This window comes from Lygodium microphyllum, chromosome 7, assembly GCF_053477565.2.
Source record: "Lygodium microphyllum isolate KBCC chromosome 7, Lygodium_microphyllum_v1.1.10, whole genome shotgun sequence".
Lineage (NCBI taxonomy): Eukaryota > Viridiplantae > Streptophyta > Polypodiopsida > Schizaeales > Lygodiaceae > Lygodium > Lygodium microphyllum.
This window is the reverse complement of record NC_141141.1, coordinates 107705439-107849617: the sequence shown is the minus strand read 5'-3', so window position 1 is coordinate 107849617 and position 144179 is coordinate 107705439.

Below are 144179 nucleotides of genomic sequence, written 5' to 3'. Positions count from 1 at the left end.
AAAATTGGTTTTGCACACACTGCTAGAGAGCAACTCCCTAAGAAAAATTGGTTTTGCACACACTGCCAGAGAGCAGGCCATGTGGACGAGGAGTGTCGCTCCAAGGCCCAAGGTCTTCCACCTAAAAAGCCTCAGCAAACCGCTGCAACTTCACAGTCTAGTGGGGCTACGCCTTCCGCTGCTGCCCCATGTGCTCTTCCAGTCCCCATAGCGACTACTGGACATGTGGCACCTGGATAGCCTCAGCGGCGGCCATCCTTCTCTACTCCTGAAGGATTGGTTGATTGGTCTGCAGGTTCCGATCCCATTGCACTTCATGCATCTATCTCCCCTTCCTCCCCACCTCATCAGGCATTCCCTTGGCAAAGCCCTGCTACTAGACGTACGCGATGGTGGCCACCTTCTTAGACTAGCATGTCTCTAGGTCCTTTCAGATAGCCTAGGTCAGTCTAGCATTCATTTTTTACACTCTTAGAGTCGAGCCCATAGGATTTTTGTCTCTACATTTTAAGTCTTCTGCTGCATTTACTCACACACACATACACATTTACATCTTTGCACTTGTTCCTTTAGTTAGATTTTCATTTTTGTTTTGTTTTGTTTTTGGAGTATCTCACTACTGACCTTTGTGATTGCAAACTTTGATTTCCTTTTCAGGTTTTGTTTTCAGTGTAGGGCTAACATGTAGGTTTGCCTAGTTCTACCTAGGCTGGAGACTTGGGATCTGCGTCGTTTCTTAATGGTTTCATCATCCTTGGAGTTTTGCTCTTCTACCAGCATGGAGACTTCCCCTCCCGAGGCGGATTGCACAGCATCTCTCTTGATGCTATCATGGCGGTGACTTCTATCTAGCTCTTCTAGCTGGGATGCTTCCTCCTCCTCTTCATTCCTTATGGTTCTCGGCACCACACGAAGACCGACATCAGGCTCCTCTTCCTTCTTCGGCATCTACATCCAGGTTGAGAGGGGGTTCCTACCCTTCTTGATATTGTACAGGCTTCAGCACTTTGTCTTCAACATCGGCTTCTCCCCCCTGTTGTACCTTACCCTTTGCATTGCATGATTTCATCATCTTTGTACTAGGGTGCTTGGGCAAGTGAACAATTTCCCCATGAGAGACACTGTCCAAGTGGCACCTGCTGCATGAGCATTCTTTAGCATATAGTATACTTTGCATCTCATTGTGCAGAGCACCACTTGCGCGGATCCTAAGCTGTTTCCACCAATGGCTGTTGTTACCAACCACCATCCTTCTTTATCACACGGATACCTCATCACCTATTTTTTCTCGTCATCGACACCCTAAGTGGATGGGTTAGCTTATACTATTTTGTGATGTGTTGGGCGTACCCTCCCTACTCTCATCTTCTGGGTCACTATTACTCAATTAGCCGCATCCCATAAAATTTACCATGCTTATTTTAAAAAAAAAACAATAATACACAAAGTTCAATGTGGTTCCATCCGCCTTTGTAGGACTTGGTAGGCCACTGGACAGCCGACGTGTACCCTTTGTCCGATGCCCTATCCTCTCTGGGATGACTACTTGGATTTCCTTGGTAAGATAACCATCGCCTTTGTAGTCTTGGTAGACCACTGGGCAGTCGATGTGCACCCTTTGTCCGATGCCTTGGCTGCTTTGGGGTGGAATGCCTAGGGGTACATAAATATCACCATGGCTGGCCTAATCTTGCAGCTCGATTTTGGGCCTGAGATGGGGTGTTGAGCTAAAATATGCATTACTTGCTAATTAGCCTCTTAAATAGCCGCAAAACACACTAAAAATGCTCTTTTAGAGTAAAACCCTAAAATGAGGAGCAGTTCGAGAGAGTTTAGTGGAAACCCTAAAACGGGGAGCGGTTCGAGAAAGTTTAGTGAAAACCCTAATTTTTGGGGTGCCCTTCCACATCTATAAATAGACAAGCTACCCCCATTCAGCCATCATCCTTGTTTTGCAGGTTACACCAGTCCACACAACCTCTGCTGCTATTGGCGACTAGTTTCCAGCTTGCAGCCCGCCTTCATCTGCTGTCCAACCATCATCGACTACAGCCACATCATCTTTAGCCTCTGCATTGCTATACTCATCAGCCAGCCTACGTTTTCAGCATTGCAGGCCCTGACACTCTTCGACACTGTTTCAACCTGTTGTTTACAGCAGATTGTGCAAAGTTTCCAGCCCCCAATCGGTGGTACACTGCTGCATTTACCAATTTCTAGCCTCCAGATTGCTGCATTTTGGTGACCAGCCTGATGCAATTCACTATTCAACACTCCTATACTCCGACTGGTGGTCATAGACTTGGGATCCGTCTTCGATGGACATCACACTCTGACATTGCTTTGCCCTTGAGCACACTATACACTCTTACATTCATTTACAACATTTATTCACTTCAAAGTTGTGTTCTCTCTCTCCCTTCTTCTGTTTGTGTTTGAGTTTTTGTGTTTAAGTTTTGAGTTTTGCGTTTAGGGTTTGAGTTTTGAGTTTTGCGTTTAGGGTTTAGTTTTGCCCTCTGTGTCTGTGTCTATGTCTTTGTGTTTCTGTCGTGGTCGTACACTCTGTGTGTTCTCAGTGCAAACCCTAGCAGTCTTCTTAACAGGGGTCACCAGGACTACTCTCTATCACATGTCTTTAATGCCTGACAATGTCCTAATAGGAGGTAGGCAACTACTCAAATCTCCCCCAGATATACCTAACTAAACCCTAGGACTCCATGCCTTGATTCCTAGTCCCCACAAACAAATAGAAAATAATCCCCACATACACATATAGTACTATTAGCATAAGAGGAAAACTCGGAAAGGCGACAATACCACCTGGAATGGCCACAAGAAGCTCCTGCGTAGCAAAGACTCCCTCCAGGCACTTCGTCCAACTTGTGCGATGCAATCACTAAAACAAAAAAAAATTAAACGTACTTGCACCAAACAGACATATGGCCCTCTTGGCCTTATGAAGTAAAACATTAGAACTCGATAGAGATGGCCCTCTTGGCCTTATGAAATAAAATATTTTACTATCACTCAACATAGTGTACTGCTGAAACAATCCCTTGGTCCTGATGGTACTCAACTAAAGCACAAAACTGACCAAGAATAAGGCCTGTTAGGACCTACACTAAGTGCATTAGGTTATTAGCTAAGCCTCTGCATAAATAGCAAGGGGTGTCTGATGAATATGATGATACACAATTCGATGCATCTAGGACAGAGTAGGAAGGTGCTCACTTGCTACTTGACTCATAACCCAAACTAACTATCGGCAGTCGAAATATGATGTGTCAACAAGAAGACCCCAAAGTAGTCCATGGCTAATGTTAGGAGGTAATTGTAAGGGCTTCCCTAGACCAGAATTGAAAAAGATATCTTCCACGAAAGCATATTTAGCTAGGGAATCTGCAAAGCCATTCCATTGTCGAGGAACTAATTGACAAGTCAACATCTCAAAGATATGCAACACATTCAAGGTTGCACGATGGTACATTTGTAAGATGGGATCCCGCACACTATAGGTCCCATTTAGCTGATTGATTACTAACTACAAGTCACCTTCAACCAATAATCGGCGGATACCACCACATTGGGGTCAGTCCCATGATCAAGGCCTTGTATTCTGCCATATTATTAGTAAAAGGGGGTCCTAAATAGTCTCCCATCTTCATGATAACCCTACGTCGGGGATCTTTAATGACCCCACCAACGCTTGTGTGTTTAGCGGGCCCTTTGGAAGGTCTGCTGTCAAAATACAAAGTATAAACCCAAGCTTCATTGATAGGCCACACCATAATAATCAACTCACTCGTACGTATGATAATCAAAATCAAGTCGAGAGAGAGGATGTATAACAGGCACAATCTCTCCTTCATCACTTAACTCGATAGGAATGCTAGTCAGAAGTCCTTGACAATGGTGGCAATAGATCTTAATTTCCCACGTAAAGGATCCATCTTGCCACTCAATAACCTGATATCCTTTGCTCCACTAGATCACTCGACCTTGGTGGTAACGTCACTCAAGATACAGATGCTCCAGATAGGGAATTATGCATCCCATCCGCTCGTCTTGGTACCTACTTCACGTTAAAGTTGAATCCTGAAGGAGCTGCATAGGCACCAAGCCCAGTGTTAACCCTTACACATAGTAAGGCTTTAGCTTATTAAAGTTAACTTTAGTCTTAAACTCTACCCCTTGCAAATTTGCTAGAAGGGTTGTAGAGCCATTCTTTCCTAAACGTACAATCTTGTATGGTCCATCCCATTTGGGTTCTAATTTTCTTGGAAATAGCTCTTGACGAGCATCATAATACAACACTAACTGACCCTTTGCAAATTTGTAGTTCTTAGCCCAAAGATTATGAAGGGCTTTCATTCTCCTCTTCTCTACTTCTTGATGTAATAAAGCTTGCAACTGAATCTCATCAAGATGTGCCAGAGATGTATACCGTTCCTGGAATGTTTCTTCCTCTGCGTAACCAAAATGGGATTTAGAGGTCGCTTATGATTTTCCTCTCATCGTGTCTTTGATAGACATCACATTGCTTAACATAACTAAAAGTATCTTGGAAAATTGATGGCCATCGATATCCATCACATAGAGCTTTTTGGGTGGTGAGCCGGCTAGCAAAATGACCCCCATATGTTGAATCATGTTACTCCTCAAGAATAAATGGTACCTCATCAGGTACTACACAATGACAATAGATATCATCTACTCCTCTCCGATACAAGACACCCGCTATAATCAAAAAGTGTAATGCTTGTTGCTCGATCTTTCTCTTTTCAAACTCCGATAAAGCAACCCCAAATCCTCCTATAGATAAATAATGTGTTATAGTTGCATACACGAAAGGAATGTATGTTATCGATTTTAAATAGACCTTCAATATCACTTCCTTCAGCCATAATTTCCTTTGGCTCCCCAAAATCCACAAGACATTCTACAATACCCTGTAGTTTCGGTGGCTTGCTCCTTATGTCATAATCGAACTCCTGGAAAGTGATTAACCACTTTGCTAAATGGTCATTTGACTGCAACTTGTGCAACAACAATTTGAGTCCTTCCGCCTTCATAAAGAATACTAACATCTCATAGAGAATATAATGCCTAAATTTCTTCGTCTCGCAAAGACCATTCCAAGGCACAATTTCTCCATGTACATATAATTAACTTCAAATATCCCCAATTTCCTACTAGCAAAGGCATTTGGATGATACCATCTATCCTCCCAAATTTGAGCTAAACAATAGTTGATACTATGCATTGTGGCTGCTGAAAATATATAGAAAACTTTGGCACTTTTTCTAATTCTTGCTTCATATCCCCAAAGGATACTTGAAGGCTTCATTCCACTCAAAAAGACAGTTAAAAGATAGAAGGTTTGTTAGTGGCAACGCTCTTTTCGCCAATGCATTGATAAATCTTTGATAATATCTACTGATAAAACAGAAAGCTACACACCATTTTTGGAGTACATGTAGGCTCATAGAGACTATAACCTTTATCTTTTCACGGTCAGTCGTAATACTAACTGTACTAACCACATGGCTGAGTAACAACTCATAGGGTACTCAAAATAAGCACTTTCTAGGATTAAGAGCAATGCAAAACTGTCTACAATGCTCAAAACATTTCCTCATAGTAATCAATTGTCGCTCCCTTGTGGTGGTTGCCCCTAGATCATCAATAAAGACTTTTAACTCCTCTTGGGAGATATCACCAAGGGTCTTATCAATTGTTTGTTGCCAAGACCCAGACACATTACACAGACCAAAGGCCATCACATAATATGCAAAGCTACCAAAGACAATAATAAATATCATTTTCAATTTGTTTTCCTTCTCAATAGCCATCTAGTTATATCCAACAAAGCAACCCATGAACGAATATATTTCCCTACCTGCAAATTGATCCAAAATTTGGTCAATGAATGAGAATGGGTAGTAATCCTTAACTGTCTCAATATTAAGCTCTCTGAAATCTACCAAAAACCGAGCCTGGTTGTTCTTCTTCTTCCTGATAACAACTGGTAAACACCATTCCGTGTGTTGAATCGAAAATATCAGACTAGCCTTTCATAGCTTTCTCAATTCTTAGAATAGCCCATCCCTTAATTCAAAAGGCATTTGTCTTACTTTCTATCGTATAGGGCGGCTTCCTTGCTTCAAAGGAATCGTATGAATAACCAGGCTAGGAGGAATGCCTCTCAGCTCACCAAGCAAAAATATTGTAGAATTCTTGAATCAATGACACATAGTCTTTCCTTTCTTCCGAACTAAGCATGGACCCTAATTTAATTGGCCGTGTAGCATTCATCATACGAAGGTCAAGCTCAATTCCATCCGTATCCCTTATCCTTTACCGAGCCTCTATTGGCTCATTCAAAGTCACTTGGTAGATATCCTTTGTAGTGGACCCCTCATTGGATTTTTCACTTGATGGTATCTCACTAGCAGATGGAGCATCTAGCGTATCAAGCTATGATGAAGATAAATGAACTCTCTCACTCTAAGGAGATTCACGATAGGCATCTACTACTATATGTCTAGCACCTCGACCAAAGATCAATCACCCAGTGGGTATATCAACCTGATAGTCTGCTTCTAGGATCCATGGCCTGCCAAGCAATACTTGAGAGCTAGGTCATCATGCAAACCTAATGACCCTAAAGTCCAGAATCCATTCTACACTAGCAACGGTCACATGGACTTTAGTGATGCAAAACCTTTGGGTTGTCTTAAATTGTCATCAACCATTCGGAGGATCATGGATGTATCTTTTTTTATTTCTAATCATAGTCTCTCCATCAATTCTGAACTCGTAATGTTGACATAGGATCCTATGTCCACAATAGCATGGTCCACTACTATTCCATCAACATATGCTACTACCCTTAGACAATGCTTTTCAGCATGCTCAAACAAATCATCTCCTACTCGCGCTATTCCCAAGGGCTCAACAATATACCTAGTGCATAGAATCTTCTTAAATTTCCTTCACACTCCTAGAGACAACTTAATCAACTATATATCCTGCTGAGCCATGATAGTTTCCTAGCAAGCTTCCACGTTGATTTGGTAATTTGAAAACAATAGGAAACTTCTAGAAACCCCTTTGATATGAGCTTCCAATTCCCCACCAATTTGTGTAGGGTTCTACTGATCAAGGTGCTGGAAGAAGTGATCAACATTGGAAGCACGCTACTAAGGGAAAAAGGGGGCAAAGACAGAGAAAAACCCCACCCTCTAGGGCACATAGGAAGCATAACTTTGGCAAGACAAGGTTTTTGAGGTCTCGAGATCAATGCTAGGCTATGAGTGCCAGTCTACATGGAGAAGGCACCTCTGTGACATAAATATGGACACTTGGGTGGCTTTCTGCAACACCCTCCCATTCGAATGCAACAACCCGACATTCATGCCCTGCCTTCAAAGAATGGGTGTGGATTTTGATCCCAATGTCCACGGCTGGTACGACTTCCCCGTAATCTACAATGCTAACTGTACTAAGCCTGAAGAGGCCCTTATCTTCATCCCAAAAAATTTGTGTGACTCTATAGTCCGTTTGTAGATGAATTCTCCTCGTGCCTCGACCCTGCATTCATTACTATGTGTAATTACCTTAGGCTACTTAAAATACTACTTAGGCAAAATCCCACTACACGAGAACGCAACCTTCCACCCCTCTACTTTGATCCCAATACCATAGACAATTGCGCCATAGCTCGATGAGATTGATAATGTTACACTTCTGGCTTTATTTTGTTTATCCCTTCTAGAAGATATGAGTGATAGTTTCTTTACGCATTGCAATCATCCATTTCTCTCTACCACCACTCTGCAAGTTCGCCCGAACCTCAAAAGGTACTTGCAGAGTTGGCAATTTCTGAATAAATCTCTTAGGTCCCCTTCTCCACCCCACTCCGACGACGAAGCTTAGCTCTCGTCTTGCCTATGTAATAAAAAAGAAAAAGAAAAAAAGAAAGTGCAAAAAAAAGAGAAGAAGAAGAAGAAAAGAAAAAAGAAAGAAAGAAAGAAAGAAAAGAAGATGCATAAGAAAGAGAAGGAAAGAAAGAAAGAAAGAAAGAAGAAAGCAAATAAGAAAAGAGAAGAAATCACAACGAACCGTAGTTTACCCCACATAGGCCACAGTCACTACACCTAGGGGTTCTTAAGTTAGCTGCGTCCGGTGGCTTTGGTTAGCCGGATCAGTCCCTGACCCCCTAGCCTTGTTTTTTCCCACTTCACGCTTAGGGCACATCAAGGGACATACCTAGAGAAGTATCACTCGACCTGTCACCCTAAGCTACACACACCACACCCCCCTTATGCACAAACTGGGTCCTCAAGTGTGGGACAACACCTAGGCTAACCTAACTCCCAGCTCCACTAGCACAAGCACAATGCACCACACGTCAACGGAGACACACCCCCAGGTAGTGTGCATTCTTTTCTTTTCAGGTACAAATAAAGGCTCCAACTCCCCAACTTCGGAGGCCCCATCATCCATGCAATGCGCTCTTGGCCTCCACCACCTTAACCGGTTGATCGATTTCTTCCCAAGACTAGTTCCCCCGAGACCCCATCATCATTGACTCACACGATTGCCCTTTTAAATCATTGAACCTTCACCAACTAGAAACCGCAAGTGTCCTAGAACTAGCACCTGTCTAGGAGGGAGGTAATCTTATACGACATGTCACCATGTAGACGAAACAAAGTAGAGGCAGATCGAGGTAGCCCCAATCAAAAATTGAATGAAGAAGCTCATGTGGAACAGTGCAGGAGAAGGCAAGTTTAGAACAAGAGGAAGCTCCAACTACTTTGGCAAGGTCCTCTCAAGGATGAGGGAGGCCTGTCAAGGATGAAGGATGCTCTCTCAAGGATGACGAAAAGTACCAAAGATTCTAGTAGCATGCTTAGAAAGGATGGAGACAAGCACCGAATATTCTAAAGGCTCTCTCAAGGATGAGGGAGAAACTACGAACGCTCTCGTAAGAAAGTGTGAGGCGCAATGTAATTCATTTTATAAGGCACACATGTTTGCTCCGGTGCAAGTGGTGAACTCTATACGGACAGAGGTAAAGGGATAATGCAACTTGAAGGGAATAGGGAAAATGCCATGTTAAGATCGCATCATCGCAACCTTGGAGGGCAAGAGGGGGATCCAACACCATCTTAAATTTCAACGACGGATTCCACCCTCCGCCAATCTCTAGGGGGATCCGTCCAACACCATCTTAAATTTCAAGGGGCAGATCCATCCAAGGTTAGCGTCAGGGAGGGACTCACCCCAACTATATCTTCAATTTCAAGGGCCCATCCATCCAACACCATCCCCCGCAAGGGCTTGTATACCAACTCAAATAATCCATCTAACTACACCCATCACACCTTCCAACTACTACCCATTAGTGCCATGGGACTAGCACTAAGCTAGGAGGGGGGTAATGTTAACCTCAACACAAGAAGAAAGTGAAAAAAGTGGAAAAGTGTAAGTCGAGACCTAAAAGAGGTGGCCCAGGAGGAAATCAGACACAACGAAAGAGGCAGGAGGGAGAATTACTAAAAGCACAAAGGTGGCCTCTAAAATCAAGTCAAAGGAAAAAGCACATTTTTAAATGCAATGCGCCCCTAAAACTATTGTGAAAGAGTGATAGGCTCCCTCCTGTGCAAGTTGTAAAGGCAGATGGGCGGTAGAAAGGAAGCTAGGAAGATAGGAGGACAATGGGAAAGAGAGCCTACAACTAGCCATGTAAAAATGGGGATAAGGGGATGATTGTCTAAAAGGGATTTAGGGTTTTGTATATAACGTTGAAAAGTGAATGAAGAGCTCATTCTTTGGTGTGTGGAAAAAGACTCATCTTCTTCTCTCCTTCTCTTCTCTTTGCCTGTTTGTGAGTGCAATGTTATGGCTTCTTGATCAAGTTTAGAGAATGCAATGTTCAATATTGAAAGGCTTGATGGTACAAACCTTTCATGCATCAATACCCCCAAACAAAACCTGTGTGCTAAACTCACCAATCAACTACTGCATGCACCCAAGGAGCTAATCATTCAATAGAAAAGACTGATTAAAATATAAAGGCAAGCGAGCGAGCAAAGCCTTGAAGGCATGTACCATTCGATGAGTCGTTTCCAAAACCAAGGGGTAATGATCTAAAAGGACATGATGCCTCTCCACCCACATGTCAATCTTAGTTGGAAGAAAATAATCACTTTGGCAAATGTACATTCTATCCAAATGAGCCTGTTGGTCTAGAAGAAGCACATAAAGATGATCTCTCTACTTATAATGTTGGAAAAAGAGGATGTGTCAGTCTTTGAAATAGCTATGCTTGCGACATTGTTGGCATCAAGGATATACACTCATCATTGCTACATGTTTCTTCTTTCATCTTGTGGAATGTATTGTGTTGAGGCATACATATCTAAAGTATGAAAACAAACATGTTTTTCAATATTATAGGATTTCAATGTGTGCCAAGAGGATGAGTTGCTCATTGATTTATGTGACTTGTTAAGAATAAGTCAATGTATGACATAGTGCAAAGTACTAGTCGATAACACTCTCTCCAAATTCTTTCAAGTTGCAATGGCTTCTTTCTCTAATTGCATTCTATTTGAAAAGAAAATATATTCATACATTATTTTCTCCATAATCCTAACAAAAGCATGCAAAGAGAAATATGAACACATTCCAACGAAATGTCCAAGGCAGGCCTCTATGTGGGATCTTATTTATCACTTGGTCAGTGTAGCAGTTTCCACTCTTTGCTAATTCTTCTTACCATCCTTTCCTTTCACCCTCTCCGTTGTCAGGTAGTATAGGCACGGAAATATTGCCTTCAATGAAGAGCCTCTCACCATGTTTTTGCCTATTAGTGAAGTGTGGAATAGTTGTGTGCATGAAGAAGAGATATAAGACCTCAAACATTTCTTGGGAATTTAAAACATAGAAAAGTCACCAGATGTGGTGCTATGATTTAAGACTAAAGTTTCTTTCGTAATTTTTTTCAAATTGTAAAGATTTGTTCATCATAGTGACACTAACCCTTTCAAGGTTTGCTCCTTTAATAACTTCATGTTCATCTTGTTGAAAAACTGAAGTTTATCATCACATTCTTCTATTGTAGTACATCACCATTGTAGACTTCCCCTTCATAGATCTAAATAGTGATTGTTGAGCTTTGTGAACTTAACATTGCGTGCATTTTTAATCCCCAGCTTCAACATCTTTGCACTTGTGACATGTGTAGAATGCCCTATGAGCTCCAAAACCTTACTTTTCATGCATGTATTAATTTAAAAGGTCTAGGAGGAGGCATAATTTTGTTTCTTCTTAGCACACAACTCAATCCATTTGAACATTTTAGAGTAAGTCCTTGTGCTAATGCTTATCCTATCACAAATGGCTTGTGCATTGATATCAAAGCACTCATTTGAGGCATCTTTTAGTATTGACAAGATGAACTTCTCTTTTACAACCTTGAATTTTAGGTTGCTGAAAGGATCTTCGAATGTGCTTGCTTTCAACAATCTGCGAATGGATGATCCAAGCTCTACCTCACCTATATTTTTCTTTTGAGTAACTTTGCAAGCCTCGATACATTGATTTCGTTGATCATTATTTTTAATAAATTAATTGATTGGTTTTCTCTTTCTTTTACGTATCTTTTGAAGGTCTTCTAGTTGTGACTTTGACTCCTCATACATAATGCCAAGATTAAAAAGAGCAACCTTTATTGTGTTTATTTGATTACTTTTTTGAGTTAGTTATCCATTTAGTTCCATAACTTGTCCTACTAGCTTGGAGTTGATAGTTTTTTATGGTCTGAACACCTTCAATGCTTAATCACTAAGACAACTTGTGTAACCAAGCTATCCATTAGCACCATCAACAAATATATTTTAGAAAGTTTTTTATACTAGAGAAAGTAAGAGGGTTATTCGTGAGCGGATTAATTGGGCAAATTAATTCATCCACCCACATATCTACGTGTTGCAATCTCATGTCCTTGTAGCTCTTTGAACCTCTAGGATTAGTATGGGCACAATGTGTACTCTTGAATAAGGGAGCATATTCAGCCTCTAGCTCAATGTGCAACTTTATGTTTCCCATAATGTATTGTTGATTGACTACTCACTTAATTTGGAGAGATCGCAATGGAGATACACAAACTAGTTGAATGAAAGTTGGTTTATGGAATGATCAAAGAGAATAATATAATAGAGGTCAAAGGAAATGGGGTAGTTAACTAAAGTGTGTGAAGGTAGACTAAATAGATAGAAAGAAAGGATAGGTAGAGCTCTAAGAAAAGTGGAATGGAGTAGGACTCAAAGACAAGGAATATTCAAGCATTTTTTATTTTATAAATTTTAATTTTTACCTCCAAAAATATTTCCAAAAAATGTGAAAATTGACAAACAATTTTTCTTTTTCACCACAAGGTAGCATTAAAAGAATCCCTATGCAAAAACAATATTGGAAAAGTGGAGAAAGAATATGATTATTTTAATATTCTTATCTCTACTTTTCCTTGTATTAAGGAAGAGAGAGGGGGGGGGGGGGGGGCTAAAAGGCCCAAAAAAGAGTTCATTTTTTTCCTAATGGTCCTAGGGTCGAGATCACTCCTACAAATGGGATGCTTGTCCCTTTGCCTTAGCTCATTATTACAAAGTGCATGCATGATGTGCATGGATTAAAGTAATTGTTAACCTACCACCCTTGTGAACCTAAAGGGAGTTTAGTACTTCCTAAGTCATACAAGGTCCTATTTTTCTTGAACTACAATAATTTCAAGATCCTTGTACAAGTTGCTTATGATGGTTCATGTGGATGGTGGAATGTAATAAGACTATGAGATACTAAAGATCTTGCTAAATTACCACACCAAGCTTACAAGCCCCTTGACTAGATGGTCACATTTCATGTGCACGCGATTGCATTGAAGATAGCTACATGAGAAGTATCGTGCCAACCTAGTGAAGGAAATATTGATTTTTAGTGAGCTTCACTAATTGGACAGCTAATAAATATACATATGAATTCCACTAGCATAAAAAGGGGAAGACCTAGAGATGGTATACACCATTAAAAAATTTGACACTTATTTTGGCCACACCACTTATGTTCTTTTTTAACCATAAAGCTAAGTTATACCTCCTTAATAAGCCAAATGCGTAGTGGTGATAACATGATGGGTACTATTGTTACTTGAGTTTGACACTTGGTGTTTGTAAGAAAGAAAATCAACACTCTATGCTTGATTACATGTCCTAAGTGACAAGTAGAGAAGCTACAAGGGATGTATGATAATCTCCATGATGCATGCTTCATTAATATTGAATATGAATCCCAACCATTCAAAGGACACATTCTGCCTTATTGGGTAGATGACATAGTTCAAGTTTTAGAGGATGGTCTACCTAAGTGACTCATCTCGAAGGGTGAAAGGAGAGGAAATGAGAAACTCAATGGACAACCATGTGTCCAAAGTGACAAGTAGTGAAGTTATGCTAGGGATATACAAAAATCTCCTTGACACACACTTGTTTCAAATTGAACTAGAAAACCAATTATTCAAAGCATGAATAATGCCTTAGTGGTGGGAAATTAACATAGTTCAAGTTTCAGAGAATGGACTTGTTGAGAACTAATCTAGAATACCATATCGAAAAGAATATTGATTAAAATATTTCCTTATCAATTTGATTTCAAGAAACAACTAGGCTAAGATGTCTTGCTTATGATGTGTTTGTTAGCACAAATAGTAAATGATTTGATGATCAAATAGTAAGTGGCCGATTCAATGTGAAGATTACAACTTTGAAAATTGTATGATTCATCAAACATTGTATGAGTGGTAGCATAGCAAGATGCCAATCAAGAAGGATGGGATGGATCTAGTGCTAATTATCACTCATCCACCTTTCTAGAAGTGATATATTGACTATGTAGGACCAACAACCCTGATAGAGAATAGATCCACATGAAAAAACAATGCTAGAATGATAGCTAAGTTCTTTTATGAGTAGGCAAATTTTCGATTCAATTGCTCCCATTGAAGAAATTTTCGATAAAAATGGAAGAGAAACTATTGTCTACATTTTTGTGATCCATGGAAAGTCATCCTTGTACTAGGAACAAGCCAATTTGCAAACAAAAACCTAAGACCTAGGACTAGGACAACAAGCTCAAGGCAACATTACGGGAAAATAGGAATGCCTATAAGATAATTATTGGGAAAATGTTACTTAGAATGACCTATGAGACTAACATGATCATGTCTTTGTAGTTCTTAGTACCCACTTAAGAATAGTAATGCAAGGGAGGTGGGATGGAAATTATTGAACCACAAGGCTCATAGAGCTTGAAAGGCTCACCAAGACTAGGCTTCAAGCAATGCATGCCCTAATAATAAACAAAGCAATATAGAAGCATTGATATGATAAGGTGACCTAATGCATTTGGAATCAATCAATGGACATAATAGAAAATGAAGTTTCAAGGACTAGGACCTTTTTGAGTGTTCTCCATAAACAATTCAATGAGCATCAAATTGGAGATTGGAGGGGAAGGAATTGGATAGTTCGATAAAAGTAGGATCATCCTCTAAGAAGCTTGTAGCATGGACCTCCAAGCAAGAGGAAATTAACTTAAGAGTAGTCTAATAAAGCTTGAATTTGAAGTTGAGAGCCAACAATACCACCCATTGCAGAGTTAGGATAGGAGAGTTCACTTTGGTACATTGATTGACGAAGGATTGAATTGTAATGTATTAATGTACAATGCTTGTGTACCAAGATAAAACAACTTGAATTGAATCCTACTACTTTGAAATATCGACCTATACATTGATCAATTGTACACACAATTAGAAAAGTACAAGGTTATAATCACTATGAAAATTAAATATGTTGCCATATTTTTTAATATTCTACCTAACCATGAGGATGTTTGGAAGAGGTGTTGCCTGGTGAGTAGTTCAAGCTCCACACAAGTTATATACACTAGTCCTTTTTATTTGACATTTTGTAAAATGTGAGGCAAATGAGACAACTAAAGCTATTATGAGAAAGTAAAGCTATCATGAGATATGAAAAGAATGGAACCATGTAAACATAATAAAAGTGGAGGGCTCCTCTCATCAAGGGGCATATCTTACAAGTACCAATGAATGTGTCATTTTGTGATAATCTATCACACAAAGCAAAATGTCATCTTCTAGAATTTTTACAAGAATAATAAACACAAAGTTGTAGGATGAGAAATATGTTGTTCCAATGACATACAATAGGCAAAAAAGGCCACATGCATAGTTAGAAATTCTATTTGAATCATCAAGAACATGTCATTAATATAGAGAAACATGAAGTGTACTAGGTTCATCAAGAGGGACGATTTGATTACCAAATTGAGCAGTAGTGGATCTCCAAATTGAGCAATAGTGGAATGAGGAGGTATACTGGAGATATTCTATCTTCCTCAACTACCTAAAGGTAAATTCCCCTCCAACAAGAATGCATTACACAAAAAATATGCAAAGAAAAAAAGGTGCAAGAGACATAAGGATCTATATTCCTAGTAAGTAATTCCACATGTATTCTTTAGAATATGTCACACTTTCATGTCTTCTTCTAAAGAGAATATGGCTGATTGTAGGAAAATGATACCTCCAGTGCATTTTTCCTCATGACTCATTCTTTGGTAAGGAGTCAAGGTGAAGCCACAATTTCTAAAATGTTTTGATGATATTGATTGGCCACCCTTTAGCCCTACAATGATACTATTTGTGGATGATAGCATAAAGAAGATGTAATGTAACCCACCTAACTCCTTTACATATCCATTTACATTTCAAAGAAATCCCATGGATACCATCCTCTTCAAACACATGCCTTCTATTTGATTAAGAAAAATCCCTTCAATACTATCTTCTTGGAATACATGCTTCCATGTTTGATTGAGTTAGCAAGTTCTCACGGGGGAGTCTAGGAGTTTGTTAGAGAACACCCATTTCACCCTCTAGCAATGGACAACTGGATTGATATTTAATATTTGCAATAAATATGTTCATTTGCTTTGCACATAGTAGTTCACTAACTTGCAAATGTATTTGTGGATTTCGTATTTTTTTATAGTTTTTGTAGCAAGTTTATGCAATACAATGTAAAATATATCGATAAATTAAAATATTTGATTGTCGAAGTTTGGATTTTAAGATGAAGAATCCTTGAAATGAATAATAGCTACAAGTAATAAAGCAATATGGAGCTATATTTTATGAAGATTGTGAAGCCATTGCTTGCAAGAGTCTATTGTAAATAAATGCATAACTTCAATCCATATATGGGCCTAATCAAAAGAGAAAGAGAGAACAATGTGCAAGTATAAGTGGATATGTCTGTATTTTGCTCATGTGTGCATAATTAAAATACTAACACATCAATATATAACTATAAAATACGTGCAAAAAAGGAAGAGAGGGGGGATTTGAATGCATATGTAGTGTGATATCTCATATGTATGTATAATTGAACCATTGACATTGTGATAATATTATAAAAAATAAGTAAATAAACTTAATCTAGTGATGTAAATAAGTTAAGGAGAGAGAACTACTAATGCATCATTAGAGAGAGAGAGAGAGAGAGAGAGAGAGAGAGAGAGAGAGAGAGAGAGAGAGAGAGAGAGAGAGAGAGAGAGAGAGAGAGAGAGAGAGAGAGAGAGAGAGAATGATAAATGATAGAGTCAGGGGTGAAAAAGACAAAGAGAGAGAGGGTGTTATTGAGGGGGAGGAGGAGAGGGAGATGTATGTTGTGGGTCTCCAAGATAAGAGAGAGAGAGAGAGAGAGAGAGAGAGAGAGAGAGAGAGAGAGAGAGAGAGAGAGAGAGAGAGAGAGGTTATTAAGGGGAGTGAGATATTGGTGGCTAGTCTCCAATATATGAGAGAGAGAGAGAGAGAGAGAGAGAGAGAGAGAGAGAGAGAGAGAGAGAGAGAGAGAGAGAGAGAGAGAGAGAGAGAGAGAGAGAGAGGTTATTAAGGGGAGTGAGATATTGGTGGCTAGTCTCCAATATATGAGAGAGAGAGAGAGAGAGAGAGAGAGAGAGAGAGAGAGAGAGAGAGAGAGAGAGAGAGAGAGAGAGAGAGAGAGAGAGAGAGAGAGAGAGAGAGAGAGAGAGAGAGAGAGAGAGAGAGAATCAATTATGGTTCTGAGGAGGAGGAGGAGAGTAAGATGTGGTGGTGTAGTGGCGGTGCTAGTGTAGTAATGTTATTGAGGGGAGTGTGATATCAGGGGTTTGTGTCCTCAACATATGAGGAGAGAGAGAGGAGAATTGTATGTGGTTCTAATGAGGAGGGGGAGTGTAAGATGTCATGATGATGGTGGTAGTGTTAGTGGTGGTGGTGGTGGTGGTGGTGGAGGAGCAACAACATTGGTGCTTGATATATGCCCAAAAGAAAAAGAGGACCAAGTGGACTATGTGGAATAAAACTTGATGTTGCCAAAAAAAGCTCGCCCTAAAGCTTGTTTCTTGCACGTATTCTTTAGATTTAAAGGAGTGGAAATCTAAGTTGGAGTCATATTTTGACATATTCTCTAGATTATATTATTAGAAAGTGCACTTTGCTACTCTTGGAAAGATTTCAAGGCAAAGATGGCTCAAGTGTTTATGTCCCTATTGAAAAGGAAAAATTGGCCAAGCGATGGTATTATCTAGACCAAAGAAGTATGAGTGTTAGATAATATACTAATCAATTTCTAAATCTTACCATGTATGTGAAAAGTGTGAGTGATGATGTAAAGTTGCACAAATACGTTTATGGTTTGAAGCCTAACCTCTCAGTTGATGTTATGACATAGAAACCAACCACATTGCTCTATGCAATTGAACTAGTTGAAAGGTATGCTTGCATGAGTATAGAAAGGATGTTCCTCCTCAACCCACTTTTGGATAGCTTAAGGTTGTAAATAGGTAGGGAAACTTTGGGAGAAATGTTGGTGGATCTAGCATGTCTTTTGGTAGCACTAAAGTTCCTATAGCACCCTTTGATGCTTGAAGGAAGCAAGTGATTCTGAGATAGCAGTTAGCCCTAAAGGTGAGCATAAATAAGGTAGCAATAGACTCCGAATTAATTTAGCAATGGTGGATCAAAATTCATACCCATGAATCTCTTTAGAGAATGGAAAGGAAAGAGACTATGGTGATGAGGACTTTGAGCAATATCAATTCTATGATCCATCATATGGTTTTCCTTTTGACCTAGGTGGGAATATACAATTTGATTTGGGCAGGATTGATCTATACACCGCTACTTCTACATTTTGCTCTATCTCTATGGATGCTTTGACAAGTTGTAGGAGCCCCAATACACTTTGTATGCATGGTACCATCCATGGAAAATATGTTTTCATTTTGATAGAAAGTGGTGGTACTCATAGTTTTATAAATAAGTCAGCTATTCATAGGCTAAAATGTCTTTCCATAGATTGGTTCATTGAAGGGTCATTTTTAGCTATTGATGACACACTTGTTGATGGAAAATCTATCCATTTGCAGGGAATCTATAGCAAATCTCATTTTCAACTTATCATTATAAAAAAACTCAAGGAGTTCAAAAAGCACTCTCAGATATTTGTATTACATCTGAATAAAGAGGTAGCAGATCAATCCAAAGATTTAGGGGACAATTCAACATTGAAGGCTCTTCTTGAGGAGTACAAGGATTTGTTTCATGTGCCTACAACAATACCTCCTAAGAAAACAATTGATCGCCCTATTGATTTGGATTTCACTCCAAGCCAGTGAATAAGCCACCCTACAAGTTGTCAAAATGTGAGTGTAAGGAGGTTGCCAAGAAAATCACGGAGCTATTAGAGATAGGATTCATTGAACCTAGTTTTTCACTGTATGCTTCACCATTCTTGTTAGTAAAGAAGAATGATGGATCTTTCAGGGATATGTATAGATTATAGAGATCTTAACAAGATCACATTAAAGAACATGTACCCTATTCCTAGAGTGGATTGTTTACTAGATGAGCTCAAGGGGGCTAAGTATTTCATAAAGATAGAATTGAGGTTAGGTTACCATCAAATTCCCATGAGAGATGGTGATGAGATGAAAACAACATTTTTTACCATTTCTTGGTTATGCCATTTGGGTTTACCAATACCCTAGCCACTTTTTGGAGTCTAATAAACATGATAAAACAACCATTTCTCTTCAAATTGATCTTAGTGTTCTTCCATGATATACTTATTTACAACATGTCATTATTTAGAACCACCTCTTTCATATGAGGAAGGTATTTGATGTGCCGAGATACCACAAACTCTTTGCTAAGGAGACGAAGTGTTCTTTTATATAGACAAAGGTGGAATATGCGGGACATAGTGAGAAAGGTATCTACGTCGATCCTAAGAAGATGCAGTGTGTCAGAGATTGGCCAACATTTGCAAACACTACCTCTATTAGAGGATTTCTTGGTCTATCCTCATTCTACTATAGGTTCATTAAGCATAATGCAATGCATAGTAGCTCCTTTGATTGATATATTGAAGAAGAAAGCTTTCTTGTGGGGTGCCATTATAGATAAAAGCTTCAATTAATTGAAAGCTCCACTCACTTTTGCTCATATTCTAGTATGACTAGATTTCTCTAAGGAGTTTACTTTATAGTGTGATGCTAATGGTAAAGGCATAGGTGTTGTATTGTTATGAGAGCATGGTATTATTGCTTTTGATAATTACAAGCTTATAGATAAAAAGATAGCTATGAATGTGTATGACCAAGAAATGTTGCCTTTAATCCATGCAATCAAGAAGTGGCACCATTGTTTGCATGGCAGTCAATTTAGGGTCAAGAGTAATCATAGGGTCCTCAAGTATTTCCTCACTTAATCAAATCTCACTCTTAACAGCATCAGTGGAAGGCTACACTACAAAATTATGATTTTGACATCACGCATACAAGGGGCAAGGACAATATAGTGACCGATTCTCTTTCTAGGATGTGGGCATGCAAAAATTTAGCCATTACTTAGCCTCATAGTGACTAGGTTGAAGAGCTACAAAAACTTATCTTTTGGATGAAGAGCTTACCCATGTATTTTAATAATTATATGAAGGGCTTATGGAGGAAAACTCTCATTTTTAACTTTAAAATGGCCTCATATGGTTTAATGATAGGATTGTCATTCCCTATTCTTCTCATTTCAAGCTGAAAATTATGGAGGAGCCACATTCTTCACCCACAACTGGACACTTAGGTGTTTTCAAAACCTATGATAAGATCTCCAAGAGCTTTCATTAGAAAGGATTGTGAGAGGACATAAAAGATTATGTCTCTATGTGCATTCCATGCTAACCAAATAAGGACAACACTCATAACGTAGGTGGTTTGTTGTAGCCTTTACCCATTCTTGAAGGCAAGTGGATGCTCATAACTATGGATTTTATTAGTGGCTTGCCTACAACTAAGAAGGGATAGAACAATATCTATGTAGTGGTGGATAAACTTACCAAGGTAGTTCATTTCATTCCCACAAAGATCCAATTTACTACATCACGTGGCCAATCAATTCATGGAGTACATTCTCAAGCTGTATGGATTACCACAGGTAATTGTACATGACAAGGACTCTAAGTTCATGAGTAACTTTTGGCAGGATGTATTTAGCTTTATGGGCATCAAGTCGTCTCCATCTACAACCTATCATATATAGACTAATGGCTAGACAGAAAGGATCAACAAGTGGTTGGAAACCTATCTTAGACACTTCTATAATGATGTGCAACATGGGTGGGATTCTTGGATACACTTGGTTGAGCTTCCTACAAATTTTTTTACTGTGCCAGTATTTGGAGTTTCTCCCTTTGAAGCCTTGTATGGCTATAAAGTGCCCTTCCCCATAGTTCTCTTCAATTAGAAGATTAACCCTCATGGAAAGAAGAGTTAGAGTGGATGCAGTAGTGCAAAGTGAATCTTTAGGAAGCTCAAGTGTAGATGAAGGCATATGCTAATGAGAAGAGGCATCCTATGGAGTTCTAGGAAGGATATTTGATCTTGTTGAAAGTGCCCAATCTTACTACTCCACTTTGAAGGATGGCTCAAATAATAAGCTTGCTCATAGGTTTTATAGGCCATATAGGATTCTTAAGCACATAGGACACTTGGCATACATATTGGAACTTCCCTTTTCTACTAAGATTCACAATGTATTTTATGTCAGCTAGGGATCTTTGGGCACTCAACTTGACATGGTGGATGAGTTACCTTCCATTGATAGAAGGTCTTATACAATATGTCCTTGAGGAGATCATAAGTGAGCATGAAAAGAAGCTTCACTCCATGTCCATTATTGACTATTTGATTAAGTGGAGAGGATTGCCACTTGAGGAAGCTTCTTGGAGACCTGTATCTATACTAGATGAGTTTCCCTATCTTCAGGATGCTTGAGGCATAGTCACATTTGGGCCAATTTTGTTGGAGAAAACACCCAAATAACAGTTTGTTTTAGACCAAATTTTATTATGTCTAATTTTCAATAAAGTGCTACTTACACAAGTGAAAGTACTCTTTGAGAAATTCATATTAATATGTGGTACACCCTGTTTGGACCAACCCTTGAAAAGTATGGTAGATTTTATCCAACAAGACTTGTTATTATAGCAAGTTGTCTGTTGATTGTAGACACATTTCTATGAAGATTTTATGGCTCAAAATTCTTCTTGAAGACATCGAGATGATCTACATTATAGACCTAGGGGGGGTCCACTAGGGTTTACCGTATGGTACCACGTGAGTGTAAGGGAGGGGGTTATTTAAGGGAAGGAAGGTACATTTTATAAGGTAAGGTCCCAAAAATAGGGGGTAGATAAGGGGTATTTTCATATATTTCTTGCATGTAGGTGACATCTCCTTTTACTACTAGTGAATCCCCCGAGATTATAAAGTCTTATACCCTAGTCTTTATCCTAGCCAAAGACTTCATTTTCCCCAAATATTTTGTATCATTTGTAAGGCTATAAAATAGAGCAATACTTTGTCATGTCCATACTTTTAGCCATTGCAATAACTTTGTATCATTTGTAAGGTTGTAAAATAGAGTAGTACTTTGTCATGTCCATACTTTTAGCCATTACAATAGCTTTTGATTTTTGTTTTTGCAGACAAAAACCTTAGGACAGGAATGGAATGTAAGAAATTGGGAAGAGATTTATGTTTTTAGTGTAATCGGAAAACAATGCCATGTCACATTGACATAGGTATTAACATGTAAGATAGTTGTGAATTTTCATTATTCAATAATACACAAAACAGTCTCTTCATCTCTCTAACTTCTCCAAGCTTTCATGGCTTTTCTTGCCTCTTTTCTCTCATTCTAGTCTTTCTCTCTCTTTTGCACTCTTCTCTCTTCTCCCTAGTCTCCTTCATGACAAAAAGGAATGGTAACCAATTTATCACATCCTTCTAATTTGAGGAAACTTTCTCTTACTTATTGAGCTATAAAATGCCTTTGATGAACAAACATGTTTCCTTTTTTTGGATCCTATTGGACATTATAAAAGTGATTTCACAAAAGGCTAAAAAGAGACTAGATAGTTGACTAACAAACACTAAATTATAGAGGATATATATTTATTTAGAGGTAGAGTTATCATAGCAGTAGCTCCTCCTATTGTTTGAAGATGTGATTGAACCTCATCAACAATAGCATGATCATGTGCATGAAACAATTAAAAGTCATGTATTGAGCCATCAATTTGCCATCCTTTAAAACACCAACTACTTGTGAGGGTATATTGTTTACCAATCCTAGTAGATACATATCCACTTTTATTAGCATCATGTATTAAGAAATTTCATTTACCCATGCACGAATAAGCTAATAAACTCAATGTTGAGTTAATAATATAAAGAGAGTTTTTTACTAAAACCTTGTTACCTTTTCCAATTGATGGGAATCCTGTTGGAGCATATTTCCGTGTATTGCAAATGGGAAACTTTGATTGAATCATAGGTATGGAAGTGTTGACTAAAAATTATGCTTATGTAAAGTATGGGTGAGGATACGATCCGCATCAATAACAATGAAAAGAAAGGAACATAGCACATAAGATTCATTCAATCCTTGTTGGAACACCATATAATTGTTAGCCTTATCATAAATTTGTACCTAAAATATTAAAGTTGAAGGAGCACCTAGAATAGCAGATTTATCAAGGATAAATTAGACCAAGCGGTTAATATTGGGGAGATCAAATACTCATTTGAAAGAATAAGAACGTCACATTGAGATCATTTATTGATTGCCAAGTTCTTAACCAAGTCACCATGAAACATAAGTATTTGATTTCTAGGATTTATGATCTTTTTGATTAGTCGCATGGAGCATAGGTTGTTATTAAAGTAAGCCTTTAGTGTACTATCAAATTAAAGCCAAGGATGAGAACTTTCCGAATGTCACATTTTAAATGATATATGGGAATTAGCTACTTGTAATAGGATGATGCAAGACATCATTAGGCCATATACCAATGAATGATACTTTGATTTATTCAAAAACCTTAGATGAGCATAAGAGACATTTAAAATCCATATTGGACTTGCTGAGGCAACACCAACTTTATGCCAAGAGAGGAACAAATGTACTTTATGCCAAGTTGTTATTTTGATTAGACTAGTCAAGATGAACGTTATCAAGGATTGTATTTCTCATAAGTCGGTAAAATAGTCTCTATAACTTTCTTAGTATAGCTAGGTGATATAGAATTTTATTTAAGGCTACTTTATTAATTTGGCACCACTCATAAATTTTAAGGAAAACTAAAATCTTTAGTTAGGGACCAAAGTTGGAATGGAGTTTCATTTTAGATGAATTGATTACAACATTTCTCCTTAAGCTTCCAAATTTTCAAAAACATTGTTGAAGGTTCAATTAATATAAGTGCTATTTCATTAGTGGTGTTCTAACAAAAGATGGAAGATCTATTACATACTTCACAAGACTTGGGTATGGTTCATGCAATTAAATTTATGGAGATATTATTTCTCATGCCAAACATTCATGCTTTACACTAACCACAAGTTTTACTTGGATATTTCCCTAACCAAAGCTTAACACGATATAAAGATGATGGAATTGGACTAATTTCAAAATATGCTTTCCAATTTAATCCTAGGAATAAAAATATAGTGGAAAATGCTTTTAATCATAAGGATTTAAAATATCTTGTAATAGCATGTGAAAATATAGAGATGCATTATAATGCTTTGAATGTTGTTTAACTGCCAAATCCTCCCCTTTGATAGTTCTAGACCTAAGCAATGATTCCTTCTTAAGGTCACTCAATTGATTGAATCTAGCCCTTGCATAGAAATATCAATGAGGGATACATTTACTAAAATGGACTTGTATGTTTTCAATTAAGGTTATGTGCACCTAGAGTTGAAAGTCTTTGATATCGAATTCTTCAAGAAGCACATAATACCCCTTGAGCACATCATCATGGATATCCTCTATGTCATTCTTTCTTCAAATGAAGTGGGGAAACATAGGAATTGACTATGTCACCAGGTTACATATTGCCAAGGGATTTAAGTCCATAATTCATGCAATTAACTAATTAATGAAAGTGGCATATTATATCCACGGTAAGAAGACACATGGTTATGGATTCTATATGGTTATAGATACAATCAATATTTGTGAAATAGATTGAAAATTTACATGGCATTCCAAGATCCACTATAAGAAACAAATATCCAAGCTTCACCTTGACTTTCTAAACTTCTTTATTTGAAGCTAAAGGCACTAAATCAGCCTTAACATAACATGTCATCCTTAGACTGATGGACAAACTAAGAGGATTATCCAAATCATTGATCATGTCTTGTGTTTCCATTTTACTTGTGGATCAAAAGCTCAGTGTGGAATATCTATCATTAGCCAAGTTTGTTAATAGCTCTACTTGCCAACAATTCACCTAAGTGCCACCATTTCAAGTGTTGGTATTGATAACAATGCATCACTTCCCTTGGCCATTTAGATCATGTGTCTATATGTCTAATGCATTTCTATCCATTTTTTAGTGGTTTGTATAATATAGGTACATTTTGGCCTCTCAATGTTTGCTTGGCTCATATAGTTGTGTCACAAGGGTATCACATTGTGTCAGCAACATTTTGCTTGTTTGCTATTAAATTTCATGCTATGTTGACCTTGTAATGAATGTCCAACTTTAACATTGAGAGTATTTATATCAATAATATAGAGGAAAGAAATCCATGTTGTAGAAAGCATACATAAGGTACAATCTAGTTCTCCAATGAAACATCAAAAATGTTTTGAGGATCTCCAATTGTCAATCACAACACGTTGATAAAGTGTATTTGATCACCTCTAGATTGTTGAGAAAATAGAATGGTTTAATAATGACTAACAATCCAAGCTATGTGCATGTATGTGATAAGGTTTGAGGCTTGGACACATCATTAAGGTGCATGACTAATAGGAACATTGGCAATGTGGCACTCCAATGGCTACAAATATGTTTTGAATTTTTGAAAATCTAACCTCATGGATTGCTTCTTTGCAAGAGGAATGCAAGAGGACTATATAGATTTGAAATGTGAAAGATGAATGTAGGGCTACTTGAAGCGGATGGTGTGATAGATGGGTTGGTAAGGAAGTGAACCTAAATATAAGTGTTGTCAACTTCTCAATACATTGTCAGCTCATACCAATGGCATCTAGGTTCCAATCATTCCTAACAATGTTGTTGAAGTACAAAAGACAATGGTCGTATCATTGTGTATACCACATTCTAGATAATAGACAAGCAATTTGTCCTCCTACCATAGTGGTGTTCCTAACATAGAGTGCTTAGCACATTCGAAATAGAAGACAACTACTTGCCCTCCTTCTAGATCTCAAGCAAGGATTTGATATTAGAGAGAACTATTGCCATGAATATGGGGGGAATGATTATTTTGTAGTTGGACAAGGACTTTTTGGTAGAATGTAAATAATTCATATTATAATTTTAATAAGAGAAACTCTCTTAAATAATCTAGCAAGATGCATAGCAAGCAAGATTACAAGCAAAGGATGAGTTTGAGGAAATTCAAAAGGATTGGAGTGGGTAGTCATAATGCTAGAAATGAACTCAAAATAAAAAGGTTGCACCTATGTAAAGTTTCTAACTTGTGACTTTATAAGCCAACATATCAATTACAAAATCTACAATTCTTAATTGCATCCTCAAATTTTGGATTCATTGATGCAATTAGTAATATAATATTATAGGATTGGGTAGTATGTGATCGCACTCCGTCTATAGTCAACAGGGAATTTACTGGCTCAAAGCCCCTCTAAGATTCCTTGAGCCTCAAGAGCTGTCCTACATAGCAGGGGCACTTATCACTCGGCCCTTTGCCCTCTCAGGTGCTCGAGTGATCAAAAACCAAAAACACCTACCTCCCTCAGGGGCATAGGACCCCCACCCACATGTGAGTTTTTCCACACTCCATAGAGTGTTAGGGAGCATTGGGTTGGGGACCCCAATGTCTCGAACTGCCACACTTCACAACGCGTCTAGCTGTTACAAGCACGAATCATAAGACATAATTCATCATCATTCATAAATCCAAAAGCAGACATAACCATAAAACATTTTTAACACACTTGTCAATGTATGCGATGCATAGAATCTATCCCCCTAATCAATTCCTATGTTCTTTCCTAAAAAGAAATTGATAATACTAACAAGTTTTTGTAAGTTTAAGTACGTTCTAACTAATCGTAATCTATGTAATAGACTTATCATATGGGCTTTTCTAACATTACTAACTTATCCCTCATTTTATCGTAAGATGCAAAAAAGCAATAACATAAAATAGAAAATTAGGAAGTTGTAGAGTTAATAGCTTAAAACCTTTTCTTATATACTAAACTTGATTTCCACCGTGATTATGGGTTATGATCGCAACCTCGGTTTATTGTGGAATAATCGATCCTTTGGGTTGAATGGATTCGGGGGTAACTTCCACTTGTGCTTCAGTGGCAACTACTTCATCGCATTGGGGAGCTCTCTAAGCATGACCTTGCTCAGCATCTCGACATCTCTTGGGAGCCATGGAACAAGTTTGATAGATTTGAGCAGTGCTTCCACGTAGGTGAGGAGAGAGAGAGGCTCGAGTGATTGTAGCAGAGCTTCATCGCGTCAACAATAGAGAGACTTCTGCATGGGTTGTTTTTTCTGACGTGATGCTCTATCCATGTTTATATAGTAATCGTGAGGGGGGGAAAGAGAGAACACTTGCTTTTAGTGTTTTTGATGACATCATTGATGATGTCAGAGAGGGGCTCCATTTTTGAAACGTAGCATGGAGAGAAAAAAATTGTGAATATACGGCGAGCACTGCGCATCGCATCATCGAGAGCAGACATCACTCCAAGGCTCACGACCAAGGCATAGTCCTTGGCATCTTGGCCTTGGCATACTTGGCAATGGCTACAAAGGCTTCATTGGTGCTATTGGCTACACGCGAGAAGCTCCAACTAGCTTGTAGGAAAAGCTTTCTGGGAGGTCACCCATCCCCACAATGTCTCACCCAAGTGCAATTAACTACCAAGTGACTATTCACTAGGCTAGTCTTTTTGTTGTTCTATACTACAAACATAGTTTTAATAAGCTTGTCTTGGAAGGGTTTCCCAAGCCTTCCTTCGATGAACTGGCATATAATACCTCATCAATTATCTTCATAGTTAGAGCTAGTTTTAAAAATGTGCAATCTTTATAATCAATTTTTGGAATGTATACTCACATTGTTTATTAAAATAAAATAAGTAATTGGCTCATTTATGTTTGAAATTTAAGATTAGACTAATTAGCCTATCTCAATCACACAAGCTAGTATTACTATTAGATTTTCAAAGCTTGGATTAGTTGGTTACATTAGTAAGCTAATCAACCATTATATTACTATTGGGTAATATTTTGTATTTCCAAAGCCAATAATGAAATTTTAACTTGGATAGAAGTTTCAAAATGACTAAGGATATTTTAGGTTGGATAAATTGAATAAAGTAGTATTGGCTAATCAAATGTTGACTTAAAACGAATAAGGCAATATTGGTTGATTAATGTTGCATTCTAAATGTAAGGTGACACTACATTATTCTTAGCTCCTCCACTTTTGTATTTCTATTTCTTATTGTGCAATAATTTGTATTAGTTAAGGACAAATTCAAACGAATAAGCTTGTATTGATTTTATAAGTAAATTATGGAAGCTCTCCCTAGCATAAATTTCACAAAGAAGGACTTTAAATAAAGAAAGTTGCAAGTGGCTTCCAAAATAGAGATCTTTTTGGTGTGCTTAGAACATTCATATTTGAATGCTTAGAAACATGATATGAAAGAAAGTTTTCTAGTATCAAATCAATCTTGATCTAATATTTCACTTTCTATTATTAATTTGGATCCATGACTCGAGCACAATTCTTCTCACTTTGCATATGTCAAAGTTAACACTTAACTCTGTGCTTCTCACTTTGCACCCACCATAGTCAACTATATACCCCCCATTGTTAGTCCCCTACTTGAATGCTCAAGCTTGATCCTTGATCTATGGCTAGTTTTCCTACATGTTGTTAAGAGCCTTGCTTATCACTTTGTATACCTCTCTACACTCCTTCATCTACCAGCATTAGCCATCATCCCCCTTTCTGGTGTTGTTTACTCCTTTTCAAAAAGGGGAAATTTGTTTCTATTTTTCAACCATATCAACTTCCACATTACAAAGTATCACCTCAAAAACAACAAGGTGATGTAATCATAAGAGCTTGCCTATACAAAGTGCCTCAAGGAAAGGAATCACATTAATTGTAGAAGGGTCAAAACAATCTTGGTACATAAACTTATCTAAATTAAACTTTAGAGAGCTAGCTACATAAGAAGCTATGGAGTGGTTACACTTTTGTGCGTGTGCACGCGCACACGTGTGTGTGCGTGCGTGCATGCATGTGTGTATGCGCGAGCACGCACACGTGCATGTACACATGCATGTGTATGCATAGTGCTTCACTATGGGGGTTAGGAAATAGAGGGGGTGGGCATCCGCACATAGGGAAACAAAGGGTCATCTAGCACATAGGAATGTGCTTGTTAAGGACAAAAGTAGCTAGACATGTGGGTAGATGGATGTGCAAGGTTGGCAATCGAGTGTGGGCATGATCAAGTGGCAATGGGGGCTCATGTAATGTTAATATATTACACCCACACGGCAGCAACTTAGTTGGTCATGTATGTCACATGTGGTGATAAGGGCTCATGTAATGTTAATATACCACACCCACAAGGCAACATCTTAGTTGGTAGTATGTCATATGTGTGCATGCGAGTTTGGAGGTTGATACCTACCCACTAGGTGATTGGAGGGGGATCTTTCACCAATGTTCAAAGCCCTTATTCTCAAAGGGTGAAAAATGGGCCCGATCAGTTAAATCAACTTTGTTGTATGGTAGCTAAAATGCATTTTAAAAGTGTAAATATATTATTGTTGAGATGGCAAGCTCAACACATGTGGACATTGATAATGGACCGACTGCCTAGATGGGTCTGCACGTCTACACTTAGCACGTCGGTGGTCATTATGATCCTCACATGGCCACTGACTTATCACTTACTATATTTAGTTTGTTATACCTACCTACAACTGGCGAGCATAGATATAGCACGAGTCGATTGGTGTAGTCAGTTATGCACTATTTGACTTAGTAGACCACTTTCCTTTATGTTGTATCTTATCTATACTTTGTGTACATTGTATTGTGTGTGGAAGAAGAAGGAAAAATGAGCAAGAAAATGTTTTGGTTTCCATCTCTCTTCTTGTGTTCTTGAGTGAGCTTCCTCTTGTGTATACAGTGTGTCGTTGGTGCGGCAGCTCAAGTAAGTCCCCCCATCACGCGATTATTGACATGATATCAGAGCAATGCCACTGAGAGAGGTCGGTTTTGAAGGCTGAAGTGAAAGAGAAGAAGAAAGGTTCAAGCAAGCAAGCAATGGGTAAGAAGCTCTTCCATTCTTCCACTCTTTCTCTTGGATAGTGCTTGTGGAGGCACCGGAAGCAGGGTAGAGTGAAAATGTCATGTTGCTATGAGATTTAGTGTACGAGCAGAGCACTACATATTTTTTTTGCAAATAGGCCAGGCCCTTTAGGCATTTCTCGCAGTTTTTTTGGGAATCTGAGGCCGTTTCAAGCCTCATTTTAGAGCCGCAAGGTTGTGGACAACAATTTCAGGGTATATTGTGATTTTGACTGTATTGATCGAAAGTGGGTACACATATGACATATTTCAAATTTGTAATTTTTGAGGTGTTTGCTAGGAAGCAAACATAAGGTTTATCTACAAACAGGCTGCAGATTATATGTAATATTGAACAATCAGTGAAAAAGGTTGCTTTGTGTATTGTTGTGCACTTGTGAAAGGTTGCAGAAGACTAACTTGCTGTTTTGTATCATTTTTGTGATAATGGCAATCAATTTTGGTTTTGGAAGTCCCCAAACCAAGCTACAATGGCTCCTCAAGCCAATAAGCCTATTTAACTTAGATGCACAACTTGATGATGAGAATAGTATCTCTATCAAGATGTGAACAACAATTATAAAATGTCATAGAAGAAGCTTGAATCCTTGACTTTCATGTGATGAAGCTTCACTCCTCACATTCCTTGCTCCAAGCATGAGCTCTCTCGAATGACATCATAGTATTAGTCAAGAGGGAAGCAATGGTGGGATGTGAGGTAAAAGCAACAAAGTACAAAAGGGTTGAGAGAGAGAAGCACACAAGGGAGTTTAGTCATTACAATGGGTGGTACTCTTATTCTTTGTTATCTTCACTTATATATGACTATATAGTGCATACTTATACAAGGGGTGTCTGCATGGCTATTGGTCATTAGCCTTTATCCAAATATACCTTACCCAAAAACACACCCCCTTCTTCCTGTATGTTGTGAAATGGAGTTTGAGTGTAGAGGAACCCATCCTTGTATGTTAGTGCCATCAACATATTCAATATATTTGTTATTGATATTGTCTATTGGATTTCGATGCAAGTTTGAATTGTTAGATTGGTGATGTTGAAACGGAAATAAACAATTTCAAAGCATGTTGGTAACTACAAATGCAAGGTCAAAGATTTTATCTATGCGACAAATGGAAATTGATAAAATGAAGTTTTGATAGGACATGTATGTACAATTCAAAATAGCAACTCATTCCTTTGTAATAGCTTTCATATCATAAGCACAATTGTAGAAACCTCTTATTCTCAAGATTTTTTTCCGACATTCACTCTGACCACATAAGCTAATTCGGAACATATGTGGTTTGACACTATTGGTTTGAACAACTTGCATGAATTGCATAAGTATGGTTAGTTGAGCCTATAAGCTCATAAATATTATTATAACTCTAAGATCTTGAGGAGCAAGAAAATGGTAACATTTCATCCTCCACTAAGGGTTGGTCTAAAATAATGCAAAGACTCCCTTAGCCATCAAGTTATCAAATTACAACTTGCTCTTTTAAGCTATGGTTGCTTCAATTTTTTACTTACACATCATTTGTGGAAGCAAGGAAAATGTTAAATGGGAAAATCTACAAGCATCCACTTCCTTATTCTAAAATCTTGAGAGTCCATTTGAATAATAAATAATATATTTTTACTTTGAGTAATTATCTACATTGTAAGAGTTTAGATAGTGCCAATCAATTAGGGGTGTTTAATAAATCTCAATCCATGAAACTTTATGTATATGTGATATATGATGTAAGGGACTCCAATATGGAAAGTTATGGCCAATTATGTGAGTAGTTCTATTTGAGATGAGGTGATCAATTAGAGACTCATGGCACTAGCAATAGTTCTCACCTCTCTAATTTCATTGGTTGTGCGATAGTGTTGAGATACATACATACACTGTGTGTGTGTGTGTGTGTGTGTGTGTGTGTGTGTGTGTGTGTGTGTGTGTGTGTGTGTGTGTGTGCGCGCGTGTGCGTGTGCGTGTGCGTGTGCGTGTGCGTGTGCGTGTGCGTGTGCGTGTGCGTGTGCGTGTGCGTGTGCGTGTGCGTGTGCGTGTGCGTGTGCGTGTGTGCGTGTGTGCGTATGTGTGTGTGTGTGCATGCACGGCGCCCTCCCTCCCTCCCTCCCTCCCTCCCTCCCTCCCTCCTAGGTACAATTGGCTTTGTTCTAGTCTAAACAACTCTTGAATCTGACACCTAAATTGAAAGTTATGGCTAATTCTATGAGATGCAACAAGAAAGTCCTTGATCAGTCAAGGTGGTCCTCAAATCCACTAAACATAATTCGGAAAATGACCTTGCTCTCTCATGGGTTCACCTTTGGTATATGTTGCTTTAAGGTATTGATAGGCAGAACTAGTTATGTTCTATGCCAAACAACACTTGATTTGCTTCTAGAGATAATCCTATTAGATGGGTCTTCTTGATCAATGTGGTTGCAAAATCCATATTATTAGAACTTAGTGTAATACAACTAGTTATGAGCTCATGATTAGGATTTAGTCTTTCCAAGTTAACTAACAAACAATTGGGGTTTGATATTATCTGCCTATACTACAACTAGTTATGAGCTCATGAGTGGGGTTTGATATTATCCTACAACTAGTTATGAGCTCATCTTTCCAAGTTAACTAACAAACAATTGATCTCCTACAACTAGTTATGAGGTCATGAGTGGGGTTTGATTATTATCAATCTATGCTCTCCATAGTCTAGACTAATTACATACACATGGCTTGACCAAAAAATTCCCTTTGGTAGCTTTCTATGTGTGCAAACCACTCCTCTACATCTAGACATCAACATTAACATGGTGTATTGAAACAAACCAGTTGTGAATTAAACAGAGCCCCTAGAGTGCTAGTTTCTTAACATCATCTTGATTGCATCTTCCTTCATCTGAACTATTGAAATTTCGCACTTGAAAAGTCATTTTCATATGCTAAAATATGTGCAAACCATATCTATTGTGCTTGGATAGCTGGAATAGTATGCCAAATGATAATGTGATTGAGGTGCTTGTATGCAATTGGATTTGATAGTAATCATCATCACCTTGACTGTACACTCGTTTACCTTGAAAAATGGCTTCAAAGATAAAAACATCTTGACTTTTCATCAATAGAATTTCACAAAAAATTAGTTTGTATCTAAGAGGTCTTTTACAAGCATTGCCGGTCACCCAAGCATTAAATGTTGTTTTTCGCATCATTTGGGAAGGGTTGATGGTTCATTGTCTCAATTACTATATGAAATCACCTTCATTGATTGTTTTTGAGTGGTAAATTATTCATTTCCATCTACAATATTTCTGGCATTAGTGTTTGTACCTAGGAAGTCATTAGTAAGCAGCCTAACTAAGCTAAAACAAACACCACACATTGTTTTTGCACCATTGGGAAGGGGCACAATTAGTATCAACTCAATTGGTGGCTAAAATCACCTTGGTTGACTATTTTAGGGGTTGAAAATTACCTACTTGACCATGTCTTGGGGTTTCAATGGCTTCATGGACCATCTTAATGCAAACTAGTTGCTATAGAGCACCCTATAATCATAGTTTGATTTGTCTACATCTACACCACAAAACTAATCACCGCAACTGCAAGAGATGATCACCTTAACTCCTGTAGTCAAGGCTAGAAACCTTGCCATTTTTGGGCTTAACTAAGACTTTTTGAAAGGGAAAACCATTGCATACTCATATTAAACATTGCCAATCAAAGGGAGGTTGTTTCGCGCAAAACTAACATTTTTAGGCCTTAAAATGGATCACATTGAGTGCTTTTTGGCATCACCTTCATTGTCCTTCACCTAGAGTGAAACTCCACCTTGAACCTCCACCTTAAATGTGATTTATCACCTCCATTATACCACTCCGATTGCACCTCATAGTATTGTGTACTATACTCAACGCGGTCCACCATTTTGACTAGCACAAAATCACTCAATGTGATCTTCACATTGATTGAAAGTGCTCACCTTGATCAAGGTGGTCATTACTTGTACTTAGCAACTACTCGATTTTTCACCTTTACTAAATCATGCCACTCAAGTTGATCATCACCATATATTGTGCATAGTGGCTATCACCACCTCCACTCAAGGTGGTCTTCACCTTAATATGAATTTTTACATTGCTTAGGGGTCAAATTTGATTGTATTAGAAAGTACTTGAGCACTCAATGGTCACTTTTTATTATAAATTGGCTGCCATAAAGATAGTGGTGCCACTTCTTGAAAGCATGAAGGATGGCCAATATTTCTTAGTCATAAATGAGTATTTGCCTCTCTTTTTCACCAAGTTTGCAACTTTCAAATGCAATGGCACCATGCTCTTGCAACAAAACATCACTTATACCCCTTCCACTAGCATCACATTAAATGGTGCATTCTTTAGAGAAGTCTAGGAAAACAAGTACAAGGGCTAAAGTAAGTAATTCCTTCAATTGATTGAAGCTATGATCAACTATAGCATCCCAAAAGAAAGCCTCTTTCTTCAACCTATCAATCAAGGGTATAGCAACTATTGCATAATGGTAAATAAATCTCTAATAGAATGAGGAGAGACCAAGAAACCCATGTAAAGAAGTGGTATTTAATGGTTTTGGCTAATCCTTTATGCATTTCACCTTCTTAGGATCAGCCTATATTCCATTTTCATTCACAATGTAACCCAAGTACTCCATCTTAGTTTGCATAAGTATACATTTGCTCTCCTTAGCAAACATTCTATGCTCCCACAATATGTCAAACACCCTCTTGATGTGCAAATTGATGTGCAAAGTAAGTGCTCTTTCAATGATAGCTATAATCGAACAATACAATCACAAACTTAAAAAGAAAGGGGTGTTAGATCTTGTTCATGAGGCTCTAAAAAGTGACAGGGGCATTTGTCAATCCAAATGGTATTACAAAGAAGTGATAAAGCTCTTGATTAGCCCAAAATGTTGTTTTTGTCTCATCACCCTCTCTCAAGTGTGTCTGATGGTAGCCAAATCTCAAATCAATCTTAGTGAATTACTTTGCCCATTTTAGCTCATTAAGCAAGTGATCAATCCTAGGTATGGGGTACTGGTTCTTAACCATGATCTTGTTGAGGTCACAATAATCGATATATGTTCTAAAAGAACCATCTTCTTCTTAACCACCAAGATCAGAGATGCAAAAGGAGAAGAAATCGATTTAATAAACCTCACCTCTATCACTTCCTTTACTTTCTTAGCAACTTCTTCATGCTCACATTTAGAGAGCATGTAAGGTGGCTTATTGACTAGCTTTGAATGAAGCTCCAAGTCGATGGGGTGTTCCACCTATCTTTTAAGCGAATGGGCTGTAGGCATTTGGAACAAATCCTTGTACTCTTCCATAAGAGTTTTCAATGCTAAATGTTTAGCCAAATGTGGCGACCAATCTATGACTTCTTTGTTTAAATGCAATTCAAATATCTAAGAGCATCTCTTGAATTCCCTTTGAGTTGATTGGCTGTAATAAGTTGAAAATCTCCATTATCATAAACTCCCTCTAATAAGCGTATGAGCTATCTATGCATAACAAACTCCATGTAAAGCTGAGAGAAGTCCATAGCAATCTTACCCAAGTGCTTCACCTTATCACTGCCCAAGACAATATCAATGGGGACCATATCAAGTGTAATCAAGTCTACAATTGACACATAATTTTCAATCAAGAATAGGGGAACTTTAGAGCATATTTGAGTGTTGATCTCTTCAAAAATCATTTGCCACTTATACCTTAATGGGCTAATATAATACATTGGAAAAGCACCTCAATCGATCCATGACTGATTTATTTACAAAACTATGAGTACTATCACTATCCACTAGAATAAAAAGGTGTTTCATGTTTATGCTCTCTTACATTCACAGTGTGCTTGGGCTCCTAAAGCCTATCCATGCATCCATAGAGATAGATCAAAGGGAAATGGTAGCATGTGAGGGTATGGTAGGATCAATCCCACTCAAATCATAACACAAACAAGGTCGAAGGGAAAGTCATCTAAGGGATTATAGAACTATTCTTGGCCCATGTCTTCATCATAATTCACATGATTAGCATGTATTATAGAATCAAGATTCTCATCTTCTTCTTCTACATCCTCCATTACATATATATTGTTGAGTTTAGCCCTCTTATAAACACATTTAGATGCATGATTGGCTATGTACTTTTTCCCACATAAAAAACACAAGAATTTCTATTTATGCTCTTTAAAGATGTCCTCCAAAATGAATTTTTGGCCCCCTTTACTGCCTTGGACTAAAGCATTTCTTGATCTATTTTTACTTTGTTTTGTATTGCTTGTTGCCCTAAATTTTGGTTATTGTTTTGAAGCATTGAAAGATTTGTCTAATTTTAACCCTTTGTTGTCCAAAATTGTACTAAAGTCTAGCATCCTTCTTGTATTTTTAGGCACACCTTTTGACCAATTCTATTGCTTTAAAAAATTGCTTTAAAAAGTGTAGCGGGGTTTTGAGCCATTATATTAGCGAACAAATTGAGCTCCAATATATATATATATATATATATGTAGATATATATGTATGTATGTATGTATGTATGTATATGTGTGTGTATATATATGTGTGTGTGTGTGTGTGTGTGTGTGTGTGTGTGTGTGTGTATGCAACTTAGTGTCATCACTAATAGTTTCCATGTACACTGTCAAATTGAGGAATTGGTTTGTATATTCTCTCATGAATAAGCTACATTTGTCCAACTGGTACCATCTCTCCTAGCCAACTGCTCCATCTCAACCAAAGAAACAAACACTTGCACCATGTATGCTTTGAAATCCTCCCATCCATGGATAGGCTGATTTTTATGCTTATCGTAGCGCTACCAAGTATGTGCAAAACCCTCAAGATGGAGAGTTTCAAATTGAATCTTTTGCTTATCCATCTTGGTAGAGGTCAAATTATAATTCCAACTTGACTCCACTCTTCAAGATCCAATGGGAACAATGATTACCCTTTATATTTGGTGAGAATTATTTTGTCCCTAACCTCCTAATCATAAACACCTTACTGTCCATTTAAGCCATACTAGCCATTATAAACATGCTATTCATTTAAGCCATGTTGGCCATTATAGACGTGCTACCCATTATACCCATGATGCCCATTTTGGCCATGCTGCCCATGATTTCCATGATGTGCATTTAGGCCATGTTGCCCATTATATCAATGCTATCCATTTTGGCCATGCTATTCATTATTATCATGTTGCCCATTTTTTCCATCATGAGGCTAAAATCTACTCAAGTGGGGGTTGACCTATTATGCTCAGATGCATCGAAAAAACATTCATCACCAACTCTTCATGTCTCTTAGAAAGCTCATCCACTTCAACGTTGATGATGGGAATGCATCTACTCCCAATGGTACCAAGCTGACAGTTTGCATTAGGAGGTGGAGTGGGCTGCCTTGCTTCAGTTTCATCTCTACTCTCTTTGTCTTGCAAGTAATTTGTGGCTAGCTGCTGAGAGATAAGTACTTTGAGACTTTCCAAGGCTTGTTGGGTTTGTGTTTGTGCTAGTGTGGCTTTTTTATTGAAAATGGAAATTTTATGAATCAATAATCCTATCTTGGAATGGTTATTTGTGTGGTCCATATGATCAATTAGCTAATCCAATTTAGACACAACTTCATTGTGCTTGGATACATATCATTATACCTCAGTATATGGCCTGTTTCATGTTGGCAAAGGGTTTGGTTGAGTGCACTAAAAGTTTCCCAATTGGCTAGGTCTTCCTCATAATCATCCCCATGATTATCTTTAGCCATAGGCTCTCTATGATTTCCCTCTATAAGTTACCACATGCCTTGCTTTTGCCTTTGTTTCCTGCCATCTTATGTGCAGTCCACTAGACCTACCACCAATAAATTGACCATAACTTTTGATAGCAAGCTCCAAATGGGGTGTCTCTTGATTCAAATCAAAGAGAACAATGCCCTCCTTGAGATGAGCTATTAAATTTTATGATAGAAAATATTCAAAATTTTCACTGAGTCAATATATATGGTTGTCTAAGAGTAGTATGCACCTTGTCCATAGGATGATTGTGCACAAAAACTACAATATCTCCTACATCATAGATCCAATCAAGGAGCTTTTTGGTTTGAATAAAAAGGGATGATGCCTCTTTGAGAGGAGCTATAGGGTTGTTTCCCAATAGCAATATAATATTTCTTGTAATTGACTTTTTGTGGGGTAGTCTCCAAATTCTTACACTCAACTGTTTTGACCCAAAATCCATTGTTTGGGTGCCTTATAGGCTGAAAAACCTATGCAACTCAGTGTTCAATATACATAGCACACTGAATATCATTCATTATGCATCCAAATTCTGCAAGCATCAATTAGCTCTATGTGCAATCTATGTAAAGATCCTAGTAGCATACATCTCATATTTACTACATACCCTCCAAGTTGAATACATAGATGCTTTTGTTAATACTTTCCTCATGTATAATATTTTCATCTAAGATCTTAGCTATCCACTAAATGTACATGCACCTACACACAAGAGTTGGGCTCCAGATCACCAAGAGATGGGCAAAGTTTCCACCGGTCCAGGTTGCGTACCCCTTTAGGGTCTTAAGTGGTAAGAGAGGGTCATCTCTCTTTTATCTTACCACCTCCCCTAGCATCGGCCTTTTCCTTAGTCGGTCTATACATAGCAAGACATTTTTAATAGAAGAAATCAACATGAGATGCATTGATAAAAATAAACTTTTGGCTTTCTCATGAGATGCATGGATTGGACAAGAATGGATAGGGGAGGGATTATCCTAGCAATCTAGTGACTCACTAGATGCTAACTTACCCTTTGTTACAAATTTTTGGGTACTATTGATAGATGAGCACAACAAGGTTAGGTAATGCATGGGTAGAGATTTCTAAGGGAAGCTTAAGTGAATAGGAATGACAATGAATACCTTGTTGCATGGATCACTCAATGTTAATTTTAAGCTTCTTCAATGCATGAGTATAAGTAGAGATTGGGTTGTTCTTATATTTCCCATTTCACTTAAAAAAAAAAAGCTCAATCAAGTGAATTAATGAGGCTTGGATAAGATTCAATGAATTACCTCTTTAGTGGAGTTCCACTTTAGCCATAGCTTCATGCATGACACTTGATCACTCCTTGAAGCTCAATCCTATATGTAATGATGAGCCGTGAACCCTTGGAAGGTAATGGAGCTTCAATGGGGAGAGCCTTTGAGCTCCCTTGAGTGCTTGGTCCAAAATATTTTCTCTCTTGATAGAATATCTCCAAGATTCAGCCCCATAATACCTTGTGATGATTAAGAGGCTTCAATCATTCCAATTCTTGAGCAATCTTAACCAATACTTATTGTAGATGGGCCACATGGGTGAGAAGTGAGGATTGCTTGAGGTATTTGTGAGCTTAACATCAAACTTTAATGGCTACCCCTATTGTCCACCACTAGGGTTAGGACAATAGATGTCGGAATATGAGAAAGAAGGCTTCAATCTGCTCCAAACTTACTTAGTGCCCATGCATGAGAAGAACCTTGGGAAGGAGTATGCCATAGTAGAGATGTTGGAAATGGCCAAAATGAGCAAAAAGATTTGCAACTATGTGGATGCTCACAGATCAGTAAAACACTAGAACCCATTGCTCAATCTCTTACTTAGATGCCTAGAACCCAATGGATGATGGAAGAGGATGGTGAGAGATATGGGTGGTTCTTTGTTGGACAATCCATGGCAGCTTGAGAGAGAGAGAGAGAGAGAGAGAGAGAGAGAGAGAGAGAGAGAGAGAGAGAGAGAGAGAGAGAGAGAGAGAGAGAGAGAGAGAGAGAGAGAGAGAGAGAGAGAGAGAGAGAGAGAGAGAGAGAGAGAGAGAGAGAGAGAGAGAGAGAGAGAGAGAGAGAGAGAGAGAGAGAGAGAGAGAGAGAGAGAGAGAGAGAGAGAGAGAGGAAATAATTATTTCTTGAAAAGTAATTGAGGTTCTCTAACTCCTAAGACTCCATTTTGATTAAATATCTCTAAAATATGCAAAAGAATTTGTGACAACTTGCTAAATTATCCTTATTACCTCCAAATATGCATCTAGCTCCTACCATGACTCTACACATCCTTCAAAAATGTTGCCATTTTCCTATATTACTTCCCTCAGTACTTGAATAAAATGGCATTTTGCTACTTGAAAATGAAAATATATTTGAAGAAAAAGAGGAAGAAAGGACCAAAGCACTATGCTTTGATATCAATTGTAATGAAAATAGGGTTTTAGTGCTTGAAAATGGAAGTAGATTTGAAAAAAAAGAGGGACGAAAGGACCAAAGCAATGTTGTGATACCAACTAGCATGAATGGAACTAGTGAGGGAAAAGAGAGGAGAGAGAATTCTACAAAAAGGGGGAGACAAGAGAGAGAAGAGGAGAGAGAAAGATTAGAGAGAGGGAGAAAGATAGAAAAAGAGAGAAAGAGAAAATGAAAGCCATGAAAGCTTGAGAGAAGGTGAAGAGACTTAATTCTTCCATAAATTAATGCCCTAATTGTATCTCTTTACATCATATACATCATCAATGGGGTTGGGTATTTTCCCCATGCTAAACCCTTGTCTATCATGTCTATCCCACTCTTACATTGAGTGGGCCCATAAGAGTTCTCTTCTAATAGATCTATTGAGAGACCATGAAGTGGGAAGTTGCATATGAATAGGCTATTCATATGTAGAAGGTGAATTTGATGGTTTAGATCAAAGTATGAATGAGGAATTTGGTATTTTAGTTGTTCATACACCTAGTGTAAGAAAAAATGCGGTTGACATAAGGCATCATAGAAAGTTTTGCAAGTGCATAGGTTAATGAGAGTATAAAAAGGTTGACATATGATAGTTACATTGCTCGCCATTATGCATACATGGAAAATGCTATAAAATCAGTTCAACTTACTTGTTTTGATTAAGCTATTGGTCATGTGCATTAGGAGAAAGCCATGGATGAGGAGATGGTTGCATTGGATGTAAATCAAACTCAGGATTTTGCACCATTGCTTGAGGAAAAGAAATTTATAGGCTGCAAGTTACAAAGTAAAGCATTATGCAAATGGAAGTGTGGATAGGTATAAAACAAGACTAGTTACCAAAGCCTATGCACAAACTTATGGGATTGATTATGAGGAGACATTTGCTCTACTTGCAAAGATGGAAACTCTAAGAGCTATCATTGCAATGGCTGCAATAGAAGCTTGGATCTTGCATCAAATGGGTATACATAATTCATTATTGCATGGTGAGTTGCAATAAGAAGTATACATGGAGTAGCCACAAGGTTATGAGAGCATGGTTCACCCTGATTATGTGTGTAGGCTATGCAAAGCTATATGGGGGTTGAAGCATGTAGCACCAAGAGCATGGTATGACAAGATAGCACACTATCTTGTCTCTGTTGGTTTCCATATTGAAATTGTAGATTACTTGTTGTATGGGCATCAGAGTGATATGGGCATTGTTGTGATTACCTTGTATGTAGATTATGTAATTATTAGAGGTGATAATGTGCAAGAGGTGAACCGTGTAAAGAGTCTTCTCAAGCAAAAATCTAACATAAAAGATTTGGGAGAGCTGAAGCACTTTCTTGGCATTGAGGTGATAAGAACATCTTGTTGGACGAAAGGTGCATTTGCCTGCTCACCCACATTTACCCACTATACCCTATACCCACAGACTTGTATAGTGTAGGTGGTGGGCGCCCACCAATGTCACTTCATTCTTTATTTTTTCAGTGACTATTGAATAAGGAAAGGTCAGTCACACATTGTGACTATTGAAGTTCTTGCATATGGTGTCTCTCTCTTTCACTCAGTCACACATTGAATAAGGGAAGGTTAGCCACACATTGTGACTATTGAAGTTCCTACATATGGAGTCTCTCTCTTTTACACGGTCACACATTGAATAAGGGAAGGTCGGGGTCACACATTGTGACTATTGAAGTTCTTGCATATGGTGTCTCTCTCTCGTGCTCTCTTGCTCCGTCAATCATATCTCTTACTTTGCTCTTACTTAAGTTTATGTGCTTCCACTCGGGCTCTACCTTTCACATCTAAGGGAATATGGCTCTCACAAAGGTAGCACATATTGGATATGTTGACGAAGTATGGTATGGATGATTGTAAGAAAATCTTAGTATCATCGTATCAAAATGTTAAGTTGTGCTGATATGGGTGAGATATTGGAGGATCCCATGATGTACAGGGAGATGGTGGGAAGCTTAATCTTCACTATTATCACCAGGCTAGATTGTAACTATATAGTTGGGAGCTAGAGCATAAATTTATATAGGTGCCTTGCAAGGCTCATTTGGATAATATAAGATGTACCTTGCAGTACCTTAAGGCCACACTAGATTAGGATATTTTTTATGAGGCTAGCTCAATGGTGTAGTTATTTGGTTATACTAATGCAAGAAATGTGTCTAATAATAGGAAGCCCACCAATGGCTATGTGTTTTCATTGATGATACATGTATCATTGGAATGATGTGTTGAGATACTCATGTACTTAGATGATTATTTCCATATTCATATCATTGATGTGTTTGATACATGTATCAACACATCATTCCAATGATACATTATGTTACCGTGTTTCTGACCATGTTACCGTAGCACAAAGGAGCGAAAACTGGGAAGAAGGAAAAAGAGCAAAAAAGGCGCAAAAGTAGAAAAAGGCGCCTTGACTGGCAACCAATCCCTGAAAAATTCAAATGTTCGGATACGACCCTCAAAAGGCTTCGGTGTTGGGCCACGGCAAGGAAAGAGGAAAAGGCGCACCATTAAAATGCGGGAGCGCCCCCAAATCTGTGTAAAAGAGTTCCAGGCTCGCTCCTGTGCAAAGTGTATGCATTAGTGGGAATAGGATAAATTAGAATGGTGGGAAATGGGAAAAAGGACCTAGGCTACGACTGGGCATGTAAAAGAGAAAAAAAGGGGATGACCGCCCGAAAGGGATTTAGGGTTTTGTATATAAAGTTGAAAAGTGAATGAGAAGCCCATTCTTGGGTGTGTGGCAAAAGGAGTCTTCTTCTTCCTCTCTTATTCTCTCCTTCTTGCTTGTGTGTGCTCGTGAGAGAGAGAGTGTGAGAGTGTGAGGGAGTGAGTGTGTGTGAGGGTGAGGGATCAAGAGGGTGAAGTTCTTCACCATCTCCTCTCCTCTTCTTCTCTTCTCTCCCCTTCTCTTCTCTTGTGTACGCGGCTATGGAGGATGGAGCTTGGAGATGGAGGAGGCTTGAGGATGCTTGAGCTAGCATCTAGGATCGTGGAGCTACCGGAGTGCAAGAGAGAGGAGGGTATTCGATCGAGCATCAAGTTAAGCTCACTACACTCGTAGGATCGACGTCGCGTCGGCTAGGTGAGAGATAGCCATTAGAGCTTGCTTGAAACGCTTGAAAGAAGCGGTCCGAGGGTCTTGCCGGTTGAGCGAAAGCTCCCACATTTTGGTTTCGTTGCCGGGACCAACGGATTCAAGCTTGAGTACTTGCGCGCCTCACATCGAGCATCGAAGTAGGATATTCATCCCCGAAACGGAGCTTGAGATAGGTAGGAAGTTGGGTGCTTTTAATTTTTGGAACAAGTAAGTATTTTGGGATATTTTGGTTGTTTGATGATTGGAAAGCATGGAGAATCTATTCCAGTTTTTTGCCTTCGATTTTTGTTGCATTTAGCATAGGTTAGAGTTAGGAGATTGAACCGGAAAAGGGTAGGGTTCACTGTTTCAAAACACGGTAAAAACAAGGAGAAAGTCATGCAAATGCGCAAAATGCTCGCTAATGAGGACTGAGATCGACAAGAGAGGGATCAGGGGTGTCAATGCCACAGCTGGGAGGGCATATAAGAACCGGGAGGCCAAAAGAGAACTCATTTGTGCCATTTTAGTGAGAGAGAGAGAGAGAGCTAGAAAGCCCCAGGCCGTGTGATTCGATCGCATCACCGACGCACTCACCAACCCATTCAAGTATATGAATCCCTCCGTCAAACCCCCTAGATAGTATATGGAGGTTTGTGCTTGGAATGGTTGAGTAGATCATAAGAATCGGGCAAGATCGGCATCGCACTGTTTTCGTTGCGCCGCTTTCGGCTCGTCCGAGCCATTGCTTTTGGGCCGAGTCCCAGAATCAGCCTTCGGCCCCTTGCCATTCGGCCACTCGGCCGGAACCCTAGTCGCACTTGGACCGTCCGAGTCAACCCATCCGAGTGACCCTCCTCGGACCGTCCGAGCCGGAACTTTTTGACCACGTGGCACATTCGGCCTTGTGCCATTCGGCCTATCCGAGCGACCTGTCCGAGTTCCAAAATCGGAACTCGACCATACCCGGGATTCGACCCTTGGCCAACTGCGGTTCGACCCATCCGAATTAGCCTGTCCGAATCTGTCGAACCTGCCATTTGGCCTGTCCGAGTAAAAATCGTCCGATCCAGATTTGGAGATTTGGCCCTTGACCCTGTGCCATTCAGCCCGTCCGAGTGACCCACTCGGACCCTGCAATTCGGACCACTTGGTCTGAATGCAACTTTTTGTCAAAGCTGTCAAAAATTTGACCCGACCCGGCAACCGCACATTAAGGCAACCTGTCGAAACCCTTCGGGCGTTCAGAACTTGATTCTGGCACACGGGATAAGAGAAATTGTAGTACACAGCCGCTTAGCGGTGGGTAGTAGACAGTTGAGGGATCCACGGACTAGGACGCAAGCCGCTGAGCCACGAAGACCTGATTGATCGGAAGCAAACAAGGAAACATACAAAGAGTTCTAAACCCTGACTAAACGGCCGAAAAATGAGTCTACGAGCCTACCAGGCCAGAAACGAGCGAGAGTGAGTGAGGCGTCGAGGAATTGCTTGCTACACTCACATTGAATTTTGCACTTGAAGTACACTTAAGGAAACTGAAAGCCTGATTGGGCATAAGTGCACGAGGAACAACACACTCACCGAGTGGTTGTAAATTAAGAATTTTATTCCGTAATTAAGGGAACTCACTCAGATAAATCACTCAAGAAACCCACCAATAGGAGGACCCAGGATGTAGACAAACACACGAAGTGCAGGAGAGAACCAAGCGAGGAGCACCAATGACAAGGGCCTGTCACGACTAGTCAACCTGATCGACAACGCAGCAAGGTGCAAGAATTCAACCATGATGGAGGAAGGATCAGACCATCAGTTTACCGAGGAGCTCGATGTGAGCGCATTCCCAGACGCTATACAGTAGATGGTGAGCAGTTATGATGCGCATGCCCGGTACGAGCACCGTGGCAGGATGGCATATGCAATCATTGCAGACCTAGAGGAGGAGAGAAGGCTAGCCCGCAAGGCATTGCAGGGCATAGCCGAGTATAATAGGGACCAACAAGCTAGGAGCCTAAGGCAAAGCATGGAGCTGCATGAGGTGCAGGGAGTGCTGAACTTGGCTGGCCGGAACCGAACAGACCAGGAAAGAGCACTAGAGGGAGACCTGACGCAGAGCGAGCTCCTCATGAAACGGCTGCTAGATAACACCGCAGTAGAGCAGAGTGCCACTGCACTAGCGACGTCGCTGCTTGTAGGATTAGGGGCAAACCAAGGCTCAAAGAGCCAGGCCAAAATACCAATTGTTGCCAAGCAACTCGACAAGTACTAGCCACATGACGATCCATACAGCTTTGTTGAGCAGTTTGAGCAAGTCTGCGAAGCCAATGGCCTCAATGACCAGACTCAACGTTCGCAAGCATTCGGACTTTGCTTAAGCGATAAGGGTAGAACGTGGTATACAAGCCTGGATGCCGTAGAATGAGCCAACTTCAATAACCTCAAGGACCTCTTCGTCAAGAGGTTTGCCGAGCCCGGATACTCCAACAACCTGCTAGTACACTTGATGAATGTCAAACAGAAGGAGAAGGAAGGCATCCGCGACTATGTGACCCATGTGAGAAGTCTCTTTAAGAGAATCCCCTTAGGCAAGCGACCGACTGACAGAGCAGTGTCAACTGTATTCATCGGCGGAATTAGAGATGAGGAGTTATATAAGGCATTGGCAGGCAATTCAAGCTTGCAGCGAGACGTGGTGGCTAGAGTTTTTGAGAAAGCCATCAAAGTCGATGACCAGCTGAAAGAGCGGAGCTCTAGGAGCTCAAATCTAGAAGAAACCACCCACGGAGTTTAGAGAGAACGCCAGACTCTAGTGAGCGGTCAAACCCATCATCCCAAGATAAGGGGAAATCCACCGAGATAGCTGGCGAAGGTCAAGATGGAATTAGCCAAGATACAGGACATGCTGAGATGACCAATGCACCCGCACATACATTGTGTGTACTGTGGCGGAAGCCACTTGTCGGTCGACTGCCAAGACCCTAGGTCAAGACCTTGCGCTAACTGCGGGAGGTTTGGCCATGATGCCACACAATGCAGACTACCAAGAAGGTTTCCATACTCGCAACCCTACGGCCAGCCTTATCTAGCTAACAAGCCGCAGCCATTCTTCGGAAGGGGAGCCCCATTGGCTCTACCCGCGCCTAACGATATGAAACCAGCCGTCCCTAGAATGGACATAAATCCCACCGGCATTCCTAGACCGCCTGGTCCTTATGTGACCCACCCACCGAGCGACGCTCCAGTACATTACGTGGAGGAGCCAAATGATGAAGAGACCTACATATACCCTTACGTCTCGCATGACGATGAGGGTAACGCGGTCCTCATGGATTATCGACCCGTGCTAGTGATGGCGTTAGGACAAGGACGGGGTAGAGACCTAGGAGGGCAGCCCCACAGGATCCAATCACTTGTTGGACTTGCGGACACCCCGGTCATGTCTCATCACGCTGCCCTGAAAGAGAGCAGCAAAACAGGGACAAGGCTGACCAAAGGTGCGCAGAGTGCGGAATCACCCATCTTTTCATTGATTGCCCAAAGTGAAAGCCGTCCTCTAGCGCAGCTAATTTGCCATCTGTCCTAATAGGGCTGTTTGGTGTCGAAAACCCTGACGGGGAAGCTACACCTATTCCCTTATGAGTCATGACCCGAGATCAAACCAAGCAGGCCGGCATCTCTCTGCCAGGACCTAGCAATCTGGACGCAGCCTCAATAGGAAAGAAAAGCCGCAGGCGGAAAAAGAAGAGATCGGACGCTAAGGTCGCATTGAAGACCGAGAGTGCTACGACTCTACCTGGCTGGGAGGAAAGTCTCAGACGCGGAGGCGGAGACTTCAGCCCCTAAGACAGCCGAAAAGGGAAGCGCTAAGATAGGGGAATACCTGCACCCCAAGTGACAATTGGAGGCCATAGAGAAGGTGAAGGAATGGGTGAGGGAGGCTCAACAGCACCTCAAAGATGCTGAACCCATCACGGAAGACGAGATTGATGATCTCTCCAGCATAAGCACGCCAATGTCACCACCTCAACCTAAGTCAGCCGAGGCTACTATGCCACAAGCAGTGCCACTGAGACCAAGCCTAGATGCAACAGAGCCACAGATCAGCCACGCGGCCATTGGCCTAGACAGTCTAGGCTAAAGGAAGGACGAGTATTTAGCAATCTCTTGACCACACTAGTGACCACCCCTGTAACAGTTGGCCTGGGAGATCTACTTAAGCAGCACCCTGCCCTATGGCAAGACCTTAGGCAGTGGATCGAGGGTTCACAAGAGCAGGCCACGGTAGACCCTCAAGACCAGGATGCAGAAACACAATTGGCCAGTCTAATGCTGCACTCTGTGCCTAAATCTTTGCACGTCAACGCCTTTTGGGAAGGCTCTGAGATGCACGCAGTCCTGCCGGTCCTAGCCCTGGGGGACGCAACAAGGAAGGGAATCGTAGACACGGGAGCCGGGGTTAGTGTGCTTAGCCACACGGTGCTGCAGACTTGGAAAAACCTCCTGTTGAAGCTGCTAGGTTCAACGTCACGCTAGCAAACGGCATGAGAGTGAAACCATTCGGGGTCCTGAAAAATTGGCCAGTGAAGATCGTAGGTGTCCAGTTCTCCGTTGACTTTATAGTCATGAAGGGAGTGGACTACGATGTCCTATTAGGCCGACCCTGGATGCGCAACGCCAGAGTCATCGAAGATTGGGGTAATGGCTTGATCTTCCTTGGCAATAGAACTAACTCCGTAGGAATAGAGATGGACACTTGGAAGACCTCACCAGTCGACCTGGACGCCATCTCTGCTATGCTCAAAGGGAACACTCAGGTCAGGAAGCCCTATGAGTCCTTGACCAAGTATATCCCATACCTAGAGGATGAGCGGGATTGGATGCACGTCCTCGCTACAATTGACCTGCCGTTCTCTGACCAGGAGGCGTACGAGCAGGCCATCAAAATGGTCGGTAAGACAAATGGAGCACTTCCTACGCCACTCTACATGATGGTAGCAAGCCTCCATGGAGGGCCTAAGCCGGTTACCTTCCAAGTGCCTTCCAACAAAAGGGAACTCCAGGGAATACTGGAATACTTAACGGACCAGCTACTAGCGGACAGCCCAGCCGCCAACTTCAAGCCGCTCCAGGACCTCTTGGAGGGTTCCGAGTGGCAGTGGACCAGGGTGCATGAGCTGAACCTCATGTATAACTGGGCCTTGGTTCTCGACCAACGAGACGAGGCAGAGCAAGCCTTGGGAGATGATGAGCAATCGAGTGACAAGGATTCCTGTGATGAATACGAAGACTGCCAATCCTTCGGTGATGAAAGCGAGGGTGAAGTGTGTTGAGATATCGAGCTCCACTCGTGATACGCCAGGGTGACCGTTGTATATTTATGTCACCGACTTGTCAGTTGCAGACGCGGTTGGTACACCGCCCATGAATAATAGCTACATGATAGCTATCCTTATCTACTCTAGTTCGTGGCTCAGTTAGTATGCCACCTTAGTTAGTTGAGTTTGGTTTGAGACCCATATATAGGGTTCTTCTATTTCTTTGTACTTGAGTTCTTTTGGCTTACACAACTAAGAAGAGGAAAACTGTTTTCAGCCTCCACCCTTGTGTGTCTTCCCCCATTGTGCAAGCAAGAAAGCTTCAAGCGAGACTCCTTCCTTCTCTCCCACAATCTTGACATGGTATCAGAGCCTTGTTCGTGGTAAGGAGCTCAAGAAAGCAAGCCAAGCTCGCGGTGGTCTGGTAAGAGGAGCAGTGTTGCTTTCATTTCCTGTTTTGGGAGCAGATCTCTGCAGGTAGCACAGCCGGAAATTGCAGGAGTGCATTGTCTCAGGTTGAGACGCCCTTCGCAGTTTTTTTGATTTGAGGCCATTTCGGGGCCTGTTTTGCAGACGGAAGTTTTCTGCACGCACTCAAGAAAAGGCTCAGTTTTATGCTGTGCGACCACTGTTCTACAGGTCGGTGAAAAGTTACTGTAGAAATTGCATCGTATGCTTGTGCGCAGAGACATTGGGAGTTTCAGAATCATCCTTGGTTCCTGTTTATGCAAAATCGTCACTAGGAAGTGACTGTGTGGTCAAATACCACTTTCGCCAGTTTTGCAGATTTGCCCTTGTGAGGGTGAAGCTGTGTTTTTTGCAGTGACAGAATTTCTTGCAGTATTCTGTAATGGCGTCTGATTCTCTTTCACAGATTGTCACTGAAAAGCTTGACAAGAACAACTTCCAGGCATGGAAGTTTAGAATGACGAATTTCCTTATGGGAAAAGGATATTGGGAATTTGTTGCAGGAAATGAAGAAGAACCAGTTCTTCCTGATGTTCCCAATCAACAACAAATGCATGCATTTAAAACATGGCATGAGAGAGCCAGGAAAGTTATGTATTGGCTGTCTATCAGTATTTCAGACTCTATGATTGTGCATATTCAGGATGCAAGTATGCCAAAGGAGGCATGGGATACTTTGTCAAAAATGTATAGCACAAATACGCAAGCCAGGAAAATGCAGCTCAAGCAAGAGTTGCATAATGTGCAAAGAGAAAGTATGAGCATCAACGACTACCACATGAAGGTGAAGAAGATTGCAGATGCACTTGCTTCCATTGGGTCGCCAGTGGAAGATGATGATTTAGTTTCCGTGACCTTGAATGGTCTAGGAAAGGATTATGCACAGTTTCGGACATCCATTTCAGTTCGTGAAAGATTTCCTGATTTTGAGGAGTTGATTGCTCTTCTAATTTCTGAGGAACAGAGAAATGGTGGTACATCTTCTTCAGGAGGAACTTCAAAAGAAGCTGTCTTCTACTCAAATGCTGGAAGAGGTAGAGGCAGAGGTAGAGGAGGCCGATTTGGAGGCCGTGGCAGAAATCAGAATATGCAGCAAACTCAAGAAAACCAGTCCTATGGAGGAGGACGTGGTAACTCTAGAGGCAGGGGGAGCCAAAGAGGTCGTGGTGGATGGCAAAGAGGCCAAAATGCAAACAGTAATGTTGAATGCTACTACTGTGGTAAAATGGGTCATATGGCTAAAGACTGCTATAAAAAGCAGAATGACATCATGAATGGAAAACTGCAACAAGGGAATTATGCATCTTCTAGTAGACAGGGTGATGACAGAAATGAGCATTTGTTCATGGTGCAGCACATGAACAATTCTATGACAAGTGCAGAAGAAAGCAATGATGTATGGTATGTTGACTCAGGTGCATCAAACCACATGACAGGTCATGCAGAATGGATGGAGGATGCAAGGAAAATGAAAAAACCAGGATTTGTGGAGACTGGTGATGATACTGCACATCCTATTGTGCAGATTGGAAAAATTCCCTTGTCTATGCAGGGTGGGAAAAAGAAATACCTGTCCGATGTATTTCATGTCCCGAATATCACCAAGAATCTGGTTTCAGTTGGTCAAATGGTTGAACAGGGCTTGCAGGTCAGATTTAATCCTCATGGATGCTTTGTTGAGGATATGAAAAATAAAGGTCGCTTGATAGCAAAAGGAAAGAAGAAGGGCAGAATGTTTACATTGGATGCAGACATGTCTGAATTGAGTGCAGCAATGTTTGCACATGGGACCGGTGTAGTTGCAGATATTGATATCTGGCATAAACGCATTGGTCATGTTAATGTACAGCGACTTAAATCAATGCAGGCCCAAAATATTGTTGCAGGATTGCCCAAATTCAAGGTTGCAGAAATGCATAAGGTATGTGAAGCCTGTCAGTTTGGAAAACAGGCAAGGAAACCATTTCCTAGACATGTTCAAGAGAGTGAGAAGCCATTGGAATTAATTCACTCTGATGTGTGGACAACTAAAGCTGCATCTCTTGGAGGCTGTCATTATTTTGTCAGTTTTATTGATGACTATAGCAGAAAAGTTTGGGTGTATTTTATGAAAAAGAAAAGTGAAGTTTTTGGGCATTTCAAAACTCTTAAAGCTATGGTTGAAAAAGAAACAGGCTTGCAGATAAAATGCCTAAGGTCAGATGGAGGGGGAGAGTACCTCTCAAATGAGTTTGCAAAGTTCTTGCAGGAGCATGGCATAAAGCAGCAATATTCATGCAGTTATACCCCACAACAAAATGGAATTGCAGAAAGGAAAAACAGGCATATTGGAGAGGTATCTCGTGCCATGCTCAATGAAAAAGACTTGCCAGATTTTTATTGGGCTGAAGCAGTTGCTACAGCAGTCTACATAATGAACAGGACTCCCACTGCAGCAATACATGGAATGACTCCAGAGGAGAGGTATACTGGTAGGAAACCAGATATTTCTCATTTGAAAATTTTTGGTTGCATTGCCTATGTACATGTGCCAGATGAGCTGAGATCCAAGTTGGATCCAAAAGCTGAGAAGTGCATCTTTATTGGTTACTCTCTGCAGCAAAAAGGGTATAGATGCTATAACCCTTCTACTCGTAAGTTTACAGTGAGCAGAGATGTTGTTTTTGATGAGATGAGTAGCTGGTATAAACCAGTAAATGTGATTGATGATGAAGATGCACAAAATGGTAATGCTACACAGAATTCACAGCAGCAGTCACAAAATATTAGTGGACCTGGAGCGTCCTCTAGTAGTGGTTCACATTCTTCGCCATGGACAGGCAGATTGAGATCAGGAGAATCTTCTCAAAGCAATGCAGATAGTGGTATGCAGGTATCACGAAAAGGAAAAGAGAAGGTTGATCAGCCCATGTTTGATGTGAATGCAGGTCACTCTTATGTGGATGGTGAATCCAGTGGCTCAGAACAGAGCATTGATGATGAGTTGGGTATTCCTTCTATTATTACACCTGGAGTAAGGAAGACCAGGGATGTTTTGAGAGCACCTGGGAGTGAACCTACTTTGCGCAGGTCTACAAGAGCTAGGTATCCTGTGGATAGGTTGAAATATGATGGATTTACAGCCATTCACTATGCATATATGGTCAAAGTGATACAGGAACCAGAACCCACATCTTTTGAGCAAGCCATGGGAAAAGAAAAATGGGAGAAAGCCATGGATGAAGAAATGGATGCCTTGGAAGCAAATGCTACATGGGAGTTAGTACCTTTGCCTAAAGGTAAGAATGCAATTGGCTGTAAGTGGGTTTATAAGGTGAAGCACAATGCTGATGGTTCTGTGAACAGATACAAGGCAAGATTAGTAGTCAAGGGGTATGCACAAACATATGGCATTGACTATGAAGAAACATTTAGTCCGGTTGCAAGGATGGCAACCGTAAGAGCAGTCATTGCTATGGCTGCATCAAAGGGATGGTCTTTACATCAGATGGATGTAAAGAATGCCTTCTTGCATGGTGATTTGCAAGAAGAGGTCTATATGGAGCAGCCACCAGGTTATGTGCATGCTGTTCATCCTGAGTTTGTTTGCAGGTTGAAGAAAGCCTTGTATGGCTTGAAGCAAGCACCTAGAGCATGGTCTGACAAGATAGGACAGTATCTTGTCACTATTGGCTTTCAGATTTCCAAGGCAGATTTCTCACTTTATGTGAGAAAAACAGAGAAAGGTATTATGCTGCTTGTCATTTATGTTGATGATTTGATTATGACAGGTGACAGTGATGAAGATATCCTTCATGTGAAAATGCTATTGAAGCAGAAGTTTGAGATGAAGGATTTGGGAGAGCTGCGTTATTTCTTGGGCATTGAGGTGATTAGATCACCAAGTGGGATACAGCTCTTGCAGAGGCAGTATGGATTGGACATGCTGTCCAAATATGGGATGACAGGCTGTAAGCCTATTTCAGTTCCTTTGGAGCAAAATGTGAAGCTGAGCACAGATGCAGGTGAGCTTCTAGAAGACCCTACTATGTACAGACGCATAGTAGGAAGTTTGATTTATATGACGATTACCAGGCCAGATTTGTATGCAGGCTCCAAGGAAACCACATTTGGATGCGGCTAGACGCATACTTAGGTATGTGAAGTCCACATTGCAGTATGGACTATTTTATGAGACTGGGGTTCAGATACAGTTGCATGGATACACTGATGCTGATTGGGCTGGTAGTATTTCTGATAGACGATCTACCAGTGGATATGTATTCTCTTTTGGGAGTGCTGCAGTCACTTGGAGCAGCAAGAAACAGCCTACAGTTGCCTTGTCGAGCACAGAGGCTGAGTACAGGGGTGCAGCAATGGCTGCATGTGAGGTAGCTTGGTTGCATAAGCTACTTTATGATATGCATCAGTCTACAGATGGGCAAATTGTCATTTATTGTGACAACATGAGTAGTATACACTTGGCAAATAACCCAGTCTATCATGCTAGAACAAAGCACATTGAGGTGCATTATCACTATGTGCGAGAGAGGGTTTTACTAGGTCTTATTGATCTAGTTTATGTTAGCACAGAGGATCAGGTAGCTGACATATTCACAAAGGCATTGGGCGCAGAGAAGCTGCGCAAGTTCAGAGACCTGCTTGGTGTGCAGGAATTGGGATTGAGCTCGAGGGGGAGTGTTGAGATATCGAGCTCCACTCGTGATACGCCAGGGTGACCGTTGTATATTTATGTCACCGACTTGTCAGTTGCAGACGCGGTTGGTACACCGCCCATGAATAATAGCTACATGATAGCTATCCTTATCTACTCTAGTTCGTGGCTCAGTTAGTATGCCACCTTAGTTAGTTGAGTTTGGTTTGAGACCCATATATAGGGTTCTTCTATTTCTTTGTACTTGAGTTCTTTTGGCTTACACAACTAAGAAGAGGAAAACTGTTTTCAGCCTCCACCCTTGTGTGTCTTCCCCCATTGTGCAAGCAAGAAAGCTTCAAGCGAGACTCCTTCCTTCTCTCCCACAATCTTGACAAAGTGGATACCATAGAGTACAACATTAAAGGATGAGAAATTGAGCAGATACGGGAAGACGCCAAGTTGCAAAAAAAATGGGCCCTTAGAATGGACCAAGGAGTCATGTGCATGAAATGTGTTCGCGCTTGGTTGGAATGCATAGAAGCTGTAGACCTTGAGCAAGCCGGCCTAGCCCAACCAGGAACGACATCAATACTTAGAATCGAGTCGCCATTTGAACTACGGCCACCAGGGGAGACCACCTCTTCTAGTGAAAATGGAGGGTTTGACTCTGAATCAGAAGTTACTTCTGATAGCGACCCAGAAATCCCCAGGCCGCCCATGACCAGATGCACCAAGGGGGACTTACCCGTCCACTTGAGGCGCAGATGATTACGGCAAGATAAGGCAAGCATCCAAAGGATGCACGATCAGAGGAACAGCGAAAGCCGCAAGACCTCCCTAAATGCTTCACTAAATTCAAAAAAGGGGATAGGGTAGTGGTTCTGCTAGGTGCCAAGCGCCAAGGGCAAATAAGCGAACCAATTGAAGGGCCAGCCAAGGTCAAGGAGGTAAACCTAGCCCTGGAAGGGGAAGTACCTCGACCGGTGTTCATTGCCAAGGACTTGACTAGTGAAGAAGAGTTGAGTCTTGTCGATCTCTTGCGGGAGTACATAGACGTATTTGTTTGGTCCTTAGATGAGCTACGAGGGGTAGATCCGAGTGTTGTGACTCACAACATACCCAGGACGTCGGATGCAACGCCGGTCAAGCAGTGACCGTACCCCATGAATCCAAAGCACGCTCATGCTATCAAAGAGGAAATCGACAAGCTGATGAGAGCTGGATTCATTTACGAAATTGAGCACACATACTGGGTGTCACCCATAGTCATTGTGATGAAGAAGAATAGCAAGATTTGAGTGTGCGTCAATTACAAGAAGGTGAACGCTGCTACGAAGAGAGACAACTACCCCTTGCCGTACACCGAGCACATGCTTGAGAGGGTGGCAGGCAAGGAAGCCTACAGTTTTCTGGATGGCTTCTTGGGGTATAACCAGGTGCAAGTGCATCCTGCAAACAGGCACAAGACCGCCTTTGCCACTGAGTGGGGCGTCTTTGCGTACATAGTCATGCCCTTCGGGTTAACCAATGCCCCCGCCACCTTTCAACGCCTTATGTGCACCATATTCAAGGACATGGTTCGCAAGGAGCTAGAGGTCTTTGTCGATGACCTGTGTGTCCATTTGACCTAGATTGAACACCTAGACAAACTCCGCACGATCTTTGAACGGTGTCGCTTATATCGCCTCTCCTTGAACCCCTTGAAATGTCAGTTTTGGGTGAAGCATGGATGCCTCTTAGGACATGTGGTGTCGAAGAACGGCATTGCCACAGACTTCTCGAAGGTCAGGGTTATCGTTGACCTTCCACCCCCAAGTAATTACAAGGGAGTTCAATGCTCCTTAGGTCACATAGGATACTATCGACGGTTTGTACTGAACTACGCGCTGATCGCTAGGCCATTGTACAAGCTACTAATTGTCTTCGAGTGGACCGAAGCATGCCAACGGGCGTACGAACAATTGAAAAAGGCTCTGACAATGGCACCGATTCTACGATCCCCGGACTGGACCACTACCTTCCACGTACACATTGACGCTTCTAAGTTTGCCGTGGGAGCAGTGTTGTGCCAACCGGGTGAGCATAACTTGGACTACCCATGAGCTTTTCTAGCAGACAACTCACTGAGACGGAGATGAATTATTCAACAACAGAAAGGGAGGGACTAGCCATGGTGTTTGCCGTGAAGAAATTCTGGCACTATCTACTGGCCACACCTTTCATTTTCTTCATGGACCATCAAGCCCTGCTCTACTTAGTGAACAAACCTTGTGCTACAGGACGCATAGCTCGATGACTCCTCCTGCACCTGGAGTTCGATTTCTCCGTGGTGGTACGAAAGGGAAAACAACATTACATGACTGATCACATGTCCCGTATACCCACAGGAGAAGCAACTGGACAGGGCATCATTGACGAGTTACCTGACACCCACTTATTCCACCTGTCCGGAGAGAGAGACCTATTTAAGGCTGATCTGATGCCATACTGGGCTGACGACATAGTCCAAGTGCTCGAGCATGGACTACCTGAGCAACCAATAGAAAAGGCACGACTTAGGCGCTTGATATTGAAGCTCCAGCCCTACCAGCTGATTGCAGGCCAACTCTATAGGTTGGGGCAAGACGGATTGTTGCGTAGGTGTGTGTGTGAACATGAGATGCATGATGTGCTCTCAGAAGCGCACAGCGGCATTGCAGGTGGACACTTTAGCGGAGACATGACAGCACGGAAGGTGTTGCAGTCCCAACTATGGTGGCCCACACTTTCTCGCAACGCCAAGCGATTTGTCAAGCATTGTGACGAGTGCCAGCGAGAAAAAGTTCCGATTCGTAAGGATCAAATGGAGTTAACCCCAATTATTGCTCACCAACTATTCGAAAAATGGGGAATTGACTTCATAGGACCAATCAGCCCCGCAGCACAATACTCACAAGCCAAGTACATCGTGGTGGCCACGGATTACCTCACGAAATGGGCAGAGGCAAGAGCAACACGAAGAAACGACGCTAGAACGACTGCCAAGTTCTTATGGGAGCAAGTGATCTCGCGCTTCGGTTGCCCCATTGAACTGGTTAGCGACCAAGGCACACACTTCATCAACGAAGTGATAGCACATCTCTTATCCACCTTTCTTGTCATCCATCGCAAATCCTCGCCATACTACCCTCAGGCTAATGGCCAGGCAGAATCAACCAACAAAATTCTTATTCACATCCTGACTAAGGTAGTCTTAGCCTCAATAAGCGACTGGGATAACAAGTTGATGGCAGCCTTGTGGGCCTACCGCACAGCTTATAAAACGGCCTTCGGTCAAACCCCCTTTAGGCTGACCTATGGGACTGAAGCAATTCTACTAGTAGAATTCTTCGTCCCTAGCCTGAGAATAGCACTCCAAGAACGATGGGAAGGGAATGAAGCATGGACGCAACGCCTGACCGAGCTGGAACACCTGTCAGAAACTTGTCTTCTAGCCACCCACGCTCATCTGCGAGAAGGCTCGACGAAAGATGTGGTTTGACAAGCATGTCAAGCAGTGAGACTTCGAACAAGGGGATATTGTTCTGCTATACTCAGTAAAAGGACACAAACATAAGATGAAGTTCCGAGGACTAGGCCCTTTTAGAGTACGCATGATTGGTAGAACCGGGAATGTTGAGTTGGAGACACTTGACGGTGAAGGAGTGGGCTTTTTTAACGACAGTCGCGTAAAGAAGTACTATCCTCCTTCCCATCCATTACATGAGCCGCCCATGCTAGAATCCCCGGCTGAACGTCCGAATGGCAACCGTAACCGACCTTACGGATCAAGACGAGGAAGCAGTGGCACCGGCGTATCTACGAATCACCGTCACAGCCGGCGCGGTGTATTCTTTTGACGCCTTGATTGATGAAGGGGCCGACTACAACATCTTGACGCATGACCATTGGACACACATTGGTCAACCGACGCTACAGTCCACTAATGCCAACCTCACCCCATTTGGGGGTACCGCCTATTCACTCCTGGGGAAGTGCAAGGTACTTGTTTCCATCGAGATTGAAAGTTTACCAGCCTTCTTCCATGTGTTGCCTAACACTAAAGAAGCCGATAATGTGTCACTATTGGGTCGTAACTTCAAAAAGCTAACGCACTGTAATGTGGATTACAACCTAAACCGCATTCATCTTGCCATTGGCAACACTCGTATAGTGATGGCCTTTAGCAAGGGTTGTCATGACTCCTCCACCATCACGACGCCATCGGTAGAAACCCCTAAGACCATGCTACAGACCCAGTCTAAACTGGAGAAACCTATGGCTCTGTGCCACGCACTCAACCCTAGGCCCAAATCCACCAAGAATGCTCACAAGGCCAAGGAGTCCAGACTTATGTGGGTGCCAAAACGGCAGGAACCACATTTGGGTACACCACCCAAACGGGACCCCAACCGCCAGAAAAAACAGCTGTTCCGGCCTAGAAGGCAGTATAGACGCTATTGCCATAAACAAGCAACCATGCTGCGATGGATTCCTAAAAATCTCTTGCGGACACAAGGATACTACGAGGGCAACCCTTGGATTTGGGTGCCTAAAAATGGCCGGCTAAAAATCTCATCCACAAGTGATATCACCCTACAGTGGAAGTCTTGCACACGTGGTACCCATCACATAATCAGCACGCCATTGCCAGCCATGGCTAGTAAGCCTCAACTCATCTATCGACCAAAGCAAACGCCACAAGCCTTAAACCTGCTTAATCCAGAGGGCTTAAAAAGCCCTATGACTGCTCACTCAGAACCCAGCCCAACCCCCAGGCCCCCAGAGCTTCGTGCAGCACCTCAATGTGCTTCTGCATGCAAAGCCCAACCTGTGACACCAATGAGGGAGTCACCACTATCCAGTCCTATTGCACCATCCCCACCAGTAGGTCTTAAACCCTCATATGCGATATGACCTTTCCTCTCCTTGGCTAACGACCTTGCCGCGACCTCTGGGGATGACTTAATAACCTGCATTAGGATGTTGGACGACACTTTCACCACATTCGCTAGGAGTTATGAGAGGCTAGACCTAGGCCTCCTTGACAGAACCCTTGCTTCGGAGGTTCGTGCATTACCATGCACATGGGAGGAATACGAATTCATAACTACTAAATCCCCCAAAATCGTTGTCGAACTAATAGCAAACGATGAAATCTCCAAGGAGCAAGCGGCCCTCAGATGCCTAGTCACTTCATATCGAAAGCCTCTCCATTTTGTTCCTGAACACGAGATGCATGAGCTCATGCAGATGGCAAGCTCACCCTCCACGTTCTTACAGTAGTGGTTTGCTCTGCGAATCCAATGGGAGAAAAAAGGTTGCCGAATAATGACCAATGGTGAGCAACGCATGGCAATTAAAACCATTGAATACGACCCCACTTATGTGGCACCCATCTCGTTTAGGGTTTTGGCCATCACCCGCAATTAGCAATTGGACGACCATGTGCTCACCCCTATATTGACCAACTCCTCACCAAAGAGGAACTACATGTCGCCAGTCGCCTTAATACTAGGGATCTCTTGCATGATGTCTTGACCTACATCTCCCAGGTCTCTATCCAACCGGCTGCTCTCGATTGTCATGTGTAGCTGGAATACAACCCACGATTCTACACGTGACTCCTTCACACGTAAATTCCTACCCCAACAGGACCAACGCCACCCTTTAACTCCCAATCCTAGGAAGGATTCTTCTCTCAGCCGGTGGGTATGTACGTGGGGTATATGGTGAAAGGAATTGGATAGGAAATGAATAAAAAGGGGGTATGGTAAAGTAAAAATAGTGAAAGACATAAGCATTAGTATAAGAAAAATGGCTTCCAAATTCAGTCAAGAGTTTAAAAATAGCAAAGTGCTATGTGGAAAATACTAACGAAAGTTACGAATTATGGCAGGAGCAGAAAATGTCGCAGCAAGACCGCGCCCATCGACTCCCATTCACTGACGAGGAAAGGGAGCTATATTGCATCCAATTGGAGAACCGCGCCTTCGGCCAGCTGAAGTTCCGAACCATCCACAACATCGGAGTCGTGGTGGCGAAGGAGGAGGCAGCCAGAAGGGTGGTGGAACAGTGCAACCTGACAAAATACATTGAAAAATTCTTGCAGGAGCCAGATCACTTCAAATGTGTGGAATTCCTCAAAACATACAATTCAGATCAGGAAGGGGGCATTGTAACAGTAGGCCAAGGAGAGGGTGCAAAGAAGGTATAGGTCCGATTTGACCCAGTCTTGGTGGAAAAAGCTCTGGGATTGGTACCTAGGACGGGAAGGCGGCAAAAAAGGGATGTTTATGCCTTGCTGAAAATAAAGAAGGAAGAGGTACTTACGAACGATGGCATAAGCATCCAGGACATCCCTGACACTGACGCCAGGCTGCAGGCCAAGTTGGTGCACGTGCTCTTCTCCAGCCAACGCTACAATTCCTTAATGCATCGGATTAGTGTGCCAATGTTGGAGAATGTAGCAGCCCACACTCTAGATGAGGTGGATTGGAATGGCTATGTGCGAAAGACTATCGATCAAGCGGCCAAAGCACTAGCCCTGGGAAGTGCACCAACGGGAGGAGAATCTCCGGCTTCCAAGGTGACGGAAAGGAAGAAAGCCTCCTCCAAGGCCTCTTTCATCGGCTACAGAGGAGTCTTGACTGCACTAATTCAAGAGGCAGTAAAGGCAGCACATGAGCCGAGGAGGGAGAAGGAGAAACGCCAGAGAAGTCGCCCCCTCGACAAGACAAAGACAGGTCCACCGAGACAGAACAGAAACATAAGAAGAAGGAGAAGGACCAACTAGTAAGAAGGCAATCAGGACAACGAAGAAAAAGGCGGCGCAGGGGAAGAAAAAGGGTAAGGAAGGTAGGAAGAAAGAAAGGGAAGACTTGGAAAGGGTGAAGAAGGAACCCTTGGAAGAAGCAAAAGAGAGAGAGAGGATGAAAAAGCAGGAGGAGCAGAGGGAAAGAGAGGAGTTGCAGAAAGCCAAGGAGGTGTCAAAACAAGAAGCTGAAGCAGAGAAAAGGAGGGAAAAAGAACAAAAAGGGAAAGAACAGGAGGAGCAGAAGAAAGGTAGGAGGAAAGGAAGAGAAAAGCAGAGGAAGAAGAGGAGGAGCTGCGAAGGAAAGAGGAGGAGGACTTGGCGGAGGCCACACGATGGTCCATAGAACAACAGTGCCGAGCAGACGAACTAAGGAACCTGAGCCCATGCAGAGAAGAGGGGCCTGGATCCAGCACATAGGTGCCAGAGTTCATGCCACCCCCAGTCTCCGAAGGCAAAGGCAAGGCCCCGCTCCATCCGATCCCTATCCTCCTGGTACCTCCCACGGAACTCACCACCATCACCCCCAGCATCCCCACTAGGACAGATGTGTCAAATATCGTGGCGTGGATGCAGTATTTTATCAACAAAGAAATGGGCCAGGGGCAGAGCATGGAAACTATGGCCACAGGACAGAAAAGGCCAGCCACGGATGTAGAGTCCAGGCAAGAGCCCAAAAAGCAAAAATTCGAAGCCTCCACCTCGCCTATTCACGCAACGATGATGCCACCGGCGAATTACGACGAATACCTCGCATAGCTGATCTCCTAGTTGGAGAGAGCGAAGGAGGAACACAAAACAGCCGTGGCTGAGTTGGCAGCCGAGAAGGAAACCATGGCCGCCTTCCAGTTGGACAAGACAAGAATGATAGCCTTGCAACAATGCGAAATTGCAGAACTGAAATAGGAGCTGAAGGCTAGGGATGAGAGGGAGGAACATTGGAGGCAGCTCCTCGAAAATGAGACACAAGAGTTAGTAAACATGTAAAGAGGGCACAAGCTTCTAATAGTGCAGTACCAGGAGCTTGCTGCGAAAGCTGCTAAGGTGGATGCACTCAGGGTGGAGCTGAGTGCTAGGGATGAAGAAAGGCAACGAGGCATGGAGGAGCAGGAGGAGAAGCTCAAGCGCCTAATAGATCAGCTGACCTTTGAACGACAAGAACAAGAGAGGCTGGTCAGGGAACTAGAGGATTATGGACAGAAAATCATGATGTTGACCTTAAGACAAGGGGAGGGCCTGGAAGTGATGAACAAAAGGGCAGAGGAGTGGGCTGCGCATAACGAGAGGAGGGTGAAGACACTGGCGCGCTGCCTTGCTCTAACAGAAAAAGAGAAAATCATCGCGGAGAGTAAGGCGAAGGCAGCCTAGGTGGCCTTTAGCGCTCAACAGAAGATCTTCCTCGATACCGTCTTGGACGCCACCCACACAGCATAAGGCGAGCCACTAGAAGCAGTACAGAGGAAGCTTGGCATGGCAAGAAGAGCCCTACACGCTGGATTACAGATGCCCCCACTACCAGCGGAGGTTAGGCTGGGTCTGGAGGAACAACGGAAATACCTGACGAGGGCCGGCCTAACCCCCCAGGAAATAGATGCCCTCGGGTTCGAGGAAGAAGAAGTGCACGCAGAACGGCAGGGGGAAGAAGCAGAGCTGGAAATCGATGTAAATCACTTCAGGGAAGATGTGGTCCCGCAACCCCCCTCGCCATAGGCCCAAGAACCTCCACAAGTAGACCCACTGCAGAAAGAAAAGCCATCTCTAAAGAAAGGCAAAAAAAGCTGGTGGAGGAGGCCAGACAGAAGCTGAGAGCCAAACCAGCCGTGCTACCATCCGTGCCTCTCCCTCCGTGCCCAGATGATCTCCCAGCGGGATTCCATGCAGAACTAGTGGTGTGGGAGGTGCAGGAACTAGGAAAGGAGCCATTCTCCTTCAGTTTCCTCCTACCCAACAGTCTGCAGAGGGTCCTGCCCCTCAAAACGATGGACGAGGTAATCGCAATCGGTGGCTGGCTGGGGAAAAAATGCCTGGAAGAGCGGGAAAAGACCCCAACCTCTTGGGGCACCGAAGCGGCCGACTACTGGCAAGATAAAGTTTTTGAAATCCCCCACACTGTACAAAACTATAGGGACCAACCCCTGTGGAGGAGACGAGAATGCGACATAAGCATGCTCACCTGGATGGCTTTTTGTAATACCCTGCTGTTCGAGCGGAACGACCCTACTTATATGGCGTACCCTCGAAGGGTAGGCGTAGATTTTGATGCCACCATCCACGGGCGATATGACTTTCCTGTCATCTATAACTCCACTGTAGCATCCTTCGACAACGCCCTTCTTTTTACTGCAGAAAGCCTAGACGAGTCTATGATGCGCTTCCTTGCGGACTTTTCCTCATGTCCTAACCCCGCCTTTATAACCACCTATAACTATCTTAGGCTACTTAGGCTACTCCTTAAGCAGGACTCAACTACACAAGAGCATGGCCTGCCTCCCCTATTCTTCGACCCTAATGCTATAGATAATTGTGCCATGGCTCGTCTCATGATGAGGGCTACCCTCCTTCCTTCTTTTTGCCTAGCCCTCCTAGAGGACATGAACGACAGCCAGTTCACTAGATGCAACCACCCCTTCCTCTCCACTACCTCCCTACATGTCCGCATGAATCTAAAGAATTACATACAGAGTCGCCAATTTTTGAGCAAGTCTCTCCGCCCACCTTCTCCTCCTCACTCCGACTAAGATACTTGGGCCTATGTCTCATCTGAAAAAAAAAACCCTAGGGATCTCCCTAGCCCCCTCCCCCACTTCACGCTTAGGGCACATTAAGGGCAGGACTTTCAGACCTGTCACCCTAAGGCTCGCACTGCACCACCAACGAAGCACAAGCTGGGTCCTCAAGTGTGGGACGTTACCACGGGCTTGCCCAAGGTTAGACCCATCTCCCAGTTCCACTGCCACGAGCACAACACACTACACGACAAGCAGCACACCCCTTAGGGAGGGCACAAATTTTCTTGCAGGTTATGTCGACTCTCAAGCGATGGCTCCCCGCGGAAGACCATCACCCATGGCACCCTTTAAGGACCCAAAGCGTGCCGGCCTCCAGCCATCTGCCTGGTGCTGATGGCCACCATGATCAAACCAGCTCAAGGTAAGACTGCCATTGGCATAGATCTTAGAACTGCATCGTCCAATGATCCATGCCCTACGCCTCAAGATCCACGGATAGCTTATTGATTCCACCGGCCCGAGGACCTTCACATCCAAGGCACGGATCTTCAATCAAAGCCACGGGGTTCAAGCCAAACAGAGTTCAAGGGGGTTTACAATATAAATCCCTCCAATACCATCATTGCATTCTTTCAAGCGCTTCTCATACTAACAAGACGACCGGCTACAACCGTGTGACAGATGCCAAGTGTCTTCATGGAGCTTAACGCATGCCGGACTCGCTCCGGGTCATCATCCCTAACCACCCACCTACCTGTTCCGCCTACTAGCCGACCTAACTTGCCCCTTGTCCCACCGCAGTGCCATGGGACTGGCACTTGGCTAGGAGGAGGGTAATATTACCGTGTTTCCGACCACGTTACTGCAGCACAAAGGAGCGGAAATTGGGAAGAAAGAAAAAGAGCAAAAAAGGTGCAAAAGTAGAAAAAGGCACCTTGACTGGCAACCGATCCCTGAAAAATTCAAATGTTCAGACACGACCCTCAAAAGGCTTCGGTGTTGGGCCACGGCAAGGAAAGAGGAAAAGGCGCACCATTAAAATGCAGGAGCGCCCCCAAATTTGTGTAAAAGAGTGCCAGGCTCGCTCCTGTGCAAAGTGTATGCATTAGTGGGAATAGGATAAATTAGAATGGTGGGAAATGGGAAAAAGGACCTAGGCTACGGCCGGCCATGTAAAAGAGAAAAAAAGGGGATGACCGCTCGAAAGGGATTTAGGGTTTTGTATATAAAGTTGAAAAGTGAATGAGAAGCCCATTCTTGGGTGTGTGGCAAAAGGAGTCTTCTTCTTCCTCTCTTCTTCTCTCCTTCTTGCTTGTGTGTGCTCTTGAGAGATGGAGTGTGAGAGTGTGAGGGAGTGAGTGTGTGTGAGGGTGAGGGATCAAGAGGGTGAAGCTCTTCACCATCTCCTCTCCTCTTCTTCTCTTCTCTCCCCTTCTCTTCTCTTGCACGCGCGGCTATGGAGGATGGAGCTTGGAGATGGAGGAGGCTTGAGGATGCTTGAGCTAGCATCTAGGATCGTGGAGCTACCGGAGTGCAAGAGAGAGGAGGGTATTCGATCGAGCATCAAGGTAAGCTCACTACACTCGTAGGATCGACGGCGCGTCGGCTAGGTGAGAGATAGCCATTAGAGCTCGCTTGAAACGCTTGAAAGAATAAGCGGTCCGAGGGTCTTGGCGGTTGAGCGAAAGCTCCCACATTTTATAACTGGTCCACCCACCTAAGTTATAATATATCTATCTAGTTATCTTTCTAGTTAGCATGTTCACACTATGGACCACTTGTATATTGTGTATGTTGTACTATCTCTTTATTCTTGTAGACTATTATAGTGGAAAATAATATTAATAATAAAGACTAGGGTTTTCATATTCTTATCTTATGTGGTCTCTAACACTTAATTTTGATTACCTACATATCCAACATATGAACTAGTGCTTTACACTATGACATACATGGACGTACTCTTGATAAGTCACATAAACCACTGAATAACTCATCCCATTGGCACACACTAGAATCTTGTAACATTAAAGAACATGTTTGTTTTCATACTTTAGACATGTAATGTCTCAACATCCATCTACAAAAAAGGATACCCCATCATGTAATCCTCTTATCATCAATAAACCCTACTCTTTCATATTTTTTTCTACTCTACAAACATATTTTTTGGAAACTCTGTTCATCTCTTCAATCCCTTGAAATTTCACTAAATTAGCACTGAGAATCCTATGAAGCTCGAAGCAAAATCATCTTCACTTGTAGCAATAGTTAAGAGCTTTATTCTCTCAATACCAATGTATCCAGCATTATAGTAATACTAATTGAAAGCCTAACTCTCAAAATTTTCTAGCATTGGGAAGAAGTGGATAATCCCTCAATGTATCCCTATTTCTTACATGATTCACATAGACTGTCATAAACCATAGTGCTCTTCTATTATCTTTGCTATTGATTCTTGCATAGGCAAAACCATCATGCAAAACTTTAGTCTCCATCTATGTTGTAGTAATAAAAGGCTACTCTAAGATCACTATGTCTAATGAAGAATCTTGCACAAATAAATGGTGATCATCCTATACATCTCCTATGGTGATTTTAACATTTGGACAAGCAGCAGATAGATATCTTTCTTATGAAGTTGTTGGTTGCCCACATCGTCCATCCATGGTCAACATCTACATGCCATCTGTCATTCTCATAAATACACCTCACCATGGCATTTATCTTTGAACCATAGTCTATCGATGCAACACATAGAGTTTCCAATTCTCCAACATTCAATATAGTCTCTATGGTAGCATGGATCATAATTCCTAGGTATCAACCCTGAAGCCACTTCATCCTTTATATAGTGCATAATTCGTACATCTCATTTTTTATTATATATTACAATCTTCCTTGCAACACTATTCACTTTAGCACTATCTACAATAGGTAGTCTTTGCATGTACATCATCTTCAAAAGTTGATTGTATGCCTTGTAATCATGTTTCTTCTTTACTTTTTATCATAGCTTGAGTCGGCTCACCCACAAACTATATTTTTCCTTTTATAATGTATATAATTTATCCATGGAACTCTCTTTTTGCTGTTCAATGATTTCAACTAATGTAAACTTGAATCCTCTCTTTCAAAACCTTTTTAAGATTTGTGACTGCATCTCTATGTGAGATAGTAGCTTATATCTTAGTTGCTTTCCCTTTGAACTTTTTTGTTTCCTTCCTTTTTGTTCTTTCTTCTTACATACATATTCCATGTTTTGCTCTAGATCAGGTCTAGGAAGAGGCATAAACTCCTCAAGCTCTATCATACCACTCCCTCTAGTAACCCTCTTTGAGATCCTTGGGTTTTTGTCATCTCTTTTTCTTTTAACTTCCACTATTACATCTATGTTCTATTGCTTTATCAAAAAAGCATAGAGAGAATAGGAATCCAAAGCGGAATTCGACCTAGTCTTCTCTCTAATATTTCCACATGCATCATTTGGACCTATCTTTGGCACTTTACCCTTACATATAGTATTCATGGCTTGGATCCATAATTCTACTTTCCTATCTACACTAGAAACTACAGATCCCTCTATTTGCAATCCATAAGTAGCACCATCTATGATTGCATATGTATTTCGCACTACAAGATCTTCAAGAATCTTCTTGCATACCTCCCTTTCCAAAGTTTATGGGAATGGGTATACCAATTTCATTTGCATGAATTGTTTCATCCTTCCAAAAAATCAAATTATTTGTTAAAGCATCTACGTATGACTCACAATCTCAATTGTCATGTTGGTCATGCTCTCTACTATTATAGCATATTCAACAACAAACAAAATCTTCCCTATGTGGGGTCTTAAAAAGTAGAAGTTTTTCTTGTATCTTCAAGCTTAGCAAGCTTGATTTGTAAATCTTACATATCTTTAATAAGTTCATCCATGGTACTATTTTTTAAAGCATCTATAGAAGGCATGGGAGGTGGCTGCCTAATCACTGCTTTAATACCCTTGATTGATTGAGCTAGGCATGGCCAACAACTCTTCGCTTCCCTATCTCTTCACTAGTTTAGATATAGCATATTGTATATCTTTACATTCAGTCTTTATGCCTTGATCTGTAATATCATTCTCCAATAGCTTGTCTAGCACTAGCCACAAGGTTTGTTGCTTGTAAGAACCCAAAAAAAAAACTTTGTAAGCAAAGATAAATACTCTACATTGTCCAATTGGTCCAACTTCATCCAAACCCTCTTTATAGCTCTAGAGCAGAAAGGCCCTCTGTAGGTTTATGGCCCCACTCTAGGAAAGTCCGCTCGATTACTCTATCTACATTCTCTATGCAATACCCTGCTTTTAGGACTCTTTTAAAACCATCCCATGTACTTCCATAATTTGTATGGATTGACTCTATGTGACTCTGAATTTGATAAGAAACAACCTTGGTGAAATATATTGACATATCATTTTTTAGTACATTGGCTAGCTTTAGCTTCTTTGCATGTAATCGAAGAAACTAGAAATATTTCTACTATTAAACTTATTCATCTGTACAATTACTTATTGTAGATCCTTGGTAATAGCCGCTTCATGTTTAATATATTCTAAGTTCTCATGAAGACTAATATCTATTGTCCTCACAACAACTTCATCTTCAAGTAGTTCTCCCATCTTATTGACTTTAAGGTAGGCCTTTCATATCAGGTTCACCACATGTCAAAGGTTGGAAAGGTCTAAGCCTAAATCCATTGGGGATCAAGGAAAAGATAAGATAGATGGAAGAAAGAAATATACGAACAAGGATTTTCAAATATATTGTAGAACACAAGAAACAAATAAACCCAACAAGAAATAATATTACTCAACAAGAAATAATATTACTCTTGGAAACTATGTACAATTGCAATGAATCCCTTTAAGTTGAATGCATTGCACCCAATATGATAGCTTAAGCAAACTTTGTCTAATCCCATAGCTTAGCACCACTCTTTCAACCAAAAAGAAATTATCATAGCAAATACAAAGAAAACACTTGGAAATATTATAGAATATCTTGTCAAAATAACCGTGTTATGCATCAAACAATCCAAACCACTTCATTCCTCTTTCTTTGGTAAAACCCTATAAGATCTCGTCAATTACAAGCACTCATATAATTACAATCCTCATGTATATTAGTAGCTAAATATATCTTCATATCTATCGTAAAAATAACCTTTTACAGGAGGTAGGCCTTCCTGGGCTAAAGGTGCTTGTAAAGAGGTAGAATCACTTTTCTTTTACTTTGGCCTTGTTAATCACAATAAAAAATCACTTGTTTATTTGCTAACCTTTAACAAGGTCTCAAATCTCTATTTATGACCATTTATAGTCATTCAAGCCTGCTTTTACTGTTGAGTTTCATGTTTTTTGCCTTCCAAACTATTGTTGTTTGCTTTTCCTTCTCTCTCTCTCTCTCTCTCTCTCTCTCTCTCTCTCTCTCTCTCTCTCTCTCTCTCTCTCTCTCTCTCTCTCTCTCTCTCTCTCTCTCTCTCTCTCTCTCTCTCTCTCTCTCTCTCTCTGTGTGCCTAGCTACAACTTGTTTTGTCCATAAATTTTACTGCACCCTATTAGGGTTGTAGAGGTCGTAAGCTAAATGTTTGTCTCTGTCTCTTGAAAATCTAATATTGTTTAGTATGGTTTCTTCATTTAAGAAACATGTGATTAGTAATATTTAGGGAAATGGTCATCCTTAGTAGTTTATGTTGTGACCTCAAATCCTAAATATTGAATGTCATTTTCTATCATTTTTTAATTGAAGAAAAATTTACATTATTGTATTTTCAAGACAACGGTTTCCTTCTATTGTATACAATTTCTATAATATTTTCTTGAAGAATATTAACTATTTTATCTCATATTCTAATTCAAGAATCTATGGGCTGAACTATGAGTATTTAGGGTAGATTTCTGTGTTGTTTATTATTCTTGTTTTGTTGTGGTACAATAGGCCAATACACTTTAGCTATCCCACCTAATTCATATTACATTGCACTCATGATTTAGGCATAAGGCTTGGAAGAAAGAAATTTATAAGAGTAGCATGTGAAAGCACAACATTGTAATATCTGAAGATCTAGTGCAATAGAGGATTCAAATCTATTCAAAGAAGATTTTAGTCATGTCTAAAAGGTAGACCTTGCAAGTTTCATATTCCTTCTTGAAGTTCTGGTTGTAAGCTCTACTCTAACGTTCTAATTTCAAGATTCATGCAAAGGAAACAACAGAATGTTGTAATGGTTTAATTGATAGACTAAAGATCTAAATCTATTCATGAGTTCTCAATGCTTTGGGTTCAAAGCCGTCGACATCTCATATCTATGACAACCAATAGATTCAAGGGTTTCATTTTGGGAGTTTCAAGATGTAGCCCTAATTTCAAGTCTTTAAGTTTCTTCTTCAAAATTGAAATGTCAGTAGAAGAAGATACAAGAGCAGAAAAAGAGGATGCAATCTATTGAGAGAGAGGTAATTGGAGACGATGAGAGAAAGGTGATCTGTTTTCTAGGAAGATATTATGATTCATTTCTATAAATGGAGGGTATCAAGTTATCTCTTCTTTAAAATGTCTTGCATTCAAGCTATTGTAAAGCAAATAGAGATTCACACAGTTTCAAGTAGACATGCACTCAAGCAAATTCTTGCAATTGAGAGTTTCATGTAGCTGAGGTAGATTCCTATAGTTCACATAGATTCCTACAATTCAAAGAGTTTCCTGCAGCTAAGGCAGACTCCTATAGTTCAAGTAGATTCTTGCAACTCGGGTAGTTTCCTACAATTCAAGAAGATTCATATAATTCATTTGTTTAGGAGATGGTCGAAAAGAATACGAAGAAGACTCACTAGAAAAGTGCTACCAACAAAGAAGGAGATCAGAAGCAACTTCAAGAAAATGCAATAATGAGGAATGGATTGGCACGAAATACTTCTCAAGCTAAGATGATGAATAAGAAGATGGAGAAGAAGATAAGATAAAGAATAAGGAGAAGAAAGGATTTTGCTTTTTGAGGGAATAATCTAAAGTGCAAAAGTGTCAAGAATTCACAAAGGTGATAGGAATAACCTAAACTATAGTAGTTTCATGTATAACCTAAAGTGCAAAAGTGTCAGGAGGAGCTGTAGAAATGGCAAGAGTAACCTAAATTATCGAAGTTCTATTAGAGACCAACTAGATAACATAGAGAAATCTGATCAATATGAGAGTTTTTAGAAAATACCTGCAAAAGAGTAATTCAAGTGACATGAACTATAGAAATTGCAGGAATAACGTGAATATCATAGCTTGAAAACTTGTTACTTCATCATTGTATAATTTAGGGGGTTGGCTAAAAGAAAAGTAAGTCATTCGTAAAGTGTAGGCATGTTTCATCATGGATAAATCTAAGAATAAGGAAAAGAGATGCAAAGTCTGCTTTGAGCATGGCCATACCTCAATATGTTGTTTGTATATTTATGAGTCCTATGAAAGAGGAAAAACTTGCAAGTATTTTTGCTTGATTGATTTATGTACATATTTCAATGGTATCCATAAGAAGCTTTCTTCAGCAACAAAGAAAGGTGCAAGTTCAAGGATGGATAGAGCATGGAAAAAGTTGAGTTCTTTTGAGAATGTACTTGATGATGCTTATGAATGGCATGATGACCATGAAGGCCATAAAGTTAAATCTTGCTCCAATTTGAAGCATGTTTGGAGGTTGCTTAGAGTAGCTGGGAAGATCAAGGAGAGATATGAAGATGTTCTAGTCTCATAATTGGATTCAAGTTCAAGTGATGATGATGATTGCTACCCTTTACCTGTGGTTTTGCCAAAGATTGAGGCTAGGGGGAGTGAGAGAGGACAAGAGCCAAAGCAGCCAAGGATTCTCGAGTGTCCCAAACCTGACAAAGGAGCTTGCCAATGGGAGAGTGGAGCATCATATACCTTGCATGGATAGCTTGAAGGTATTTTCCATACTTTAGTCTCTTTTGAAAAGTGTCATAATCAATCTCCAATCAATTTTTCTGAAGAAGGAAGAATTGAAGAAGTTATCATCAAGAAGATTGATCGCTTTGGTGATCAAGAAGATCAATTTTGTATTCAAGAAGATGATGTTGTCATGGATGAAAAGCATGAGGATTATGGTTTTCTCAATGAAAATGCTATTATGGATTATTTTCTTAGTTCTTTTACTAGTGTTGAGAAGGATAATGCAACAAGAAAGTTAGATTTCAATGAAGAGGCTTTGCAATTACTTGAAATGGCATCACCTGCTGTAGTGCAAAATGCATCATTTTCAGATGTAGTTTTTTAGGGTACCTATATTTCTAGCATGTTGAATATTATTTCAAGACAATATACTATTCTACCTGAAGAAATTCAATAAGTTTATGCTATTGTAAACTTTCAAGATATTTTTCTATATGAGTAGTTTTCAAGATAGCAAATGATCAATTTTTAGCAATATTCAGGTTTACAACAATAAGTTGAATGTCAAAAATTATAGAAATCACTCAATTTATGTGGTTTTCTTGAACATTTGTAAGGGATATGCTCTATGGATCGATCTTCAAGTGAGACAGTTCAATGGATTTCTTTTGAGTTGGTAAAGGAAAGGAATGCATCAGAAATTGCAGCAGTTAAGGCTTTATGTATTATCAATCAACTTCAAGAAGAGAAAGTTTTCCTTCAATAAGAGGTTTCTCATGTCAAGAATGCAATGGAATTGCAAGTTTCACATTGTTTTGAGATTATTAATGCACTTGAGGATGTGCTTTTGGATAAGGATACTAAAATTGCTTATTTCCATACTCAATTAGCAGTTTCTCATATTCCAAGTCAGGATGTTTATTCTTGAGGATCTATATGCACAAACAATTAATTTGGTGGATGAAGTGGAGGGTAATGATGAGGAGTTATCTCTTCAAGAAAATTCATCCATAGTTTCGATGCTTAAAATTGATGTTGATAGCATTATTCAATGGTATCAAGAGTAGCCTAGAAGTGCAAGAAATGGAGTTTTTGAATGGCAAACTATTCAACCTACAAATCAAAACCAGTCATGACAACATCCTTAAGATCCTTTTTGGAGGTCAAGAGCAGTTTGAATTTCAGGATAGGTTAGGGAGTGAGTAGTATAAAGTGGTTCATGGAATCAATCATCCTGAATCTGGGTAGGGCAGCAAGGGAAATTTGAAAATCAAGAAGTTGAGGAGGATCAATGTATGGACAATTGAAATGTTCAAGATGAGGAAGGATAGAAGGCTATTATTTAGATTGAGCAAAGATATGAACATAGTATACGAAGTTCTGCAAGAGTGGTGGAGGATGAAGTACAAGAGTTCAACTTGAATGATGAAGGAGCGACTAAACCCATCAAAGCAAGTAAGTATGTTGAGGAGGCATTCAAGAAAGATCCCATAAGGTTATGTAAAAAGTTTCAAGATATATTTGCATGGAATTACACTAACATGAAAGGTTTGATCCCATTGTCTATCAGCACAAAATTAACTTAAAGAAGGATGTCATGTTGATCATAAAAAAGTGAAAGCTTAATATGTAGCAATAATTTCCAATACATTCTCAATCCCACTCACCAATTATCTTTTTGATGATATCATGGAACATGAGATGTTAGGTTTCCATCAGATTTTGATAATTCAAGAGTGTTTAGGTTTGCTGGTAGTATCAGATTTACAAGATGGATTGCAAAATTTGCAACTTGAATTCTTTGAAACAACAACCTAAGTTCTTGCAACAATAATGGGAAGTATTGCAATATTTTAAAATGCATGATATGTAGCAGGAAGTGGTACAACATACTCAAAAACAACAGTTACAATAGCAACTTGAAGATTATAAGTTTCAAGAACCCGCAAATAGACCTAAAAGTTAGTAGATACATGTTTTATTAGTTTGGATCGATATCAAGCATTACTTTGCACATGCCATGATGCAAATTGAAGTTATGGAAGATTATGATGCAAATGCAGAAGCAATTCTATATTGTTTTCTTCTGTAGGTTTTCTTGGATTATCCTGCATATTTCTTTGGTGATGCTATTTCTTGTTAAAGATTCTAGTTGCATGGTACATTGCCATACATTACTTACGATGCGGATACTCAAGTGTCATCAATATATTTCTTGATCGATGCAACTACTCTTTGTTATTGGAGTAGTGATCTACTTATTCAATTGACATGGTTCTACACCTGCATTTTCTATGATATTCTATGGATGACATTGTACTTAATGGGTTCCTAGCCATGGCATATTGCTTTGAAATGGTTTCACAGTATTTAACTTTGGATGAAGGGATATGTGGGTTCAAGTCATGGCTACCATGCACTCATCCACCAGGTTGTGCTAGGTGTTGAGGCTTGAATTATACTCTTAACCTTAGTATGTATGTAGGTGCCTTATTTACTATGTATGAAATAGCCTATGAATGTCATGTGAAGGATGGATGTCCTAGTTGTAACTCCTTGTATGCATCTTTTTAGATCTATCTTTGATGTATAAATCCTTCAGGATGGCACCCTATTAGGGTTGTAGAGGTCGTAACTTGAATGTACGTCTCTATCTCTTGAAAATATAATATCATTTACTATGGTTTCTTCATTTAAGAAATATGTGATCAATAATATTTAGGACAGTGGTTATCCTTGGTAGTTTATAATGCCACCTAAAATCCTTTTTTTTTTTTGAAAATTGAATGTCGTTCTTGATCATTTTTTTATTCAGAAAGAATGTAGACTACATTATTTTTAAGACAACAGTTTACTTCTATTGTCTACAATGTAACCTAATTTTTGTAATATTTTCTTTAAAAATATTTGATGTTTTCTATCATATTCCAATTAAGAATCTATGGATTGAATTATGAGTACTCAGGGCAGATTTCTATGTTGGTTGCTATTCTTGTTTTGTTGTGGTAGAATAGGCCAACACAAGCCAACATCCTCAAGCCAACCTTAAACGCATGCACACACACATATACACTCTATGTGTGTGCATGTGTGCGTGCATGAATGTGTGCATGTGTGAATGTTTCTTAAAGTTTAAACACTACATTTTATCTTGTTTATTGAGTTTTTAAATATCTTGATGTGCTGAAAAACTTGCTAGGCATAAGGTAGCTACAAAGAAGCTTCTACTTAGAGCGTTGTATTGTGTTTGCCACAATGAAGCATCTACTAGCTACTTCTCAACTTTCCAATGGACCACCCTCTTCTCAACCTAAGCCATCATCTTCAATCCAGTCTTAGAGGGGTCCTCCTTAGCATCCCTACAAGAAAAATGGGTGGAGACTAAGTATTGTGGCCCTAAGGGAAATCAAGAAGTATTAAAACTCTTTTGATCTCATCATTCCAAAGGTTAGCTTCTCAAGACTTGTGTGTGAAACCATGCAAGACCTCTACCAAACAAAAAGCAAGAGGTAGTTTTTGTGACTAGGACAAGATAGATCCACACTCTTCACAAAACAATATCTTCATGTTCTGCAAAGAGGTTGTAGAGGCTTCTTGGGTAGACTTAACGAGTGATGCTCAATAGTGTGCAAAGCACATTACTGTAATCCCTAAGGACTTTCAACTTGCAAGGAAACTTCAAGCAATGAAAGATGCATTCATTCTAATAGAATGAATATTGTTTGTAATGTTATCTTTTTTGGACATGTCCCCCCACATATACGGGGCATGTAAGTTTTTCAAACTGTAAAACTATTGTATTGGCTCAAAAGTTTGAATGAAGTAAGTTTTTGCTCTCAAACTTTACTCTCAACTTTAAACTAAGTCATCTTGTTGTCTTCTGCTACTTGATTACATTTTATGATTGTTGATTTCAATATATAAAACATGTGAACAATTGCCATAACTTCTTATATACTTAATTTGTTAGCATATTTGATCCGTATGTATGAGAACTAGGTCTAAGAGAATGGATAGATATGTGGATGGATTAGGAGGGATGAATTGGCACTGAAAAGAGGCCAACTACAATGTATGAAATGTATCCCATAGGCAAAGAGAAGGGAGAGTGTCCAAGTTGAAAATTTCTAAGTTCATGTACTTGGCTCATACTTCAATGGAAGAGATCTAATGTGGCTTTTCTTTCTTTATCAAAACTATGGCTCCACTTATATTTGGCCCACCTTAGCTTCTTTTTGTTTAGTTGGTATCAGAGCAGGTCATGCTCTCAGCCCTCTCTTCCATCTTCTCCAACTTACTCTCAAGATCCTTAGAACTATTCATCCTATTGATTGTCATTTGGGTTCTTCAAGGAAATTCGAGTGTGCTCGCAACCATATTCAAACATGTAATATTCTAGTAGTCTCCAAATAACACAACAATAGCCTTTGTGTCTACCTCGATTCCTCCAGCACTGTTCAACATCCCCATCAACTTCCTCTCCAACATCATTGTGTTATCAATGAGCTTCATGGAAATCCTCTAATCAAGGCGTCATCATATTTTCAACAATGCTACATACTATCAACAATAGCATAGTCAACACAATGGGAACTAGGTCTAAGAGAATGGATAGATATGTGAATGGATAAGGATGGATGAGTTGGCACCAAAAAGAGGCCATCTACAATGTATGAAATGTGTCCCATAGGCAAAGAGAAGGAAGAGTGTCCAAGCTAGAAAGCTATAATTTCATTTACTTGGCTCATACTTCAATGGAAGAGATCTAGTGTGGCTTTTCCTTCTTTATCAAAACTATGGCTCCACTTATCTTTGACCCAGTTTAGCTTCTTTTTGTTTAGTTGGTATCAGAGCAGCATGCCTTACTCTCCTTCATCTCTTCTACCCTCTCCAACTTGCTCTCAAGCTCCTTAGAATTATTCATCCTATTGATTGTCATTTGGGTTCTTCAAAGAAAATTGAATGTGTTGGTAGCCATATTCAAACATGTAGTATTCTAGTAGTCTTCAAATAACAGAGCAGTAGCCTTTGTGTTTGCCTTGATTCCTCCAACACTATCTGCATCCCAATCAACTACCTCTCCATCATCATTACATGATTTGCGAGCTTCACAGCAGTAGCCTTTGTGTTTGCCTTGATTCCTCCAGCACTATTGGCATCCAATCAACTACCTCTCCATTATCATTACATGATTGGCAAGCTTCACACCAATCCTCTAATCAAGGTATCATCATATTTTCAACAACAGTACAATTCATCAACAATAGCACAATCAAGGCAACATCATCATCAACATTCAAGCATTAAAATGATGACCAACCATCATGGGAGCTCCAACATGATTTTTGACATCAATGGGTTGTCAATGTGTTTATGGTTCTAGAAAGATATACAGAGGTAAATGCGAGATGCCCAAAGTGTGGAAACCTATATGCCCCAATTTCCATAGGTGAAGACTTCGATTGGTAAGGCAATCATGCCCTCTATGTCCTCTTTATGCTAGAACCAATCTATGATTATCTTGACGTAGTCTCTCTAAATGCTATTACTCATGCACAAAGTAATATGGGAGGTGGAAGCCCTATTGGACACCCAATAGTAAACGAGTCAATCATAGGGAAGAATAATTTGAAAAAGAAGAAGAGCTACAAATAGAGTGATCTTAAAGAGCAATAGCAATTCAATACCAAGAGCAAAAGCAAACTCTGCATACCAAGTGTGGAAACTGCAACAAACTGCACCATCAACGACAAGATCGATGAATATCATGACTAGTTCTTTTTTTGCAAGAATCTCCCTTGAAAATTTTATCACAAATTGTAGTTTCATTTCATAATCTCTCTTTATCTCTTCACCAGGAGCACATCCGTCCATTGTGCTTCAATAGATACTAGTGCATACTTTGATTAGTGAATCCATAACACATGGTTTTCCAGTTGGGGTTTTGAGATCTTTGAGGTATTCTCAAATGTCTTTAACTTGGAATATGTACTCTTAGTGTGTTGGATCTCTATGTCCAAGTCATGGAAGACTTTGTGAGCACCTTTACCTCTCACTACATATTCCATTGAAGGATCCCAACTTGTATTGGGTAATATCATTGGACCTATTAGTAGGGATATGCAAGATGGAAAGAGCCACAAAAAAGTGGTCAATAGTTGCTTGGTCCATGTGGATCTCTGGCATAGAGCAAACATTATTAGCAGGGGTAGCGCTCCATGTATGACACATTGTGAGCTTGCAAATTGTGATCTAGGTAGCATTATTCAATCCAAATAATGGTTGTTTTACATATGTTACCCCACTATTCGGTGTATTCCTAAATAATGGCTAAATTGGGGAATAAATTTTCTTTCAAATGAAAAAAAGGAAGCATAAGAACATTTAGGGTTAGAGTTTAGGGTGTGTATGTATCCAAGTGCATGCCCGTGTGTGTGTGTGTGTGTGTGTGTGTGTGTGTGTGTGTGTGTGTGTGTGTGTGTGTGTGTGTGTGTGTGTGTGTGTGTGTGTGTGTGTGTGCGTGCGTGCGTGCATAGGTGTGTGCATGCGTGGGTGTGCGTGCACGCGTGCGCGCGTGTGTGTGTCACTATCTACTCTCCCCCTTTCCTCTCTTTCTCTTTTTATGCTATTTTTTCTTTGCTCCCTACTTTAGCTACCTTAAAGTGTGAGATACTAAAAAATGATAAAAACAATTAAAAAATCTATTTTTTGAGTTTATCTTCAAGTGTGAGAAAATCTCTAACATATTAAAATAAACGTACGAGTATTATAATCATTCTAAAGTTTGATAATTTCTATAGCATAATAGAACGATCAACTTTTATTTTTTATTATTTATTTAAATAAATAATTAACTATATTTAATTATTTGATCTATCAATATAGTATTTATTTATTTAATTACTTCAAGTAACAACTTTTTAAGTATTCAATTTTTATTCTAATTGACTAAGTTATTTAACTACTTAATTACTTGAAATATTTTAGTTAGTCAATTTATTTAAAACATTTAACTTTAAGAAATTTTGCCAACTATTTGACTAATTTAACTATATACTTAACCTAGCTATTTGACAAAACTAACTATTTTAATTACTAATCTATGAATTCTCTCATTGTTAAATTATGAAATTACTATAACTAGTCTACATATTTAAATTCTTAAACTAACTTTAAAAAATTACTATTTAATTAATTATCCAACTTCAATTTTCTGACTTGCAAGCTTCTTGCCAATTCAAATTGGAAGCTTGAATACAAGTGCTAGCAAGAATGAATAGCAAGAGGTTTGCCAAGTTTATTATACTAAAATCCATGCTTTTGATCAAAAAATGTTTTTGATTGAAGTGTAAGCACTATTCGGCCATTTCTTAAAATAGTGATGTGTCACCAGGTAATACTGAAGAATTTTTGGGGCCATTGTAAAATTTGGCTATTATTTGCATAAAATTTAAATTTTGAAAAATTTTAAATGCAATGAAGATTGTGATATTATGTTAGCCATTTACTTGGTTGCATTGTAAAAGAGGACAATGATGAAGTCACAAGTTCAATGGCTTATGTTGTCACATGGAGGGGACAATAGTGTATTGATCAGGATCTAATCAACCTTAAAGAGGAATATCCGAGGGTGATTGAGCAAGGGTTGGCTCTCACATTGCCGTCTTCTTCAAAAGAGCCAATAAACCAAATCTTGCTTCATTGACCTCAATCGAGCTAAATGGCATTCAACACCTAATACTATCCAATGTGTTGCATTACGTGGAGATGAAGAAAGAAGAGCTACTCTCAAATCTCATTCAGGATTTGATGGATGAGTTAATCAATTATCATTACATGGGCGTCCATCCATGAAAAGGAGAGGTTGGAAGGTACAATGACACAAGCTTATATGTGGTGATGAAGACATTATCATGAGTAGTGGTTGAAGTGCTTCCAATGGATTTATTTTTGCTCTCTATCTCTCTCACATGCCTCAATGTTATGTAGCTTAAAATCATCCATATTAGATAATATTTTAACTAAACTTGATAATCGTCTACATCATAGCTTGCTAATGAAGTAGCTTTGGCCTCATCTTCATCTAGTGTCTTTTTAAAACATGTTGTTTAATGCCTTTATGTTTATTCAAGTGACTTGCGAGATCTTCTTTTGGGTTAAGCTTTATATTATAGAGTTGCATTAGTAGTTTCACCTTAGAGTGCTTGGATTCGGTGATAAAAACTTTGTTGAGCTCCTCCCATGCTATGTTTGCACTTAGAACACTATCAATGTGGTGTATGCATTTATCACCTAAACTTGCTACTATGTATACATCATTTTGAATTACCAAGTATGGAAACCAAACCTTGTGAATTTATCAATGATATCTTGAGTTGAGATTATGCTTAATGGAGAGGTCTTATTGCATTTATAAACGAATACTCAACAATATCTAACTTCTTACAAGATATCCTTGGACTTTTACAATGAGGACTGTCTAGAATTTAAAGCCAAATTTCTCATGGAAACAACACAAATTGATTTACAAAGATGGTAGTGTGAACAAAACTTTAAAATAACCACCTTCAAAGAGATCATCATGAACAAAGGCTATGTGAAACCAAGTTGGAAGGGGAATAGTTTGAAAAGAGCCTTTCTGAGGCTAAGGTCTTAAAAGGCTTTTAATATAGCTTATCTTTAAAGCTTTTTTGAGTGCTATTTGTCAAGGGGTTGGAGGCTAAGTGGTCGAGTTGGACATAGTTCTGAAATGCCATCTCTTCAAGTAGTTTTTCCATGTGTCTTCCTTGTCCCCTACCAAGCATAATCACTAACGTGCACTTGTATTATAAGGATAGCATTGTCTCCCTCATTGTAAATCACATATAAATTTGTGTAGGTATACCTATCTTTCCCTTTGGATCTTCCACATAGCAAACTGACACATCACTCATGGGTTTGTAACAAAGGGTCTTGATGACCTAGGTGAAAGAAAATCCTAGGGAAAACACAAATAGATTCAAAACACATGACACACCAATAAACAAAACTTGATGAATATTCAATACAAGAGAGAGTGTGTCTTGAGGACTTGGCTGTACATAGGTGAGAGATGTGCCAAAGTTGTAGAGAACAACTTTGAGAGTGTGGCATACCCAAGATGGGTCCCAAAAGTTGCATCTGTAGTCTACCAAGAATTGGAAAAGCTCTAAGTGCAACTTCTTGGAGTGAAACAAAACTTGATGAATATTCAATACAAGAGAGTGTGTGTCCTGAGGACTTGGGCATATATAGGTGAGAGATGTGCCAAAGTTGTAGAGAACAACTTTGAGAGTGTGGCATACCCAAGATGGATCCCAAAAGTTGCATCTGTAGTTTACCAAGAATTGGAAAAAGTGCATTGATGGGCATAAGTGTTTTCACACACCTCATTATTGAACTTAGAGCTTTGTAATGACAATATGTCCACTAGGAGAAATGATGATGATGGAAATAACAAGCTAATGGTCACTAGGTAGGGGCTGCAACAAACATAACTCCACTACATGATGATGTAACAATCGACCAATGGTCACTAGCAAGGGATGCAAACACAAGTACTTGGACTAACGATGATGGCTAGTGATGTGGTGCTAGAATGATGGCACTCACAAGAGGATGTTGGTGTAATGATGTTAATGATGAAGAATGAGACATCTTCTTGCTTTTGGCATTCTCTAACCAAGTTAATCCCACATGTAAATTGTTGTGAATATTGCACATGGGAATTTTGACTTAGAGTATAAGAATTACGCGAAGCCTTAAATTTTGACTTGAAGTATAAGAATTACTCGAAGCTAAGGCTATTTTGGCTTGATACTACTTAAAGTTGTCACATAAAAGTTATAGCAAATGTCCTTTGCAATCCCCTCTTTTATTGATGTTAGTTTATATGAATCAACGAAGAGAAATTCTAAAATTTGTCAATTTCTAAAAACTATAGTTGCTCTCTAATGCCCTCTTTTATTGTTGTTATTTAAATAGAAAGCCATTTTTAAAGGAAATGTTGTTAGACTACATGCATCAAAGAAAGACACCTCTTTTATTGATGTTAGTTTATATGAATCAACGAAGAGAAATTCTAAAATTTGTCAATTTCTAAAAACTATAGTTGCTCTCTAATGCCCTCTTTTATTGTTGTTATTTAAATAGAAATCCATTTTTAAAGGAAATGTTGTTAGACTACATGCATCAAAGAAAGACAGACAACTATTGGATCATATAAACTACATACAAATCTTCAAGATAAAATTGCCATATACTAGCTTGTCATTTGCATTGTTTTCCCTGTAGCAAGGAAGCGTCTCCTTTGGCTAGAACTTTGCTTGCACTCCTCAAACCCTGTGGGATAGAGGGAGGATGTAAAATGCAATAGTGCCATTAAATGTTTCGAGAAGAAGGTTATTGTGTGAAAATGTAGCCTCATTTTGAAATCCTATGTTAAAAACAAGAGGCTATTTTCCTCATGAAAGTTCATAATCCAAACCCACATACAAATATCTTTTGAACAAGTGTTACCCTAAACCCTAACATATAACCATAACAAGCATCTTGTTGGCCATCTACCTAGCTCTTTGGTGGCTAACCTATATGCAAACTATGTTGTCAACATTCCATCTACCACAAAAGAACAGGATGGATTTGCAAGAGGTGCTTCATCATAGAAACATATTCAAAAGATTACACTTGCTCACTAAACTATTCTAACATATGTGATTTAACCAAGTAGTTGACTAACCAAATGAAGCTCATTGGAACAAATAAGAAACCATTTTAAGTATGGGTGTCGACTAATCTACCCACAAGCATGAAGGCACATATGAAAAATCTCAAGAGGATCAACTAGAGGCTCGCTAGTTTGCTACATTCAAACAACATTCTCCCATGTGAGATACTTAGTCTCATGGGGGTGTCTTGACAAATTATGTTCTTGAAAGCAAATCTTCATAGAGATAAGGAGTAAGCAAAGAGCTACAATAGGGGTTATAAAGGGGCAATGGATCAATTAACTACAATCATCATGTAGGTAGTAAATTCCCCATCATTGGATCTCTCACTTTCTTTCTAAGGTCTTTCTAGGTTCTCACCATCCATTAGATGTGTATAAGTCCAATCAGAGCTTCTGATCTCTGCACCCAAATGATAATCTCTGCACCCAAATGAAGAGCTTCTGATCTCTGCACCCAAATGATAATCTCAGTGAGGCAAGATTGTGTGATGAGAATCAACCATGTGCTAAGAAGAGCTACCCATAACATCAATGAAGCACAAAGAAGGGCTTATTGATAGCTTGTAAGATCGCTTCACTAAAATACATCACAGGAAGGCTTGACTAATGGGAGGGAAGGCTTGCGCGAGGGCGGGGGGCGGCGGGAGAGCAGGCAGGATGTGATCAGTTCCTCCTTCAATCCACTGTCAGGAAGCCAGCATAGAAGCTGATCCGGGACGGATCTGCATGGTTTTTCCTCGAGTCTCTCTCCCTGCTGGCCATGTTGCACTGGCTGTGATCATGCCTTGATGATGATTTGCTCTGTGCTTTTGCATAAGCAAAGGAAAAAGAGGCAGAGGAGGAGGAGGAAGAAGAAGGGGATGGGGCAGAGAAGGTGGAATAAGAATTGAGGCGCAGCGTATTGTCTCTGCCATTGCTGCTTGTGTTGGTGCTGCTGTTGATGAAGCTTGCCAGGCTCACATACTCTGTGGGAGGAGGAGGGACCTTGACTGTGTTTGGATGGAGGCTCGGCTTGCTCGCATACGCCTTCTGATGGAAGGTTGGGCTCACCACACAGTCATAGTGCCATGTGTGATCCAGCAGATCATCCACTGACACCATCTCCTTGGCCTCCTCCTTTGTTGAGGTCCTCACTGACAGATTAGGGTTATGCATTTTCTTTTCCTTCTTTGGGTTTGGATTTCCTTTCCTATCTGCAAGTCAGGTCAGACCAATTTGTGTGGTTTTTGAGGAGAAAAGAATGAGATCCCTGCTCGTAGTTTGCAGAAAAGGATGAGATCCCTACTGGTTCTTGCAGAGAAGGAGAAGATTTCTACCGGTTTTTGCAGAGAAAAGGATGAGTTTCCTACAAATGGAAAACTCGATCACACAGGAAACTTAGAATTCGTTGGACTCTGGCTCAAGTATCTTCTATAGAATCGCTGAAATGGAACTATAAATGAGACAATATCAGAGATTGCTGCAGAAATTGAACTACGGCTTCAAGCAGAGAGAGAACACTTTTATCTCAATTGATGGAGCAGAGTATGGGAAATCACAGATTCTGGTAAAGATAAAGAAATTATACAGATGAACTTCTGTCCTTTCATGTAAGATGATGCACTGTCTGGAGCTGTAGATTAGGCAAAGATCAGTTGCACCAAGAGATGTGGGAATCTGGCGTGCAAAGCATCAATGGGCTGAACAACACCGTTAGAAACTCTTCTGATCAGGAATTATTGGGGGATAAGAGAAGATGCAGAGGAAGGATGTTGTGAATAACAAACTAAGAGAAGTGGGCTTACTAAAATGCAAGAAGGCACATATGTTTGGATGGTTTATTGGGGGTGAGCTATTGTTAGCAGAGCCACAGGGCTGGAGTGGCAGTGGAAGGGAAGGAATTGGTTGAATGGAGGGAGGGAAGGTATGGTGGGGGGAGGCTGTTGTGTTGATATGGCTATGCAGAGATGGGGGGGTGTCTGTGATTTGTCTGTGTAAGGAGGCAGTAGGGGCAGACTTGAAGAGGAAGAACCGGACTGCAGGCTCTCTTAACAATAGCTTGGAAAAGATCAGGATGCAGGGAGAGGAGATGCTTTTATGGATGTGCCTAAAGTCCAAGAAAAAGGGGTCCCCTATCATTTTCTGAACCCATTTAAAAAAAAGGAAAAAAGGGAGGGTTCCTTCTTGGAACCTTCAACCTCCTCTCTACAGCAGAACGTGACAACATGTGCCGCCCAATTCTTATGGAGAAAACAATCAGGGTAATAGCTATTACAAGTGATAATTAAACTATTAGCAAATAAGTTCCACAACATCATTAGGCTTGTTCCTATTTGCTTGTCTAACTTAAAGTAGTGTCACATGAGCAGCTCTTTCTATATCCCACTGGAAAGGAAAAGGCAGACAACCTCAGCTTTTCATATTGGGCATGGTTGGCCCCGAGGTCCAGCCAAGTGTCGGAGCCCGCCGGGACAAGGGCCTCGAGGCTCGCACACTGCAATCTCATAGGAGACTGTGTTTGAAGAGGATATAGATAGTCTCCACAGGTAAATGTGGTTGTGGGCTGCCATTGGCATTTTATCTTTGCTAAGGGCTAATGATTTTCTCACTAACAGCAGAAAAAGTTTTCGACTACCAAGGTATGGAAGTGTGCTAAACACACACACTCACTCGTGCTCCTTGTTTTTTTTCTGCGATCAAGTGGCTACCCTAGTGGCAGGCTACTTGTTTTTATCAACCCACTAACCCACTTGTTTCTAATGACCATGTAGGAAGTAGGAGTTGCACTAAAGAGCTTCTAGTCACCATCGTGTCCAACTTAACCAACTGAGCTACACACATTTGCTCTCTCTCTCTCTCTCTCTCAAAATGCACCTTTGTTTTTAGAAAGTTCCTTGATCAAATGCTGCATTTTCGTCACAATGTTGCAGTCTAGGCACCATGCATGCTTGGAGAAACATGCTTTGTGTTTTAGGGTTACATGAAAAAGTATGAGTTTGTCTTACAGTAGTAGACTAGAGCTACATAATCATGCAGTCATCATCTTTTCCACATAAGTAGGTTTGGCAATGCTAGCTTGGTTTCTTGATGGACTCCCTTACCCTAGTAAATTTGGCACATCATCACCGCCCTTTTTTTCGTAATAAATGTATGAAGCTTGTTTTTGTATGTTATTCTAGCTTGTCTTATAGCAATTTTTGTGTGTTTTGCCTATAGGACTTGTGATGGTTAGGCCCTTTGATTCTATACTATGTTAGCAAAAGCAAAGGTTTATTGTCAAGCAAATGGTAGATAATTGGGGGAAAAATTTTCTACATTTGTAGAGAATAGGTTGAAAATTGATAAAGGTGACATCCATGCTAGTTATGTTTTGGGGAAATACCATTCAAAGCTTTTGGATGAGACCCACAGAGCTGAGAGTTGAATGTCTCAAAATGGACAATCTAATGACAAACCAGTTACACAAAAGCCCCTCTTAGAATGATACCTTTTCTCTGTCAACAGCAATGCAACTGCATGGATGCCTTACATTCTTGTTGCTATATGCCAACTGCCAAAAGAAATAAAATCTCTGGTATAGATTGCTATTTGCAAACTTCATTCTCAGGCAGCTGGCTGAGGAGATACAGGCACCACTCAAAAAATGGAATTCTTTATAAAGATTGGGAAATGTACTGGAATCCCCTCAGATTTTGATTCAATAAGACTGGATGCTTTACAGGTCAGAAGTCCAGGAAGTATGGAATTCCCCCTTTTTTCTCTTGTCAAAGGAGGTAAATGGTTGACAATGTCACCAGAGGCCCCCTCAAAGAAAAACAGAGTAGCATACAAAGCAGACCCCATTCTCCATCATCTTAATTTTTAAATTTTTTTTTGGCAAAGCTCAAAAAGCCTGATATCAATTCCTGTGCCTCCCTTTTCTGGTTGATCTGATATTTGCCAACATTCAAGTTCTGATATAAAATTCTCAAAGATTTTATAGAGAAGAGGAAGAAAAATGGGTTGCCCTCTCTGCAAGTGGGCAGAGAGTCCTGGACTGGACCCTCCTTGCCCCAAGAAAAACCAAAAAACTTATTAATTCAGAAAAGAAAGGGGAAATTTTGGAAAGTCTAATTTTGGGTATTTAAATTCTGCAATCCCTTTTTTTATATAAATTAATTTAAATAAGATCCATCTAAGAAAAACCATACCAAACCTTTAAATTTTTTTTAATACGACCTTCAAAGAAAACCCATACGCATGCGCTCTGATGGGTCGCCCAACTCAGCAAGTGGGCAGCAGATCTGGGTCCTGCCCAGAGAGGACCAAAAAGGGGAATATATATATATATATATAAAGGGGAAATTAGGGAATAATCTAATTTGGGTATTAAAACACTGAAATTCTCTCTCTTTAATTTAAAAAAAAGACAGGAAATTAGGATTGGATTTATAGCAGGAAAAGGGGATTCCTCGTGCGCTTCTGCAGCTTCTTCTTCTGCGTCTTTTTCTTGTTCAGAGATTCCGATTTCCTCGTGTCGGCGTTTTCTATTGCCCCAAAAAACCCAACGTGCTGTTAAGCTTCCCCATCGCCCAATTCATCAGCCATCCCTTTGCTTTGCTCCCCTGTAAAGTCTCTGCTTAGCCGGCTTACTGATTGCATAAGCTAGCACTAATTAATTAATATTGGTAATATAATCACTGGTTGCTTTACTAATTAATTCATCTTGGTAAATATAATCACTGATTGGTTTACTAATTAATTACTTTTGGTAATATAATCACCGGTTGCTTTACTAATTAATTACTTTTGGTAATATAATCACCGGTTGCTTTACTAATTAATCCATGTTGGCAATATAATCACTGGTTGCTTCACTAATTAATCCATATCGGTAATATAATCACTGATTGCCCTACTAGTAAATCATATCGGTAATATAAACACTGATTGCTTTACTAATTAATCCATAATGGTAATATAATCGCTGATTGCTTTACTAATTAACTATATCCATCAATATATATTGATATAATCACTAGTTACTTTACTAATTAACTATATTCATCAATATATATTATATTTCTAACGCTTGGGTTTGTTTTTTCTAACGGAAATCTTTGGTCGGATCAAGTTGCATAAATTCAATGAGAACATCTTAAGTCGACTTAGTTTTAAATAGGAAACCTCATGTTGGACAAATTGAATAAGGCATTATTGGTTAATTAGGGCTTGCAATTTTAGCCCAGGCACATTATTGGTTAATTAGTGTTTGGAGTTTGATTAGCCACCTTATTGTAGACTAGGCACATTATTGGTTAATTAGGGTTCAAAGTTTGATTAGCCACCTTATTAGCCAGTTTCAATTCCACCGGCTAGCATCTCTCTTACATATGCATTAGTCATCTAATCATTGGTTACATTACTAGTTATTAGTAATATTTAGTATTAATTGCATTTGCAAAGCCAACAAGGAAATTCTAGGTTGGTTTAAGGTGAATAATGAAATTTCAAGTTGACTTAAGGAACATTTAGGTTGGGTAGATTGAATAAGTTGGAGAGATTGAATAAGGCACGATTGACTGATTAAGTTTCAATAAAGATGAACAAGTCAGTAATGGTTAACTAAGGTTGGTTTAGGTCATACATAAGGTGGCATTGGATTTCACTTAGCTCTTCCTTTTCAAGCCAACATTTGCGATTACATGTAATGGATTGGATTGAATGAGGTGACAATTGAATATCCTTAGATGAAATATTATCTATGACCCTTAAAATTCAATATCCTAAGATGGATTTAACCAAACAGAATAGTATGTGCTCAAGTGGACTCTAGATAGTATTTTCTAATGCTTCTTAAATGGCATATAAAGAAGACTTTTATATGCTATCTTCAAATCTATATTTAATGGTTGGACTTTTCCATGACATTAGTGTGACATGACTCTTATTTGTTATTTCAATGTGTTAATTAATGGTTGAACTTTTCTATGATGTAAGAAGAATCTTATGTGTTATTTTCTAGCCTTTAAATGATGGTTAGACTTTGTTATGAATAATCTTTAGTGTTGAATGAGTAGTGCACTACTAGGTGGGCTATATGGTAGTAAAAGTAGTAGCAGGTTCAACAGGAGAAGCAATATGCAGTAGTGATGGGATAGGATCTACTGCAATTCTGCCCTCTCCTTTGCACGACAAGGCCAAAAAGGCCCACACAAACCAATGCATGCATTTTGTTCCAGGGGGTAATGGAGGGCACATGATCAATAAGGCCAAGCTCACCAAAATGCTTGATAAGTGTATTCTACTTCACAATTCACATGAGAATATAGTTTTATGCTTCATGTAGCAAACATCTTCCCTACCTTTCTTATTTCTGAAAAAGTCCTAGCTCTTTTGCACCCCAACCACACCTCTCTTACATACAACTTAATCTTTACCCAAGAATTGTGCCTTTTTATGTCTTTACCATGTCAATGTCTTCACCATTGGATTGTTACATAATATTATTTTACCACAACTCGCAAATATAAGTAGTTACCACAATAATCATTTGATATACTGAGCTCTCAACCCAAGTAAAGAACAATGCATCATTAGTTTGAAAACATACGCGACCTTTGAATAGCCATAAGACATTTTTAGAACGTAGAATGTAATTCCTTATTGTGTATTGTAGTGCAATAGAAAAAAATGCACAATTAATCATCATTAAGTTGTCCAAAAAATGTTGTATGAGGTTTGAGTCTATCTCTCTTTAACCCCTTACCCTAGATTCTAATCTAAGTACATTTATACTATCCATGTTGACTACTTGCACTATATCAATTACTTTATGACTTGTTTAATAACTTGCAGAAAAGTTACCCCTACAAGTGTTTTATAACCATTGAATAGGAGGAATTTTCCATAATTTCCTATTTGTAAAATTTTAGAGTCACAAGGTGTTGAATTGGAAACCCTAGATGTCTTAACTAAAAATTGTGCATGTATGTGCGTGTGTGTGGCGTGCACACACAAATCACGCCTTCTATCATGCAGTTTTCAAAACTTTTCATACTTTTTCCCAAGCATAGAAATGGTTTGATACTGATCATACCAAACACCCTTATTTTACATCTCTTAAATGGACAACAAAATGTGTGTTAGATGCGCAATAAATCAAATTACCCCACTATAATGAAAACATGCACTTGAACAACAAGGAATGTGCACTTAAAAGAACAATGATAGGCAAGAAATGTTGTGTTAACCTCTAATAAGCACTCAATGTTTTTTATATAAATAATTAAAACCATAAAATAAAGTAATAGCGTTCCATTTATATGAGATTGGGTTAGCTACTTAGGACAATCACATCTTACAATAGGCACCCTACCTTATAGTAAGTTGGAGTGAAGTTTCTCTATGTCTAGAACTGTTGTAGCTCAAGATCAAGCTAAACATGAATATTAGACCACCTCAAGTTTTAATAACTTTTGTTTGCTAGAAAATCCCATGCAAAGCTAGTTAAAATTCCATTGTGTGTTTATCAAGCGGCCAAAAGATGCAAAAAACCGTGACTTATGTTCCCATGATACCATAGGTTTTCTTATTTCTTCTATCTCCTCAAGTGGTCCCATACCCATCAAAAGATTGACCTTTGATGAGAATAAAGAGAAGCTCATGAAATACTCGCCAAACATTTTGACTAAATGCAAAAAAGATCCCAAAGCACTATTCACTTTCAACTTTGAGAGAAGGGACCAATCTACCATCCCTTGACCAAAACACTTTCATGATGTTGAAGTAAGATCCTATAGTTATTCAATAATGTTGCTAGAAAGATACATTTCACAGTCCCTTTTGTAGAAATGCTTGTGTGCATTTCAATTATAAGAAAGCTTCCATGGATTGTGCTTCATGCATAAAAAAAGCTTCCAATTACAAAGATATGTTTACCATCTCTTACTTAGTTACATATTTTGAAACTCATTACCTTGCATTATGCTTTGATCCTCAAGTATGTAGTCTTCATGTTAGCATCCAATTTATGAAGAAGTATTCATCCCTTGGGTAAACCATGACCAGAGTTCACAAAACTTTTGACAACTTCTTGTAGATTTGATAAAAAGCATATCAATAACACTCTAAGAATAGCCATGTCTACCCTAAGGACAAAGTGTTCATTTAAGCATGGCTACATACATTGTTCTATTAGTTTCTTGAAGTTGCAAACATATAAAAGGTCATTTGATGTTATTGCAACTTACTTTCTAATTCTTTCTTGACATACCTCTTACAAGAAGAATTTATCATCTTTGTTTTTTTTGTTTAAAAATGACATCTTAATTACATGAAGTTAAACTCGTCACAATTTATTGGTAAGATTATGATTAGAATCGGTGGTGTGTCCACATGTGTAAAAGTAGGTGGAGAATGGACCTTCCAAAAGAATGATGTTGTGAAGTGAAGATATGATAGTGCGCACACTATGTATTGTGAATGAAACTAATAATCAAAAGGAAAATAAATTAAACTCACATCCTTCGTAGCAAGAAAAGTAGCTATCTTAAAGAAAATGAGAATATGTGTTCCTTGTATAACTTGAACCTTGAAATTTTCAAATAGTTCTCAAATCTTGAGAATACATCCTCTTGAATTGTTTGACATGTATTGGAAGGGTTCTGAAATGAATATTTGATCAAGCATATCACAGATACTGACATGTGGAAGCTTGTTAATAAAGACGTTGGCGTTTATCTCCACATTTGCAACAATGTATTGTGAACTTAAGCCACAATGAAATATGCCAACCTTACAATTAGACTTAAAAAAGGTTTCATACTTGACTTGAATAATGGTCAATATGGATAAGGATCTATGGAACCACAAATCTAGAGCATCATTGCCAAAATATGAAAGATGCAAACCCCTATGAAAAGTGTGGAAGCTCTCATTCGCATAAATTTTTAAAGGACTTTCAAAAAATTATGCAAGGGAGTTTTCCATGCTTTATGTGGATGCTTGTGTGAGCATGCTTCGGGTGCTATGTCAATCAAATGCCCACAAAAGCAATTCTTGACATAACTCGTTAGCAAGGTGGGTTGAAAGTGAGCAATAAAGAGGAGAGGACTAATAATGGATGTTAACTCATAGTTAATGCATTATTACATTTGTCTAAAAAGTTAGAACAAGTTAATGCATTATTACATTTGTCTAAAAAGTTAGAACAAGAGCAAACAACAAAGAGGAGAGGAGTAATAGTGCGTTTAACTCATAGTTAATGCATTTATTTACATTTAGTTCTTAATTACTCTTGATTATTACAATGTACAACCATGTTATGCTTGCACAACTACATAAGGTTATCCGTGGGCCCTCACTTAGGTGGCCATGTTCAAAACTTAGTAGGAACATGAGCTTGTGGAAGGAGACAACGTCAACGACAATGGTGACTTCGTTGGTCCTAGTGGTGAGGAGGTGTTGGATGCTTACAACAACTCATCAACTACATAGTAGACCTCCTAGAGTCTATACTTCCTATGAAATCAGCATATGCATATCGAAGAACAAATGCATTCTTTCTTCTAAAAAATATGCATATAGATCCAATTCCATTTAAGTATCTCATGATACTCTTTACTACCTCCCAATGCTTCTTTCTATAAATAATTAACCTTGGTCATTTTAGCATTTTGCTCATCTAATTGAGGGATATCCTCGTAGCTAAGTTTCAAATATGGAGGCAATGCAACAATAATAGCCTTCTCTCTCTCCATATTGAAAAACTCCAATACCTTCCCAATGTATTCCATTTGAGACAAATAGAGTATCCTTTTGTCTCGATCTCACATAATACACATACCAAGAATGTGACCAAACATTCCCTAAGTCCTTCATGTCAAAGGTTTCATAAAACATTTTCTTTAAAGCATTTGCATCCATGACTGACTTCCCAAGAATGTCATCCAGATAAAGAAACAAAAGCAAAGGCTGCCATCTTGAGCATTCCTATATATAGGTAGCAATCTGTCGCACTTTTAGTGTGCCCCTAAGATTGCATAAAGGCATTGAACTTATGATACCATTCCCTTGGACCTTGTTTCAAACCATATAAGCTCTTATATAGCTTACACACCAACTACTCCTTGGCTTCTACAACAAACCCCTTAGACTACTGCATGTAACTATTCTCATTAAGTCCCATGCAACAAAGCAATATTTACATCCATCTGAACCAACTCCATAACCTCTCTAGCAATCAAAACAACAATTGTACAAAAGGTGATCATCTGGACTACTTGTGAGAATATCTCATCAAAGTCAAAACCCCCTTCTCTTGCTTGAATCCTTTGGCCACCAATCTTGCACCCACCAATCTTGCATTATACTCCACTTGTCCCTAGGTATATGCATAAATGCCTCACAGCCAAAAGCATGCAAGTGATCATAATTAGGTCTCTTTCCAAACCATACATCCTTTGGTATCTTGTCACCCCATGGCTTACTAGGAGACCTATTGGCCAAATGCATTCCTATCTTTACAATTTCTGTCCAAAATCTATTAGTAAAACTAGCATCAGAGAGCATACTGTGGATCATTTCCTAAATGGTCTTGTTCATTTTCTCAATCACACCATTTTGAGTAGGATTCTTAGGAGCTGTCAACTCACTCTTAATACCACATCTTGCACAAAAGTTCATAAAGGTATACGAGATGCACTCTCCACCATTATCAATCCTCAAGAACTTAATCTTCTTGCTAGACGGATGCTCTGCAAATGCCAAGAACTTTTGAAATGCATCCAAGTCATCACTCTTCTTGCAAAGAGGGTAAGCCCAAACCTTCCTTATGGCATCATCTATAAAAGTGAAAGTACAATGCTCTTCCCAATGAAACCCTGGGCATTGACTTGCACAAATCATTTATGAACCAAATCAAGATATTTTGATCTTCTACTTCCACTACCTCCCTTATGTGACATTTTAGTTTGCTTTCTTTAACACTAGAAAAATGCAAAGATACAATGTACTAGATTTTGGCCCTTTGGCCACAACAAGAGATTTCTTGCAAATCTTCTGCATATGATCACCAAAGGTGTCATATAGTGAACAAGTTGTTTTGCATCAATTCCAAGCATCCAAAGCTAAGCTATTTAATTCCAACCACCAATGGAAAAGAAACCCCACAAGAGCTCTATCATGTGTATTTTCTTTGCCTCCTATCCCGGTGCCATGTATGTAGTGGATTATTTATTAAAGAGTATTCTAGGTAGTTCAATCCAAGCCACGTTTATATTGGCCAAGAGAAAGGCCACACCTCCTTTTTCTTGTTGTAGTCAAAACTATATTCACTTCCTAAATTTTTGAGTTAATTGTGACCTAAATGAGTTAATTTAGCAAAGCAATATCTACTACTGAATTCAACTAGTGACACATTTAATGGTCAACATTTGCATAAAATAAAATTTCAATATCTCCACAAGGCCATCATTTCTTAGCAAAATAAATGACATTAATTTTGTACATGAAATATAAGTTAAAAAATATAAATGAATGGTTTCCATTGCAAAAGGATAAATTTGAGGAAGAACGATATGGAACTATGTTAATGTGAAGAAGAGGTTGTGACATCCTTGGAAGTGTTTGGTTCAAATAAATTGACCTAGTTTGGATAGGGAAACTATCCATAATACATAAAACTAAATGTTTCAATTGCAAAAGGGTAAGTTTGAAGGAGTACAATGTTGAACTATGATAATATAGAGAAGAGGTTTTGACATAGTAGTGTTTGGCTCAAAAACATTACCCTAGTTTTGGCGGCAAACCTATCCATCACACATGAAAACGAATGGTTTCACCTTTGAAAGGATAAGTGTGAGGGAGAACGATATGGAACTATGCCAATGTAGAGAAGAGGTTATGACATCCTTGGGATTGTTTGGCTCAAATACGCTCTCCTAATTTCAATGGCAAGTCTATACATAACAAACGAAATTGAATGGTTTCAATTTTGTGAATGGGTACGTGTAAGGGGAGCACAACATGGAATTATGTGATGTAGAGAAGAGGTTATGAAATCCTTGGAAGTATTTGATGTGTTGGGGGTAAAGGCACCTCCACCTAGCCGCTCGTGTATTACTACACTGACAGTACCCGCCATTGCACACTGCAGGTGGCGGACACCCTTCACAATCACTTATTCTTTATTCTTTTAGTGACAGTTTGAATAAATGAAGGCTCGGCCACACATTGTGGTTGTTGGAGTTCCCACTTTGAGTTTCACTCTCACTCTTGCTCTTGCTCTCGATCCGTCATAGCTCTCACCGCCAAGCTTCTTCCTCCTGGGTTCCACTTCCCTTTCAACTAGTATCAGAGCAAAGGCATTGGAGCTTGCCTGGCATTTTCTTCAGTACGGATTTGAAGATCTTCAACCCAAGCTTCAATGGCAGCCATGACACCTTCATTTTCAGGTATGTTTTGATCTCTTGCCTCCTCCCTGAGCTTTTGGACTTCCATTGGCACCTTCCAAGGCTGCATTGGAGCCCCCTTGACATTGCCAAGTGCTCCCGAGTACTGTTGAAGAACCCTCAGCCCCCAACCAACACAAAATGCAACGCATTTTTAGGGGGCTGGGCTGATCTGCTCCTGGCACTTCCCGCTTCTTCCCCAGCTTCCCGACACTCTTGGCAACCTTCCCGATCATTGTTGGACTCCCTGGCATTAGTTCTTGGCTCCTGGTGATCGATTTGAGTGCTTCCCCCTTTAGCCATTGTTGTATACATAGTCCCAGGACTGTCAAAACAGGGCAGCACTTGACATTTACTGTTTGATGCTTCTTGGCATTGCCCATTTGATGCCTATTGATGCCCGTTGATGCCCGTATGTTATGGGATGCTATGTCTATGCTTTGGGACTGATTTGGAGCATATATTGGGCACCGATTGAGCTTCATTTAACAATAAATATGCTATTGTAATACAATGGGCTGAAGCTCATTTACTTGGTGTATGCATTGGTTCTTGGATACGGGGTGCTTACTGGAGGTTTGAATGATCATACCGATGTATTTGGGGATTGTCAAATGGTTCTTTTTGGTTTCGGAATGCTTTTGAGCTTGGAATAGGCTCTGCCTTGGTCGTCATTCACTAGCATTTGGCTTCAGTTGGCATGCTTTGGATTGGTTTATGCCTATTGTCATTGCTTGACATTTAGGCCTCTTGCATTTATGCTTTGGTTAGATATGGATGCCACTTGCATTGCCCATGCTTGACAGTTACTTGGAGCTTCATTTTCGGATGTATTTGACCATTTTGGACCTACTGGGCATTACATTTTGTTGTTAGTTACATGCTCTTTGAATGCTTTCAGGCTTATGCTTTACAGGTCTGAGATAGCTTGGGATTTATGCTCCGGATGTACCCTACTGGGATTTGGCATGTCTGATGCTATGTACTCCATGTATTAGAGCGTTGCTTGCTCTATTTGCATCTGACTTTACTTCCAATGGGAGCCTCTTGGTATATTCGGATGTACACAGAGTCTTACTTACACTTGAGCTTGAGCTTGTGGGACAGTTACATGCATTTGCTCTCTTGAGAGCTTTATTTCTGTAGTTAGTCTGTAGTGGACTGATTTGATACGCCTAATGGGGCAAGCACCTATCTCTGTCACAGGTTTGTCAATTTTGTATGCATCTTGGATGGTTATGCATTGAGCATCTTGCTCTATCACTTGTGCTTGTGCTTGGTCTCTTCTCTTACCCCGAGACCCATTACATGCATGATTTCTAGACCTATGAGACATCTCTTGCCTGACAGGTTATTGGTTTGATCGTTCTTCGTACCTTTTTCCCCTTGACACTCACTATTGGATGTATCTTGCTACCTGGGAGTTGCAGTGACATATGTATCAGTGATTGCTTCACTTTGGAACAGTTTTACCTACTGCTATCATTTATTACAGCAAGCTTCTACAAATTTCGAGCACCTCTATCAGGGTGATGCTTACTATTTGATGTTATCTTGGTCATATTTGGTGGATAGGTGCTTCTCTTGGTAATATCCACTCTTTCAGCTAGTTTTAGTAGTGGTTTTAGTGCATTTTTTGCTAATTACATCAACCTGCAATTTTGCAAATTTGCAATTTGGCTTTGATTTGGGATAGTATGGCTAGTCATCTGAAAGATACAACTCTCTTTAACATTGCCAAGTTGGATGGTACCAACTATGGGTATTGGAAGTCCCAATATGGCAGGTTTTGATGTAGAAGTTGCAGATTAAACCCTTGTGTTTCAAGGGTGTTAAACCCGAGGATATGGATGATGATGTTTGGATGGAAGTTGATGAGCTATGCAAGTCTACCATTATCTTGTCACTCTCAAAAGCGGTCCATCATAATGTTGTTGAAGATGAGAATTAGAGTGCATGGAATTTATGAGAGAAGATTCAGGAGCTCTATGCACAGTAGAGTCATGCATCACAGATGTATTGGCTGAAGCAGTTAAAGGACCTTCGCATGAAGGAGGGGACCTCCCTATCATCTCATTTCAATCAGTTTCATGCTATCATGAAGAGTGTGTTGTCATAGGGTATTGAGTTCAAAGACAACCTACACCCGTTGTTTCTACTTGGCACCTTGCCTGAATCGTGGGATGTCTTTCATACTGCCATATGCACGAACAAGCTTGATGGGTTGAAAATCAAAGATGTTGAGAGTGCTTTATTGACTAAGGAAATCAACAGGAGAAACAATGATGCTTCCCGCTCTTCACATGCATTGACCGTTTAGAGGTGGCAGACATGGCAAGCATGATAATGATCATAAGGGCAGGAACTCTCAGAAGTCTAGGTCCAAGTCACGTGATCGCAATAAGTCCCGTGGAGGACGGAAGTCTAATCTTACATGTCATTATTGTGGGAAAGCAAGACATATTAGGCCGTAGTGCCATAAGATGTGCGATGATAAGCGTAAGGAAAAGAGAAAAGAGAAAGTGTAGGAAAAGTCTTTTGAGCGCAATATTGTACATGCAAAGTCCAGTGTGAAGATAGAAGAGGTTAATGTCATGCAAGCCACCGATTTAGATGACAATTATATACTTGCAGCTTCTTCATGTGATGCCTTACAAGCTTTTGAGATACATTCTATGTATGCATAGTGCTAGCTCTTGCATTCGGGTGTGCCATTTCATGTGACACCCTGTAGAGATTGGTTTCATACCTATCGTACCATCTCTAGTTCTATGCGTCTTGGTGATGACAGGTCTTTGGACATTGTGGGCATTGGAGATGTTAGGCTGCAGTTTCCTTATGGCAGTTATTTTGTTTTGCATGATGTATGCCATGTACCTGTGTTGACTCGCAGCCTTATGTCAGCTGGACAGCTTGATGATATAGGGTATTTTGTATCTTTTGGAGACTCTACATGGAAGATTACTCATGGCAGACTTGTGCTTGCAAGAGGTGCCAAGTTTGACAGCCTCTATCCCTTACTTGTATCTAGAGCTACATTGGATCATGTTTTGTTTGTGGGTTCTATCCCCCATGTATCCCTCTGGCATGCTCGTTTGGGACATATGTCCCTTAAAGGAATGAAAATGCTCTGTGCTTTGCAGTATCTTCCACCTTTTGACTCTTCGCATTTTGATTCTTGTGATCATTGTTTGTATAGTAGGCAGACTAGAAATACACATAAAAAGTCTCGTAAGAAACGCATGGGTGAGCCCTTGGCTCTTGTGCACTTAGATGTATGTGGGCCCATGCCCTGTCAATCACTTGGTGGGGCAAAGTACTTTGTTACTTTCATAAATGATTACTCACGTAAGGATTGGGCTTATCCCATAAAGAGAAAATCCGATGTCTTAGACACATTTCAACATTGGCTTGCATTGGCAAAGAACTAGTCTGGGAAAAGGCTAAAATGCCTAAGGTTCTTATGGGGGTGAGTATGTATCACGTGCTTTTGAGTAGTTTTGTGATGAGCAGGGTATTAAGCGTCAGTTGACCGCCCCTTACACCCCTCCCCAGAATGGTATGGTTGAACGCATGAATAGGACCATTCAGCAAAGGTTCTGGAGCATGCATAGCCAGGCTGGCTTATCGCAACACTTTTGGGCTGAGACAGTTACTACTGCAGTGCATCTCACTAATAGATCGCCTAGCATCGGCATTGACTCTTCAGGTTGTAGAGGAGGTATGGGCAGGCAAGCCCCCCCTCTTATGATCATTTGTGTGTCTTTGGATGTGAGGCATTTTGCCATGTGCCCAAGGACAAACGCAATAAGCTGGATCCTAAAAGTGTCAAATGCATTTTCATTGGCTATGGAGATGCAAGAGAGACGGGTTACCATCTATGGGATCCGCAGGTGCGAAAAGTGATCCATAGCCATGATGCCATCTTTCATGAGGACAAAATGCATATGCAGCCTGAGAAAGTGGTTGAGGTACGTGGAGTTATCTTTCAGGAGGAGCCACCTGCTCCCATTCAGCCCGCTCCACAACCAGCTAGACAGCGTGCAGCATCACCTGATGCTCATGGCCCAGATGTTAGACATGCTGATGTTAGATAGGATGTCGATCAGGTAGCAGAGCTTGGGTTGAGATGTTCTACTAGAGATAGACGACCTCCTGACCATTTTGCACCCTCTATGGATTATGTATTGGTTATAAATGCATGAGAGCCTCTCACTTATGATGAGGCTATGCACAGGGGTGATCGTCACTCTTGGGAGAGGGCTATATAGTTTGAGCTTGACTCATTGCATAAGAATCAAACTCGGGATTTGGTTTTCTTGCCTCAGGGTAAGAAGGCTTTGCCATGCAAGTGGGTGTACAAGCTGAAAAGTACCCTTGGACACCCCAAGCCGGCATACAAGGCTCGATTGGCTGCTAAGGGTTTTAAGCACGAGCATGGTGTTGACTTTGATGAAGTCTTTTCTCCTATGGTCAAGATGACCACCCTACACTTAGTCTTGGCCTTGGTTGCACAGCTTGACCTGGACTTGTACCAGATGGATGTCAAGACAGCCTTTTTACATGGGGACTTGCATGATGAGATTTACATGGAGTAACATAAGGGCTTTGCAGACCTTGGTTGGGAACACCTAGTGTGCAAGCTAAAGACGATTCCATATGGCTTGAAGCAGGCACCTAGGGAATGGTACCATAAGTAGATGCATTCATGTAGTCACAGGGCTACAACCACAGTGCTATGGATCCATGCTTGTACACAAAGAAAGCCCATGATGGTTCTTTATTGATTTTGGTACTCTACGTGGATGACATGCTTTTAACAGGGACAGCTCATGAGGAGCTAGATGCTCTTAACACTCAGCTCAAGAAGAGCTTTGAGATGAAAGATTTGGGACACATCTCTCATATACTTGGCGCGATCGATCTTAGGGACTACTCTATCTGTCACAGAGGGAGTACATTCATAAAGTCCTTGAGTTCTTCCGTATGTAGGATGTTAAGCCTATTGGTTGTCCATTACCTTCTCATGTGAAGGTTTCATAGGCCAATTTTACACAGACAGATGAGCAGAGGGCTGAGATGGCCAAGATTCCCTATGCATCAGCCGCCATGGGTAGTCTTATGTATGCCATGATAGCCACCGTCCAAATATTGCTTTTGCACACTTGGCAAGAAACATTGGGATGTTGTGAAGGGTACCATGAGGTACCTGAAGGGCACAACAAATATGTGCCTATGCTATGGCAGCCACGATATAGGAGTCGTGGGGTACACTAACTCTAATTATGCAGGACATGTAGACAGTAGGACGTCCACTTCTAGCTATGTGTTCACTTATGCTGGAGGGGCTATCCCTTGGATGTCCAGGGCACAGAAGTGTATGGCCATGTCTACTACAGAGGTCGAGTATATTGCAGCCACAGAGGGTTGTGTTAACCCCAAGTCAAGATGGCGGAAAATGGTGGAAAATGAAGGAAAAAAGCGAAAAAAGCATGGAAGAAGAGCAAAGACACGCAGGCGACCTCTAAAAGCTAAGCCGAGACCAAAGGCACAATTTTAAATGAAAGGCGCCTCAAAAAACTTGGAAAACTCTTGTAAAAGAGCGTCAGGCTCCCTCTTGTGCCAATTGTAAAATATTAGACGGGCATAGGCTAGAGGCATAAGGCTAGAAGAGGGAAATGGAAAAAAGACCTTGCCACAATGGCCGATCATGTAAAAAAGGGGATGGGTGCCCATGAGATTTTAGGGTTTATATATAAAGTTCAAAAAGTGAATGGAAGTCATTCTTTGGTGTGTGGCTAACAAGAGCTTTCTTCTTCTTCTCTTTTTCTCTTCTTCTTGCTTGTGTGTGCTCTTGAGAGAGGGAGTGTGAGAGTGTGAGGGAGTGAGTGTGTGGGAGTGAGGGATCAAGAGGGTGAAGCTCTTCACCATCTCCTCTTCTCTTTTTCTCTTCTCTTCTCTTCTCTTTTCTCGCGTGTGCGGCTATGGAGGATGGAGCTTAGAGATGGAGGAGGCTTGAGGATGCTTGAACTAGCATCAAGAATCATGGAGCTATCGAGGTGTGCGAGGGAGGAGGCTACTCACATTGGCATCAAGGTAAGATCACTACACTCATAGGATTGACGACGCGTCGGCTAGGTGAGAGATAGCCATTAGAGCTCGCTTGAAACGCTTGAAGCAATAAGCGGTCCATGGGTCTTGGCGGTTGAGCGTGAGCTCCCACTACATTTTGGTTCCATTGCCGGGACCAATGGATTCAAGTTTGAGTACTTGTGCGCCTCATATCGAGCATCGAAGTAGGGGATTTATCCCCGAAACGGAGCTTGAGATAGGTAGGAAGTTTGGGTGTTTTTGATCTTCAAAACAAGTAAGTATCTTGGGATATTTTGGTTGTGTGATGATTGAAAAACATGGAGAATTTATTTCAGCTTTTTGCCTTTGATTTTTGTTGCATTTATCATAGGTTAGAGTTAGGAAATCGAACCGGAGAAGGGTAGGGTTTACTGTTTCAAAACAGGGCAAAAGTCGTGCAAAAATTGGTAAAACGCTTGCTAGTGATACCTAAGATCAGCAAGTGAGTGATTGGGGGCATCAACACCACACTTGGAAAGGGGTATAAGAGCCAGGAGGCCAAGGGAGAGCTCATTTGTGCCATTTCAGTAGAGAGAGAGAGAGAGAGAGAGAGAGAGAGAGAGAGAGAGAGAGAGAGAGCTCCAGACCTCATCGATTAGATCACATCACCGATGCGCTTACTGGCTCGTTCAGGTATATGAATCTCTCCCTCTACTCCCCTAGATAGAATCTGGAAGTGCATGGCTATTGTGCTTGCTTACATCTTGTGAATCGATTAAATTTGTGTTTGCGCGGTTTACACACGCCGCACTCAGCCCGTCCGAGTGGCCTTTTCTGGGCCGAGTTCCAGAATCGGCCCTCGGCCCCTAACACTCGGCCAAACCCTAGTCGGCCCTCAGACCGCGCCCTCGGACCGTTCGAGTCAAACCATTCAAGTCAACCCATTCGGCCCGTCCGAATCAAACTTTCGGCCACGTGGCACATTCGGCCTCGGCCCCCGTCCGAACGACCCGTCCGAGTCTCAAATTCGGCCCTCGGCCACTTTCCACATTTGGCCCTCGGCCCGTTTGAATCACGTTGTTCGAATTTGCCATTTGGCCCATCCGACTCAAGACCGTCTGAGTCAAATCCTGAAATTCGGCCCTCGGCCCGTCCGAGTGACCTACTCGGGCCCCGCAATTCAGACCAGTTGGTCCGAGTGTAATTTTTAATTAAAATTTTTAGAAATTTGACCTGACCCAGCTAAAACGTAGTAGCGCAAATAGTCGAAACTCTTCGGGCGCTTAGAACTTGATTTTGGCACACGTAATAGGAAAAAATCGTAGCGTGCAGCCGCTTAGCACCTAGAAGTAGGCAGTTGCGAGACCCAAGGACTGAGATGCGAACCGCTGAGCTGTAAAACCTGACTGACCGAAAACGAACAAGGCGACATATGAGAAAAACCCTAAACCCTGACAAAACGGCAAGAAAATTGATCTACAAGCCTATCAGGCTGAAATAAGCGAGAGTGCGTAAGACGCTTAGGAATTGCTTGTTGCACTCACATTGAATTTCTGCACTTGAAGTACACTTAAGAAAGTTGAAAGCCTGATTGAGCACAAGTGCACGAGAAATGACACACGCACTGAGTGATCATAAATTGAGGTTTGTATTCAATAACTAAAGGAACTCACTCAGATAAACCACTCAAGGAACCCACCAATAGGAGAGGACCCAAGACATAGACAAACCATCAAAGCGCAGATTAGGACCAAGCAAGGGGCGCCAATGACGTGGATTTAACAAGTCTACTGAACCTGATCGACAGCTTGGTGGAGCAAGTCAACTCGACAATGGCAGAGGAAAGCTCAGACCGCGGGTCTAATGATGAACTCGATTTGAACGTCTTCCTAGATGCTATTCGGCAGAGGCTAGTAAGCAGTTAGGACGCACACACCCAGTATGAGCACCATGGTAGGACAGCAGACGCCATCATCGCAGATCTAGAAGAGGAGAGAAAGCTAGCCCGCAAAGCGTTGCAAAGCATAGCCAAATACAATAGGGATCAGTAGGCTAGAAGCCAAAGGCAAAGTACGGAGTTGCGCGAGGTGCAGCGAGTGTTGAACTTAGCAGGTAGGAACCGAACAGATCACGAGAGAGCCCTAGAGAGGGACTTGACGTTGAGCGAGCTTCTCATGAAGTGGCTGCTAGATAACACAGCTGCAGAGCAAAGTGCCATGGCACTAGCGACTTCGCTACTCACAGGACTAGGGGCAAACCAAGGCTCAAAGAGCCAGTCCAAAATACCGATCGTTGCCAAGCAACTCGACAAGTACCAACCCCATGACGACCCATACAGCTTTGTTGAGCAGTTTGAGCAAGTCTGCAAAGCCAACTAACTCAACGCTCGCAAGCGTTCGGGCTTTGCCTAGGCGACAAGGGTAGGACGTGGTATACGAGCCTAGATGCTGTAGAGCGAGCCAACTTCAATGGCCTCAAGGATCTCTTCATTAAGAGATTCACCGAGCCCGGATACTCTGATAACCTACTAGTGCGCTTGATGAACGTCAAACAGAAAGAGAAGGAGGTCATTCACGATTACGTAACCCATGTGAGGAGTCTCTTCAAGAGAATCCCTCTGGGCGAGCGACCAATTGAAAGAGCAGTTTCAACTGTATTCATCAGCGGAATTTGAGACGAGGAGTTATATAAGGCTTTGGCAGGCAATTCAAGCTTGCAACGAGATGTGATAGCTAGAGTGTTTGAGGAAGCCATCAGAGTCGATGATCAACTGAAAGAGCGGAGCTCTAGGAGCTTGAATGTGGAGGAGACCAACTCACGAGGTTCAGCGAGAGCGTCAGCCTCTAGTGAGTGATCAATCCCATCATCCCAAGATAAGGGGAAGGCCACCAAGACAGACCAAGGCTTGGCTGATGTCAAGATGGAATTAGCCAAGTTGCAAGACATGTTGAGACGACCAATGCGGCCGCATGTCCAATCCGTGTACTGTGGCGAAAACCACTTACCGGTCGAGTGTCAAGACCCTAGGTCAAGACCTTGTGCTAACTGCAGTAGGTTTGGCCATGACATCGCGCATTGTAGATTACCAAGAAGGCTTCCGTGCTCGCAACCCTATGGCCTGCCTTACCTAGTGAACATGCCACAGCCATTCTTTGGAAGGGGAGCCCCATTGGCCCTTCCCGCGCCTAACGATATGAAGCCAGCTGTTCTTAGGATCGAAATAAATCCTACGGGCATCTCTAGACTGCCTGGTCCTTACGTGACCCATCCACCAAGCGATGTCTAGTCCACTACGTGGAAGAGCCAAGTGAGGGCCATAGAAAAGGTGAAGAAATGGGTGAAGGAGGCTCAAGAGCATCTCAAGGACGCTGAGCCCATCATAGAGGACGAGATCGATGATCTCTCCAGTGTAAGCACGCCAATATCACCACCTCAACCTAAGTCGATAGAAGCAACCACGCCACAAGCAGTGCTGCTAAGACCAAGTCTTGGTGCTACAGAGCCGCAGATCAGTCACGGCCATTGGCCAGGACAATCTAGGTTGTTGTGACTCACAACATACCCATGATGCCAGACGCAATGCCGGTCAAGCAACGACAGTACCCTATGAATCCAAAACATGCTCATGCTGTCAAAGAGGAAATTGACAAGCTGATGAGAGCGGGGTTCATTTACGAAATTGAGGACACAGACTGGGTATCACCCATAGTCATCGTGATGAAAAAGAATGGAAAAATCCGAGTGTGTGTTAATTACAAGAAGGTGAACGCTGCTACGAAGAGGGATAGCTATCCATTGCTATACACCAAGCACATGCTTGAGAGGGTGGCAGGCAAGGAAGCATACAGTTTTCTGGACGGCTTCTCAGGGTACAACCAGGTCCAAGTGCATCTTGCGGACAGGCACAAGACCGCCTTCGCCACTGAGTGGGGCGTCTTTGCTTACATAGTCATGCCCTTCGGGTTGACTAACGCCCCTGCCACTTTCCAACGCCTCATGTGCACCATCTTTAAGGACATGCTTCGTAAGGAGTTAGAAGTCTTTGTCGACGACCTGTGTGTCCATTCGACCTGGATCGAACACTTGGACAAACTCCCCGCAGTCTTTGAATGGTGTTGCTTATATCATCTCTCCTTGAACCCCTTAAAGTGCCAGTTTTGGGATGACATTATCATCCTTAGCCACTATAAATGTTACTAATAGCTTAAGAATGTTACCAATAGCTTAAGGATTTATTAACTTACTAATCAATCTCATTAATTAATCTTACTAATTAATCTAGCTAATCAATCTTACTAATAAACTTAATTAGTAAATTAACTTACTAATTAATTACCTTATTAATTAATTAATTAATTATACTAAATAGGCAATTGGTTTAATAACTATTAAGTTAAATAATAAGCGAATAAATTTACTATTAACTAACTAATTAATTATCAATAAATGAAATAATTAACTATTAGGTAATTAATTAATTATTAACAAAATTCACTTACACTAATCAATCTATTCATTAATTAAGTAACTTACAAATTAAGTAATAACTTTTTAAATTTAATTATTTAATAACTAATTAGTTAATTAAGAAATTGATTACCTAATAAATTAATAACTAGTTAATAACTAATTATCTATTTAAAAACCAAGTAACTAACTAAGTAATGAATAAAGTAATTAATTTTTATTTAACTTATACAAATATATGTATGTTAGTTATTTAAAATTAATCACTAAGTGCTTAAAATTAATATTTCTAATTAAGTGAAATTAATAACTTGGTGCTTAAATATAATTACTATTTAGTTAAATAATTAATTATGTAATATTAATAATTAATAAATAACTAATTGATTTAATAACAATTAAGTCAATTACTCAACCAACAAATTTATATAATGATCGATTAGTTGAAATTAATAACTAATTACTTATAATTAATAACTAATAACTAAAATCCAATTAGTAATAACCAATAGCTAGTTACTTGAAATTAATAACAAATTAGTTAAAATTCATAACCAATAATTAATAATGAATTTTTTATTAATCAATTATAAATTATTAAAATATCTTTAATTAGTCATAAACTAGTTATTAACAACCAATAAATATCTTTAATTCAAGTAATAATTTCTCACTTTAATTTTTTATATTTATTTTATTAAAAATTATTAAATAATTTTATCGCATAGTTATTTAATAATTAGAACTATTTGTTACTCAATTTTTTAGTATTAATCTATTAATTAAATTATTAATGACTTCTTTTATTAATATAAAAATTATTTAACACATATATAAATCAAAGAATATTTACTAAGATGGTATTAGTTAGTTCATTGATTAGTTAATTACTATATTGATCAAATTATATCAATTAAATTTTTAATTTATTTATTAATTAATGTTAGTTAGCTTGTTTATTAGTTCATGTATTTCAACTAGTTGATTTATTAATTAGTAAATCAATTAGTATGAAGTGAACCATTGATATATTAATATTACTTAACTTGTCTATTAATTTATATATTAGTATTAATCATTTTATATAAATCAATGTGTTAGTATAGTAATACTAATTAATCAATTGATATGATAGTACATTAATATGTTAGTTGTATGGTTTTTTTTTAAGGGAATGAAGAGAGAGTGCAAGTGCACGTGGATTAGGATCGTTCTGTCCGCCGAGAAAGGGATTGCCATGGCACCTGCATCTATCTTAGTTGTTTGGGTTTAGGGTCCAAGGCCAGGATGGTTGATCAAAGAGAGTGCAGGTGGACTGGGATCATTTTGTCGCCAAAGAAGGGGTCGTCGCATCACTGGCCCAATATTTGGCATAGAAAAATATGACTAGCACCCCACTTCCCACCCCTCCCCCCCCCCCCCCCCCCCCCCCCCCCACATCTCTCTCTTCGTAGTACGGCACATGTCTCCCAATCTCTCTCTCTCTCTCTCTCTCTCTCATGCATTTAACACCCCACTATCTCAAAGTGGTTATATAAGGCCACACACCCCCTATGACACAATGCCTCCCCCTCTCTTAATCTCACAGGTACGTACACATCTCTCTCTCTATCCATCACCCCCCCGGTCTCTCTTCCTGGCTCCCTCTTGGTGATCTCCAACCTCTCTCTCTCTCTCTCTCTCTCTCTCTCTCTCTCTCTCTCTCTCTCTCTCTCTCTCTCCATCACCCCCTCGATCTCTCTCCCTGGCTCCCTCTTGGTGCTCTCCAACCTCTCTCTCTCTCCATCACCTCGTTGGTCTCTCTCCGTGGCTCCCTCTTGGTGCTCTCCAACCCCTCTCTCTCTCTCTCTCTCTCTCTCTCTCTCTCATCTAGCACTCGCATCCATACACACACACACACACACACACACACACACACACTCTCTCTCTCTCTCTCTCTCTCTCTCTCTCTCTCTCTCTCTCATGCTAAATACTTTATATATCTCACACTTGCACACACACACATGTGCATGTACACTCTATCTCCCTCTCTCTCTCTCTCTCATGCACATGCCTGATATATCCTCCTCTCTCTCTCTCTCTACATACACCCCCACACTAAGTCTTTCAATGACACCCATATCTAACATGTGTTTTCCAACATGTGTAGATAGTCTTAGAAATGGATCCAGCATCTAGCGCTACACCAAATACCGAGGTCCACATATATGTATCCTCCCTCTCTGCCAAACCTATTATGCACTACACAAGTAGTCGGTTCCTGATGTTGAAGAAGGAAGACATTTGCAATGGCAACGGCTACCGTGTTCTTGCTATCACCCATGCAAATGGCCGAATACAAAGCATGCCAATCCATTGTAACAATGGCCATGAGGTTGTCCAGGTATATGTTTTGGATACTTTGGTCTCACAAGACTATCTTGTCGAATAAGGAAATGGGCCTACATTGTAGCCTTCCCCCGCCATAGACCTTACCCAGATCCCTTGCAACATTGAGAAAATAACAATCACCGTGGAAGCCTCACCACCCCCCTTGGACATTGAGAAAAACAAAACCATCCCTATCATGCTTGATGTGAAAGAGGAGGGGATGCAACAATCCTCTTATGATGTAAGTGTGGTTAAGTACAAAGGATTCAGAACCCATTGACATAGAGGATCTTGATTCCCCTCCTCCATTGGACATTCAGTGGAAGCGCTTGAAGCGTGTAGCAGAGAAAACTCCCCTAGTCATTCCTTCAGTAACAATTCCTGCTACCTCTGGAAGTGACCTCCCTGCCTACCTCACATGCAACAATTTATTCAGGGCACATCGAGAGGGTTCTTTGGAAATATCAGTTCCTTCGCTGAACAGTTTAGTATCAGGCGATGCTATTCCATTCCTTTGTAACGACATCCAGAGTTCTATTGAACTCTCAATGACAACCTGTGTTCAATAGTTATGTGCTTCTTTCTATGAAGAATTGATGCAATCCAAAGACCACTTGCATAAGGCAACCACAAAGTTAGCCTCTGCTAAAGACACTCTTGCCAATCTGTTTAAGCATATGGAGCAGCGGACACAAATGATTGAGACCCAGAGAGAAGAAATATCTTATTTGAAAATTCAGTTGGTCAAGGCTCAATCACAGATCACTAGAGTTTCGGAGGAGAAAGAGAAAATGTCTAAAGAAGCTCAAGAGTTTAAGACTCTTTTAGATATGAACTTGTCAACTTTGCAAACAGCTCATAATACATTGGAATCCCAAGCTTCCCAGATTAAGCTTCCCAGAAAGAGAAAATCATATGGAGCAGCAGACACAAATGATTGAGACCCAGAGAGAAGAAATATCTTATTTGAAAATTCAGTTGGTCACTAGAGTTTCGGAGGAGAAAGAGAAAATGTCTAAAGAAGCTCAAGAGTTTAAGACTCTTTTAGATACGAACTTGTCAACTTTGCAAACTGCTCATAATACATTGGAATCCCAAGCTTCCCAGACTAAGCAGTTGTAGGACCAACTGGCGTAGTCACAGTCCATTCCTCCAAGCCCCAATGTTCCCATGATTCCTTCTATATCTCAGCAGGACTTGGCAGTTCTCCAGAGACAGGCCACATTTTGTCCGTTGTTTCAAGATAAAGTGGAAAGATTGTAGTCCAAGATGGATTTATTATGGTCTACATTTGAGCACTTTCAAGAGTATGTTCCTCTGGACCATTCCGTTTTTGTCTACTATCAGTTGCAAAAGTTGGCCTTCTATATGAAGCTCTCAACGATGGATCTCCCTCTTCCAGAGGATGGTTGGAGTGGGGCTTGGTCTTTTGATTTGCTGACAGAAGTTGTCCGTATGGTCTTTGAAGATTTTGTGATAACGGATACCATGTTGCTGTCTTATATGTATCTATGAGGTAATCTGTTAATTTCAAATGATGTAGATCTGGCTTGGTATGTGGGGGATGTGGTCTTACAAGCTGCCTTATATGTCAACTATTTGGAGTTGAGGATAGATGACATGTTCCAGTGCTATTCTTTTGAAGTGGCTACTTGCCTTGACACTTTATGGCATTCAATGATTGATTCTGTGGTCCTGAACCAACATTAGAATATAGCTTCTACTTATGTGCAGAGCACTAACCAACTGAGGGTGGATCTCCTAGCTTATCTTTCCAAGAACCATCCATTTGATTCATCCTTGTTTGATGCCTACCATAGACGATCTGTTTTAGGTCCCTCTGTTCCTAGCTTATTGTACTATCAACAAATGGCCCATCGCTATGATGCTTATTTTTCCCTTTATAAATCCAACTCAACAGCTATCTTACCTTTCCTTTTCCAACCTCAGTGTTTTCCTCAAATTCCAATTTTTACCTATTGTTCTTTCATTGAAGATCAAGTCTTTTCCCCTTCTCCACCATGCCCTTCTCCATCTATCCATATACCTTCTACTTTTCGTGCTTATCAATTGACATCTTTCCTAACTGATTCGCTTAAATTTTTAGCCACTCCTTCTTTGGCTTATTCCTCCTTTTATGATTTTTCCTACCCATATCTTCATCCTCTTTTACTTATTCGACTTCCATCTCCTGCCACTTCTATTTCTCAACCCCCTCAATTGGTTAGTGGGTACGAACTTAGGATTTGATCAGCAAATTCTGAGAAGAAGAGGATGGAGCTCAACTTCTCTCACGGGACCACAGATTAATTGGCCATTAATTCCAGGGAACTGGACAATTGTTAGTCAAGCATACCAGAATTACCTCCATTTTTCTCAACAATATTCACAATCTCTAGATCCTTCAGTGAGATTGACAGCCCATTTTGCTTGGTATCTAGCATATATGCACAGGCATTCCCATAATGATCAAAAGGCCATTCCAAAGCTTTGTATAAATATCAATGTGAACATTGATTCCCAACAGTTGGATGCCCTATATTTTCATGCCCTATGTCTACCTAGCAGATACCTTGTTTTGCTAGAAAGGATGTGCTGCCTTTAGTTCTTTCAAAATCCTCCCAAGACATTTGTGGATGAGTCCTTATCCATGGATCGTTTTCGAAATCACCAAGCCTTCAAAAGGGATCACCTTCATTGATGCCTTTGCAATGTATTTTGGATGATTCTTAATGATATATATCTCTCTTTCTGGAGGTGTCATTCAGATGCCTTCAGTTCTTTCAAAATCCTCCCAAGACATTTGTGGATGAGTCCTTATCCATGGATCGTTTTCGAAATCACCAAGCCTTCAACAGGGATCACCTTCATTGATGCCTTTGCAATGTATTTTGGATGATTCTTAATGATATATATCTCTCTTTTTGGAGGTGTCATTTAGATGGTTGTTTTGTGTTTAGTGTTTGTGTTGTGGGTTAATCTTATGTGATGAGATCGTGGTGGTTGCCTATTCGATTTGCTTTCGAGAGATACATTTTTGGAGAATTGCAGTGGTGGTGATGCTAGTTGGATAGTTCAAGATGATGATGAAGAAACCTCTTAGATCACGAGGATGCTTCCTTTCTAAGTGTGGGGATATGTTGAGAGAGGAAAAAGACTGAATTTTTGATTGATTTTTGTTGTTTTTGAGGTCTAAATGATTGATTTTTGATGGATTTAGAGTGATGAATGGTTGTTAATGGAAGTGTTTGAGAGTGTTTGGATTATATTGATTATGTTTTGGAAGTTAATGATGATTCTTAGTAAAAATTTGAGGCTCTGTGATATTCTAATAGGTTCTGTTGAGATTCTAATTGGTTCTGATACCTTCTGTATAGCCTCTGTTTTGTTCCGATTTTCTTCTGTATGAAACATGAATTGATGATTGATGAAGGTTGAAATATTTTGAAAGCTTATTGAATAGTTTTTGATAGTTTGGAATGGTTTTAGTATGAGTTATGAGGATTTGATGTTCTTTGATGACCTTCTGTAACCCTCTGTAAACCTTCTGTAGAGCCTCTGTCTCTGCTCTGTCTCTATTATGTATCTACTCTGTTCCTGTTCTGTTCTATTCTGTAAATCTTATGTAGTGTTCTGTGGAATGTATGTGTGACTTTGGAAAATTTTTCTAACTTTTGGAAAGGATGAATCTAAGTTCAAAAGAGCTAAAACAAATGGAAGAAGCAGCTACTAAAGACTGAAGAGAAGACTGGAGTGACAATGACAGTAGTGAGCTATGAAGAGACACTGCAGTGGCTCTGGTGCCTCTTCACATCAGACATACCTCTTGGGAGGTGCATCCATGACCTAATAAGGATTATTGAGATTCATTATAGAGTATTGTAGTAAGGGGATGATGTACTATTGAGAGAGAGAGAGAGAGAGAGAGAGAGAGAGAGAGAGAGAGAGAGAGAGAGAGAGAGAGAGAGAGAGAGAGAGAGAGAGAGAGAGAGAGAGAGAGAGAGAGCCAATTCTATCAAAACAGTGTAACTGTATATGAGAGATCGAGAGAGAGAACTATGAAGACATTGAAGATGAATACTATGTGATTGATTTCCATTCAAAAATGGTGTATTTTTTATGTTCCTTGTTCTATTGAAGGATTCTATGAAGATGTTGAAGATTATGGTTGATTCTATCAAATCCATGGGAGACATCTACTATGATGCTGCGTGAAGATTTGCTATTTTCTTTGTTTTGGTCATCAAAAGAATGAAATAAAAGCTTGTTGATATTACAAGATAGATTTCTTGCAGTAGAATCCCCTTTTCCTTGGTGTCTCTCTTGGGGTTCCACTCCAACAATCCACGCCTAACAACTGACTTTGGAAGCCCCCGTCATCCACTCAATATACCCTTGGTCTCCACAATCTCAACCATTTCGACATGCTTCCCTCCCATGTCCAATCCCCACAAAGGCCCCATCATTAACTCGCATAACCACCCTTCAATCATCCCAACCCTCATCAATAAAGTCTCGCAAGTGCCATGGGATTAGCACTCAACTAGGAGGGGGTAATGTTAACCCCAATACAAGATAGAGAAAAAAGAGGCAAAAGAAAATTCAAAGATGCGGAGCCAAGCAGAAAAAGGTCACCTAACAGAAGGATAAGAGAAGAAAAGGCCAAAAGGGCAAGGTTAATCTTCAAAGTCGAGGCAAAGGTAAAGGCACATTTTAAAATGTAAAGGTGCCCCCAAATTTTTGTAAAAGAGCACCAGGCTCCCTCTTGTGCTAATTGTAAAGAGTAGACAGGCATAGGTGAAGGTATAATGTAAATGGAAGGGAATAGAAAAAGAGGACCTTGCAAAATGGCCGATCGTGTAAAAAAGGGGATGGGTGCCCAAACGGGATGAGGGCATGTATAAAAGCCAAAAAATGAATAGAGCATCTCATTCTTGGTGTGTGGCAAACGTGGCTCTTCTTCTTCTTCTTCTTGCTTGCTTGCTTGTGCTTGATCTTGAGAGAGGGAGTGTGAGAGTGTGAGGGAGTGATTTTGTGAGGGTGAAGGTGAGGGACCACAGTGAAGAAGCTCTCCTTATTCTCATCTTCTCTTCTCTTATCTTGTCTCGCGCACGGCTATGGAGGATGGAGCTTGAAGGTGGAGGATTGAGTTTGCATCACGAATTGTGGAGCTACCGGTGTGTGTAAGAGAGGAGGGTACTCGATCGGGCATTGAGGTAAGCTCACTACACTCGTAGTCTTGAGAGAGTGTATGGCTATGTGAGAGGTAGCCATTAGCATTCAACTTGAAATGCTTGAGCAATAAGCTGTCCGTGGGTCTTGGTGGTTGAGCGAAAGCTCCCACAATCAGGTTCCTTGCACCATTAAATATGTTGATCAATGCATTACATTATAATTTCCAAGTGCCCATGTTGTTTCTACTTTTAGTAAAGGTGATCTTTCTATGGGGCAAATGCCAACTCCTCATCCCACCCCTTCTCAATCCAGTGGTTCCTTATTTTGTCAATTGCTCCACGCCCACCATCACCATGCTACTCCTATTAGTCGAGCCTCACAACCCTCAAAGCCATTACATAGGAAGCCAATTTGACATCGCAACCCTCAAAGCTACTCCTATTAGTCAAGCCTCACAACCCTTAAAGCCATTACATAGGAAGCCAATTCAACATCACAAGACTCCCCCACACCCAAAGTTTCCTTGTGTTGGGTGGCATGCACTCTCTTGGAGGCTCAAGGCTATTACACAAGTAATGTCTACATTTGGATTCCCAAACAATCTAAATGTTTATTTGTCATTTTTCCTCAAGCCTCGTCCACAATTTGCATTGGCCTAGAGCCATATGGTTTTTCCAATGTAAACAACATCTTTTGAGAGTGGGATCCAAGGTTTAGACATATGTATATAAGATAGAATCATATTGCAACACCAAAGGTGTAGTGATCAAAAAGCCTATGAAAGGTAAGGATATCTATGTGTTGCCTTATAATGCTAGTATGGCATTAAAATGTATTGTCATAAGATAGCAACCCATGAGGTAATACGTCCTTATGATGCCATGTGGGTTGGTGAGATTATGTGTCTTGAAGAAAACTTGATAGAATCAAGTATGGTAGACATAGCAATATAAATGCTATGGTATTCAGGAGATTTATCATGCCAAAAGGCTATAATTGAGAGAGAGAGAGAGAGAGAGAGAGAGAGAGAGAGAGAGAGAGAGAGAGAGAGAGAGAGAGAGAGAGAGAGAGAGAGAGAGAGAGCTCCATGTGAAGCCATGACTACTTGCAAGCCTATCAAGGTGCAATCCTTGCTCTAGCAAGATTCAAAGATTGAAATTCATTTTGTTGAGAAGAATCATCATGCTCCCAATTCATTAGGCAATGCATTTAGGAACAATAGTTAGATTGATAGAGTTTTGGACTTGATCAGCTACTTTGTTTCCATGTATCAATTCAAAGTATATATTACATTAGCAAGGGTTCAATTGGGTGACCACATGGCACCTCACCAAGGGAATAATCAAACAACTTTGTAGTTTGGAAACATGCAAGATAAAGTTGAAACAATAAATAACCAAAATGTTCCAAAGAAACAAAATTGTGGATTTCAAATGAACTTGCACTAGCATAACTCAAAGAACAACCAAGAAAAATCATAACTTCCACTAGCATAATAAATAACGAGCAAGAAAAATCACCATGATGAAGGCAACTAGGGAAGAGGGCAAACTAGTAGTTTATCAAGTGGTAAATTCATCATCATAGAATATCTTTAAAAAATCCTAAGAATCAAATTGTTGTAGGATCATGACACATATAGTAAAGCTTCCTAGCTTTAGTAGTGCTTCTCATTTGTGCTAGTCCTACCCAACATGGATTATAACTAAAATATTTAGGTATGTTGTTTGTCATGTGCAACTTTGAGCTATTTTAGAGGACATTAATAGAAATTTTTCTTATTTATTTTTCTTTATTACTATTGAACAATTTTGTAACACAAAAGGCCTACTACACACCAATTTCATGCTTACTTAATTAAGCCAATCATCTAAGTAAACATATATACAAGTGGATCAAAGAAATGTTAATTAAGCATTGGCAAATAGGATTGTTCTGCTAATTATGATTATCAACACACAATGACCTTGACTAGCATCAGACAAACTCAATTTTACATGTTTTCTTTAAAATGTTAACAAGAATGTACACATGTACACATGCACTCATGGCCCCCCCCCCCCCCCCAATGCACACAACATGTGCACACACATAGAGAACATGCCTTTTTTGCTTGTGAAAACAAGGAGAAAAAAAGTTTGACATGCCGAAAAAAAATTCGTTGATAAGAGGAAATGTACTTTGTTTTCACAAATGGTTGACTATCAATCAAAAGAATTATCAATGATCATCCATTGTTAATTAGAATTATCATAGCAAGATAATTCATTCAGCCACACTAATCATACTAGTTGCAATGCATATTAAATATATGTGACTAAGCTTTAAAATATGCTTATACAAATAGTCAATAATTGTTGCCTAGAGGCATATTTATCTTGCTAGAGGGATGATGATGTTAAATGTTTCTCCTTTATGCATTGTAGCACTTTCACAGAGGGATAATAGCCCTAGATAGATCTACTTCATGTGAAAAGTTGAGGAGGATGTGTATTCTTTTCAAATGTGACATTTGCTATTATATACAAGGGCGAGAGCTGGATTTTAGGACCCGATTTGGACCCATTCTTGAAGGGTTGAAGCTCTTTTGGAGCCGAAAAGTGCGCGAGAGGTGTTAAAGAGCCAATTTTCATGAAAAAGCGGATGGCCGAGCTAGAGTTTTCCTAGATGCATTTCGACATCAGGAATCCAACACAAGTCTCAGTTCGTCAATCGGAGGTCATTTGACTCTCCATTTGGGAGAGGCTAGGTTGATGGAGTTCGACGCCACGAAAGTCGTCTGTCCAATCGGAGTTCGTTTGGGCCTTCAAAATTGAAAAATCCACTTGCGGGACAGTGTGAACACAAAATGATGAACCGGTTGTTTTAATGTTTTAAACCTTAGGCTTAATAAAAGCCTTGAAACTAATGCAAAAACTATCGAACAGAGGGAAGCACCAATGCGCCTTCTCATTTTTGCTCGTTGCCTCTCCAATTCAAACCCGTTTGGAGAGAGAGAGGGAGATTCTCAATCAGGGCAGGGAGAGGAACAAGATGGCTACAAGCTTGCTCATTTTAATGGAGGATTTTAAAATCTCATTTCTTAGACTTTCTCTCTCCTCCCTCTCTCTTCTGCAAGGGGCAGTTCCTACGTGTGAAGAAGAATGAAGCCTAGTTGGTGAATGCTCGTCCGGGCGTGGTACCGGATTGCTTCTAAGCCGAAGGTGAGCTGAAGATGGCAGTGTGGAGGTGGGCTAAGCATCAAATGGGCCTTGGTTTGCAGACCCGCAACAAGTTTCAAAACCCGAAATAATAAAAAATACACGATAATGAAATTTTTACAAAGAAAATGGTTTTTTTTCGCATTTGATGAGGTTAGCAATGTTCGTATGGGCTGAAAATTGGACATGTTTGTTGTTGGTTTTAGTCTTTCATAATAAAAAACTCAAAAAATATACACTTAAAGTGTGGAAAATAAATGGAAAAAACTCGAAAAGCATGGTTTTTAAAGTAAAAATTGGAATTTTGGACTTAAAATTGGACAAGCATGAAACAAAACACTAATAAAATCTACATGGTTGCTGTTTAAAGACTCGAGAGTCACAACTCTGAAATAATGATAATTTTATTCTATTTTTATTGATGATAAATAAGGAAAAATAAGAGAAAATATAGAAAAATGCTCTTTAAAATGGGGAAAAATAGAGAATGACGAGGAAAATTATGGAAAATTATGGATGTGTCTGTGAGTGTATAATGTGGATAAAGCATGAGGGTTTGCCTCAGGTTATCCCCATTTATATGTTTTTGTGAGTATTTATTGCTTATTTCGTGCGAAATACACATGAAATTACCCTTTTACCTATCACCACAAGCAAAACTCTAAACGATAGGGGAGGAGGAAAGTTTGAGTGTTGAAATATAATATAAAATCTGATGTATTTGCTGCATTATTCATATAGGATGTCGTTAAGTTAAATAAAGGGAAGTACATCACGAGTGTAAGGCTCGGTGTCTTCTCTCATCGCAGTAATTACGTGTTAGTGTATGGAAACATGAAAAGAATGGATTTGCACAATGCATGAGGCTGTTTTTCAATTGTTTGAGCACTTAATCATATGCACATTTGCATTAAGCATCGTTAAATGGTAATTACAAGCTCCTGTGGATGCATAGCACTTGGTTTCTCTAGGACTTGACCCACGTAGAGAGAGTGAGCAACCCAGTTGTAGGTCTAGACGGTGGGTCAAAGGGGACGGATAAGTGCATTCTTGGAACGTTAAATATATTGGCACTAAGAGGGGAGTTTGTTTCGAATGTGTCTATATGTGGAAGCAACGCATTGAGGGGCCAATCCCCAAGATATAGGAGAGTTGTAGTAGGGCCATGGCGATCAGCCGGTGGGGTGCCCTTGTGTGTGTGATATGTGGCATTTATTGCCGATATATGTATAATCTCCCTCTAAGGAGACGGGAAAAAGGGAACATCTGTTGTATTACAGACTAAAAACGCGCAATAATTTGTATTTAGGATAGTGTATCCCTCGACAGACGCTCTTGGTCCGCGAGGCTGTGTGGTGGGGTTGTCTGATGAGGGCATGAGGTCTGGCTAGTGCCTTAGCCAGTGTGGGCCCATTTTAGGTCACATCAAAGGCTGATACCATTAGCAATTGAGTTCATAATATAGATATAAGCCAACTTTAGCATTTACATATATTAAGAGTTCTTGCCATTACTCCTTTATAGTTAGGTGCCTATGGAGTATCCCTTAACTATTTATTTTTATCACCAATTGTTCTTTACTAATGATTATTTTTAGTCGTGATGAACATGATTTATTATTCAACCATGGACTAATTATATATGTTATTTACCTTTGTTGATGTGTAAAGATGGGTGAAGAATATGTTCACATTATCAAGTTGAGCATTTAATCATTTTTTTAAATCTTATAATTATGTACATTTTAAAGTGTTGTCAAAATTATTTCTTTGGAGGTGCATTAATGATTTTTTTACATCACTGCTAGTCATTAATATTTATGAAGCACCTAGCAATGAATTATTATTTTCATTGTTAAGCCTTTAACCTTGAAACTTCATCATTTGTTTGATATTCTATACAAAGGCTCAAGATCTTAGATTGATTAGTAAGCATATTACAAAAGATTTCTTCTTATTTTTGTAACATACTATTTTTGGGAATAAGTATTATTAATCCAAGAAATACATGCATTGAGGAGGCTTGTACCCTATGTGTGTCATGCTCTTACCTCGTGTGTGTGTGTGTGTGTGTGTAGAGAGAAAGAGAGAAATTTTGGACTTTCAAGCATTTATTACATTTTTATTTTCATTTGATCTACACATTACGAGTATCAAAGCAAGGCTATGCTTCAAGCTACCTCTTGTATGAAGGCAAGTACCTTGGAGTAAACAAAGTCTATCTTTGCAAATTCTTGCAACACTTATCATCAACATGGAGAACATAGCTCAAAACCCCAAACACTCTAAGTTTCATGCGCTCATATTCAATTTTTAACCTCCTCTCATACTCACAACCTACATAGATGACACAATTTCCTTTTGGCCCATGATGACATGCTATTTAAACTAAAGCTAAATTAAGTATTTTAAAATTTATTATTATTAGATCATAAGATATAAGGGTACACATGTGGGTCAAGATAACAATCTCAAAATCAATCCATAACTAATTTTGATAAATGCTACTATACACATGATGTCCTAAATTTAAGTAGCAATTTCACTATATTATTCACTCTAAACACTACTCAAAGCTTTTTGAATTGTGGGGATTCATGATTACTCCATCAATCACTAGTTTTAAGCTTGGTTTTCACCTTTTGATGAAAAGATTCATTGCCTAATGCATGATTTTATGTATTACATTAACTTTCTATTATTATTCTATTATCACGAGAGACTTTATACCATCTTTTCCATAATAAGAAGAATATGGTTCACCTCTACCACCACCAACCATGGAACAATGACTATATCTACTAGCTATGCAATTGGAGGATGAGAAAAAGGAATTAAATTGGGAACAACATTCTTCACTCAAAAGGTTGCACGAAGGTGACCAAAATCTCTCTTATTATGGATGCAACTTTTCATCCTCAAGCTCAATGAAAGGATACCAACATAAGTAAGCATATCTTTAAATTCCACACCTTTGATGGTACTAGAGATGGTCATTGTGTGTTCTTTCTTTAATTAGCCAATGTGATGATTAGTTCCATGATAAGAACTATAGCAAGAAATAGAAGATTAAATTTGTGTCATATTATCTAGGAAAAAAGCTTATTTAGGGTGGAACGTCACTAACAAGAGTGTTGATCGATCTCTTGCTTTGGATGCATTCAAATCAAAGGTTGTTGAATGCTTTTTGCCATTAGAACTTAATCTCCCACCTCAATTGCAGTGGGATATCATTATCCAATGTGATTCAGAGATATATTCTCAATAGACTGAGCATTTCTAGAGGTTACTATCGAGAATGATGAAGGAAGTATCTAGGGATCCTTATCAATACAGATTATATTTGGTCTCAATCCAACTCTTCAATCTAAGATAAATATGTTTAAACCAACCACTTTGGATAGAGCTCTTTCTTTAGCTCATGATGTTGAATGAAAGAATAACAATAATAATAACAACCACAATGTAATTTTTCTTCAAGGTTTTCTAATGTATCTAATTCTTTCAATCATTTTTCAAATCCCAAATTTAATTGTGGTGGAAATTTTAATCAAACACCCTACCAAAAGAATAGTAATTATTTGCAAGGTAATGGTAATAATACTATTAAATCTTCCAATAATTAAACCAAATGATGTCAAATAATGGGTGAGAACCTTAGTCCTTGATTTATTGAAACAAAAGTGTTGCTAGAGAATGGTCTACCTGAGAGACCTATTGAGAAAACCAGGCTAAGGAGACTTATCTTAAAGATCCAGCCATACCAACTGATTGTCAGCCAACTCTATAGGCTAGGACAAGACAGTTTGTTGTGTAGATATGTGTGTGAGCACAAGATGCACGATGTATTGAGAGAAGCGCATGGTGGAATAGCTGGAGGACGCTTTAGTGGGGATACAACAACCCGTAAGGTGCTACAATCCCAACTATGGTGGCCCACCCTATTCCGTGATGCTGCTAAATTTGTAAAACACTGCGATGAGTACCAGAGGAGTAAGGTGCCTGTGCGCAAGGATAAGATGGAGTTAACTCCCGTAATAGCACAACAACCCTTTGAAAAATGGGGCATTGACTTCATTGGACCTATCAGTCCTGCGGCACAGTACTCCCAGGCACGCTACATCATTGTGGCAACTGATTACCTGACGAAGTGGGCAGAGGCAAGAGCCACTAGGAAGAACGATGCTAGAACCACTGCGAAGTTCTTATGGAAGCAGGTCCTTTCATGTTTTGGTTGTCCAATTGAACTAGTAAGTGATCAGGGCACGCACTTCATTAATGAAGTGATATCCCACCTGCTCTCGACCTTCCTAATCATTCATAGAAGGTCCTTGCCCTACTACCCTCAAGAAGATGGCCAAGCAAAATCCATGAATAAAATCCTAGTCAACGTGCTTACGAAGGTGGTATCCACATCACGAAGTGACTGGGATAACAAATTAATGGCGGCCTTGTGGGCCTATCGTACAGCTTATAAGACGGCTGTAGGACAGACCCCTTTAGGCTAACTTATGGAATGGAGGCCATTCTACCCTTAGAGTTCTTTCTCCCTAGCTTAAGGATAGCAGCCCAGGAGCATTGGGAGGGAAGAGAGGCTTAGACCAACCGCTTAGTGGAGTTAGAGCGTCTCACAGAGACTCGACTCTTAGCTACCCACGCTCTGATTTGTGAGAAGGCATGAAGAAAGATGTGGTTTGACAAGCATGTCAAACAGCGCAACTTTGATCAGGGGGACCTCGTTCTACTATACTTTGTGAAGGGTCACAAATAGAAAATGAAATTTCGAGGACTAGGACCTTTCCGAGTACGTACAATTAGTAGAATAGGCAATGTTGAATTGGAGACGCTCGAAGGTGAAGGAATAGGCTTTTTCAATGGTAGTCGCATGAAAAAGTGCTATAATCCTTCCCATCTGTTGCACGAGCCACCTATGCTTGAAGCCCTTGTCAACGTCTGCATGGCTACTATTACCGAACTGACAGATCAAGATGAAGAAGCAGTGGCACCCGCCTACCTACGAATCACGGTCATTGCAGAACAGACATATTCTTTTGATGCCTTGATCAATGAAGGTGCCGACTATAATATCTTGACGCCTGACCATTGGACACGCATTGGTCAACCTAAATTACAACCCACAAATGCTAAACTCAGCCCATTTGGGGGCAACACTTACTCACTCTTAGGAAAATGCAAAGTGGCTGTCTCTATCGAGTCTGAAAGTATACCAATCTTCTTTTATGTGTTGCCAAACGCTAAAGGGGCCGGTAAAAAGTCACTACTAGGTCGCACTTTTAAAAAGTAGACGAACTGCAATGTGGACTATAACCTAGATCGCATCCATATTGCTATAGGAAATGTGCGCATAGTGACTACTTTCAGCAAGGGTTATCTTGATCCTTCTATAATTGCAAAGCCACCAATAGAGACCCCTACGACAACGCCTATGACCAAGCCTAGGGAGAAGGGCTGTGATATCTCACCCCATGCTCAAACTGCTAGAAACAAGCCCACCAAGGCCATTCACAAGGCCAAGGAGTCCACGCTTATATGGGTGCCAAGACGACAAGGGCCACCTCCTTGTAAACCGCAGAAACGTGCTTCTAAATGCAAAAACTATCAGTCATAGCCTAAGAGGTAGCTCAGATGCTATCGACGTAGGCGCACGACCATGCCGTGATGGATCCCCAAAGATCTCTTGCGAGCACAAGGATACTATGAGGGAAACCCTTGGATATGGATGCCTAAGAGTGGACATTCAAGAGGCTCAACTCTAAGCAACCTCACTCCAGCTAGAGAGGCTTGCACATACGGAGCCCAGGCTGCAAAGCAAGCTGGACTAGCATCGGTTGTGATTAATGAATCCCAACACATTTATCGTCCAAAGCTAGATGCCCCAGAATTATCCAAGTCAGAGGAGTTGATCACCCCCATGCCGGCTCAGATAGAATGCAGCACACCTCCTATGCCACTGGAGCCCCTTGTAGCATCTCAAAGTGCTTCTGAGTGCAAAGTCCCATCTGTGACGCCATCCATGGAGTCACCACTGTCCAGCCCAATTGCACCATCACCACCAGCAGGTCTTAGGCCTTCGTATGAAAGACGATCTTTCCTTTCAATGGCCAAGGATCTTACTGAGACCTTGATGATGTAGTGACATGCATCAAGGTGTTAGATAACACCTTCACCACATTCGCTAGGAGCTATGAGAGGCTTGACCTAGGACCTCTCGATGAACCCCTTGCTTCTGATATTCGTCCGTTGCCATGCACTTGGGAAGACTACGAATTTATGACCATCAAATTCTCCAAAATTGTCACCAAATTAATCGCTAATGGAGAAATCTCAAAGGAGCAAGCCATTCTCAAAAGACTAATTACCTCGTACCGCAAGCCTGCTCACTCTGCACCTGAACAAGAACTGGAGGAGCTCACGCAGCTTGCCAGCTCTGATTCTTCATTCTTACAACTGTGGTATGCCTTGCGACTCCAATGGGAGAAAAAAGGTTGTCACACCATGACCAATGCCGAGCAAAGAAGGGCAATCAAAACAATTGAACACGACCCTACTTATGTGGCACCTCTTTCGTTTAGGGTTTTGGCCATTACATACAACATACACTTAGATGACCATGTGTTAGCCCACCCTTGCATTGACCAATTCCTTACGGAAGAGGAACTGCATGTTGCTAGTCGCCTCAACTTTGGGGACATCTTTCATGATGTCTTGACCTATATCACCCAAGCTTCCATATGACCATGTGAACTTGATCGTCATGCCCAGCTTGAATATAACCCTAACCTCTATACTTGGTTGTTGGCCAAATAACTCGCCCCACAAAGTCCATGTGATTCCTCCTTCTTTCCTTGCTAATCCTAGGAAGGATTCCTTTAAAAATTAAGGGGGGGGGGGGGGGGGGGGGGAGGGGCGGAGCAAAGTGAGAGCCAAGTGATGTAGCAAGGTGTAGTGATGGATGAAAATGATCAATTGAATTTAAATAGGAAAGAATGCAAGGAGGAAATAGATGTTGTTTTTGAATTATTTCCAAGTTTCATACCTCTGAAGCAGCACAGCAAATTGTCACACACATTCTTTCTTGGGTTTTTATTAGTGATGAGTCAATTCATAACACTAATATTGGCATGGTGTAATGATAGGCACCTACCATGGCAAGACAAGAAAAGGGGGGTAAACTTCCATTCACTGAAGAGGAGCTGACAAAGTATGGGATCAGTGTTGAGACACGTGGACTTAGCCAGTTCACGTTCAAACATACCCTGAATTTAGACGATGCCATCCTGGAAGAGCCGGAGTCGACAGTGAAGGAGTTGGTGGATAAATACAACCTCTGAAAGTATGTGGAAAAGGTCGAATAGGCTGTAGATTACAGCATGTGTGCTGACTTTTTAAAGAGCTTTGATGAAGATAAAAGTTGTGGCATGGTCACAGTAAGGACTAGTGACCAGGAAAGAAGGGTGCAAGTGCCCCTTAATGCAGCTATCATCGAGAAAGCCCTGGGGCTTGTGTCCAAGAAGGAGAGGCGCCCAACAATAGATGCATATACCATGATGGGAGTCAAAAAAGATGACGTGCACACAATGGATGGAATTAGTTTGACTGATATTCCAGACCTCGCAACAAAGATGCAAGCTAAAATGGTACACGCCCTTTTCTCAGGACAGAGATACAATGCTTTAATGAACAGAATCGGGGTGCCATTACTAGAGAGCATTGCTGTAGGAGTTCCAGAGGAGGTGGATTGGAACAGTTTTGTGCAGAAATCTATCAAGACTTCAGCCGCGCTCCTGGCTCTAGCCGCAGCACCAGCTGGTGAGGAGTCTCTTGCTTCTACTGCACGATCCGCAAGGAAAAAGCCTGCCTTGAAAGCCTCCACAATCAGATTATGGCAGTGTCCTGACGACAATCATCCATGAGGCTATCAAGGATGCTGGTGTAGATGAAGAGCAAGCTATGCATCAAAGCTCACCTCATAGCAAGGAAGAAGGCTCGAGTGAAAGGACAATAAGTGACAAAGGAGAGTCGGAGGTACCACCTACTCAAGCGGCTAAACCACGGGAGCAAAATAAGAGTGACAAGAGCCAGAAGGAGAAGAAAGAAAGACTGAGCAAAGAAGAGCAAGTAGAGATGAAGAGGGCTCAAAGAGAGTCAAGAAGGGTGGAGAAGGAACGAAGGAAAAAAGAAGAGGAAGAACTCAAAAAAAATTAGAGAAGAATCAAAGAGGGCAGAAGAAGAGAGGCAAAGAAGGGCAAAGGAGGAAGCCAAAGAACTAAGAATGAAAGAACTTGCTGAGTTGGTAGAGGCCACTCATAGATCTGTCGAAGAAACCCATGGGGAAGGAGAGATCGATCCTTTGAGTCCCCGCCATGAAGCTGAAGCAAGTGGCAGTGTGGAAACGGCCCCAGTAGTTGTAGGCAAGGGCAAGTCCCTGTTGCACCCCCTCCCTTCCTCCTTTGTGCTAGTACCAGCCGACACCACAACCACAACCACCCTGCAACCCACGCCCTCTCTAGACACGGCCCAATTGATGAACATGATGTAGCTACTTGTTCGTAAAGTGGTTGAAATTGTACCAGAAGCCGGAGTAAAAAGGCCCGCTGCCACAGATGCCAAGTCTAGGCAAGATCCAAAACGACAGAAGCTAGAGGCATCAACCACTACAGCCCCTACTCCCGTGCCATCTGGTGCCAACTATGATGCTTATGTGGCTGAGCTTCTAGCACAATTGGACAAGGAAAAAGAAGAAAAGAAGATAGCCCTGGTGGAGTTAGAGAAAGAAAAGGAAACTTCGACAGCCTTAAGGCTGGAAGTTTCAAAGCAAGGAGCCAATCGAAGAAGGGAAGTGAAAACTCTAGAAGATCAACTGGAAGCAAAGACCAAGGAAGTCCAAGACAATCAGAGCTGCCTAAGACAAAGGCTGGAAGATGAAGAGAAAAACATGGTGGCAGAATAGCGAAGCTTGAAGTTACTAATGCAGCAGTATGCTGACTTGCAACAGCCGAACTGGAAAGGTACAGACAGATAGAAGCTTAGGAGGGCGAGCCAAGTGAGCAACAAGAAGATGCCATAGCTTTCCGGCTATGGTATGAACTTGAAGAACAAGATAGATTGAAGAGGGAAATAGAGTTCCTAGAACAGGAAAGGCCGAGAGTTCCCGTAGCAGAAGCACAAAGGCTGCAAAATGAGGCACAACGACTGCAAGATGCATTGGAGATTACCAAGGGAGACATAGAGGCCCTCATGACCATGGCCTTCACCCAAAGAAGATTGCACTTCGCAGAGATCCAAAGTCACAAGCAGCTTGTGCAAGAAAAGTCAGAGCTATTTGCTAAGGCAGAAAAAAGATTCAGCATTGCAAATCAGGCAAAAGAAATTGTTGAAGAACAGCTGGCTCGAAAATCTAGGGAAAGGAACCAACTCTAGTTCTTAACGAATGAGCAGCAGCAGGTTGTGACAACCTTGGCAAGCGAGCTAGAGGAGGGAAGAAAGAAGATGGACGAGAGAGCCAGTGAGTGGGAAAGAAACAATTTTGAAAGAGTTAGGGATTTAACAGAACGCTTGGTGGTGGATGAGTGCGAGAGAGTGCTTGCGGAGTCGAGGGCAGAAGCTGCTGATGTATGTGCCAACACACAAAGGCAAGCCTTCCTCAGCACAGTACTACACGTCACCCAAGTGGAGGGCAATGATTCAGTGGAGAAAGTAAGAAGGAAGCTAGAACTGACCACCCGAGTAGTAAAGTATGGCCTTCAAGAACAGGAGCTTCCAACAGGCATAGGAATCACAAAAGAGCAGCAATTTCACTACCTACGCCATGCCGGTCTCTCCACTGTTGAGCTTAAGGAACTTGGGTTTGAAGAGCATGAGCAGCCACCACCACCACCACAAGCGGCTCCATCATTTGTCGAGCAGAATGTCGAAGAGGGTCTGGACTTTGAGCAGGATGCTGAAGAAGAGCAACAAAGAATGCCCAGTCCGCCTCTACCAGACCTCCTGCCTGAAGAGCCCAAAGATGCCCATATGCCCGAGCACATTGTGGCAGCTAGAAGAAGAAGACAAGAACTAGCAGAGGAAGCCCAATGTAGAGCACGATCACTGCCAAGACAATTCCCTGAAGAGCCTGTGCCACTACGGGAGGATCCCCATCCTATTGATTGGCCTCAGGAATTGGTCATATGGCATCAACAAGAGTTCCAGACGAGGCCATTTGAACTTTCATTTGCTTATCCACGCTCTTTGGACCGTGCTTTGCCTCTAGGTATTCTAGCCAAGATCAAGGATCTGGCTAATGATCTTGCAAACATGTGGATAGAGGAAAGAAGCCTCATAATAACCAGATGGAGGCAAGAGCCTGAAGACTACTAGCAAGATAAGGTAAACAGGGTTCCCAAAAACGTCCAAGGCTACGAGGCACAGCCAAAGTGGCGGAGGAGGATTTGGGATATCAATTTTGACGCCTGGACTGCCTTCTGCAACTCGCTCCCTGAAGAACGCAACGACCCCATCTACATGCCCTACCCCTGTAGGCATGGAGTTGACTATGATCGAAATATTCATGGGGATTTTGACTTTCCTAAGATATATAATGTTAATGCCTGGAGCCGCGAGGAATGCCTAGTCTTTAGGTTAGAGGATCACCTCCCATCTATCAACTGCTTCATTGTAGATTTTTCTTATTGCCTAGATCCAGCCTTCTTAACTACCTGTAATTATCTTAGGCTTATCAAGTTCCTACTAATGCAAAGACCCATAGCCGAGGAATCCCACCTCCCTCCACTCTTTTTTGACATCAACCTAGGGATAGATAGTAGAGCCATGACTACACTAATGATGAGGGCAACCCTGCTTCCCTCCTTTTGCCTAGAAATCTTAGAGGATATGAGTGATACCTTCTTCAGGAGGTGCAATCATCCTTTCTTGTCATCCATGCCTCTGAAGGCCCGGGCCAGTATTAAAGAATATCTACAAAGTCACGCATTGCTATCCCAATGCTTGCGATTGCCTCATAATCCAGGTGAAGGTGATAGGCATTAGCCAGGACATCTTCCTTGTATGCAATTCTTCAAAAGAAAAAAAGGGAAGAAAAAGAAAAAGAGAAAAGAAAAAAGCACGAGGGCTCACTTCACTCACTACACCTAGGGTTTACACCTAGCCCCTCCCCCACTTCACGCTTAGGGCACATCAAGGGTAGGACTTCCAGACCTGTCACCCTAAGTTTTGCACTGCACCTCCAACAACACACAAACTGGGTCCTCAAGTGTGGGAAATTACCAAGGGCTTACCCAAGGTTAGACCCATCTCCCAGTTCCACTACACATGTACTTACACCACACCGTGAGACAGACACACCCCTTAGGGAGTGCACAACTTTCTCTTGCAGACTATGATCGTGACTCAGTGAATGGCTACCCAGCTAAAGAAGAGCATCCATGACATCCGCTAATGACCATGAATTTTTCCTTGAGTCAGACAGGACACCACTACAGCAGCTTCAGGAGCTTTTGCATACTTCGATGGTTGGATGGACCAACATGCTTGATCTAGCCGACCATCTGCCTATTGATGGCTACCATGACTGAACCAAATCAAGCAGAAGGAAAACTCAGTGATGGACCCACCATTGGCATAGATTTTGGAACCTCATATTCTCCAAATGTATGTTCAAACCCCTAGACATGTGGATTGCTTATTGATTAAGTGCTTTCGGATCAGCACAAGATGCAGACTACATGGTTCTCAACAGCCGGCTGGCAATGAACAGGATTAGAGATGCCCATGCAAAACATTTATCAGCCGTTGCAAAATGGGAGCTACAACTGTGTGAGAAATGCCGAGCATCTTCATGAAGTCTAAAGCATGCTGGAATCTCTCCCGATCATCATTAATCAAACTCCATCACCTCTCATTCACAACAGCACCTTTTGATTGTGGTCATCTACCCACCAGTTTCACTTAGCAACAACCCCAGCTACCCCACTACTCCCCACCATAGCGCCATGGGACTGGCACTCAGATAGGAGGGGGTAATGTTTACCGTAGCACAAAGGAGCGGGAAAATGGAGCAGAGGAGATAACCGAAAGGGCACAGGACAAAGGAAAAGGTGCCCCAGATGGAAGTCAGAGCTTGAAATTTTTGAATGACGACCTCTCCAGAAGGCCTCAATGTTTCCTCGAGAAAAGAAAAGAGTAAAAGTGCACCATTAATTGTGAAAGCGCTCTCGAATCCTTGTAAAAGAGTGCCAGCTCACTCCTGTGTAAATTGTATGCACTAGTTGGGAATGGGATAAGTTAGAACGGTGGGAAATAGGAAAATAGGGCCTAGGCTAATGGCCGGCCATGTAAAAAGTGGGGATGACCACCCAAAAAGTAGGACATGTATATAAAGTTCAAAAGTGAATGAGAAGATCATTCTTGTGTGTGGCCAAAGCTTCTTCTTCTTCTTCTTCTCTTGTTTCTTGCCTTCTTGCTTATGCTTGAGTGAGGGATTGAGGGAGTGTGAGGGAGTGAGTGTGTGAGAGTGAGGGATCGCGGAGAAGAAGCTCCTCATCTTCTCTTCTCTTCTCTTTTCTCATGCGGCTATGGAGGATGGAGCTTGACGGAGAGGGCTTAAGGTTGCTTGAGCTTGCCGCAAGGATCGTGGAGCTACCGGAGTGCAAGAGAGAGGAGGGGACTTGATCAAGGATCAAGGTAAGCTCACTACACCCGTAAGGTAGGCATTGCGCGTTGGCTATGTGAGAGGTAACCATGGCCGCTCGGCTTGAAACACTTGATCAATAAGCGGTCCGTAGGGTCTCAGGGTAGAGCTCCATAGCTCCCCTTCAATATCTTGCCCAAGCTTGAAGAAGGCCAATTGCTAGAGAGATTAGAAGTCTCAAGCATGGGTTACTTGAGAAATAGAGCTCATTTTTTTGAAGATATGGAAAATTTCCCTGATCAGGCGCAGTTCATGCTAGTACACTCCATGAGATGTAGAGGGAAAGAAAAAGGCTAAGTATACCAAATCACTACTCTAAATGAAGGTGAAGAGGTAAAGAATAAAGAAAAGGAGTCCATTGGCATTATGGAGAGCATGGGAAGGAGATTAATCCACTCTTTGGCCATGGATTCTTGAGGCCAGCTTGAAAGCAAAGGGAAGAAACACCTAATCTTGAAAAGTAACTCAAGTTTAACCCATACTAAGTCATGTAACCCTTATTTTGTCCAGCTTACCCCAATTTTTGGTCCAAAACTTGGTCACAAGTTGACAAATTGGTTGGAGGCCGCCATTTTCCACAGGGTGATGCCAAGAATCGCCATCTTTGTCACTGTTTGTAACAAACCTTCAAATGTAACCATGGGTAAGAAGAAACCGAGTCCTGTAACTCAGATTTAACTATGGTTTCCACTCCCTAGTTTGTAAAACTGGATCAAGTACAAGAAAATGACTCCTGACAAGAATCTAAACTAATGCTCTGATACCAATGTAAAGAAAGACTAATCAACAATGGAAATTAACAAGAAATTAAAATATTCTAAGCTACACAAAACAAGAGATATACCAAACTGAGAAACAAGCATGGCCATGACATGGAACATCTTCTATTACCATAGCACAACGTAGCCATGAGTTGCAAACTAAGTACAAGAAGATGAAAGACAAGAAGGATAAAATTGTGATAATGCCAAAGGATGATGCTACATTAGTACTTCTTGCATTTTTATACTAATCCCTAAAGTCCTATTTTCTCTTGGCTCAAGTATTTACAAGGTTTATTCTTGGAATAGGCTTCAACTCTCATGTTGATAATTTGCTCCATTACAATCATAAGTATGACAAATTGGTATTAAATAAATGACATAACTTTGATTTGAATAGATGGAAATGCACCGTTTCGAAGTTGGGTAAGACAAGAGACCTTTTGGGCCATGTTGCAAGATGGCAAAAAGAGATTTCTTTTGAGTTGGGAGGACTACTATAACATCTGAGTGGAACATGATTTGTTATTCCAATACACCCACCAGGAGATAAAGAGAAAACATAGAGAGCAAATGTTTCACATTGTCTTCCATAATTTCAAACCAGATGAAGATATAACATCAGTAGAAGTCAACTTCGAGAAAACATAGAGAGGAAATGTTTCACATTGTCTTCCAAACCAGATGAAGATATAACATCATTAGAAGTCAACGAAGTTGACATCATGAGGGCTTCTATATAGGTAGTTTAAAATGTCCTTCTTTAGTAGCATGTCTGCAGTGCTATCTTGCCAATCCATTTCGGAATTGTAATGGTGACTTTGCAAGTTAGGTTCATGTACAGGCATATGGAGAGGGAAGCTATACAAACTCTGCCGAGAGAGTGTGAGGGTTGGGCAAACGTGCAGGAAGATCAGTGCATGCACGAGGATTACCAGATAGAGCAAGAGTGGGATGAGGAGGTATATCGAAGAGGCCCTATTTTCCTTGACTATCTAGAAGGTGAATACCCCTCCAATGAGAAGGGTTTGTACCAAAAAAACTCAAGGAAAAAACAAACACAATAGACACAAGGATCCAGAGGCATGGTAAGTAAAATGAGTTGTATTCTTAGGAGTATATTATAGCGTGTTGTCTCCTAATAAAGAGACTATGATGGGTTCATGGGAAACTGATACTAGTAGTTGTTGTCTCCTAATAAAGAGACTATGATGGGTTCATGGAAAACTGATACTAGTAGTGCAGTTATTGTAAGAAGAAAACATAAGAGCAAGCACACATCTAATATCGTTGAAGAGAGGCGCCCTCATCACTAATTAATTTGGTTTCTCCACACCTAAAAGGTTTTGATGTTTTGAAGTACTATAGCGAAGACATCTCTTATGTCCATGTAGTGAAAATATTTCCTTGAATATGAATCGTAACCACCAAACCATGTAGGCCCCTTCATTGATACCACTGAAGAGCAGATCATAATGGAAGGCATCATCGAGGAGGTCCATGATATTGGCATGGATAGAAGGATACAACAAGTTCTCCTAGATCTTGCGGTGGAGAGTGTTACCTTACACATAGCTATAAAGAGATGCACGACAATGACGAGAATCGGTGAGGCATCACATTGAATTGACACATGTATTATAGAGCACCAAGATGGTAAGCTTGCTTTTGTACAAAACTCATGATGTAAAGGCACATAATTCTTATTCATCACCAAAGTAACAACAAGAATATTTTTTACCATGTAGAGGGTGGAAGAACTGAGTGTCTTGGATTTGAAGTCACATCAGATGTGGCTCGTGCGGTGCAGAGAGGTAAAGAAATTATGCTCATGAATTCCACACATGTTGTGATTGGATGATGTTAGAGCTTGAAAATTTTCTATCATTACATGATGTTAATAGTGATGTCTGTCCTTGTGTAGGGAAGAAAAGAATGCAAGGACGTAGATTAGCTGTGCTAGGGGATGTGGCATCTACAGCTAAACAAGCATGACTAGTGGTTTTTTTTCCCCACAATACAATGTCAATAAGAATGGTCTGTATTTTTGCAAAGGGGGATACAATTTTTTATTATCAACCTATAATGCTGGAGGATGTGCCAACCCCACAGACATTGGTGAACTAACGTGTCTCAAGAATACTATCTATAATAACATTTTGAATGAAAAATATGTTGCTAATTATGAATTTATCATGCAAAGGGCCATACTGAAAGTCACATGGAAGTCCCCTTGCAAGGCATCGTCTCCCATGAAGCTACAATGGTGCAAGATGTTCCAACCACACACGCATGTAAACAAATGTGTAAGAATAATATTTTCTATTGTTAACATTCAGTAAGAAGAATATGTTACTAATTGAGGAGTTAATGTGCAGAGGTCCACAACATTAAAAGCCCCATGGAAGACCTCTTGTTAGTCACTGTCTCCCATGCCGCTATGATGGTGAAGGTGGAGTGGCGTACTGTTCTATGTGACCCATTCAAGATTGGAGATGCATTGCGAAATGATCAGCCAAGTGAGGCATTTTCTCAATTGGTAAATGCATTGGAGGAAGTTAACCAACACAAGATGGTCAAGGTTGACGAATAAACCACAAACACAACATGCGATATCGTGGTGGTTTTTCTCCCTGAAGATAGTACTGTGCATGGATTGGGAGATGGAATTCCATCATGGAACTCCCATATTGAGGCAGATTCAGTCGATGCCATGTATTTGGTTGATCGTGTTCTCAAGGACACATGGATGTTACTTTTCCTTGCCACAACACACTCCATGGTAGAGCTTGTCGAGCAGGTTGTGGAGAATGGACACCAATGGATGGAGTCAGGGAAAAAGTGTTGGGACTTATGCATGGCATAGGTTGTTCATTGCGAGAGGCTTGTCTATGTCATTAGAGGTAGAAAGGTGAGAGTTTTAAAGTCACGATATGGTTATGATGGATATAGTTTATGTATTGCACTTGTTGGCTCTGTTTAGTGAGTGCAATTACTAAAATTAGTATTTCAAGCTTTAAATGTAGGTACATGTGCTATGTATTCTAGCGTACATGCATTCAGATATCGCTTACAATGAAATCATCCCTCCGGAGTTCACAAAAGTCAACATTATTATGAATGAGTGGGTGCGAGATACATCAAGATCCCAAATAAATGAGAGGTCAATATGAGATCCAATGTTGTTAAACTACTGTAGAGATGTTTTGTAAACATTTAATAGATTCCTAATCCATTATATAACTACCAAATATTGTAGGTGGCACACAACATCCAAGGCTTTTTGGAGCTCGTTCTTGCAAATGTACACAAAAGAAGGAGACACCATTTTAGATTGCAATGCAAGATGTGGTGACTTTGCATCAGTAGCGCTAAATTCCAATAGACAAATTACATGTCGATATTGCTTCGCTAAAGATGGAAGATATCTAAGAGCAAAGGTAACATGTTTACATAAACTTGTACAATATCCGATCGTAATGTAGTGTTCTTTTTTGTCATACCAATACATGGGTGCTCACCCTTCCATGTGCGCATGTACAACTACCTCCCACAACCCAAAAGTTAATCATGTTTGATATGAATGGGGTGCTTCTACATAGGTGGCAGAAGTAGAAGGGATCGTTACCAGTGAAGCCCCTAGAAGTGGGCATGTATTGGGTGATTTTGGGGCCATGGCTCGCAAGGTTTTTGAAGAAAATATCTACATTGTTTGACATTGCCATCTAGAGCTCCATGAAGGAAGACAACTTAAGTGAGCTACTCCAATTGGTTAGAAGTGAATGTGTGAAGTTGTCAAAGCAAGCACCAACCTTTGTATTCCAATATGGACAAGGAAAGTGCAGAGCAACTCCCACAACAACTTTTGCTAGGAGTTACACAGAGCCCTTTTTCATAAATTTTTTTGATGACATTGATTGGCCGCACTTCAATCCAACAACAACACTATTTGTGGATGATAGCATGGAGAAGATGTAGATAAACCCACCCAATGCCTTTATATGCCCACCCCCATTTGAGGAAAACCCCATGGACACTATCATTCTAGAGCACATGATTTCCTACTTGATTGAGCTAGCATGCTTCCATGGTTCAGTCCTAGACTTTCTTAGGGATCACCAATTCCATCCCCCAGCAATCGAACTCAATTGATATTTGATGTGCATGATGAATATGTACTTTTAGAATTATTAGATTGTGTTTATTTACAAGCATAATGAAATGAGGATGAGAGGGAAGAGGAGAAAGAGAGAGGGATGTGCAAGTGAAGGAGATTGTTTATATGCATTCACTCAATTGCAATACTGCAAGATGTGTAAACAAAGCATGTGCAAAATATCTAGGGAAGGGTGGAGTGTAGAAACATGCATGCATGTGAATGTATATGTGCACAATGGATTGAGTAACAATGAGGTAATATTGTTGTCTCTATGTTAACTATTCAAACAAAGTGAAAAACAATAGATATCGCTTGTTATTGCAATGAGTGTAACAAACTATTTGATACCCTATCCTTTTGTAGTAAGTCTACACAATAATGGTCAATTGAAAGTAGTGAAAACATGTGCGATGTAGTTTCTCTTATGTGTGCACAATGGAAGTGATATATCAAGATATAATATCAAATCATGCACATAAAAGTGAGAGGTACATGAATATATGTATGCATGTGGGATAACAATGTGATATTCTTTTCATCTTGATATTAACAGTTAAAAGTGTATATGCCTCATGCAAACCCTTGACCCTTGTAAAAATAAGAGGGTTGTGAAAAATGTTTGGATGACCCTTGCAAACTTGAGAGAGAGAGAGAGAGAGAGAGAGAGAGAGAGAGAGAGAGAGAGAGAAGTTGCTAATTTAGAGAGAGTGAGAGAGAGAGGGGGGAGAAAGAGAGGAGTTGCTATTTGAGAGAGAGAGAGAGAGAGAGAAGGAGAGAGGGAGAGAGAAAGAGAGAGGGAGAGGAGGAAAATAAAGAGGGAGAGAGAATGTGAGTGTATATGTATTTGTGAGTTTGTGAGTGACACAAGGAGAGAGAGAGAGCAAGAGAGAGAAAGAATGTGAGTGTAAGAGAGGCAGAAGCGAGAAGTTGCCACAAAGAGAGAGAGAGAGAGAGAGAGAGAGAGAGAGAGAGAGAATAGAGAGAGAATAATTGGTGGAAGATGGGAGAGAGAGAGAGAGAGAGAGAGAGAGAAACCTGTACTTGAGGTAATTAACATGGGGGGAGAAACATGGGAGGGGATGGTAGCGGTGGAAGCGGTGGAGGTAGTAGTGACAACGGCGGTGGAGGTGGCAGTAGAGGTGGTGGTGGAGATGGTGGTGGCAATAGGGGGCAATAGTGGTGTGTGATATGTGCACAAGAGAAGAGGAGGAATAACTGGAATATGTGGAACAATAAATGGAGGTTGCCTAGAAAATCTAGCTTAAATTCTCGCTCAAAAAACTCACTTCTTGCCCTTCCCCTTTGTAGTCTACAACCTGTCCAGCTTTCTCCATGTATTTTTTGAGGTTGCACTAGTAGACAAGCCGCTTCATGGCTATTTTTTCCATGATCAAGTCATCCAAGTTCATGATGTTTCTGAACTTGAATCGGTTGAAGGCCCTAATTTCTACCGTTAGGCCATGTTCTTCTTCTATGAATGGAAGCTTGCCTTTGTCTTGGCCTACCATCGTAGGTTCTTGTCACCATACCACAACTTACCATTAGTTTTCTTGAGATAACTCTTACAAAAAATATGCAAATAATGACTGTAAGCTATGGAGAGGCAAAATGCTTAAGTACAGAATAAAGACTTTGACTTCAAGCAGTCCATGCAATCCAAAAGAAATTATGACACTTTTTCTCAATCATAAGTTGGGTTTTATTCCTTTAAACATTGGTTGAGGTTCGAGACATGTTTTACTTCCCACCTCACCCCCCCCCCCGAGAAGGACATGAATCCTTCCTAGGATTGGAGAACGAAGGGTTAAGGACATTAAGCACATGTTTTTAATGGTTTAGTATTGCATTAGCCACATGTAGAAATGGGGTAATATTCTAAGTGAGCTTGACAGTCCATGTCATGAGGTCTAATGCCTATGTGCATGATGTAGGTTAGGATATCAGTGAGAGGAAGTCACCAGAGTTGATCCTATTGGCATTGTGTAGCTCTTCCTCAGTGAGGACTTGATCTAAATAGGGGTGGTGGGCTAGGCTATTATCCTCTAAGGGTCGATTGCGAGCAATGGCCAATACTCTAAAGGAGGTAGGAGCTACATGAGTAGGGTCATACTTAGAGGTTTTGATGGTGCATCTTTGCTCAACATTGGTCATAATTGGGCATCCCTCTTGTTCCCATTGAAGATGGAGAGCGTACCATTTGTGGAGGTAGGAGGAGTCAGTGAAGACGGCCAACCTTTTAAGTTCTTCAACCTATTAGTCTATGGTAGAGACTTTGCTCTTGCTATAGGAGGTGTTTAGCCTTTGTCTATGAGCTTGCTTGTGGGAAATCTTGGTGGCAATCAATTCCTTGGTTACCATAGGGACTTTAATGAGCATGAACTTGGATTCTTCCCAAGTACATGGCATTGTGCATACATCAGTTTTGCTAAAGAGTCACCTAGGAGGACTAGGTCCAATCGTTCATAGCTTTTAGCAAGGATTGTGAATGTAGCATCCAATTGTCTAATGCATGTGATTAAGTCATCCCCTGTGTTTGCAGCTAGATTAGAGGCCAAGGTAAGAATAGATCTCGGCTCATAAGAGGGTTTAAGGCCTTCCAGAGGTTGGGGTTTGACTGGGGGCTAGATAGTTCAGCAAAAAGAGGTGTTTGCCTCTTTGATTGATCCTTAGGGTGTGGGCTAGCCACTTGTATGAGGGACTTGGTTTGGGGCTCTGATGTTGTGCTACTTGGTGGTTGTGAAGCCGTTGGGGCGCTAGGAGCATTAGGTTGGCTTAGTTTAGCAATAGATGGTCGCGGTTTTGGTCTGTAGACCTGTTAAGCTCGAGGAGCTTGGGTTTTGACTCAAGTAGTTTAGCAGGTTTAGGTGGCTCATTAGTCTTTGGAGATGGGCTAGTAGCAGATGGTTGAGGGGTGCGTGTGCTACTCCTGGTGTTAGTCACCCAAATCTAGTTGTTGCCTTCATAGTAGCCTTGTGTGCACAATAGGGTGGTAGGTACCCATTGTAGCTTAATTTTTCGGTGGGTTCTAGAGCTCCAACTGTGTCTCCTACGTCTAGGATGTGATGTTTGGAAGTCATGGGTCCTTGTGGGCTAGTTCCTGGATGGTGGTGTTTGGTTTTTAGGTACCCATTTTAGTTGTTGCTTAGTGATTTTTGTTGTGTTTCCCTTGGGTTGTGAGTGGTCATTCTTGGCAGGGTAGGATAAGTCATGACCCCCCTCCTTAGACGTCATGCTAGATAATACTATCCGTGGTGCTGTGGGCTTGGGTGGAGCCACATTGCCCTTGTTGAAATCCATTACTATCCTCACAGTGCCAATGGCGAGATGAATGCACTATGAGTCATTGTAGTCAACATTGTAATGTGGTTGCTTCTTGAAAGCGTGTCCTAGTAGCAGTAATTCCTTAGCTATGGTTTTGGCATTAGGTACCACATAGAAAATCAGGGCAGGCTTTTAGTCTAGATAGAGACTGCTACTTTGCATTTCCCTAGTAGAGGGTAGGATTGTCCCCCAAATAGGTTAAGTTTAGCATTTGTGGACTGTAGCTGAGGATGACCAATGAGAGTCCGATGCTTGTACGTAAGGATGTTGAAGTCAGCTCCCTCATCAGTGAATGCATCAAAAGTACATGTCTTTTGAGTAGTGACTGTGATTCGTAAATAAGCAGGTTCTACTACTTCCTTATCTATCTCCTCGATTTCCACGATGGTGGCTACTCTCATGTTCACATGCACTTGCAACATGGGCAGCTCGTGCAATGGATGGGTTGGAGGGTCGCACTTCTTGAGACTTCTGTCACATTAAAGAAGCCTATGCACTCTCTCTCTAAAGTTTTGAGCTCAACATTGCTTGTTCGACTAATATTGTGGACTTTGAAAGTCCCTAATCCCCTGAATTTCATGTTCTGCTTATGGCCTTTCACTAAGTATAGGAATACTAGGTCCCCTTGCTCGAAGTCATGCTATTTGACATGCTTGCTAAACCAACCCTTATGTCTTGTCTTCTCATAGATTAGTGCATGAGTAGCTAGGAGTCATGTCTTGAATAGATGCTCCAGCTCTACTAAGCATTCAATCCATGCTTCTTTCCCTTCCCATCATTCTTGTACTGCCAGGGATGAGAAACTCCACTGGTAGAATTGCTTCAATTTTGAAGGTTAGCTTGAAGGGTGTCTAACCAACTTCCATCTTATAAGCTATCCTATAGGCCCATAATGCTATCACGAGTTTGTTATCCCAGTCACTATGCGAGGACGAGACTACCTTAGTCAGGACGTTCACTAGGATCTTGTTTGTGGACTCTACTTGACCGTTAGCTTGAGGGTAGTAGAATGATGACTTTCTATGGATGATCAAGAAGGTAAGTGGGCAATCATCTCATTAATGAAACGAGTGCCTTAGTGGCTAACTAGTTTGATAGGGCAGCCAAATAGTGAGATCACTTGCTCCCAAAGGAACTTAGCCGTGGTTCTAGTATCATTCTTTCTTGTGGCTTGAGCTTTGGCCTATTTTGTAAGGTAGTCCATCACCACAATGATGTATTTGGCTTAGGAGTACTGTGATGTGGGACTGATTGGCCCAATGAAGTCAATGCCCCATTTTTTGAATGGTTGGTGTGCTATGACTGGGGTCAACTCCATTTTTTCCTTACAAAGAGGAACCTTAATCCTTTGACACTTGTCACAATGCTTTATGAATTGAGAAGTATTGCAGAAGAGGGTGGGCCATCATAGTTGAGATTGTAGCACCTTGTGGGCCATAGTATCTCCACTAAAGTGTCCTTCAGCAATTCCACCATGCACTTCTGTTAGCACATCATGCATTTCATGCTTGCACACACATCTCTGTAACAAGCCATCTTGTCCTAACTTATAGAGTTAGTCAGCGTTCAATTGATAGGGTTGAATCTTGAGGATAAGGCGCCTTAACCTAGCCTTTTCAATAGGTTTCTTTCGTAGTTTGTGCTTTAGGATCTGGACTTTGTCATCAGCCCAATAAGGTGTCAAGTCTGCTTTGAATAAATCCTTCTCATTAGACATGCTAAAGAGATATCCATCAAGTAGGTCATCTATAATGCCTTGTCCAGTAGGGCGCTCCTGTGGGTATGTGGGACATGTGATATGCCATGTAATGTTGCTTGCCCTTGCCTATGACCACAAAAAATTCAAACTCTAAAAGCAGAAGAAATCATCGAGCTATGCATCCAGTAGCGCAATCTTTTTTTACAAGATAAAGCGAGGCTTGATGGGTCAACAAAGAAGGTAAATGGCATGGCCAAAAGATAATGCCGAAACTTCTTTATAGCAAATGCCATGGCCAAACCTTCCCTCTCCATTGTGGAGTAGTTCATCTCTATATCCTTGAGTTGTCTGTTAGCAAAGCTCACTGGATAGTCAAGGCTATATTTGCCAGACTAGCACAAAATGGCTCCAATGGTAAACTTTGACGCATCAATGTGCACATGGAATGTTATGTTCTAGTTAGGGGCTCGTAAAATTGGTGCGGCAGTGAGAGCCTTTTTCAACTCCCCATAAGCGCATTGGCACTCCTCAGTCCACTCAAATACAATTAGTAACTTGTAGAGTGGTCTAGCAATCAATGCGTAGTTAGAATGAAGCACTAATAGTACCCTATGTATCCTAGGGAAGCACTAAACTCCCTTATAGTTGGTTGGAGGTGGCAAGTCGACAATAACCCCACTGATCTTTGAGAAGTCAATGACAATGACATTCTTGGACACCACATGCCCTAAGATGCATTTGTGTTTCACCCAGAATTGGCACTTTAGGGGGTTCAAAGAGAGAGGATAGAGACTACATTGTTCAAAGACTGTGAGAAGCTTATCCAAGTGCTCTTTCTAGCTAGAGTGCATGCATAGATCGTCGGCAAATACTTCTAGCCCTTGCCTAAGCATGTCCTTGAAGATGGTGCACATTAGATGTTGAAAGGTACTGGGAGCATTCATTAGCCCAAATAGCATGACTATGTATGTGAATACTCCCCACTTCATGACCAATGTAGTCTTATGCTTGTCATCGGGTTGTACTTGGACTTGGTTGTAACTTGAGAAGTCATCAAGAAAACTGTAGGCCTCTTTTCTTGTTAGTCTCTCAAGCATGTGCTCTGTGTAAGGCAACAAGCAATTATCTCTCTTGGTCACGACATTGACTTTCTTGTAGTTCATGCACACTCAGATTTTTCCATTCTTTTTCAGACTATCACAATGGGTGATACCCAGTCCGTGTGCTCAACCTTGTAGATGAATCCTGCCTTCATTAGCCTATCGATCTCTTCCTTTACGACATGATCAAGCTTTGGATTCATCGAGTAAGGTCATTGCTAATAATAATTGGCATTGCATTAGGAGTCATTGGGATGTTATGTGTTACGACCCTTGGATCGACTCCTTTAAGTTTGGATGAACACGTCTATGTACTTTCACAAGAGAGCAATAAAATCTACCTCTTCTTGCTTAGTTAGGTTGTTAGCTATAGATACAGGTTAAGGCTTCTCCCCTTCCCTAGCCAAGTCGACTTCCTTGACTTTGGCAAGTCCTTTTATCAATTCACTCACATGTCCTTGTCTTTTTGTGCCCAACAAGATCACTACCCTCCTATCGCCTTTCTTGAATTTAGCGAAACACTTTGGTAGATCTTGGGGTTTCTTTTGCTATTTGACTTCAGCCCCTCTTGGTTGTCCTCCCTTTCCCTCCAACTGTCTGCGCCTTAGGTGGACCGATAAGTCCCCTTTGGTGCATCTAGTTTTAGGTGGTCGTGGTATCTCTATACTGCTCTCCAAGCTTACCTCCAATTCCAAGTTGAACTCACAACCCTCACTAGAGGATAGAGTTTCCCCCTGGTGGTCGCAACTTTGAGGTCATTGTTGTTCTAAAGAGAGGCATGACACTTGGCTAGACTAGCCCTTCTTGTTAGTAGTTCATCACACCTAAGTGATCCAGCCAAGTGCAATCACATTCATCTCTAAGGACTCTTTTTTTAGCTATAACTGCATTTGCTCTCTGCGGCTTGGAGCCTACTTTTATTTGTTCGATCATTTGGCAGTCAGTATCATACTCTATTGTCTCAATCTCTTCTTCACAACTTTCAGTTGTTGAGGAGTAGTAGTCCTCGTACTCGCCATTTGAATTGCTGCTTCTTGATTGCTCATCATCATCTAGGTCTCTATTCTCGACTCACTTTTTTTTTGTGATTAGTGCCCAATTGTACCTAAGGTTTAGGTTGTGCACTTTGGTCCATTGCCATTTCAGTTCATCCATGAGATCTTGGAGTGGCTTGAGATTAGCAGTTAGGTGACTAGCTAGTTCCCTTGTTAGATACTCAAGAATCCCTTGGATCTTAAGTCTGTTAGGTGGGACGAGGAAAGGGTGGGCATTTGCTACCTGTTAGGGTTTTTAGCCATCATACAGAGTGGTATTGATGGCAAGGTCTTACCCTTTGTAGTCTGAGGTGTGTTGGCTTGATGGGACTCCTCGGCTTTTCTTGCAGTCTGCTTATAATTTTATTCCTCATTCAAAAATGGCACGTCGATGATGGCTAGCATGTGCATCCACCCTTGCTCATCTTCAGGGCAAGGAATGTACTTCATCAATGGTCCACAAAAATTCTTGGCTTGGATGTCTCCTTTCAAGATAGAGGAGATGGCATCTAAGTCGACTAGCATGGTCATCCAGGTGTCCATCCCAACTCTCACTGCCTTCCATCTGTTGCCTAGGAATATGAGGCCATTTCTCTAGTCTTCGATTACTTGCGCATTCCTCATCCTAGGTTAGCCTAGCAAGATGTCATAGTTTACTCCCTTCATAATAATTATGTTCATCGAGAACTGTATACATGCTATCTTTAGGGGCCAGTCTTTCAACACTTCGAATGGCTTGACTTTCATGCCATTAGTCAGTTAAACCTTGTGGTTTCCATTGGTAGGTTACCCCAAACCTACTACAGAATTGCATGGCTAAGCACACTGACTCCTCCTACTCCTGTGTCGATGATCCCCTTTCTCATGAACTCTCCTAATGCTACTACTAGTAGGACTTGATGCATCTTTGTGCCTTCCCAGAAAGCATTCACATGCAAGGACTTAGACACTGAGTTCAATGTGAGGCTTGGTATTTGCATGGCTCCATCATTCTCATGCAAGTCAGTTACTTTTGGCCCTTTAGATCCCTCTACCCATTGCTTCAATTCTCGCCATAATGAAGGGCTTTTCCTAAGAAGATGGCTACTTGTTTCTCATTTTTCCCTACACTCATTTGCCACTGGTCTTGAGAAAATTGCCTATTCTTGGTGTCCAAGCCTTGACTTCATGGTTCTGCATGAAGTGTAGGTGCATCTCTTGAGTTTATGTGTATCAGCAAGATGGGCATGCTCACACTAGAGAACTTGTCGATCTCATCTTTTAGGATGGGCTCAACATCCTTTAGATGCTCTTGGGCTTCTCTCACCCACTCCTTAACCTTGTCGCTTATTTTGAATTGGTGCTTTCAGTTAGGGTATTCACCAACCTTGACACTCCCCTTCTCTGTGGTTTTAGGCACTGAACTCTCAGCCTCTACATTTGCCACTTGCTTCCCTCTTGTTAGTGTGGTAGCATTTTTCATTTTTTTAGTGTCACTTTGGTATCAACAGTTATGATGTTCAATGAGATGGGAGTGGCCTCACCATCCATTGTTTCGACTCCAAACAGCCCCATGGGCACTAAAGGTACAATGGTTGAGCTAGTAAATGACTTTCACCTAGAAACTTTTGGTGTATAAGTGAGTGATTCCACACTCGGGGCATCTCAAATCGGCCTTTTCCCAGTTAGCTTGCTCTCATTTTGGGCAATGAGATGAGATATGCCATGGGTGGCCACAAGTCCATGCATGAGATAGGGTCCTAGCTTTGCCCTCCTAGGCCTCTACCCCTTCCCTAACCTAAGGCCATCACTAGTACTAGTCTAAAGTCCATTAAGATGGGGTTTTCCTCATCGTTGTATGTGATGTAAGGGTTTATGTATGCCTCATCCTCATTCAACTCCTCCATGTAATGTATTGGAGCATCGCGATGGATGGGTCATGAAGGGTCTAGGTGGTCTAGTATGCCTGTAGGGTTGATGTCCATTTTGGGGACAACCGGCTTGGCATCATTAGGCGTTGGGAGAGCTAATGGGGCTCCCCTTCCAAATTGAAGCGGTCGATTCCCCAGGTAGTATGGATAGTTGTAAAGTTGTGGATACGTCAATCACATCGTTAGTCGTCAGTAGTGCGCAGCATCGTGATCGAACCTACCGTAATTGGCACAAAGTTTGGATCTAGGATCCATGCACTTGGCTGGGAGATGGTTCCCTCCACAATGGACACATTGCATGTAATGTTGTGTAGGTTTTCTAATAATTTCCTGGAGCTCGACCAGGTCTAGCTTTACGTCCTGCTCAGATCAACACTCTTCCCTTTCTCTTGGTTAACTTGACTAGATCTCTCACTAGTGGTGGTAGCTCTCTCTAGGGTTCTAGAGGCTACACTATCTTGGCTAGCGGCTCTAGAGCTCCTCTCCTCCTTGAGAAAATCATCTACACATACGGCTTCCTCAATGACCCTAGCTAGCATGTCCCTTTGTAGGTTTGAATCGCCTAGTAAGGCCTTATAGAGCTCTTCACTCCTAATTCCGCTCACAAATACAGTGGAAACCGCTCGCTCACTTGGTTTCTCTGCGGTTGGGATTCTCTTGAAGAGACTCTCCTCATGTGGGTGACATAATCTCTAATGTGCTCCTTATCCTTTTGACTGACATTCATAAGTCAAACAATGAGGTTATCTAAATACCCCGCCTTAGAGAAACTCTTAATGAAGAGACTCTTGAGAGTATTGAAAGTGTTGCATTCAACATCATCTAGAATAGTGTACCATGTCTATGCTTTATCTTTGAGACAAAGACTGAAGGCTTGTGCATGCTGAGTAGGGTTCATTAAGCTGTTCGCCTCACACACCTGCTCGAATTGCTTTATGAAGCTATACGGGCCATTGTCGGGCTTGTACTTGTCAAGTTGCTTGGCAACTATGGGTATCTTTGGTTGGCTCCTCGAATTCGGCATGATTCCTAGACCCACTAGCAATGAAGTTGCTAGGGCCACTTTGCTCTATTGCTCTGTAGCCATGTTGTCTATGAGTCGCTTAGTGAAAATCTCACTCAATGTGAGGTCGACTTCTAGCACTCTTTCCCTCTTTGCATCGGGTCTTGTCCTATTCTAATTAGCAAGTGCTAAAACGTGCTAGACCTCTTGCATTTCTATTTCCTACCTCATCCTTTGAGCTTACTACTCTTGGTTGTAAGCAGTTATGCCCTACAGTACTCTATTGACCAATCTTTGCTCTTCCTCGAGGTCAGCTATAATATCCTCAGCTGGTCTACCATGATGCTCCATCTTGGTTTGTAAGTCATAATGATTGATCATTTGTTGGATGTCGACTGGGAACTCTCCCAAGTCGAACTGGTCACTAACATGGCTAGAGCTTGGTCATGACATCTTGTTAACCTCTTGGTCCTCTAGGTTGTCGATCAAATTGGTCTACTAAAGCAAGGTTGAATCCCTAATCCTGTTGGTCTTCTCACTCTTTTGTGATTTGAGGGTCTTCTCCTATTAATAGGTTCGTTCAGGTTGCTTATCTTGCATGTGAGTTCCTTATTAGTTTAGCTA